We start from the raw sequence: 144,179 nt of genomic DNA, 5'->3' as shown, positions 1-144,179 counted from the left end.
CCTCAACAGATGTAGCCCTGGCTTCCCTGGATCTGGCCCTGAAGCTCAGGGCTCCCCCCCACCTCAGCACTGGGGCACCTGTACTGGCATTCCAGCCCTCCCACCACCTTACCATAAGGCTGGAGCCCATAAAATCTAGCCTGGCCCCCTCTCTAGGGTCTGGTGCATGAGGGGAATGTGGGGAGTGTCTTTCACCTTCTCGGTCAAGGGCCACGCCAATGAGGATTTCTGTTTTGTTTGGTGTTTGCTTCTCACTTGTGTGCAGCCCCTGACTGATTTTTCTATGGGTCAGTGACCCCCCCGGCCCAAAAAAGGTTCCCCAGCCCTGCCTTACAGGCAATTTAGTTTACTAAATGCCTGGGACGTCCTGAGAAGCATTGTACCCCCTCCCATCCATCACAGCACGCTGGTAACAATAACAACAATTAATAAATAATGCACAGCAGTAGGTTAAAACATGTTGTTCAATGCTTAAAAATTTGCAGTGACATCTGCTAAGCAGCTATTATAGTGGTAACCCCAACAAACCGACCATCCCATCTGGTCAGCCAGAAACACAGGGGGCAGCAAGAGTTTTCCACAGATGGTTTAGGTACGATTGATACATTTCTGGTTAGGGTTAGGTGCTGGAAATGTGGCTTTCTCTGTGTCTCTGACTCCAGCTCTGATCTTCCTCCCTGGACACAGTCCTGTCCAGCGGACAAGATGGTTTCTTTCTGAGTCATTAGTTCAGAGTCAAAGTGTTTATAAATAAAGAACTTTGAAGAGACAAGTAGCAGAGATTTAATCCTGTTTATATTGGATCCAGGAAGTGGCCGAGGGAGGGGGAATTTTGGGGGGTCAGTGGCCGCTCATCCACAGAAAAATCAGTCGGGAGGTGCACAAGATTGAGAAGCAAAAACAAACCAACCAACCCTCACTGGTGTGGCCCCCGCCTGAGAAGGAGAAAGACACACCAGACATTTCCCTTGCACACCAGAGCCGAGGGGGGCCCAGGCTAGTAGATTGTGTGCGCTTTAGCCCTGTGGGAGGACCGGGAGGGGGATGCAGCACTAGCTCCCCAGTGCTGGAGAAGAGCCCTGAGCCTCAGGGGCCGGATCCAGGCAAGCCAGGGGCCCCATCTGGTCCCTGGGCCTTAGGTTCCCCACCCCTGGACTGGACGATCCTTTTTTTAAATCGCACTGAAGATTTCTCTCCACCCAATCAACTTTCAACTGGGGAAGATGAGGAATAGATTTCCCCTCACCCACACTGAGCCCCCGCCTAAAGGGAGCAGGAGAGAGATGGCTCTCAGCACTCTCTCTCTCTCGCCTTCCCGTGTGATTCGCCACTGGCTGGGTGGGTTGAAGGAAGCTGCTTTGTCTCTCCTGGATGCTCTCGGCCCGGCCAGCACCACTACTGCCCCTGAGTGCTGAGTGACAGGGCCACTGTGGGAAATTAGGGGCTGGCCCAGTCCAGAGGAAAGAGCCTGTTAAGCCCCCGACAGACACCACCTGAGGCCTTCTCAGTGAAGGGGGGGTGAGGGCACCGCTATTAAGCCACTCCCTGAGGCGACTATTAAGCCTCACACCACCACCCGCCCACCCCAACCTGCTACCCCGAGTGCATTTAGCCTCCCCTGCTCTGTAAGGCTTTCGTGGAGGCAGGCGCCACCTCACCCCAGGTCCCAGAGAGCAGTCTGGCCACCAGGTCAACCCACATGCTCAGATCGGGAAGGGGGCGGGAGGGATTTGACCTGCTGGCCCGGAGGGGAAACTGAAGGCCCCCATCTTCCGTCCCTGTTGATCTCTCCTCCCTACCATGTAGTTTCTTCCCTCCAAAGAAGTTAAGGTCTGGGAGAGAGGAGCCAGGATGGAGGGACTCGGGGAGATGGGAATTGAAAGGAAACCAAGTCACAGAACCTAAGTGGAAGTTTTTTGGGTGGGTGGGGGGCAGGGAGAGGTTCTTGGAAGCAGGGAGTAGAGCCACATTCTGAGAGGCGGAGACCCTGGGGAAGAGAGCAAAGGAGCTGCCTTCCAGGCTTGTGGTCCAGCTCCTGTGACCTGTGTTATGGGTGTCATAAAAGTTGATGTTCACATATTGCTTCAGCTGCTGGAGTCGTATTTCTTAGCTTTTGGGGAGGGGGAGGCTTTCTGGCCCTCTCAGGTACAGAGAAAAGAAGAAAACACAAGCCAAGGACACTCTGGCTTTCTCTGCGTCCGTGACTCCGGCACTGATCTTAGACTCATAGGCTGTGTCTAGACTGGCAAGTTTTTCCAGAAAATCAGCTGCTTTTCTGGATAAACTTACCAGCTGTCTACACTGGCCACTTGAATTTCTGGAAAAGCACTGACGATCTCATGTAAGATCGTCAGTGATTTTCCGGAAATACTGTGCTGCTCCCGTTTGGGCAAAAGTCTTTTTCCGAAAGACTTTTGCGCAAAAGGGCCAGTGTATACAGCACAGTACTGTTTTCCGCAAAAAAACCCCGATCGCGAAAATGGCGATCGGGGCTTTTTTGCAGAAAAGTGCGTCTATATTGGCTACGGATGCTTTTCCGCAAAAAGTGTTTTTGCGGAAAAGCGTCCTGCCAATCTAGACGCGCTTTTCCGAAAATGCTTTTAATGGAAAACTTTTCCGTTAAAAGCATTTTCGGAAAATCATGCCAGTGTAGACGTAGCCTTAGACTCATAGAGTACTAGAACTGGAAGGGACCTCAAGAGGTCATCGAGTCCAGTCCCCTGTCCTCACAGCAGGACCAAGTACTGACTAGACCATCCCTGATAGATGTCTCTCTAACCTGCTCCTAAATATCTCCAGAGATGAAGATTCCACAATCTCGCTTCTATTAATGCAGTTTTGTCAGGCTGACAAAATGGCTGCTTCTGGGAATTCCCTGATCTTGCTGTTCCAAGCCCCTGATTTTAGTTGTGTGGGAGGTTGCATTGTGAAAACAATCACAAATACAACATTTGCATTACGGAAACAAATACAAATGCAAAATGTGCATTGTGAAAACACACACAAATGCAACATTTGTGTTGTGAAAAAACACACGAATGCAACATTTGCATTGTGAAAACAAGTACAAAAGCAAAATTTGCGTTGTGAAAGCAAACACAAATACAAAATTTCTCTAATACAAAAGGAGCCCACCTTGCTCTGATATAACCAATTACATCGCATAATAATCTTGTCCTCAACGTGAATTCCTCCTGGCCTGCAACATGTGAAAGTAGGGCCAGTCGACATTCCTGAGTCATTAGTTCAGATTCAAAGTGTTTAGAAATAAAGAACATTGAAGGGCCAATTAGCAGAGATTTAAGGCTGTTTACATTGGATCCAGGGACTGGACAATGCATTTTTTTTCTATTGCATTGCAGATTTCCTGCAGTACAATATAAAATATAGATGAAGAACAAAGACAAAAGCATAGCAGGTTGGAAAAGGCTAGCACTCTTCCATGGCATAGTTAGCTTGTTACGTAGTACAAAAGGTTTTGGTCATAAGCATAATTTCATGGGAGATGTCAACTTCCCCCCAATCAACCAGCTTTCAGCTGGAGAGGATGATGAGTAGTGGGAGGGAGCAGGAGACAGAGAGCACTCAGCAGGCTCTCTCTTGCCTTCCCCAGAAGCTCTGATTTTTAAATCCTCTCCTGACGTTTAGCGGCTCAGGTTGGGGTTTTGGAACAATCGAAGTTGGCAGGATCAGGTATTATATGGGTCTGTCATCCTCCATTGTCACTGACGAAGTTACTGACTGGTTTTGGCTGATCCTGGGAATTCCTTGATCGTGCTATTCCAGGCCCCTGACTTTAGTTGTGAAGGAGGTTGTGTTGTGAAAACAAACACAAATACGAAATTTGTGTTGTGAAAACAAACACAAATACAAAATTTCTCTAATACAAAAGGAGCCCATCCTGTGATGATATAACCAAGTATATCGCATAATAATCATGTCCTCAAAATGATTCCCTCCTGGCCTGTAGCGTGGGAAATAAGTAAGGCCAGTCAATGTTGTTAAGTACGTGAAAATGTAACCACAGGAATGTCATATTTCTGTGCATCAGGCAGGGAGTTTATCAGTCTTTTTCTGCTGCCTGCTGAGGAAGAGACCTTAAGAAATCCTATTTGTTGTAGATTAACCAAAGGAGACCAACAATTTTCTAAGCACGTAGCTAATATTTTTGTTAAGAGTTTTGCATCCATCTTAATTAGTGATATAGGTTGGTAACCATGTTCTGCCAGTGAGAGCTTTGCTTCTGGGGAATTACAGCAGTAAGAAGAAATTTCATACATTTTTTCAAGCAAAATGTTAAAAAAAAAAATTCCAGGAACCATTTCAGTGCTAAATGCCACTCTAGGGAAAGCTGGGGTTTTCATTCTGGTTTTATTAACAGTTCTGTCAATCAGGAATAAATCCACTGAAGCCAATGGAATTATGTTGATCTACATGAGATAAGAATCTGGCTTTTTGTTTCATGGTGATTCAACAATAAATCAGATAAGAGAATTTAGGACCAAATTCAACTTCCAGTTATACCAGTATAAAACTGGAGAAATTCCACTGAAGTTAATTGTAGGGGTAAGATTAGAAAGGCAAAGGCACAAAACGAGCCCAGTCTAGCTAGAGACATAAAGGGGAACAAAAAGACATTCTATAAATCTATTAGAAGCAAGAGGAAGACCGAAAACAGGGTAGGCCCATCGCTCAGTGAAGAGGGAGAAACAATAATAGGAAACTTGGAAATGTCAAAAATGCTTAATGACTTCTTTGTTTTGGTTTTTCTCAAGAGGATTGATGGTGAAGGATGCCTAACATAGTGAATGCTCGTGGAAATGGGACAGGTTTAGAAGTTAAAATAAAAAAAGAACATGATAAAAATTACTTTGTAAAGTTAGATGGCTGCATGTCACCAGGGCCTGATGAAATGCATCCTAGAATACTTAAGGAGCTGATAGAGGAGGTATCTGAGCCTTTAGCGATCATCTTTGAAAAGTCATGGAAGTTGGCAGAGATTCCAGAAGACTGGTAAAGGGCAACTACAGTGCCTATCTATAAAAAAGGAAATAAGAACAACCCAGGAAAACTATAGATCAGTGAGTTTAATTTATGTGCCAGGGAAGATAATGGAGCAAGTAATTAAGGAATCCATTTGGAAGATAATAAGGTGATAGGTAACAGCCAGCATTGATTTGTAAAGAACAAATCATGTCAAACCAATCTGATAGCTTTCTTTGATAGGCTATCAAGCCTTGTGGATAAAGGAGAAGTGGTGGTTGTGGTATACCTAGACTTTAGTAAGGCGTTTGATACGGTCTTGCATGATATTCTTATCAATAAACTGGGGAAATACAACCTAGATGGAGCTATTATAAAGTGGGTGCATAACTGGATGGATAACTGTTCTCAGAGAGTTGTTATTAATGGTTCACAGTCATGCTGGAAGGGCATAACAAGTGAGGTTGTGAAGGGCCGTAGAGACAGGCCTATTGTGGAGCTGTGGGATCAGATCAGGATACACACTGCCCCAAAGTTTGGGAATGGCTGTAGCAATGGTTCTCATGCCTGCCCATCACTAAGTTTCACAGCTCCATGTATTGGGATGCCAAATAGATAAATACACAACTTAAAAAGGAGAAGCTCCCATTAGCTAAGGTACCGACAAATCCCTACAGATATTTTTGCTATTTATCCAAGTCCATCATTCTAATCTCAAAGTAATTAATCTCTAATAATGAACTGTATGAAACCTTCAATAGAAAAACATTTAAGGCGTATGCAATATTTTTAATTGGTGAAGCTGCTAATTAAAGCTGAAGACCTGATATAAATCTAATCTAATCTAATCTATCTAGTATTTTGAGATCTTCATACTAATTTTACATCTTCGTCCTCTTTATGGAGTGAAATGTGACAGTTACTTACAGGATAGGTTCTGGCTTGGATCTTTTGTGTGCTGTGGAAGTCAGGACTTCTGGCACACGGAAACCAGTTGGGAGGCAGGACTTCCTTTATTCCTGCAAAGCTTTTGTCTTCTGGGGTCAATTGCATGGGTCAGCAACAGCGGGAGGGTCAAATTGCTGATAGTAGCTGAATCACTTAATAACGCCTGTCACCACTTATCTAACACCGATCATAAAACGCTATACAACTGTTCCTGGTCTTTCCATGTGTCTTTGGAGGTATAAGCCTGGCCTAGCCCAGCTGGGATGGGGTAATTTATTCTTCCTTCAAGGGTACATCTAGACTACAGGCTTCAAAGACTACAAAGCCTCTGTCGAAAAAGAGTGTCTAGCCTACAACCCGTTCTGTCGAAAAAGGAAGCCGCTTTTTTTGACAGAGAGTGTAGCCGCTCTCTTTTGAAAAAGCACAGTGGGGATACAATAACGCCTTTTTTCAACAGAACTCTGTCAAAAAAAGGCGTTATTCCTCCTAAAACGAGGTTTTCCGCCATTGACAAAACTTCCGTGTTCTGTCACCTTACTGTCGACAGAACGTGGCGGTAGTGTAGACACAGGTATAGTTTTGTGGACAAAAATGCACTTTTGTCGACAAAACCCTGTAGTCTAGACACACCCCAAGAGCACTTGTGGCACCACGGAAGGCATGGTGTGGACAGAAAACTCTTGCCCTGTTTGTAGGTGGTACACGTGCTTCCCTGGCTGAATGCTGCCCAAGTGAATTCCTTGAGATGAAGGAGGACTGGCCTCGCTTGGTTCCCCAGCACTGAATCACTCCAGCGATGACCTCCCCCCCTTACATCCTTCCACAAATCTTTTCTACTGACTCTAGGACTCATGAAACCACACAGGCTATTAGAAGACGTGGTCCAGGAATTCAGTTCTGCGCTGGTAGTGAGGGTTCACATTCAATGGCATTATTTAAATGTCACTGCCATAAGGCTTTGAGTGGGGGGCTACGGGAGGAATCCGAGGCATGTTTGTCTTTTAAGGAGCGAGGGAAGATGCTGGATGCTGGCACTGACACTGAGGCTAGGTCTACACTACAGAATTTTTGCAGCAAAATGGCCGTTTTTCCACAAAAACTTGAGAAGCATCCACACCGCAAGCGCGTTTTTGCACACAAAAAATCGAAAGAGCAGAGGGATTTTTGCGCAATAGGTCTTCCTCTTTCTATGAGGAATAACTCCTTTTTGCGCAAGAGCTCTTGCCCAAGAAGGTGTGTGTGGACAGGGAATAGGGGTTTTTTGGCGCAAAAAGAGGCCATCGGAAAAAGCCCAGGTGCCCTGGTGGCTATTCTGTGACTAGCAATCAGTTTTCTTTCGAGAGAGCATCCATGCAGTCTGTACGCTCTCTTTTGCAAAAAAGCGTCGCTTTTTCGATGTGCTTTTGCAGTGTGGATGCGCTCTTGCACAAGACATTTTTGCGGAAGATCTCGTCTGCAAAAAGCTTCTTGCACAAGAAGCCAGCAGTGTAGATATAGCCTGAGATGTGTCATGTAGGGCACTTGCATGAAGGGAATGCTTTGATTCGATACTCGGAAAATACATTTTGAATGAAACTAACCAAAGAGAAGCTTAAAAGACCGGAAAACGGGTGCCACTTGTTTTACTCTCAGAATTGGACTCGGAATTTTGTGCTGCAAGTCAGGTTATATTCGTAAATATTGCCAAACCTCAGTTTCACTGTGTACTCAGAGTCTCAAAAATGTTTCCATTGACAGTAACAGAAATTTACAGCTAGGCTGTGTAAAAAAAATGCTGCTTGAGAACTTATTAGAATTTGATTTAATTTGCTTAGCATTTGATTTAAGATTCTTTACTTTGTACATTTTGACGTGTGATGTCAACAACTGTGTTATAATGGTTGCAAGCCTTTAACGTTGTAAATCTCAGCAGCTACTGTAATGAAATAACTATTGTATGAACACCCTCCCCTAATTTCCCACAACTGCAAAAATATAACTAGATAACAATGGGTATCACTTAAACCCCATCTGTTCACACGACCATGAAAATGGATTTAAATAAAAAAGCTTGAAAATCATCATCAATATTATCCATCAAAATTATGAAAAATAAATAAATGAATGCGTTCTGCCAAGCCTCATTATAAGCTCTAAAAACTTGCTTATATAACTCAGTTATAAAACCTCTATTTCTATTCCTAAAGGCTTATGTGGTCTATACAGTATTGAATTACGCATTTAAATTTAATCCACTGAGGCAGCCCACTGAGATGCCACTTCTTATTTAGTAACTGCTCTGAGGGCTTTGTGCTTCATTTAGGGACAGCGAGGAGCAGGCGTTGAGCTCGACACAGACGCAGGACTGTCCTGACTATTGCAGGGGATTTAAAATAGCCATTCCTCTGCTTTTCTCCCTCTTAAGTCTCCAGTAAGCGTCTACTCCTGGCTCTTGTGACATTCATGTGGCTTGGCTGAAATTAACAAAATCTAACCAAGTCTTGTCAAATACTTGTGGGGGAGATTACTGGATTTTCTGACGAGATCAGGAGCATCTGCTTTTGACGACTGCTGTGGCGGGACCGTGGGAACATGAATTTATGAACAGAGACACTTACAGGAATCAAGATTTTTATATCCAAAGCAATAGAACAAGTTTTCAAAGCCCTTTGTCTCTGCCGTGATCAGCTTCTTGTTTCTCCATCCCCTTCATTGGGGTTCATTACCAGGGGTACATCTACACAGCAGGGCTGAAGTTGAATTAAGCTACGCGACGTCAGCTATGTCAATTGTGTAGCTGAAGTCAAAATAGCTTAATTTGGCTTTTGGCGCTGTCTGCACAGCAGGAGGTCGAAGAAAGAACACTCTTCCTTCGACTTCTCTTACTCCTCGGCTACGTCTACACTGGCATGATTTTCCGGAAATGCTTTTAACGGAAAAGTTTTCCGTTAAAAGCATTTTCGGAAAAGCGCGGCTAGATTGGCACGGACGCTTTTCCGCAAAAGCACTTTTTGCGGAAAAGCGTCCGTGGCCAATCTAGACATGCTTTTCCGCAAAAAAGCCCTGATTGCCATTTTCGTGATCGAGGCTTTTTTGCGGAAAAGCGTCCGTAGCCAATCTAGACGCGCTTTTCCGCAAAAAAGCCCTGATTGTCATTTTCGTGATCGAGGCTTTTTTGCGGAAAACAAATCTCTGCTGTCAACACTGGCCCTTTTGCGCAAAAGTTTTTCGGAAAAAGACTTTTGCCCGAACGGGAGCAGCATAGTATTTCTGCAAAAGCACTGACAATCTTACATGAGATCGTCAGTGCTTTTGCGGAAATTCAAGTGTCCAGTGTAGACAGCTGGCAAGCTTTTCCGCAAAAGCAGATGATTTTGCGGAAAAACTTGCCAGTCTAGACACAGCCCTCATGAAATGAGGGTTACCAGGAGTTGGAGTAAGAAGTCCTCCAGCTCGACATTACTTTGAAATAAAGGCTTGTAATGTAAACGCGCTATGTTATTTCAGAATAATGCTGCTATATAGATATATCCTGTGGTGTTTACCCAAGACCAAGCTTTGGGTAATCTCGGTTCCTTCCCTCTGAATTCTTCCAAGTGCAAAAGTGTCTATAAAGTGGCATTGTGGGACTCCATGCTGATTGTCTTCAGTGGAGTTAAAACATCTTTCTATCAAGGAACTCTGGTACTGAGACGATGGGAATATGATTTCATTCCCCCATGGTGCTCTTTCACTTTCTGTTTCCCTTTCTCTGTACAGGCAGTCCCCGGGTTACGTACAAGATAGGGACTGTAGGTTTGTTCTTAAGTTGAATTTGTATGTAAATCAGAACTGGCTCCAGATTCCGCTGCTGCCACTGAAACTGACCAGGGGCTGACTACAGGAAGCCGGAGGCAGAATTGCTCTGCCCCCAGCTTCCTGGAATCAGCTGCTGATCAGTTTCAACAGCTGCTGAATCTGGAGCCTGGGACAGAACAGCTGGGGCGCTGCCCGGTAGGTTCCCACAGGACCAACCCGGCAGCACCCCAGCTGCTCTACCCGAGGCGGCCCGCAACAAAAGCCTGGTCTGCTGGGGGAGGGCGGGCGCACTAGCTGTGCCCCCTCCCCCCCAGCAGACCAGGGAGACCCAAGCAAAGCCGCACAGGCGGAGGGACCCCGCCGCCCGTGTGGCTTTGCTCCTGTCTCCCTGGTCTGCTGGGGGGGGGGTCCAGCAAAGCCGCTGGACCCCCCCAGCAGACCAGGGGGCAGGAGCAAAGCCGCCCAGGCGGCGGGGGTCCCGCTGCCTGGTGGCTTTGCTCCCGGACAAACAAGCAAAGCCACCCAGGCGGCGGCTTTGCTCGGGTGTCCCTGGTCTGCTGGGGGAGGTCCAGCGGCTTTGCTGGACCCCCCCCCCCAGCAGACCAGGGAGACCGGGAGAAGCTTTTCTCGCCCCGGAGGACACGGGTGGTGACCCGCCGCCCGTGAGCTCCGGGGCGAGAAAAGCCCCATTCGTAAGTGCGGATCCGACATAAGTCGGATCCGCGTAAGTCGGGAACTGCCTGTATTTACATGCCCCACCACCCCTCCATTGCATGGGTGCATCTCCTGAATAATTAAGAATATCAGAGCGGCCAGACTGCGTCAGACCAAAGGTCCATCTAGCCCAGTGTCCTGTCTCCCGACAGTGGCCAATATCAGGTGTCCCAGAGGGAGTGAACAGAAACATTGAATCATCACGTGATCCCTCCTCTGTCATCCATTCCCAGCCTCTGACAAACAGAGACTAGAGACACCATTCCTACCCATCCTGGCTAATAGCCATTGATGGACTTAACCTCCATGAATTTATCTAAATTTTTTTTGAACGCTGTTAAAGTTCGGGCCTTCACAACATCCTCTGATTTCTAATTAAAAATAGAAATGACATAATCTCTCTCTCTTGCTGTCCTCCACCCCAACCTATAGGGGAACCTGTTTGATTGGGCATGTTCATTTTCTCGTGTGTACGTGTAGAAATGACGGGAGCAAAGCTAAGTTCTGAAAGTGGTAAATTCTCGGGTAGTGTTTATCTCCTGTGAGACACAGTGCTATCCTCTCCATCCAGTGAGTGGGACAGTTCAGTCTCCTCTGCTTGTGAGCCTCGTAGCTCCAATGCAATGTAGTTATGGGAAGTGATGCTTGTGTAGGGAGATATAATCTCTTTCCAGTCACAGGGACCTTCCTTACTGAGGGCTTTTAATACAGAATAGAGATTCTAAATCTGTGTCCTATTTTCCATGAGAAGCCAGTGCACAGACATCAGCACCTCTGTAGGTAATTTAAATTGTTTGTATGCCTGGGCATATCACTTCCTCCATTTAAAATTGTCTCAATGTAATCAGATCCACTACATACTGAAATTACTAAACTGCAATGAGCCTTTCTAGAAAAAAAAAGTGATTAAACTCCAAGGGAATGTAAACAACAACACTGCTTTACGGATACCAGTCTGGTTTCATTTGTGCTTTGATTTTTGTTTATTTCCCTATAAATGTACATTTTAATTTGTGAAAATCTACTCGTTGCATAACTCATGAGTTATGAAACCTATATTTTTGTCCTCTGCATTCTGAACATCTGTGGCTATATCCAATTACAGTTTTCATCTTCAATTTGAAGAAATGATGTTTAGCCTGAAGTCTAAAGCGATCTGTATAGTGAAATCAGCTTAGTAATGTGGTTAAGTGTCAATTGCTTCGAGAATTCACACGTGTGCTAGGTTATGAAATTCCATTTGTTTTAATAAATAGGTTAAATACAGTTCAGAATAGTCCCGTAGTTTTAACGCATTGTGGGAAAAGAAATAACACAGACTGATTTATAGTGGACAAGGAATTGGAGCATAGGAGTAGGGTTACATTGTGTGATGGGTTTTTAAGCAGAAAGCCTCACCCATTTTAGTGGGAAGTAGTACCGCTTAATTATTGATGGCATGATAAATGGGCAGGAAATAGCAAAATAAGCTTTGACCTGGAAAAAAAAATGCAACCTAATTCTGCTGGGGAAAATAGTCCTAGGAGGAGAGATATTTGTGAAGTAATAATGCTTAAAAAAGCCCATCGAATGATGGCAGATAGCAAGTGTCACATGAGCCTGCAATGCAATATAAAGCCAAAAAAGGAGGTGGAAGGGGAGAAGAAACGGAGAGTTTCTATGAATGAGGAGTACCAATGAGATGATACTGGAAACGTCACACAGTTCCAGGATCAATGGTGAGACAAGATCAGCACACTGGCGGGACTTCACAAGATAGAGACAAAAATAATTGTTTATAGAGAAAAAAGAATGAAATGCAGAAAACTGGCTAACTGATGCCTATGCTGTGACAGGGGATAATAACAGTTTACAGAAATGCTCCATTATGGCTTTTCATACTTACAAGCTCATCTGAAGAAGTGGGTTGTGCCCATGAAAGCTCACAGTGCTATATATACAGACCTCACGGGGCTAGTCTCTAAGGTGCTGCAGAGTTGCTCATTCTCATACCTACACTTCGGCTGTGTCTAGCCTGGCCAGTTTTTCTGGAAAATCAGCCGCTTTTCCGGAAACACTTGCCAGCTGTCTACACTGGCCGCTTGAATTTCCGCAAAAGCACTGACTTCCTACTGCAAGAAATCAGTGCTTTTTGCGGAAATACTATGCTGCTCCCGTTCGGGCAAAAGTCCCTTTTGCGCAAAACTTTTGCACAAAAGGGCCAGTGTAGACAGCTGAGATTTGTTTTCCGCAAAAAAGCCCCGATCGCGAAAATGGCCATCGGGGCTTTTTTGTGCAAAAGCGCGGATTGGCACAGACGCTTTTCCACAAAAAGTGCTTTTGCGGAAAAGCATCCATGTCAATCTAGACGCGCTTTTCTGAAAATGCTTTTAACGGAAAACTTTTCCGTTAAAAGCATTTCTGGAAAATCATGCCAGTCTAGACGTATCCTTCTTGTTTCCAGGAAACAATGAGAGACCTGAAAGGGCTTAATGGAAAGCAAAACTCAAATAGAGAAAAAGAAAACGCTCACGCTTTCCCAAATTCCACCTGCAAACCAATCACCGGCCTGAGACACCAAAAAGAGTTTCCACATACAGAAAGGCTGTGTCTAGACTGGCAAGTTTTTCCGCAAAAGCAGTTGCTTTTGCAGAAAAACTTGCCAGCCGTCTACACTGGCCACTTGAATTTCCGCAAGAACACTGACGATCTCATGTAAGAAATCAGTGCCTCTTGCGGAAATACTATGCTGCTCCCATTCGCAAAAGCTTTTGCGCAAAAGGGCCAGTGTAGACAGCTCAGATTTGTTTTGCGCAAAAAAGCCCCAATCGTGAAAATGGCGATCGGGGCTTTTTTGCGGAAAAGCGTCCGTGCCAATCTAGACGCGCTTTTGCACAAATGCTTTTAACGGAAAACTTTTCCGTTAAAAGCATTTGCGGAAAATCATGCCAGTCTAGATGTAGCCAAAATGTATATATAATTCTAACCTGATTTATTCAGTTGTTCAAGAGCTTCCAATGCTGGACACTGAAATTACCGTTAATACACTTCAACTGTGTTGCCTAGTCGCTGAATCGACCATTGGCTTGCAGCAGAATCACCTGATTGGCCAGACCAGCCAATTGGCTGGAGGAACCAACAGTAGCATAAGACTGATACCTCGCTGCCCAATATTCAAACCTGCAGCATCAGTCACTCCTGGTCCTGCCTTGTTCCCAGCCATGCTCAGTTCCTGACCCTTGGCTCTGTCGCCTGCTCCTTGCCTGCAACCACTACCAATCAGTGGGTGAGTGCATTTCCTCACCACCGTTGCTTATTGTTGAGAGAGAAACTTCCTGCCATGCATCACCACACCTCCTTTCTGGGTCTGGCATCCCTGAGGCTGCTGCAACCTGCTTGCCCTCCACTTTTGGAGAGGAAGAAGGCTCCAAATTAGAACTGGTGTCTAACAGTAGCACTTGCCCCTCTGTCTATAATGGTCTGAACCAAAACCACAACGCTCCCGAATGCTGAAGGCTTGAAATTCAACTCTGCCTTTCGTGACTCAGAAACATCTCACCTAGCACAGTAATCAAGGAGATTAATGGGCGTGTGGGAGAGTGGTATATTGGTCAGAAGGACTTTGCTTCTTCTTCAACTTTTAGGGAGCAAATACACGATCTCAGTGCCCTTCCACGCCAATCTACATCCGGCCTCTCATTGACCATGTCTATATTAACACATTAGCACACACCCTTTTTCTACTCTCCTGGACTATGTCTACGCTGGCGTGATCTTGCACAAAAGCTCTTTAGCGCAAGAGAGCATCGACACGGGCATGTGCTTTTGCGCAAGAGCATCCTTGTCAGTGTAGACATTCTCCTGTGCAAGAAAGCTCTGATGGCCATTTTAACCAGAGGGCTTTCTTGCGCAAGAAATTCATGTTGCCTGTCTACACTGACCTCTTGCGCAAGAACAGTTGCACAAAAGGGCTTATTCCTAAGCGGGAGTGTCAGAGTTCTGGCGCAAGAAGCCCTGATTTTGTACATTAGGATGTCAGTTTACTCGCGCAAGAACACGTGGCCAGTGTAGACAGACAGCAAGTTTTTGCGCAAGAGCGGCCGCTTTTGTGCAAGATGGCACCAGTGTAGACACAGCCCCCCCGGTGAAAACATGGCAAGTTGTAGTTTTAACACGTTAGCCTCGCGATTACCTTAGCCAGTTGTGTGCTGAAACTTGCTTTGGCTACACTAAGGTGTTAACGCATTAGCTAACGCAGATAAAATACATCTTTGTGCCGAGTGAAGACAAGACTTTTCTCCTATCCTCCAATTCATGCCTTCATGCCACCACAATCGAAGAGACTAGATGGCCTTTCCTCTTCACGGGATGTGGGGAAACTGAGTGGGCTTGTCTTACTCAGGATGTTACACGTCTTTCAGCCTACAGCGACACTATAGCCCAGATCGATGTGCTGAGATAACTCCATCGGTAGTTGATTTAGCAGATCTAGTGAAGACCTGACACAGCAACTGCAGATCGCTCTCTTGGTGACCCTGTTACTCTACCCCAGACAAGTAAGGAAGGGCAGTCACTAGAAGAGTTTCTCCTGTCGATCCCTGCCCCGCAGTGCATACTGTACAGTAACTTGATTTAAGGTCTGTCGATTCCAGGAATGTTATTAAGGCTGCTGGCGTAACATAGCTTACGACAACTTTTTGATGTAGTGTAGATGTAACCGCGTTCAGCTGAACGAGTATCACAGTGAACGGCATTGAAAGTGGAACGAGTTTTGCTTAGCACGGATGGGTGACTCCTACGGCAGAGTGGTGCCTCTGTGGCCCATCAGTCAAAATGAGACCTATGCCAGCTGGAAGGCCCACTGATGTGGGTGGGGGCCAAGAGGGCAGATGCCCTGGGGCCTGGCCATTCAAAAGAGCCCCGAGTTCCCGGCTGTCATTGGAGCAGCGGCGGCAGCCAGAGCCCCAGGGCCCTTGAAATTGCTGCCCGAGGGCCTTGCCGCACGCTCTGGGTGGCTCTCAGGCTGCCTGGGGGGTGGGGAGGAGCCAGCATAGCACCTTCTGCCATGGCAGCCTGGTCCCGTTCCGTCTTCCTAAGGCCCCGCCCTGTCTTCCTAAAGCTCTGCCTCATCTTCCTAAGGCCCCACCCCTTCTAGGAGGGAGGAGCCAGCTCTCTCCCCCCCCCCTTGCCCAAGGGTGAGGCACACCTGTTGCCCCCATGTGGCCGGAGGATCTCTCCAGTTGGAATCCATTTGCCCCCTGCCTGCGGGGCAGTAGTGAGGCGGATAGGGGAATTCTCAGCACCGTTCCCAGTGCCATCAGGGATGGAAGGAGTGAGGGGGTCAGTTAAACTGCATCACTCCATGGGCTGGCGTTTTCACACCCCGGAGCCATGTAGTTATAGCGACCTAAGATCGGAGCAGAGACCAGGCCGAAGTTTCGTCCCTGGGGTGGAGAATGTAAGGCCTGGGGGCTGAATGCGGCCCCTGGCTTGCCTGGATCTGGCCCCCAAGGCTTGAGGCTCCCCCTCAGCATTGGGGAACCCGTGCTGACACGCCAGCCCCCCTTCAGTCTCCCTGGGGGGGCCGGAGCACACAAAATCCACTAGCCTGGGCCCCTCTAGGCTCTGGTGTGTGAGGGGAATGTGGGGCGTGTCTGTTCTCCTCAGTCGGGGGCCACTCAGTCAGCGAGGGTTTGGGTTTGGTTGGTTGGTTTTTGCTTCTCACTTGTGTGACACCCCCGACTGATTTTTCTGTGGGTCAGTGGGCCCCAACCCAAAAAAGGTTCCTCGCCTCTGCTCTGCCCTCCGTTTGGCTCTGTGGATTAACCAAGGAAGGGATAGGAAGGATTTTCCAGACTACAGCTGCAATTGAACTTGTCTGCGTGTGGTTGCCAGTGCTCCCCGCCCCCCCGCCGTTTCTTTCCCCTCCAAAAGAACACGTGAAGACCTCAGTCGTGTACGTTCCAAAATAGAAAGGCTATTTAAAAGAGAATGTACTAGTTGTGCCGAAGACATTAGACTACTCCCCTACATTGCAACACGTTGTTCCCCAGCGTTTTAGATGACTATCAGAGACGGCAAGGCAAAGGCAGCCCCGCACTATCAGGTGAACCTGTTTCAGAACATTGGCGCGGCCACAAAGCAAGCAATTAGCCAGCTGAATGCAGCCTTTAAGCCTACGCCTTATCATTTATGTAACTAACCTTTGGGTTTTGGACATCCCGGCGTGCTGCTGCGAAGCCCACACACTGTTCCTTTTATGGCTGTGCCCTGAGCAAATAGGGACCGTGGCCCCTGCCACGTGCTTTTCTCATGCGCAGCGCTTTTCCGGGGTCTCATGGAGAGAGCGTGTACGGCAAAAAAAGTTCCTCTTTCAACCCCTTAGCGGTAAGGGGCGGTGAAGCCAAACGCGCATGCACCTTGCTATGGGAGACGCTGCCCCGAAAGGTGCCTTCCAGCCTGCCCTGAGGTGCCCGCCATGCCTGGCCTCTCTGGAGAAGAGAGAAACACGGGGCTGGAGAGGGCTCCCTGCATGCTCCTTGCTGGCCGCAGACGCAGCTTGGCAAACATAAAACCAGCATCATCTGGTTGTAAGGGCTGACGAGACGTCCCACCCCCTGACGTCCCCTCTGCCGGTTGCCTCCTTGGCCATCCCACCAAGCACTGGGCGGCAGGAATGCTTGGTGCTCTGGTGACAACATGACGGCTTTGTGGTGCCATCGGGCGTCACTCACCAGAGCCAGGCCTGCGCCACTCCAGTCACCTCAGCCGTGGGGGAATGAGTCATTGGGATCACTAGTTCTCTCCCCCCCCCCCTTCTTTTCCCCCCATCGCTTTATAACCACACTCATTTGGAAGCTTTTTAAGACAAACACAATTCCGTCTCAGCAGGAGGGAAATAAAATAGCACACATAACAGGGTTACATAACACGCTGCTACTCATGCCTAGAATGAGGTCATTTTGATTAATGTATTTATCCAGTGTGCGGCTCTAGCAGGAGATGTAATTGTGATAAAAGTGCACCATTTTAGGCTCCTTTCAGCAGAGCCCTCAGCTTTCCCACAATTTTCCGAAACCTGTAGGTTTATTTTGAACACTTTAGGCCTCTCTAAGCTTTCGGAAGCTCTTGGATCTCAAAAAAAAAAATCCTTTTTCTTTCTTTCTTTCTTTCTTTCTTTCTTTCTTTCTTTCTTTCTTTCTTTCTTTCTTTCTTTCAGAGGTGCACTCTGTAGCTGCCCATTTTCTAGTATTATATTTTCTTTGTGTTACTGCAGTGACCAATGCCCTCAATCGCATCAGGGCCTCATTTTGCTAGGGACTACGTAAACAAGCGGTCCTGAAAAATGTTAAGACCTACATTAAGCCCAAAGAGGCTACAGTAACGTGGGACATCAATGAAGAGCGATTGTTCAGTTTAAGAACTTTGTTTTTACTTATGCTATAAATCAGGGGTGGGGAACCTCAGGGCCGGCCCCTGAGGCTAGGGGCTCCCCGATGGTATTGGGGAGCCCATGATGGTGCCCCCCCAAACATGGAGCTGGAGCACACAAAAACTACTAGCTTCCCCCCCCAAGACTCTGCTGTATGAGGCGAATGTGTGTATGTGGGGGGGGCCATGTCATTGTGTGTATGTGGGGGGGGGGTTCTCCTGCTCAGTGGGGGGGGGGCCACGTCATTGAGAGTTTGTTTGGGGTTGTTTTGCTGCTCACTAGTGTGTGGCCCCTGACTGTGGGTCAGCGGCCCCGGCCCAACTAAGGTTCTCTGGCCCCCGCTATAAATGAAAACAAAATGGCGCGAGCCTTCACCAGTGCGTGCTGCCTGCTGAGGTATTGCTGGTGGGTGGCATGGCAGTAGCACAGGGCAGTTGCAGGGCTGTTGCGTCGCAAAGTGTAACCAGGGGAACGGAGGCATGACAGAAAGCGTGACGCTTCCGGTCGGGAGGGGAGGAAGCAGAAAAATGGGCGCGTCAAGCTGGCAGGGGTGGTAGCATGCAGGGGTTTGGATTGAGGTGCATGAGCAAGGAGCCATGTTGTGACAAGCCTTAAAAATAAGGCCTGGCAACGGGGATGGCGAAGGGAGAGCTAGTGGAGCGACTCAAGAGGGCCGGTGACAAAGCTATATCAAGGGGCAGCCCACAGTGTTTTGCAGGACGCCATGCCTGCACCCGTGTAAGAGGCTGCTAGTGCTGGTTGGACTCTCTGGTCTGGCAGGACCACGGATGCTCCTGGACCACAGAGCCTAAGTATAGGGAGATCTCCAGATCGCAGAGCTCCAGCCTGGGAGGGGGGCACGGCCGTGCAGACAGCATGGATCACGTTGGGAAGGACCTCCCCTTGTCCGGAAAATCCCCTTGTCCAGGACCAGCAGGTCCTCAGGGGCTGGATGAGGGTGGTTCAACCTGTGCGCGCTTGAGAAGTGAGCGAGAGAGAGGGGTGTCGGCATCTGTGTCTGTTCGTTCCAGGGCCTGGAGTTCCCATTCTTCAAAGTTTTGACACGCCCCCTAGGATCTTTCTCAGGTTTGTCGCTCCTCGTGGCCCCTACACTCCATTGCTGCTGTGCAGTAGCTGGCCTTTGGAAACACTGAGGCTACGTCTAGACTGGCATGATTTTCGGGAAATGTTTTTAGCGGAAAAGTTTTCCGTTAAAAGCATTTTTGGAACAGCGCGTCTAGATTGGCACGGACGCTTTTCTGCAAAAGCACTTTTTGAGGAAAAGCGTCCAAGGCCAATCTAGACGCGCTTTTTTGCGCAAAAAAGACCCGATCGCCATTTTCGCCATCGGGGCTTTTTTGTGCAAAACAAATCTGAGCCGTCTACACTAGCCCTTTTGCGCAAAAGTTTTGCGCAAAAGGGACTTTTGCCCGAACGGGAGCAGCATAGTATTTCCACAAAAAGCACTGATTTCTTACAGTAGGAAGTCAGTGCTTTTGCGGAAATTCAACTGGCCAGTGTAGACAGCCGGCAAGTTTTTCCGGAAAAGCGGCTGATTTTTCCAGAAAAACTGGCCAGTCTAGACACAGCCTGAGTGTTTGTTTGTTCTCCTGTTCCTGGCAAAAACCTCATTATTCATTTAGTCTCTCTGACCCTTAGTTACCCTTGTTACATAACTGGCCAGCAGCTTCCCACCATGCACTTCTCTGACCCAGTTGTGCCTCTCTCAAGTGATTTTATGGGTTACGAAAGGTGTGTCTGCTAAGTTGCTACAGAAACATTTACTCTACTGACCCTGATTTTTTTCTGCAGTCAAAATTGACTAGCAAATGAGAGAGAGACGGAGGACAGGAAGTCTGGGGGAAATGTCAGTGACAGGGTCCCTTGAATATAAAAGGAAATACCAATTCAACTGCCTCCAGAACCCGCTCTGAATTCTCTTCCTGCAAACAGTCTAGCGCTTATGCTTCTTATTGGTGCAAATACTCACGCAAACGACACTGATGCATCAGTCGTCCTGCAGCACAAATGTCACATGCACGCTGATTGTTAGTTGTGCGTTTCATGGTGATGGGCCCAGTTAATGGTGTGTAAGTTAATTATACAAGTGACTCTCACACTGGAGAGAAAGACTTGCACGGGACTTGCTGAACTAACCAACAGTGTAAACTGTGTCTATTCACAATTTGTTTGTTTGCAGAGCTAAAAAAATCCCTTGGCAATGATGTCATCATTTTGTGAGCGCTCCACTCATCCCAAAAGCCTTTTAGGGTTAGACAAGAACTGAATTTCTGCTATAGATCCCCCCCCCTCCCGCCTCAGAGAAGCATTAGTTATTGCTATCATTGCAGTTTGCTTTTACCAAATGTTCCCAGCTTTCTTTGTGCTGCACTGAACAAAACAAGCCTCAGTACCACAAAAAAAGGCAAAAGCTCATTTTTATTTTTATTTTTCAGGTTGCCCTTAAAACACACACACACACACACACACAGGGCCTGAGGGTCTCCTTTCATTTACAATTATGTAAATCAGGAGTGGTTCCATGGATGCTTAATTATATTATTATTATATTGCACCCTTCGTACCTATATTAACCCTGATTAGCATCAGGTGAGAAATAACCAGACCCCGATGAAAGAGTCCAAATAACCTAGCTAGTGGAGAAAAGCAACATGTCGGGCAGGTACTCCAAATTTCACACCCAAGGGCTGTGTCTAGACTGGCCACTTTTTCCGGAAAAGCAGCTGCTTTTCCAGAAAAACTTGCCAGCTGTCTACACTGGCCGCTTGAATTTCCGCCAAAGCACTGACGATCTCATGTAAGATTGTCAGTGCTTTTGCGGAAATACTATGCTGCTCCCATTCGGGCAAAAGTCTTTTTCCGAAAAACTTTTGCGCAAAAGGGCCAGTGTAGACAGCAGAGATTTGTTTTCCGCAAAAAAGCCCCGATCGCAAAAATGGCGATCGGGGCTTTTTTGCGTAAAAGCGCGTCTAGATTGGCCACGGATGCTTTTCCACAAAAAGTGCTTTTGCGGAAAAGCGTCCTGCCAATTTAGACGCGCTTTTCCGAAAATGCTTTTAACGGAAAACTTTTCCGTTAAAAGCATTTCTGGAAAATCATGCAGGTGTAGACGTAGCCAAGGTGTAAATGTTGTAATTCCAGAATTCCTGTAATGCAGCAATACAAACGACTGCAGCATTTTGACTCCACAGTTCATGGCATATCACTTACGGTAATGAAAGACACATCACAGCTGAAAGCCAGGGGCGCTCAAAGCAGCGGCAGATAGCTGCCAGGAGCAATCATAGGAGGTGGCAGTCAGTGCGCTGAGAAGCCCTGCAGATGGTCCTCATCCAAACTCATTGAAATCACTTGCAACTTGGAGCTCGGGTGCTAGAGCAGGCGATGCTGCAGTATGATTAAGTAGCTGCACTCAGGTTGGCTTGCACATATGGTGTTCATAGAGAAACGTGAACATATTAAAGTATTAGGCTAGATTGCTCATGTACAGTGTCATAAGTCAAGGAGACCACATTCATGATAAACTGAGATGCACTACACGTTGGACCTCCTTGGTCTGGCACCCTCGGGACATGACCAGTCCTGAAGGAGGGAGTTTTCTGGACCAAGGGAAGTCAGATCCTCTGCTGACAGACTCTGGGCTCTCCTAGGATTGGTCAGCAGATCACCGCTATGGCTCTATGGCCAGCTGCTCCCTGCCAGGGCTCTCTGGTCTAGCAATATCTGTGATCCTGCCAGACCACAGCTGTGGCCAGACCAGAGAGGTTCAATCTACAGCGTAATATAAGAGCAACTCATGCCTAATGGATTTAGAATCCAGGGCTGAAAGCTGTTGAACAAAGCCGTAAACCCTGTCTGTTATGGAAACCATTTCACGCCAGGGAGGGCTGGTCCTCCTTTAGCTCCACCCTCTTTCCCCCCCGTTTCACACAGAAAACGATAGAGGTGAAATCGTACTTGCCTCACCACTTGCAGGCTCTCCTGCATACTCTAAAATGCATAGAGCTCTATGCGGACCAGGCTGGTTCAGGAGCCCGACAAGCCAAGCTTAGGCGGTGCCGTTGGAAATGGGGTCGATTGGGTGGACCTTTCGGCTCAGACAGCACGGAGCCTAGTTCTGGGGTCGGTTGCTAGGACAGAGCCGAAGGCTTTAACTTTTCCTTAGACTTAGCAATGCTTGTGGAGCTGGTCATGCCACTAACGTCTCACTGAGTTGAAAATGGAGGCTTGGCCATCGTCCAAGCCTAGCGGTAGAGGTTGCCATGGAAATGGAAGTGCGGTTTTTCAGCTCACATTGAAAAACCAAAACCAAAACCAAGGTCTTTACCCCAAGCCCTTCAACATCCCCCAGAACTCTTTCTAAGAGGAAAAACAAGGAGTCCTGTGGCACCTTAAAGACTAACAAATTTATTTGAGTATAAGCTTCCAGGGGATGATGGGGGCCACTTCCTCAGGTGCATGATGTGGAAACTTCAACTTAGCAGGGATATATACAGTTGCAAAGATGGGAGTGTTATTACTATGGAGAGGACCAGTGTGTTCTAGTCAGGAGGAGAGGATGGAAATATGGGTCAGATCAGAGGAGAAACAATCAAATGAAAAAGAGTCTAACACATCAGGAAATGGCAAACAGATAAATAGACGCTAGAAGTCTAAATAATAAGATGGGTGAACTAGAGTGCCTTGTATTAAAGGAGGATATTGATATACCGACCGCTATGCTTACCTGCATGCCTCCAGCTTCCATCCCGGACACACCACACGATCCATTGTCTACAGCCAAGCACTGAGGTACAACCGCATATGCTCCAACCCCTCAGACAGAGACCTACACCTACAAGATCTTCAACAAGCATTCTGTAAACTACGATACCCACACGAGGAAGTGAGGAGACAGATTGACAGAGCCAGACGTGTACCCAGAAGTCTCCTGCTACGGGACAAGCCCAAGAAAGAAACCAACAGAACACCACTGGCCATCACCTACAGTCCCCAGCTTAAACCTCTCCAACACATCATTAGTGATCTACAACCCATCCTGGACAATGATCCCTCGCTTTCACAGGCCTTGGGAGGTAGGCCAGTCCTTGCCCACAGACAATCCACCAACCTGAAGCATATTCTCACCAGCAACTACACGCCGCACCATAATAACTCGAACTCAGGAACCAATCCATGCAACAAACCTCGGTGCCAACTCTGCCCACATATATACACCAGCAACACCATCACAGGACCTAACCAGATCAGCCATACTGTCACTGGTTCATTCTCCTGCACATCCACCAACGTAATATCGCCATCATGTGCCAATGATGCCCCACTGCTATATACATCGGCCAAACTGGACAGTCCCTACGTAAAAGAATCAATGGACACAAATCAGATATTAGGAATGGCAACATACAAAAACCTGTAGGGGATCACTTCAATCTCCCTGGCAGATCTAAAGGTAGCCATCCTGCAGCAAAAAAACTTCAGGACCAGACTTCAAAGAGAAACTGCTGAGCTACAGTTCATCTTCAAGTTTGACACAATCAACTCTGGATTAAACAAAGACTGTGAATGGCTCGCTAACTACAAAAGCAGCCTCTCCTCTCTTGCTATTCACACCTCCAGATCAGCTACTAGAAGTGGGCCTCATCCTCCTTGATTGGATCCACCTCGTCATCTCTAGCCTGATTCTGGCCTGTATATTTATACCTGCCTCTGGAAATTTCCACTACATCCATCTGACAAAGTGGGTCTTTGCCCACGAAAGCTTACGCTCCAACACTTCAGTTAGTCTATAAGGTGCCACAGGACTCCTCGCTGCTTTTGATATAATAGGCATCATAAAAACATGGTGGATTGAGGACAATCAATGAGACACAGTCATAATATAGAGTATAAAATATAGCAAAAGGACAGAACAGGTGGTGCTGGTGGGGGAGGGGCACTATACATGAAAGAAAATGTAGAATCAAATGAAGTAAAAATCTTAAATGAACCAAATGTTCCACAGAATCTCTATGGGTAGTAATTCCATGCTCCAATAATAAGACTATAGCAGTAGGCATATATTAGGGTATGTCTAGACTACATCCCTCTGTTGCCAGAGGGATGTAAATTAGACTTACTGAAATTATTAATGAAGCGGGGATTTAAATATCCCACGCTTCATTAGAATAAAAATGGCTGCCTCTTTTTGCCGACATGGCAATTTGCTGGCAAAAAGCAGAAGTCTAGACGGGACTCGGTCGACAAGGAAAGCCTTTTCTGACCGATCCCTTATGCCTCGTGCAACGAGGTTTACAGGATTGGTCGGAAAAGGCTTTCTTTGTCGACGGATCCCCGTCAACAACTGCCGCTTTTTGCCGGCAAATTGCAGCGTTGGCAAAAAGCGGCGGCCATTTTTATTCTAATGAAGCGTGGGATATTTAAACCCCCGCTTCATTAGCAATTTTGGTATGTCTAATTTACATCCCTCTGTTGCCAGAGGGATGTAGCTTAGACATACCTTTACTGACCACCTGACCAGGATAGTGATAATGACCATGAAATGCTACTAGAGATTAGATAGGCTATCAAAATAAAAAACTCAATAGTAGCGGGGGATTTCAACTATCCCCATACTTCCAGGGTATACATCACCTCAAGACGGGATGCAGAGATAACATTTCTAGATACCTTAAATTACTGTTTCTTGGAGCAGCTGGTTCTGGAACCCACAAGGGGAGAGACAATTCTTGATTTAGTCCTAACTGGAACGCAGGATCTGGTCCAAGAGGTAAATATAACTGAACTTCTTGGAAATAGTGACCATAATGTAATAACATTTAACATCCCTGTGGTGGGAAAAACACCTCAGTAGCCCAACACTGTGGTATTTAATTTCAGAAAAGGGAATGACACAAAATGAGGAGGTTAGTTAAAACAGAAATTACAAGGTACAGTGCCAAAAATAAAATCCCTACAAGTTTCATGGAGACTTTTCAAAGACATTATAATAGAGGCCTAACTTAAATGTATACCCCAAATTAAAAAACACAGTAAGAGAACCAAAAAAGTGCCACCGTGGCTTAACAACCAAGTCAAAGAAGCAGTTATGAGATAAAAAGGCATCATTTAAAAAATGGAAGTTAAATCTTAGTAAGGAAAATAGGAAGGAGCACAAACTCTGTCAAATGAAGTGTAAAAATATAGTAAGAAAAGCCAAAAAGGGGTTTGAAGAACAGTTAGCCAAAAACTCAAAAAGTAAAAAAAACCTGGTTTTTAAGTACATCAGAAGCAGGAAGCCTGCTAAACAACACGTGGGGTCACTGGATGATCGAGATGCTAAAGGAACACTCAAAGATGTTAAGATCTTTGCGGAGAAACTAAATCAATTCTTTGTTTTGGTCTTCATGGTTGAGGATGTTAGGGAGATTCCTAAACTTGAGCCATTCCTTTTAGGTGACAAATATGAGGAATTGTCCCAGATTGAGGTTTCATTAGAGGAGGTTTTGGAACAAATTGATAAACTTCACAGTAACAAGTCACCGGGACCAGATGGCATTCCACAAGAGTTCTGAACACTCAATGTGAAATTTTGAAACTATTCGCTGTAGTTCGTAACCTACACTTTAACTCAGCTTGGTTATGTCTACATTGGCAAGATTTTGCACAAATACTCTTTAACGCAAGAGTTTTTGCATTAGAGTATTTGCGCAAGAGAGCGTCTACACTGGCATGTGCTTTTGCGCAAGAGAGGTGCTTTTGCGCAAAAGCATCCGTGCCGGTGTAGTATGCTCTTTTGCGCAAGAAAGCTCCAATGCTCATTTTAACCATCAGGCTTTCTTGAGCAAGAAATTCATGTTGCCTGTCTACACTGGCCTCTTGCGCAAGAACACTTGCGCAAGAGAGCTTATTCCTGAGCGGGAGTGTCATAGTTCTTGCGCAAGAAGCACTGATTTCTTACATTAGAACGTCATTGTTCTTGTGCAAGAACTCGTGGCCAGTGTAGACAGGCAGCAAGTTTTTGCGCAAAAGCACTTGCTTTTGCGCAAAATCTTGCCAATGTAGACACAGCCCCGTTCTGTACCTAATGACTGGAAGATAGCGAATGTGACACCAATATTTAAAAAGAGTTTTAGCGGTGATCCTGGCAATTATAGACCAGTAAGTCTAACGTCAGTACTGGGCAAATTAGTTGAAACTATAGTAAAGAATGAAATTGTCAGACACAGAGATGAACATAATTTGTTGGGGAAAAGTTAACATGGTTTCTGTAAAGGGAATTCATACCTTACTAATCTACTAAAGTTCTTTGAGGGGGTAAACAAACATGTGGACAAGAGAGATCCAGTGGCTATAGTGTACTTAGATTTCCAGAAAGCCTTTGAAAGGTCCCTCACCAAAGGCTCTTCAGTAAAGTAAGTTGCCATGGGATAAGAGCGAAGGCCCCTTCATGGACTGATAACTGGTTAAAAGACAGGAAACAAAGGGTAGGAAAATGGTCAGTTTTCAGATTAGGGAGTGGTAACTAGTGGTGTCCCCCAAGGGTTTGTCCTGGGACTAATCCTATTCAATTTATTTATAAATGATCTAGAGAAAGGGGTAAACAGCGAGGTGGTAAAATTTGCAGATGATACTAAACTGCTCAAGATAGTGAAGACCAAAGCAAACTGTGAAGATCTTCAAAAAGATCTCACCAAACTAAGTGATTGGTTAATTAAATGGAGAATGAAATTTAATGTTGATAAATGTAAAGTAATGCACATTGGAAAAAATAACCCCAACTATACATAGAAAATGATGGGGTCTAATTTAGTTACAACTACTCAAGAGAGAGATCTTGGAGTCATTGTGGATAGTTCTCTGAAAACATCCACTAAATGTGCATCAGCAGTCAAAAATGCAAGCAGAATGTTAGGAGTCATTAAAAAAGGGATAGAGAATAAGAGAGAATATCTTATTGCCTCTATCTAAATCCATGGTATGGCCACATCTTGAATTCTGCGTACAGATATGGTTACCTCATCTCAAAAAAGCTATACTGGCACTGGAAAAGGTTCAGAAAAGAGCAACGGAAATTATTATGGGTTTGGAACAGGTCCCACATGAAGAGAGATTAAAAAGACTGGGACTTTTCAGTTTAGAAAAGATGAGACTAAGGGGGGTTATGATAGAGGTCTATAAAATCATGACTGGTGTGGAAAAAATGAATACGAAAAAGTTATTTACTTGTCCCCATAACATAAGACCTAGAGGTCACCAAGTGAAATGACTAGGTAGCAGATTTAAAACAAACAAAAGGAAGCTTTTCTTCACGCAGCGCACAGTCAACCTGTGGAACTCCTTGCCAGAGGATGTGGTGAAGACCAGGACTTTAACAGGGTTCAAAAAAGAACTAGATGAATTCATGGAGGTTAGGTCCATCGATGGCTATTAACCAGGATGGGTTGGAATTGTGTCCCTGGCCTCTGTTTGTCAGAGGCTGGAAATGGATGACAGGAGAGGGATCATTGTATTCCCTGTTCCGTTCACTCCCTCTGGGGCATCTGGCATTGGCCACTGTTGTAAGACAGGACACTGGAGTAGATGGACTTTTGGTCTGACCCTGTCTGGCTATTCTGATGTTCTTAAACTTTAACACCCAGCTCGGGAAGTGAAGATTGACAGAGCCAGGCAGGTACCCAGAAGTCCCCTGCTATAGAGCAGACCAAACAAAGAAAGCCACACAACACCACTAGCCATGAGCGATAGAGCCCAGCTAAAACCCGTTCAGCACATCGAGGATCCACAACCTATGCTAAATGAAAATCCCTCACAGACAGACATTAGGAGGCAGGTCAGTCCTCCCTTACAGACAGCCCCCCCAGCCTGAAGCAAATACTCACCCAGTACACACTACCCGATAGAAACTCTAACTCGAGAGACACAGGTTACCGTGGGCAAGGAAAGGGCTGTGTTTGCCTGAATGGGCGGCAGGTGCAGCTGGGGTTCAGGGAGGCAGGCCCCCAACCCCACCTACAGCCTCGGCCACTCTGCTGAGGCCTGCCCCACCACGGGGAGGGGAGGAGCATGCATGACTTAGCGTTCCTGGTGCAGCAGGGAGGGAAGAGGCCATGTGGCCCCCAGAGCGGCGGGAAGGGAGGCAGCTGTGTGGCCCGAGCCACCCTAGAGCACGGGGAGGGTGGGGGCTGGAGGCAGCAACACTCCGCCCCCCCCGGTAGGTGTTCTGTGGGCAGGGCCGGGCTGGCGGTTTGGGAAGGCAAAGCCTCCCCCCACCTAGGCTACCAGGCACCCTGATGGCCCACCCTTTAAAAATGGTGAATTAAAAATTCCTCATGGAGCAGATGGTACCGGAGGCTGGGCCCAATGCGTCTGTGGAGGGAGCAGAATATTGGAAGTTCGGTGCATCTGAGTTCCAATTAGTCTTGTTTTACAGCTTCAAAATGAAGTCAGAGAAATGATGGGACTTGCCCGCAGTCCTAGCTTAGAGTGCAAGGGCCACCAGGTCACCTGCTGTATCACAGGCCATAAACCAGCACTCGCACAACTACACCAAAGTATTGGCACACGACAGCACAGGGGAACTGAGGCGCACCAGCACGCACGCCTCCTGGCATGTGCCGGCATCTTTAAACAAGTGATGTTCCATCGGTGTCCCCCCTTTGGGGTCCTATGTTTTACTTTACATATCCATATGTATTGGCTGTGTCTACACTGGCATGAATTTCCGGAAATGCTTAAAACGGAATACTATTCCGTTTTCAGTTTTTCCAGAAAAGGAGCATCTACATTGGCAGGCTGCTTTTCTGGAAAAGCCCTTTTTCCGGAAAAGCGTCTGTGGCCAATGTAGACATGCTTTTCCAGAAAAGAGCCCCAATCGCCATTTTCGCGATCGGGGCTTTTTTCCAGAAAAGGCTACTGGGCTGTCTACACTGGCCCTTTTCCAGAACAGTGTTCCAGAATAAGGACTTATGCCTGAGCGGGAGCAGAATAGTTTTTCCGGAATAGCGGCTGATTTTGTACAGTAGAGCATCGTTGCTTTTCTGGAAATTCAAGGGCCAGTGTAGACAGCTCGCAGCTTATTCCAGAAAAGCGGCTGATTTTCCAGAATAAGTGGCCCAGTGTAGACACAGCCATTGTGTTTTTTAAAAAATGTGTAAGCCGCCTTGAATATTTTAAATAGAGAGGTGTGGTAAAAATATTTTTAATACATTAAACTTGCCTACATCCCTGGGCTTCTGTGATCTCAGACAAAGCACTGTGCTCCTTTGCTTTGCCTTTTATTTATAAACGTGGACTGGTAACTACTAAGCACGCCTATCACAGGCCGTCATGTCTAGGCAGTTTGACCATCGTGTGGACTACTAGGCATTATTTTTATCAGTTAATGAGTGAGCAATTAAAATTGCTGCTGTCTTATGACAGGGTTTGAGGGTTCTGATTAAAACTTCATTGAACAAATAGCAACCTCAGGGAGCACATGACTTACGCTGAGGGAGCTGGGTTTGTTTACAGAAGAGAAGAGGGACAGGGGATTTGACAGCCTTTAACTACCTGAAGGGAGGTTCCAAAGAGGATGGAGAGAGGCTGTTCTCAGTAGTGACGGATGGCAGAACAAGGAGCAATGGGCTCAAGTTGCAGCAGGGGAGGTCTACGTTGGCTATTAGGAAAAATTATTTGCCTAAAAGGGTGAGGAAGCCCTGGGATGGATTCCCTAGAGGTTTGAAGTCCTAGCTTGATAAAACCCTGGCTGGGATGATTTCACTGAGGTTGGTCCTGCTTGGGGCAGGGGGCTGGACTCTGACTCCTGAGGGCTTTTCCAACCCCATGCTTCTAAGTTAAACTGCTTTGAGGCAATAGAATTTACTGAATACATACATAGACTAGGCCAAGTTTTCAGTGGGCTGCTCTTACCGGACCTGCATGAAGAAAAGCTAGTGCCCGTGTATGAAAACCTGGAGCTTGTGCACACAAGCTCGCCTTACTCTCCCCTCCTCTGGAAATATACAGATGCCACAAATCAACAGCGGTTGCACTCGCATATCTTATGCCAGAACTTGGCCCACTTGGACATAGCCCTTTGGGGGATGAAGGAGGGAGAACATAATCTGTGTTAAGAAGGTGGTTCTACTACCCTGAATTGGAATGGATTGCAGCACATCAGTGTTCTCCTGAACTGAGGCTGTTGTGTTTGTGTGTCCACTGCCGTCATTGAAAATCTTTCCATTGACTGCGTGGGGAGGGGAGGGGAAGGGAGAAGAAAGGGGAGAGAAGAAGAGACCTAAAATTCAGAAGCACCATGTCCAACAGACTCTATCTGTACAATCAGTACTGCTAGACACACAACAGGCTGACAGGACTATGCAATTATCTTGAACAGGAGAGTGTGAATTGGGGGAAGCCTTATCAAACTTAGAGGTAACAGAATAGCATTGCAGTTCAATGGTAAGTTTAATTTAATTTCTCTTCCCGTTCATTACAGTGCAAGAAAAAAAGGGATGTTTTACAAATGGAACACAGAAGCCCCACCCAAAGAAATGTGTTGCTATTAAAAATGACTTCATATATTTTCTTTAGTACAGTACAAGCCAATAGCATCACATTAAGGTGTCTTAAACAGCCTCCTCCCAGCCGCTGTGAGAATGTTTTCTTGCCGGTAGATACATGCAAAACATTGACATAATGTGTCTGCAACAGTGCTGCACTATGAACCCGCATCCTCAATTGTGACAAAGACATTTTAAAAACAGTGTGTGTTGGGGGGACAGAGGATTAGATCAAGAATGGCAACCAGCCACAGAGAATACAGGAGCGTCTCTTGAAGGTTAACGTAGACCTTCTGAAAACTCACGTCAGCAAGCACATCACGTGATGCTTGGATGTGTAACTCTGGCCTTGTCTACACAGCTGGCAGCGTTGACCACAGGGGTATGCTAATGTATGCTCTGACCTCCGTAGGCTCTGCCCGGGTGAACCAAGTAGGTCTTAGCCCTGTTCCAAGCAGAACTACAGCAGTGCTAACTAGCTACCTTTTTAGTTCACACCACAAGGCTCTACAAAAGGACAGTTAGAACACAAGTTAATATACCCTACAGTTCAGTGTTGTATTGTCACTGCACTGCCATGTCGACAAGACTCTGGTGTAACACAAGCTGAATCACCTGAAATAATTTCATCTTGTATTAAATAATCTGGTTTCTTAAATATTGTCAATATGTATTTTGCAAGTCTGAAGAGTATTTCATTTACAAAGGAACCTCTATTCCACACCACCCATGGTCCAGCCTGATTTTAGTGCGCTGGATGTACACTTATGAAGGTGGCCAAGTTTCCCAGGGTCCCATAAAGTTTGTTTATAGCCACCAATCCTAGCTCTGTGTCCTGCACTGTTTATTATCTCTAATTTAGCCTGAAAGTGTAAGACGCCCGTGAGCAGTGGAAGGGTTGGTAATGCTGCTAGACAACGTTGACCTCCTGTGGTTTGGCCAATTCTCTGGTTTAGCACCAGTCAGGTCCCAAAGGTGCCAGACTAGCGAGGCTGAAGCTGTGCTTTTCCGCATTTTTCCTAATTCTGCTGCCTGGGGCTAGATCCAGTCTCTCATGCAATCCATGTAAGTCTATTGACACACTAGTGTGTCAGACTCAAAGCATGCAATTCCAACTGAGCCTTGTGCACACACTGCAGAATCATTGATATGGATATGCAAGACATTTTTCCACAAGTCACTCTCCCCCTGAACCCCTAAAACACAAGGCATTGAAAGCGTGTCCTTTGCTCTCATTAACTGGTAACATTTCCATATCAGAGAAATCATTGAGTGACCATGCCTAAAATAGGTCTATTTGTAATACTCTGTAACCTGCATTTTTCACTATCACTAATGGATTGATTCACACCCTCAATACAAATGTCATTTTTACCAAGATGAAAATATTTTTGGATTAATGAATTATAGCTCACGGGTGCTGTAAAGGCTAGTAATACTTTTACAGAATAGGGGGAGAGGATAGACCAGTGTTTCTCAACTTTTTTTAATAAAGCACCCCTTAAAAAAAAATTAAGTATCCCAGTACCATCAGTTTTCAGACAATTTTTTTTTCTACCATTGCAACATGTTTAAACAACTTACTTGTAGCCACGTGGGCAATTACATTTTTGGGTGTAAAAAGTACAAAAATAACAGTAAAACGTAAAACAAAAAATTCTCCACATTTCAGTAGTGTTTATGTACCCCCCCAGACTTCTCTTGAGTACCCCTAAGGGTACTCTTACTACTGGTTGAGAAACACTGGGATAGGACCAGCATGGTCCTGCTACTACAATGAAAAAGCCCAGTTGTCAGCTTAACAGCTGCTAAAAAAAAATAGCACTCAAGGTGAATCCAGTATGACCATGCTGCTAGCTTGGTCTGAGTTCTAGAAGAGACTGCTGAACCTTTTGCTGGATTCTGTTCTCCCATCAGTTTTACACCTGTGTAACTCCATTGCCTTCAGTAGTGAGACTCCTGATTTACATCTGTCAATAAGCTCAGAAGTAGGGTCTAGCTCCATTCTTGACAAAAAAACTAAAAAATGCATAAGGTGAGCTGGCCAAGAGAAATAGGGTATTTTTGTCCTTCATATATTTTCCCCGTTGTCTTTGATATGGTTAGACAAGGGGGAAAGTTGCAAGTGAACAACAATCGTATAAAAATGTAAAGGAATGAAACTGAAGTGTTTATATGAGGAATAAAAGTATGGTTGATCTTTCTCTCATCTGATTATTTTCTCATTATTAGGGCTCAAAAAACCCCCTAAACTGAAACTTGTGCTGGTGACTACACAGCTGTTGAATTGAGCTCCAGTGCAAATTTAGCCTCTGGCATGGACCAGAAAAAAAAAAGCATACTTTCTGCAATTCCCAAGATGGGGTTAAATGAAATTAAAATGGTTTTATTCCACAGCATTAAATTTTACCCTATGCTGTAAAAGAACTATATACCCAAGCCTGTATTTAGTGTGCAGACAAAACTCCCATCAATCAATATTTTTGGATGCACAGATAACTTACTATGTCAGTATGCTTATGGGATCAGTGTAGTATATGAAATTGAAGTGAAGGCATGGTTAAAGCTATCCTCTCAGGTTTCAGAAAAGATGCCACATTTACTGTATCTGAAAAACACACTACACCGTGGCATAACTAGAAACTAGGAGATATTAGCACCACAGCTAAGTTAGAATCTTAGTGGTCTTAACTGACCTGAGGCTGATGGAAAGGACAATGCCGCATTTTAAAATCCATCAAGCCCCGTGTAACTAAAGAACCCTTCAGTAATGTGAACACAGAAGAGTAGTTCTGACATGCAGAAAAGAATTAAAAAGCAGTGAGCCTTCAAATACATTTAAAGGCCAAATCCTGCACACGAGGACCAAAACCACTCAGATTTCTATAAGAACAGGGCTGAGCTTTTAAGCCATTTCTGGGTTAGTAATGTGCAACTTAAGTCAGAACTGCATTTTAAGTGTGACTTCACCTGCAAGAACTCACTCTTTGCCAAGTGATGCATTGGTTTTCTTCTGTAAGACAACAGATGCCAGACATAAAATGCATGTTGGCTGATGGTTTAAACCAGTGGTACGTAATACATCCGTAAGGCTTCTGATTTTCGGCTTTAACAGATTAACCATCCCAATAAAAGAGGAATCTGTGTTTCCAGTGAACACTGGAAAATAAAAACTACGGAAGTGGTTACTCAAGTCACGTTGACTTCACCCTTTCACAGTACAATTTGTTTATCGCAGGGATATCACTGACTTCTAAGAGCTTGCCACCAAAAAGCAGTAATGAAAATGAGGGGCATGTAATTTCTGAAATTCACTGTCATTTTACACATTAATTGGTCTGTACAGGCCTGGCTGATTCACAGGAAGCATCCCCTCGTGTCCTTTCATGTAACGGTTTGAAACTGTACTAAGGGCATGTTTTCATGCTGCAAAAGATCACTGCTGCCATGATCAATCTTCTGGAGTTTGATTTAATGGGTCTAGTTAAGACTCACTAAATTGAACTCCGAGGGCTCCCGTGCCATCTGTCCAGTACTCCTGCAAGGTCAGGCCCAAAACATTACGAAGCAACAAAACATGAAGAAAAAGTGAAAGCCAGTTTACACTTAGCCCTTAGCAATGAAGCTGTCCTCAGTCTGACAAGAGAAATGCAGAAATCAGGGAGAGATTTGCAGCTAATGGAAAAGCCTGGAGGTGAAGATGGAATAAATAAGAAATTTATTAAAATACCGTTCTTTGTATGCCCTCCTGGAGCCCTACATAGCAAAAAAACCGAATCATATTAATTACAAACACAACAAGAGCTTAACATTTAAAAGGGCTGATAAAGAATTGCTAATAATCAACGTGAAATGCCACCCCCAACTGCAGCTCCTTCGTGAAAGGTGTCTCACATCAGTTCCTGCTTTGTGACAGTTGCTAGCTGCAAGCCTCTCAACACTCCAGAAAAATACATTTCACTGCGAGCTGAGATGGAGTGCTCCTCTTTATAGCTGTGCAAAAAATGAACAGCGAGATCCTAAATTGTCTCTGGGCAAACCCCACTGAGGTTTGCTATCCAAAGCCCCAAGTCAAGAAGACACTTCAACATATGCTTAAGTGCTTTGCTTAACTGGGAGCCAAGTTAAGATCTGAAATTACTATCATTTGCAGGTAGAGCTTGAACCTACAAAGTCGGCATATTCACGGCAGGCTGTATTGGGGAAATCCTCGGAATATAGAAAGAACACTGGAGAGAAGTAGAAAAAACATTCAAAGTACTCAAACACAAATGTGTAGAAAAATGATCGAAGTAGTAGCTTGTGTATTCCTAGTATCTTTTCCCCAATCATTCATACATGGTAAGACACCATAAATAAATAGAGCAGCTTACTTCCTGTGTAGAGAATGTACACATAAATAATTACAATATACATTTGGAAATCAAAAAAAGACATTGTAGTGCAAAAATAAGTGATCAAACAGAAGTTGTGGTCATAATACACAATGCTATATAAACCTGAACCATTTGGAATAAAAGTTCATTGAAATAATGCTTTAACACTATTCGTATTTCTGTTTCACATTAAACTGCACAGATTTCATTCATCTATTACTACAAAAAAAACCACCTCAAACTTTCAAAAGGTTTATGGCAAACAAGATCACTTTAAGTTTTGTTCTGTTACATAACACCAATCCTAGTCTAGCAGTGCACCGCTGTAGTCTCCTTAAAGTTCAGAGTTCCAATGGATACTACTGAATGCTCTGCTAATAGCCTTGGCTCTTTGTATTTTCTTGGGAAGTTAGACTTCCAACATGTCCTGTTTTGACACGCACGTCCGTAAGACATTATTGCAGTTAGATATAGTCGCAAGAGGAGCTCCACAGTCAAGTATTGCGAGAGGCTTCCCAACTCGTGCTCAGCATCATCGTGACCTTGCACGGGACATGAAGGTAAGGACACGTCTGATGCCATTCAAGCGGTCTTTCAGGGATTTCATGGCAAGAAACGGGAGCTGAGCTCTACTCTCAAGTGGAAGGACAGCAAGGACCCACCAGCACCATGCAGGGCCGTTGGGGTTAGCCTGCAAGAGAGAACACCGCGTACATTAGGATCCAAATGCCCAGATTCTGTTGGCGACTTAAAATCCCGGCAGAATACTAAGACTGCCAATAAAAATGCAACCAACGCCTTCAAATAGTCCCTCCAAATGCCATTTTAGTAACTTCTAGACATTAGCCTGAAGTACAAAGTTTATATCCAGACCCTGAACTTTTCTCCATCATGTGCAGTGTTTGAATTAGACCCATTTTGGCTTCTAATCATCTGTCGTGTGTGTCTTCTGCATTACCTTAATGTTATGTCATAGACCCAAGCCTAAGATGCTGGCCCTACTAAATGTATGGCACCATTTTGGTCAATGTCATGATCAGACTTTAAACATTAATTTCAGTTTTGAAATAGCTGAAGTTTCATGGTGTTGTAACTAGAGATCCCAACTCAAAGGAGCTGCCACCCCTCCACCCAAGAAAGGGTTGCAGTACTGCTCCCTTGCTTCCGGGCTACTGCTGGTGGCAGCGTTGCTATCAGACCTGGGCAACTGGAGCCCAGCTCCGAAAGCAGCACTGCTACCAGCAGCAGCACACAAAGGATGGCCTGGTCCTTCTGTGATGGTGGCTGGCCAAGTAGCAGCCCAGCTCTCAAGGATCACAATCTCACAACCCCTCTAAAATAACTTGAGCCCCTTCAACTCCCATTTGGGTCAGGACCCCTGATTTGAGAAATGCTGGTCTTCTAGTGTGCTTTTACGCTATACAAGACCCGATTTTCCTAGGCTGCAATGTGTTTCATAGCCATAATTTTGGTAGGGCCCTGCCTATTGAGTATTTAGCACCCCAAGATCTGTTCTATTCTGTAGTTGGGATTTAGGGTCTCCCACATCTCAAAGAATTGAGCTCTGTAGCACTAGCATCAAGTTTGCCCTGCCATTGGATTGTACAATCTCTATTCCCTGCCTAATTTTGGGAAGTCACCAGGAATTAGTTTGGTCACCAGTTCTCAGGAAGTCAAATGAAATAATCGAACACTAACATCGACTTGCTCAGAATTATTGAAGCAACAGCTTGAGGCAACATACTTGAGCTACTGAACAGTTCCTACAGAATCAGAGAGGATTCATATTTTCTTCAATGAATTGGAACACTTTGGTTTATCCATTTGTAATGGCTAAGCTTTGTAAAACAACAACATCCTCTATCCCTGGATGAATCTAAAGGCAAGTACCTGTGGATCAGGATCCTTAGTTGGCATTGGACCAAAGTGACTGAGAATTCGACTCTTGAGTGCTTGTTTGAGTGAGTTAAACCACGTATAAGCCTGATCATACACAGAGTCATGCAGAACAAGTAATTCAGCAGAGTCCTCTCCTTGCACCTGGAGTTGACACAAGGAGGGAATGAAGCTAGAGTTAGCTGCATTTTCAGTTTCAAAAGACACGACACATTCTGATTTCTTTGGAGAACTCTTGGGCAGATCCTGAATGTTTGTTCTTTAATTATTTTGTCTGAAAAGCATCTCAATCAAGGTTCTTCTTGGGCTCTCTTCACCCACTATGCTCTAAAAAAAGTCCATTTTCAGAACAATCACTTAGACATGGGTCCCCAAGTGATGTTACAATCTTTTAATGTAACTCTTTGGGGCAAGCCCAGTCTTCCTTTAGCTAACTATGGGTTTGCACATACCTACCACATTTTGGATATGTTCTATATTCTCTCCATAATAGTGGACTTCATCTAAATTTAACATCGCTAGTGGGAGCGGGAGCGGGAGCGGACCCTTTGCGCCCAATAGTTTAACTGGCTAATTGAATAGTCAGTGCAATTTGCATCAACTATTCGATTACTTGATAAGGGCACCTCCACAGCCTGGGGCTGTTGCTACACTTCAAAGGCCAAAGTGCTGCAGGGAACATGGGTCCAGCAGAAGACCCAAGCAGTCGCCCCCCTGCCCTCCGAGCCCCGTGCTCCTGGTGGCTTTTTAAAGTGGCAGTGCTGCATAGAGACCAAGGTTTGCTGGGGAGTCTCAGTCCTCAGCTAACCCCGGGCTTCATGTGACACTGCTACTTGGAACCACCTCCTCCTCCTGCCCCCCCCCCTTGCTGCCACTTTGATAGAGGCAGCAAGGGGGGCGCGCGCAACTAGTAGACTAGTGTGTTGACTATCCAATAAGCATTTGCTTATCCGATAGTCGACTAGTCATTCACATTCCTAGCTCCCACTAATTTGGATTTGGTCACTGGCTTTGGCCCTACATCCAGTGAGATCTGATTACCTTGATAAAGCAGATCTAAAATACCCTACCGGGCAGCCTGGCATGATCCCAGCCTGATACACACACTGCCTGTATCAAAACACTCTCTTGGAAAATAGTCTTCTCACCTTCTGATCCTCGATGTACTCAATATCGGCTGTGTTGTATCCATCACGCTGGCTGTGCTCTATCACCTTAAACCTCCTCCTGCCAATGCTGTCTACAACCGAGCGCCCATCAGCAAAGAATTCAACGTTCCTGATCTCCAGAATGCAGCCATAATCAGCAAACCTATTTGATCAAGACACAAGCAACACAACTGGCTGTATTCTTGCCAGGCTTGGCGCTGTATGCCAGGCTTGGCGCTGTAGCTCGATTGGACAGCTTTAGGACACAGAGATGTTTGATCAGTGGTGGCTGAGTGCTCCACGGTTCTCTTCAGTGCTCCTGAGCGTTACACACCCCTTTTCAACACTGGACCACAGTGGGGTGACGGGAGCTGGAAGGCCAATACAGGCTCCCCTATACTTGGGGAAGCCCCGAGCCAAGGTTCCCACGCCTGGACTAGAGCTTCTGGAGACACAAGCCATTCTGGGCTCCCCTCATTTTCCAAAGCGTTTCTAGGTGGGTATTTCTGCGCACAGAACTACAGTTAAAGTTAATTTAACATAAAGCCGGTCACAGTGGTCTCAAATCAATCTGACTCACAGCAGCGTGAGGCACATCAAATCTCTGGGGAGCCACATTAAGACTAGCAGCTAAGGAAATACCTTTTTCCAATGCACATGTAGCACCACAGCCAAGTGCCTAGAGGGTTTCCACACCTGCCATTCCATGATTTCAAGCTTGACTTTTGCAAGTGCTCTACAAGCCAAACGCTTATTCAGATTGCTTTGAAACTTGGTGTGCCTCATGGGAACACGAGGTAGCATTAATGACCCATATGTGGGGTCATCTGATCAACGGGATCCAAGTTACAGATCTCCAAAAAGAAAAACAAACCAGTTTCCTTCTGTGGCATTGTTCTGTGAAACAGACATACTAACGTCTTCCATAACATAAGAACTAGGAGCTTCGGGGGGTAGCCGAGTTGTTTTTTTTCTGTAACAAACTAGCAAGCAAATGGTCTGGTAGCACTTTATAGACTAACAAAACATGGGGTCACCAAATGAAATGAATAGGCAGCAGATTTAAAACAAACAAAAGGAAGTTTTTCTTCATGCAGCACACAGCCAACCTGTGGAACTCCTTGCCAGAGGATGTTGAAGACCTGGACTTTAACAGGGTTCAAAAGAGAACCAGATGACTTCATGGAGGTTAGTTCCATCAATACTAATTACCAAGAATGGGCAGGCATAGTGTTTCTGGCCTCTGTCAGGGGTTGGAAATGGGTGACAGAAGAGGGATCACTTTATTCCCTGTTCTGTTCACTCCCTCTGGGGCACCTGGCATTGGCCACTATTGGCAGACAGGACACTGGGCTAGATGGACCTTTGGTCTGGCCCACTCTTTCCATTCTTATTTTAAAGGCTAGATCCATCACAGACCTTGCTGAGACTGATGGTGGTGAACCCACCTTCAAATAAAACAAGTAAGGGTCAGTTCATCACAAGTCTGACATTAAAAAAAGAGTGTTGGACTGAGCAGCCAGAGGTGGCTGCAATGTGTGTGTCACGGGTGCCAATTCTGTTTGGTGGGAGAATAATCAGAGAAAGAAAACACATTAAGCGTGTGACTGATTCCTGGGAGAAGATGGCTATTAGGAGCCTGAGGAACTGGGTAATAAGGGGCTAGGGGTTCGGGGCTATTCACAGGGATGGGGGCCCAGTTCAAGGCTTGCCTGAGAAAATCTGGTTTTTACTAGTCCCTCAGGGAGGGAGGAGGTCAAGCAGCTACTGGGGCAGATTTTCGTTTATTTAGAGAGATGGCATGGAGGTTAGGAACTGACCATGTTGCCTGATGTTCGGCCCACCTCTGCATCGTCTAACCAGGGAAGGACAAGCTGTGTCCGTCAGCGAGAGTCACTTGAGTGGAAATAATCTGAGCCATTCCCTGCTGTTCAGCTTGTACGTTGGATCGTATCAGAGGTGTGTCCAGGAGCTGTAGGTGCCAACTCTGTGGCTGCTGCCGGGCTGGAGCACCCATGGGAAAAATCTGTGGGTACTCAGCAACCCTCAGCAGGTAGCCAGCTCCCCCTTTCCCTCAGCACCTCCTGCCCCCTGCAGTCAGCTGTTTGGAGGCATGGGGTGGTGCTGAAGAGGAAGGGGAAAAGCAGGAACTGGACAGGAAGGGATGGGGCAGGGTAGGGGATGTGCACACCACCCTTGGGGCCCAGAGGAAGCCAGCACCTGTTCCAGGAACCAGGATCCACTTTCCTGTGCTTTTTGTCCTTTAATAGACAGAATCCTGTGTGTTACACTGAAAGGGCTGTAAAAAGGAGACGTGCTAGCGCTGTGGGGTTGGCAAAGAAGAGGTCCATCGTCACAGGGCTTACTGGAGCTTTGCTACAAGACGGCAGGCGGCCCCTGCAATGTTAAATCTGAACTGGGCATTTTCAGAGCTTTGCTCAAAACATTTTGCAAGGGACCACCCAGCAGCCTTAATCCTCTGTTCTAATGACCAGCGGCAATAGACACCGTTTATTATTTGCCACTCCGTCTTCGAATATTGGGACTTTTCTGTACCATGGAAGATCTCGGATAACAGTGCAACGGTTTAGAAGGGTAACTCGCTTTCTATGTATCTGCATTGCAAGAGAACTCTATGGCCAGTAGGGTTAGTAAGAACCAGGGAAGGTCTGCGAAATCTACAAAGAAACACTTACCAATGATTGTAGTAAGTTTTGCTCTAATCTCTGGCTCACACAGACCAGTATGAAGCTGGTGAGAATTCAAAGTGTAGATGATTGCATCATGCTGTCAGCATATCGATGCCAAATACCCACCCAGTGCATATACGGAGTTGACTCTACTTATCCCAACCACTGCAAGGAAGAGGGATAGCTCAGTGGTTGGAGCAGTGGCCTGCTAAACCCAGGATTGTGAGTTCAATCTTTGAGGGGGCTATTTAGGGATCTGGGGCAAATCTGTCAGAGATGGTACTTGGTCCTGCTGTGAGGGCAGGGGTCTAGACTTGACCTCTCAAGGTCACTTTCAGTTCTAGAAGATGGTATATTTCCATATAAAATACATTTAATACCATGCAGATGTCAATATGGAACACGGTTATTTCTTGATTGTAAAATGTATCAGCATTCCAAGCTAGTTGGCAGTAGCAAAGAAAGAAATGTAAAACCAAGGTGACAAACGCCTTTTCCCCAGCCACATACTCCAGGCCAATAGCTGAGTGCAGGGCTGGGGAACCTCAGGCCCTCAGCTGGATGAGGCTCAGGGCTTCCCCCACCCCCAGCATTGGGGGCCTGTACTGCTGCTCCAGGCCCCTTGCAGGCTGGAGCACACAAAATCTACCAGGCTCTCCCCAGCCCCCCACCCCGCCCCAGGCTCTGCTGTGCAAGGTGAATGTGGGGTGTGTCTTTCTCCTCCTCAATCGGGGCCATAGTGAGGGTTTGACTGCTCCTTCCCCAATCAAGCCCATTCCACAACTGTGCTTTATTGGGCTTTCAGCAGCTTCCTCTGAGGCAGCCAGTATGGAGACAAACCACTGGACTGAACAGATCACAGGCTGGATCTAGAAGAGTTACTACCCCCGCTGGCACACACGGCTCACTCACCCTTTGACAGGATCACTGAGACACATTCCGAATTGTTTGGTGCCAGTCTCCATACATCTCCGAATCATCAGTCGGTAACACGGCTCAAAGATGTGCAGCGGGCAAGGGACTGTGGGATAGGCCATTGTGCAGACGAAGATGGGGACATTCTTATTTAAACTGCAAGGAAAAAATCCATGACGTTTGAGAAAAACGTGCACCATCTTCGACAAAGCATTAGCGGAACAAATCGTAGACATAATGCAACAGTGTAGAGGATGCCTTGCCACGGAGCTTTACAATAAAATGGAAACCAAGATTTCTAGACCGTGCAAAGGTTGCTAAGCTATTTTTTGCTGTTATTCCGAAGAAGGGCATTTCGATTTCATTATAAGTAATGGAACTTTTTAACGTCACCTTTCTCCAGGTTGCTTTAGAACTCAAACAATCCTCGACTTGCCCCTTTCCCATCCAATTTCCAACTTGTGTATACACTGTGGCTATGTCTACACTGGCAGGTTGTTGTGCCAGAAGTATGCAAATGAGGCTAAGTGTGGAATATTGCCGAGCCTCATTTGCATACCTAATGAGCCACCATTTTTGTGGAAGAGGCTCTTGCGCCAGAAGGAGCTGTCTACACTGCCTCTTCTTGCGCAAGAAAAGCCCTCTTGCGCAATGCTGCTACGCTGATTATTTTGAGGAATAACGGCGTTGCGTAAGAGGGGTTTTCTTGCACAAGAAGGGGCAGTGTAGACAGCTCAGGGCACAAGAGCCTCTTCTGCAAAATGGCGGCTCATTAGGTATGCAAATGAGGCTTGGTGATATTCCACAGAGCCTCATTTGCATACTTCTGGTGCAACAACCCGCCAGTGTAGACATAGCCTGTGGGTTGTGGAATTCCACTTCCAGGCATGGCGACGTACACCAAGGTCTACAGAGGGCAACGGCATTACAATGCACCTCTATTACTGGATTGATTGCCTCCTGTTTTCAAATAAAACTTGAAAGCAATTGCAAGAGTAGACTATCAGATAGTAGGGATGCAAGTGATTAGTTAAGCTTTTCCTTATTGGATAATTATCAGACAGTTGACTAGTTGCTTCTTCCTCCCTTGCTGCCTCTGGGGCAGCAAGGGGTGGGGGGGAGCAGGAACCAGTGCTGGGGAGAGCTTAAAAGCCTCCCCCCCCCCCCCCGTCTCCACAGTGTGCCGGAGGGTAGCAGGGATTGGGCTTGAGCCACGAAGTCAGCTGATTCCCAGCTCGTGTCCAGTTGTAGATGCTGCACCTCCACTTTTTAAAAGTATTAAGAGCCTGCCAACTCCTAATACATTTAAAAATCAGAAGCACAGTGGCAGGGGGGATGGACAGCTGATCCCTGGCTCCCGCTGCATCTCACCCCTCCCCCCCCCCACGCATTAGCCTTTAAATATATGAAGAGCTAACTCTACTAAGGCTCACCTGCTTATTGACAGTCGATTAAATTAAATTTAACCTCCCTATCAGATAGCTGAAAGTTTAGTCTTGTATCTGAGCCCTGCACTTCTTGAATCCCGTAAAACTGAGTCAGCTACTTGCAGTATCTTAGAACATGTTTTACGATGAGGAGAACCATGCAGTTGCTAGTTGATCAACTTTTTAAAGACTAGTTAGAAAGACAGATTACATACTTGGAGAGCTCTGCAATTTCCTCTTCATACACCTTTCTTCTCTCAGTGAGTTCCTCTGGAAGATACGTGGCTATTAACTCCTCCATCACTACTGTCTTGCAGTATCGCCTCATGGCCAAGCACTGCAATAAAGAGGCGTAACTGAGCTGCTATCAAACAATACGCAGCAATGGCTGCCAAGTTCTGTGTTGTGGAAGCCTCCTCCTATGCAGCCTTTTCTTCATTGTATTCTGTCACTTCCACCGTGAACTGAAATAGCCACTAATCCATTTCCCCTGCTTGCTGACCTGCCTGTGACCATCAAAGTCTAAACACTCCAGGAGCTGGACATTACAGCAATTGAATCTACTAGTACAGTATTGTACAGAATCTGTTGTGTCGAGTAGGGGCGTTTTACTAGAGCCCAGAAGCCATGGGTAATTAGTGTTCTTGTGACATATATACAGCTACGTAGGAATGCTAGAAGCGTGTTACTAAATGTCTAAAGGAAGCAATTCAAGCACAGGTTTGTTCAGGAGAAAGGAATATTGATTGGCCCTGTCTGCAGAGGTCAAGCTTTGAACACCGGAGAATGGAAGTACATGAGTAATTAAGGTAACCAAAGCAATCCAACCAACAGAGGCAATTAACTTGAGAATGAAAAAGGGTCATGGTACTGGCAGCCCAATGACCAAGCAACAGGGGGGTCACTTAAAATATTCCAGACAATGGTCCCTCTAATCTTTGCCATCCATGTGCAGAATAAGTTTTGTTATGTGCACCACGGCATGTGTAAAGTGTCCCACCAGAAAAAACCATGAACCTAGTAGTGGATACTCTGCCAATCAGCTGGGCAGCATTGGAATTAGCGATGTTAAAATGTGCTTCATTAAGTAACCATGTGTAGGGAGCCTGGACAGCCCCAGCCTTGACAATAAGTGATGTCTGCCTTGTCTACCGTGCGGATTTCTAAAAAGCAAAAGCCAGGCGTGTCAAGTCCGGTGCATGTATGCATGCAGGCGTGGTTTAGGAAGCAGGAATGCTTTGAGCCACAATGCAGTTTAAGCAGGGTATGCAAGACCACGCCAAAAAACACACGACAAGCAACCTCGTATGGGTACTTCTGTTTCTGATAAGCAAAAATGACAGTTGCAGCCATACAACGGTCAACTATGCACATCGCAGCAACATCCTGAGTAGGATGTACCCCAAATAGGACACTGGGAATTGGGGGTAGGGACACGCACATGCGCCATTGGGGGTAACGTGTGCTAGCGGCAACCAACCAGCCTGGGGGAAATCTAGGGTGAAATCACTGTGCTGTGAGCACAGGATCACGCCGGGTTACAGGACAGATGGGACAACCCCCACAGCACCACACTACGGGACATAGGAAGGGCACCGATTTGAGATGTCTGTTCAGCAAGGGGCTTAGATCAGCCTTACTACCCTAGGTCCTAGATGACCTTCATGCCCTGCACTGGTGTCCTAGGGAATTCCAGGTCCAGAGCTTGCAGGCCTGGGCTGTATAGTACTCCTCTAATGGGCATAGATAACCTACACACAGTAGGGAAAACACCCTCAAAAGCTGTCCTTTTTCACAGGGATGATTTCCCAAGGCTCTTGCATTTCCTCAAAGAGCTGGATGTATGTTGCAAGTGTTTCATTACTCCATTCAAAAGGTTAGTGTCCAAGTTAAGCAATCATGTATAGTTTTAACAAAATACAGGACTATGTATCACTTTAAAGACTAACAAGATGGTTTATTAGGTGATGAGCTTTCATGGGCCAGACCCACTTCCTCAGATCAAATAGTGGAAGAAAATAGTCACAACCATATATACCAAAGGATACAATTAAAAAAATGACGAGGAGTCCTGTGGCACCTTATAGACTAACTGAAGTGTAGGAGCATAAGCTTTCATGGGCAAAGACCCACTTCGTCAGATGCATGTGGGTCTTTGCCCACGAAAGCTTATGCTCCTACACTTCAGTTAGTCTATAAGGTGCCACAGGACTCCTCGTCGCTTTTGCAGATTCAGACTAACACGGCTACCCCTCTGATATTAAAAAAATGAACACACATGAAAAGGACAAATCAAATTTCAGAACAGAAGGAGGATGGGGAGGGGGGGGAAGAGGTAAATGTCTGTGAGCTAATGATATTAGAGGTGATAATTGGAGAAGCTATCTTTGTAATGGGTAAGATAACTAGATCCTTTGTTCAGACTCAGGTGTAAACTGTTGAATTTTAGCATGAACAACAGTTCAGAGGATTCTCTTTCAAGTGCAGTCTTAAAAGGCTTTTGAAGCAGGATGGGTCTGGCCCACGAAAGCTCATCATCTAATAAACCATCTTGTTAGTCTTTAAAGTGCTCCATTGTCCTGTTTTTTGTTTCAGCTACACCAGACTAACACGGCTACATTTCTATTACTATGTATAGTTTTATGTTTTAAAATTTGCTCCTTTTGAAGGGGACATTTATTTCTTTACTGATTTAGTCTGCGTGTCTTTTTAGAGCTTGATACCACGGATGCGTTTCCCAGTGAGCTTAGTTAACTCTATGCATTGTATTCACTTCTGGCTTGTGCAGCAGCAAGTCGGTATCTAGTACTATTTACTTAGTGTATCAGAACCAGAAGAGAACAAAATCTTGTACAGACTCTTCCCCTTTCCACCACAACTAAAAACCTGTGAGTGCACAGTTCAGCAGCAACACTTTTTTTAAATCCCACCTCTGAAAATGGGGGACAGGTCTCCCCACATTCAAACATTTATTACCCTCAACCCCCCACCTCAAGTTTTTATAAAGCTTTTAAATAAGTATACATCCCTTCAAAAGACTAAGAGTAAAAACTGAACAGCAAGCCAAACAGAAGAACGCCTATCAAATCTTACTAGCGAAGGCCACACAATTTCATAAATTTCAAGCCACAAAAAACATTAGCATGTAAGGGACTTGATTGTACAGCCTGTCTCCGACTTACAAACTGGTTACGGACCAAGCAAATGGTCGTAACTCGGTTTGTTCGTAAGTCGGACCCCATTGAGTTACATGTGACCGCGCTGTTCGTAACTTTTGGTCGTAACTGCGAACGGTCTTAAGTCGACCGTTCGCAACTAGGGGACCGGCTGTATCCTTTTAAGGCATGAATCTAGAACATAATTTGAAGGTCAAGTGAGCAACTGATGACAAGTAACATCTTTGCTTGTTCCAGTGCTATGCCCCACCTAGGCTGACGTGTGCCGAGATCAACAGTGCTCTGCCTGAACAGGTCACACTGAGCTCTGTGCTTGAGGACTAAGTCAGGGGTCTCCAACCTTTTTAAGCACAAGATCACTTTTTTAATTTAAGTGCAATCCAGGATCTACCTCAAACCCAATACTCCTACCCCTGCCCCACCTCCACCCCACCCCTTCTCACTCCATCCTCCCTCCCCCATCCTCACTCACTTTGACCAGGCTGGGGCAGGAATTTGGGATGTAGGAGGGGTTCAGGACTGGGGCCGGTGTTCGGAACGCAGGCTCCAGCTGGGCACCGCTTATCACAGGTGGCTTCTAGGGGGTCGTGCAGGGGGCTAAGGCAGGCTCACCCCTACCATGGCCCTGCACCACTCCCAAAAGCAGCCAGCAAACTCTCTATCTCTGCCCCCCTCTGCTCTGTGGAGATGGGGTACAGGAAGAGCATCCCAAGATCGTTGCCCTGCACAGCAAGCAGAGGGCTCCCACAGGCAGCTCGAGGGCAGGAGCAGAACAGCAGTGCTGAGAGGCAGTTGAAGTGCCGGCACTTGACAGCCTCTCAGCCAAACCTGTCAGGATCCCCCGTGAAAGGCTCCAAGATCTAGTAGTAGATCCCGATCGACTGGTTGGTGACCACCGGACTAAGTGTTTCAACAGAAAACAACTCTGAGCCTTGGAGACATTTAAAATGGTCTCTTTTCCAAATCATATGGGATGTCAAGTATATTGGGAAAGAGCAACCGATTCCTGAAGTCAGTAATTCCCTCTCCCCTCCAGCTTATGCCGACTAAAGTCACGCGTCCTTACCTCAGAAAGCCCTTCTTTGCACAGGGGACATTTTGGGTTGTGATCTAGGCATCTTTCAAGACATTTCAGGCAGAAGGTGTGCCCACAAGGTGTGGTGACTGGTTCATAGAAAAGCCTGGAAGGGAACAAATCGACACAAAAGCGACAATATCGTGTAGCAAGACTAAGATAAGAGGCAACTTCATAACAGCTTCTTTCCATATCTATTCAGTCGGTACAATTCGGTGCGCTTTAGTCAAGTCTGTTTTGCATGGTTTGTGTCTTTAATCCATTAAAGGGCGTCCCGATTACCAGTCTAATGTGGGGTGCATTCTGAAATCCTGGTTCATTGGAAACAGAAGATTTGCCACTGATTTCTGCTTGAGCAGGACTGCGGTGATGAATAGCAGTATAAAATATTAAGATAGGTCTTTTATATTTTTCAAATGAAGCCGATTAGAAATAAGGCCCTAATCTTATAAACCCTAACTCACATGGGTCAGGTCAAGTCAAGCACAACTCTGTCATTTGGGGATCTATACGATTAGTAAAATGGGTGTTTGCTACTACATTACTGCTACTGAGTCTGTTTAAGTCTCCAGAAGCGAAGAGTGAGGGGGGATTTGATAGCAGCCTTCAACTTCCTGAAGGGAGGTTCCAAAGAGGATGGAGAGAGGCTGTTCTCAGTAGTGACAGAACAAGGAGCAATGGTCTCTAGTTGAGGTGGGGGAGGTCCAGGTTGGATATTAGGAAAAACTATTTCACTAGGAGGGTAGCCAAGCACTGGAATGGGTTACCTAGAGAAGTAGCGGAGTCTCCATGCCTAGAGGTGTTTAAGTCTCTGCTTGACAAAGCCCTGGCCGGGTTGATTTAGTTGGGATTGGTCCTGCCTAGAGCAGGGAGCTGGACTTGATGACCTTCTGAGGTCTCTTCCAGCTCTGTGATTCTACCATATCTAATGGCTGGATATTTAATTGTGTGTGAACATATCACGTAGCTTCTAACTTCCAACTGAGCATTCTTCCACAAAAAATGCTATTAAATTGTGATTCTGCTTTTCAAGAAAGTTTTTTTCCTGGCTAAACTCTTTGGAAGACCAAGTGATTCCAAATACATTTTCCCAGCTGACGAGCATTGAAAAAAAGCCCAGGGATGTTACCCAAAATCTCTAATTGGAACTAGAAATGGGACCATTCAAAACCCCATTACTTTGCTCTTAACCAAAAAAAATCCCAAAGCCTCAAGTTATTTAGCCTGATATATACTTAATTTTATTAAAGATAATCATTTTTTTAAGTTTATCAAGATAAATATGGGTGCAACTGTCTGTGCATAAAAACTGTTATTAAACCTACTCTGCATGCTGAGAAAATTAAGAGCATTTGACTTAAACTGACTATTGCTGGTTTTGTTAAGTGTATTATTGACATAAGTACAGACATTTAGGCTGTGTCTAGACTGGCAAGTTTTTCCCCGCAAAATCATTTGATTTTGCGGAAAAACCTTGCCAGCTGTCTACACTGGCCGCTTGAATTTCTGCAAGAACACTGACAATCTTATATGAGATCATGTAAGATCGTCAGTGTTCTTGCGGAAATACTGTGCTGCTCCCGTTCAGGCGAAAGCCCTCTTGCACAAATCATTTGCGCAAGAGGGCCAGTGTAAACAGCCCAGTACTGTTTTTCCACAAAAAAGCCCCGATGGCGAAAATGGCGATCGGGGTTTTTTTGTGGAAAACTGCATCTAGATTGGCCACGGATGCTTTTCCACAAAAAGTGCTTTTGCGGAAAATCATCCTGCCAATCTAGACGCGATTTTTCCAAAAATGCTTTTAACGGAAAAGTTTTCCGTTAAAAGCATTTCCGGAAAATCATTCCAGTGTAGACGTAGCCTTAGTGAAGGAGCATCTGAAGGAATAACTAAATGCCAGAGTTTTATCTTATTGCCCATCAGCTAAAATCCTCTGTAAATGGTTCAATGAGAATAAACCTGGCTGCAAAATATTACTGGTTTTGCTTTGAAATGCTTAATGCCACATTCTAAAGTGAGTGTTTGTACACTTAATAAACTCACTACGATTTACTTGGACAACTAAAACTTTACATGTAAGCATCCGTACAGGAAATGTCTATTAGAGGCAGTCCTGATCCAGCTCTTACTGAAAGTTTTGCTGTTGAATTTAATGGGAGCTGGTTTAAGACCATTTGGAGGTAAATATCATTTAAAAGTAAGATTTCTGGAACGCATGCATCAGGCGCAGTAGGGCAACAGCAATAATATTCATCCCAGCTAGGAAATAACTGCTCACTTTCTAGCAAACACGGAATCAGAAATGCACAGCTGGAAGATCTTGGCAGCTCATCTACTCAGCCCCTGGGCTGAGTCCGGATTTAATATACCTCCTCCTGAATATACCTCATCTTGAATAGTCAGGAATCCTACACAAGTGCAAACGTGCACTTTTAGGACACAGAAGTGCTCCTGATGGAGCTGTATGGGCTTTTTACTATGCTCCTTCTATTTCCTTTGCATTGTGAGTTTGCTGGGCACCCAACATAGCTGGAATGAGTGACTCACCACCCCAAAACATGTTCTGCCAGTGTCTACCAGCTCCTAAAAAGGATATAGGTCAGTAACCTGGAAAAGGGATATAGGTCAATCGTAGCTTCTCCTATTAGCTGGCGAAAGGTCACTAATTAATTAGTCATTGAATCATAGACGATTAGCTCGAAGCAGGACCAACCTCAACTAAATCACCGCCGTGTAAAGTAGTCCAAGGTACGTCAGCCTCCGAGTCACTGATAAGATCTTTCTGAATTACAGAATATGGCTCGTGGCTACGAGGATCACTCTACTATGTGTTCATATCAATGGCAAGAGGAAGCCCCTCCCACAGGATCTCAGTTACACAAGCCTTTACATCCATGTGGTCTCAAAGGCTGACACTCCATGTGGCTGCAAGGGTCTGTGCTGTCCTGAGTCACAGGATCATGGCCAAGATCACCACAGCCGGACTACACCCAACGCTGATCACTTAAAAATATGAATCAATTCTGGTTTAGCAAGGAAGGAGATAGGTCAGAGCTAAGTAATTTTAAAAAATGCACCTGAAAATGGCTTTATAAATGGCCAAGCTGACAGCCTGATTACAAACAGCTCAATTCAAATTATGGGCATGTGTGGAGGGGAGTGTTTTGCTTTTGGTAATACTGAGTCATTGGAAAGCCGTGTGAACTCTCTCAACACTTGGTTCAGAGGTACAATTTAATCATTTTTTGTAAGTTTTAACAATTTGTTCCAAGCTGAAACGAAGCCAAACCAAATATCCTATTTTTCCAAAATATTTCATTGTTTTATAAATAATTGTAAAATGTGTGTTATTTGTGGGCTTTTCAGTTCAAAGAATGAAGCAAATACAAACTTCTATAGCCATGCATGTCCAGAAAAAACAAAACTAAATGCCATTTCATTTTAAAGTTAAAATCCAAATAGGAGATTAATCCAACACAGCTAATTTGTTTTGTGGACTTTTTTCCTGAAGTGCAGGTGTACCCTTGGTCATAGCCCTGAGAAACTAACTTCTTATTTTCATGGCCACAAATCAAGGTAGCCTGAGAATTCATTAACTAAATTATACAAACTGACAGACCTGCGAAAGGAGCTTAAAACTTTAATCAACGTTTTGTGGAGGAAACGTATACTTAGTTTTGCTACATATTTCAATAATTTGAATTTAGGCTGTTCATACACCGCTACAAGGATTAAGCTAGCATCTTGTATCCGAATACTTATTTGCAGTCTCTTCTTGCTGATCTATAGAAACACATGATTTTATGGTCACATGATGGCTTGAAGCTAGAGATTTCATTTGGAATAATTTACTAACACATTTCTAAATGTTAGAGAGGCAAATACATCTGCCCAAGTTTATTGGTGATGCATGCTCTGCTCACAAGACTGATGTGTTAGGCAGCTCCCATTTTCCATGTGGATATTAATGGCACCTCCAAAGACAGATCAGTGACATTCATAGAATCCTAGGGAATGGAAGAGACCTCATCAAGTCCAGCCCCCTGCCCAAAGCAGGACCAACCCCAACTCAATCAGCCCAGCCAGGGCTTTGTCAAGCCAGGACTTAAAAGCCTCTAGGGATGGAGATTCCATCCCCACCCCAGGAAACCCATCCCAGTGCTTCCCCACCCATCTAGGGAAATTGTTTTTCCTAATAGCCAACCAAGACCTCTCCCACATTCAGTGTGAACAGAGCCCGTATTAAGTTCCCTGCGCAGACTTATTTTGACTAAGTACAAGAGAGAAACAAAGGAATTCCATTTGCTTATAAAGGTCTTTGCTATTGCAACACAGATACAAAATAGCATCACTATAGGACTTGCATTACTGAGACGACACTTTCAAATATGAAAAATGCATACATGGCCCATGTCTTACATTAACTGCAGAAGACAGTCTGATTTCCACTCAGAAGAGTCTTTCAGAGATGTTTACTAGTCTATTTAACCACTGACATATATCTTTTGCCAAAAAAGTCATTTATCTGGGGCATATCTAAAGCTTTCAGTCACGGTCCCATTCATAGCCATCTCAAAATCAAATACCTAGGAAAAACCCCAACCCCACCCAACAGCTTCCAAATGCCAGAAAACTAAGACCAAGTAAGCTAGGAATGCCACAGATCATGTCAGTGAAGAACAGCACCCTCATTAGAAAAGAATGGATACCTCATACACAGAGAGCAATCCAGGTCAGAGGGGTCCACAAGTTCAAAGGGAATGCGGTGCCCAGCACTGGATCCTCTGGCATCTACGGCATCTATTTATAATTCAAAGTAGTCATCAGCATACAGAACAGGACAGAGATTAAATTAATGTCACATTTCAGAGCAGCATTTGTGGACATTCATAAACAGCATCTCATTTTTACATCGAGTCTTATTGAATCTAGGGATGTACGTGACTAATCGACTATCCGATAAGGAAAAGCTTATTGGATAGTCCACATGCTAGTCGACTAGCCCCTCCCCCCCCCTTGCTGCCTCTATTACAGAGGCAGCAAGGAAGAGGGAAGTCGAGGGGGTGCTGGAGGGAGCCAGCTTACAAGCCGGTTTCTCGTACCTCCAGCTCCGTGGGAGGTGGCAGGGGCGCCGTGGGGGCGTTCCAACTTTGAAATCTACAGGAGTCCCACTGGGGCTCTTGTACATTTCAAAGCAGAAGTGTCACATGGAGCCTGGGTCCAGTGGCGGACTCTGAGTTCCCTACTGGCTCCATGTGGCGCTTCCTCTTTGAAATGTACAAGAGCCCCAGGGGAGAATCTTCTACATTTCAAAGTTGGAAACGCCACGTGGAGCCCGGGGTCAGCGGGAAGCTGCGCTCTAGAGAACCACATCAATTCAATTCGAGTCCGGACTAGAATCCGGAGCAGTGAGGGGGCTACGTGAGCAGCCCTTCATCCCCGTAACCATGCCAGCTTCCCGGGACAGGGCGTTTTTGCTCACTGTGCTTGCATACCTAGAGTATGTGGGAGGTGCCGACTGAACCACAGCAGCACTTGGACTGGACGCAGAGGGAGCACCCAGCTCTCCACGTGTGCCATTAGCACATCTCACGTCACGTGCCCTTGCTTTCAGCAGGCGTCACTTCGGTAGCGCCCTTAGGAAGGGACGAGGACGGAAACAAGCAGGAGCTGGCAATGCTGCACGTGGGCCACAACAAAGTGTCTTGTGGGCCACTGCTAGAACCCTGGCAGGCCACACGTGGCCCACAACTGCTCCAGAGTGAATAGGAAAGACGCAAACATCTTAATTTGGAGCCCAGGCCTGCGCTCTCATTTAAGCTAAAGCTTCAGCTGGAATTAAACTCAACACAGTTTTCCTTATTCAGGCCACAAACCCACTGCCTTCCTGGTACAGGCCCAGTCCGATTTCATTACACAGGGTTACCTTTCTTTGTGATTTTGCAGGGCACCTCAGCACTCCTCGTCTCCTCAGAGCAGTACTTTCTCTTCAGGAGGCTGCATTTCTCAGCCATGAGAAGGGCAGACTCGGGGGTGGGGGGGTGTTGGTTCTCATCCTCTGAGCAGCCTTTTTTACTCTCTAGCATTTGAACGGATTTTCTCAGACTGCAGTCAGTCGTTATTTGTTCTTCCTGAGCAGGGAAATCCTTTTTCTGTTCCACATTTACCTGTACCAAAAAAGGTTGAGACCTCAGGACTGCAGTTCTCCAGCATTTTCACTCTGCACATCACTTCGTAAGAGCTCCTCTCTCACCCACCATCTTGACCAGTTGTCAAAAGCCGTCATGTTGTGGACCGTCAGGAAAGGCTCTGCAAGCCAATGGACCACAGCATGAGGACCACTGCATCTGGGACTTTGTCAGTCCAAATACCACCTTCCCACAACACTTTTCTAGGCATCTATAACTTAGCCATGAGACTGATTCAGGCAAATCTCATCCTGTAAGTCATCGCCTGATTGATGGGAACATCTGACTTGTTTTAAGTATTGAACGTCTGGTTAGAAAACTGAACACCATGGCGGTGTCTAGACTGCATCCCTTTTCCATAAAAGGATGCAAATTAGACCTATCGTAATTGCAAATGAAGCGGGGATTTAAATCTCCCCCGCTTCATTAGCATAAAAATGGCTGCTGCTTTTTTCCGGCTCGGAGTTTTGCCAGAAAAAAGCGCCAGTCTAGACGCGGATCTTTCAGAAAATAAAGCCTTTTCCGAAAGATCCCTTATCCCTTTATTTTCCGAACGATCCGCGTCTAGACTGGCGCTTTTTTCCGGCAAAGCTCAGAGCCGGAAAAAAGCAGCAGCCATTTTTATGCTAATGAAGCGGGGGAGATTTAAATCCCCGCTTCATTTGCAATTACGATATGTCTAATTTGCTCCCTTTTACGGAAAAGGGATGCAGTCTAGACACAGCCCATGTGATCTTTAGTGCAAGGGAGGAGTAATAGTATATGGAAAACAAGTAAAAGTTCATACATCCATATCACTGAAGTAGCCTCTTCTCTTACTCTATAGCTAAAATGGGCTCCTAGTTCCTATGTTTATAGGAGCCTCGGTATCCCAGAAAAATGGTAATAAATTAAGTTCTGCTGCATCATCTTTAATCCTATTGTTTCCATATTAGGCATTGTTTTATGAAATGGTTGCTATCAGATTGTCAAATCAAATGGAGGGACTGATTCCCCTAACCCCACCCCAGGGAATATAAATATTGGTGGCTCTTAATGGCCTACAGCATCGGAGAACATGGTACACAGGCAGAGCATGGTGGGGGTGGGAGGGTAAGGAGAAGAGAGATTAACTGTCTCCCTCTCATCCCAAGTTATCCATCTCATTCAGAAGTTGCAATTTGAGGGAGGGTGCCTCTTCAGAAAGCACAAAAGGCCTTTCAGAAGACTATGGCATTAACTTAGGGTGCACTGGAACACAGCTGTGCAAAAGTCACCATTCTCATTCCCAGGAATTAGTGCAAAACTTTCCTACCTCTATATGAAAGAATTTACACCCTCCGAGTTTCAGGTTTGGATGAATTAAAGATAGTCCTCAGCCAAATCCCCGAATCCAAACTCCCACAAACTGGTGAATTCTGACTCTGAAGCCAACCTTGTGGCTGGCCCGTATACTGTAAAATCCCCGATGCGGAACTTTGGATCCAAACTCAGGACACATTTTGTGGATGACCTATCATTAGGTAAGAGCTATATCAAAACTCTTGATCTGAACCCCTCCCAAACTTTGACATCTGCATTTGAACTTCATTACTCAGACCATCTCTGTTGTCATCTATGTGCAAGATTACTAGAATGTTAGCATAACCACAGGTATAGTAAATAAAGGGTTAATTTGACAAAAGAGAGGGTCCAGTCCATAAGAGAATAAGGCATCATTTGAAGTCCAACAGCCTTCCTTCCTTATGTGTCATTAAGCTGAATCCAATAAAAGTCCATTTGTTGCTTCGGGGATTGAAAAGATGCAGACTTTAGCTTGCCTATGGGAATCAGATTGCTGAACATAAAAACCTGAAAAAAAGTATTATTCAAATGTTCTACGTGACACAGTAAAATTAAGAACCACACATCAGAGTCTCTCTTTACCTTGAGCAACCTTTGTAGATTGTGGCTGGTGTCTCCAGATCCCACTGAATTTAGAAGATTCCCCTTTAATCTAGAGTGAGGTGACAACAGCTGCAGGATATCTGGTAAGTGTTCCTGAGCATTTCCCGGGATGGGTGAAAATAAACTAAGTAGAAGCTGTGATACAAAACAGAACACTTCACTACTTAGCTCTTTTGCATTCACTAAAGGGAAAATGGGGATTGCGAGGAAGGGGAGGGCTGACAAACATCTCTGATTTGCAAAGCCACAAAAGCATTAGTCCTAATTAGAGCTGGGGTGAACCCCAAGGAACAAAAGCTGGTGCCATGCATGCTCACAATAAGCAAAACAGTCAATTTCAGCATATTGAACTGACGCATTGTCAACTGGTTTTGTTCTTTACACTAACACAGCTTACACACAAAAATTCTGTTCTGCAGATTGTAGAACTAGAATTCTACATGAACAAGCCTGCAGCACAGCTTTGAGAATTTGACATGAGTCTGTGCTATCCACCATAAACTCCCACTAAAGTCATTGGGAACTGAAGGCACTTACCACCCCCAATTACATCTTAGGACACACCCATTTTTTGGGACAAGAAAAAAAGCAGACAGTGACAAAGCTGCAGGCATTTAAAAAACAGGCACTGGCTTCGACAACAGACAACAAATGTATCTAAAAAGCTACTCAAATTATTAGCCATCAGCACAAGACAATTTATTTGCATGCACCCAATTTCCTGTTTTAAAAAAGAGCAAATAGTTTCACCAAATTCCAGACCTGGTTCAACAAAGCTCACATGTGAGTTGAGTACTAGGGATATTTAACTGCAGGTAATCAGCTGATTGAGTAGTTGATGGAAATTCCATCCACTACTCGATTAGCCAATAAGAGGGAGGGGAACTGCAGAGCCACAGTGGGGTTAGCATCCGGCCTAGGAGCTAACCCTGCCACGGCTCTGCCTTTCAAGTGTATTAAGAGCCTGCTCTTAATACATTTAAAAAGCAGAGGCACAGTGGGAGGGAGTGGATGAGAGCCGGGAATTAGCCGATTGCCGGCTCATGCCCAGTTCCCTGCTACACCTCTGCTTCTCCCTTCCCTAACCTCCCCCCCGACACTGTGCTGGAGCAAACTGGTTTTTAAGCTGCACTGGGTTCCTGTTCTCCCCTCCCCCGTTTGCTGCCTCCGATAGAAGCAGCAAGGGGGAGGAGGCGTGACTAGTTGAGTCACTGCTTGACTAACCAATAAGCATATGCTTATGGGGTAGTCGACCAGTTGCTTACATCCCTATTGAGTACATCCTGTATTAACATATATAACCATCTATAGTCCTTTTAAAGCCAAAAAGGGATTCCTTTTGAGAGAGACTGCAGAATTGAACCTTCCATGTGCAAACTCAATCCAGCGCAGTTTGCCAATTACAACGAGCAGCATGTCAATTTTCACTTGAAGGGTTTTACAAAAAGCAGCTCTCAATGTTCTATTGACCCTTCGCAGAGCAGTATCATTTGGTGCACTATAGCTGACAGTCGAGTTTATCCTCAGGACTCTATTGCTTAGAGATAAATTGCATTAGGTAAGAGTACTTTGAGCCTGGATTTAGAAACATCAGTTCATTACACATCTTGCCCCTGGCGCACAGGAAGGTATCACTACAAAGTGATGCACGGATCAATGACAATGCATGAGACTACATTTTGGGAAAGGCATGTGCTGGTAATTCAAAAAAACACCACAAATATCTGCAATCACTCACAAAAATCTCCCAGTTGGCTACACTGCAGACTGGAGTACATAGCTGCTCTGACAGGAGAGGGTTCTAGTTTGTTTTCACTGTAGGGCCCACAACTAAGAATTATATTTTGTATGTTGAGTGTCCCAGCAAGACTCATTTCCAATAACCAAGGCTCAAACTTACACATGCAAACCTAAGTTCAAAGTTCAAACTGGCACAATTATCAAAGGTATGCAAATAAGGATTAGCAACCTTAGCTTGCTCTTTAAAAAGCTACTCCAACAGACATCTGCATACGGTAGCTTAGTTTGCCAGGAGAGATCTATAACAAGCATCTTCCAACCGTTCACATGACCCAGGTGGCTTTATTAGCAGCAATCTTTGGAAACCGTTTTTTGTATAAGACTTTTCCTTTCTTTACTGTATCCCTTTTGTGCCCCGCCTGCTTGCTGATGCTTGGCAGCAGCGTTAGAGACTATGAAAAGGACGATGCTGCTCTCAAGCGGAATCCTGATCAGGCTGCGTAATGTTTTCCGTCTGAGTCACGGAGCTGACACAACATTACTAGAAACTCCCACTTCTGTCCCAAATGATAGCACCAGCTTACCTGGCAACAGGCTAGGAAACAGACTAAGTGAGACTGCAGGGAGTCTAGTAGAGCAATACTGTACTGGCCTCCCACTGATAAACAACTCTGTTCTCTAAATGACAACAGGCAACTCCCCCTAATAAGGGCACAAAACAGCCTTGCATACACTATGAATTGCATGCTCTCCTATCCCTACCGAAACTGTATTTTCAAAGTACAATCATAGATACAGAACAATGAAAACCACAATGAGCACACCCCGCCCCCCCAGACATCACCATGTAATCATCTTTACTTAAGCCCGATAACCATTCCATTTCATTTTCAGTGCTCTACCAGTGGTGTTGCACAACATCTAAAGAACTCACCTTTTGAGCCTCTGATTTGGCAGTCCTGTTCCCAAAATCCAGTGCAAGGCAAAACAGAAACTCTCTCAAAGATTCTTCTATTTTCCCCACATTAGCTAATGCTTGTCCTTTCCTTAAGTGACCCTGAAAAACAAACAGATTCACACTAGTTTATAGCCTTTTATCACATTTCGAACCGCCTGAATAAAGAATTACGATGGAAAACACAAACTTTCCAATTGACAAAAATAGGCACCAAGCAGCAATTGTGTAGTCATATTAAAACAATGTAGACTGAGCAATTAGAAGTCTCAGAGCTTCAACGACAACCAGTCTGAAGGTTTTTCCTATTTAGTTCTTAGATAAGTATCAAATTTACTCCTCCCTCCACAAGCACATACTCAAGTTTACGCTCACAACATCTGGATGCAGTGAAACTGGTGTCGTTGAAAACCTCAGGCTCCTTTATCTCTTTATTGGAGAGAAACGTTACCCCGTCCCACTTTGATCTCCCAACTTTCTCTAATGCATCCTGCTAGCACCATATAAACACTGCACTCAACTACTGGCAGGACACGAGAACCCAACCTCCTCGGAAATCAGAGACAATTGTGCTATCAATCAGCAGCTGAGCTAATCTGCCTTCTCCCCGCCAAAGAATTCAGTTGTATTACCATGGAATGCGCGAGTTGTACTGATCTAAGATGCTGAGAGTTCAGGCACCTCTCAGACTCCGTTCTTCTGTGCGACAGCATTTGGTAAGCCGCTAGGATGGCCAAAGAGGTTTTACCCTGAAATATGTTAGTTAAAATTAGAACTTACCTTGGACCAATATGGTTGGAGCCTGCATGCTGTTTCTGCATCATGCAATGCACCTTCATAAGATTTCAAAGTAGAGTTAATCTGGGACCGGTTGCTATATAATAAGTGGTCATTTGGAGCTGCAAATAATGGAAACATTAACTCATAAGTACTACAAACATTACTGACACTGGCCCTTTTTAAAGACGTCTTAAGCAAAAGCTCTCTCTCAATGGTCTGAGGAAGGCAAACACGCATTGTTTTAAAAAAACAAGCACAAAAATCAGATATGGCTCTTTCCCTGCATACATAAAATTCACAATAGCTCGGAAAAGAAGTCACAAGCCCAGACAGAACATCAGATTGTTCGTAGAAGTTGACCAGAAAGATTCAAAGGTGTGTCATAATGATCATGGTCCAATTAATGCTCCATAGTGTACATTTTAAAATGACTATCTTCTGTTTCCAAAAGGTTTGGAAACAAAACTTGTAAACTGTGCACAAACCACTTTTGCATCTTCAAAGAAAGTTAGAGGACATAACCCAAAGAACTGTGCATCAACAGCTTCTTTCACTAGCACAATTTAGTCCCATAACAGATATTACCTCGCCCACACTGTCTCTAATAGCAGTAACCATCAGTTATGTATCACAGCAGCATAAACCAAATGACCTCATCCTTTCATACACTAAGTGCTACAATGGCTAGACACAAGGGGGTTTAAGTTAAACAAGGGTACCTTGGACGAATAACCCGTTACTTTAACTTTTTTTACATTAATTTATGCAACACTACTTATTTTGTAGCTACAACACACTTGAATCTTTTTATCAAATCCAAACCATTTGTAATGTTTATTATTGGCTGGACACAGTTAACTGGAACCGCTTTCACAGATGATGTTCTGTAGAATTATAAACAATCTAATGTCCCTAATGCATGGGAAATACAAGGGGTTTTTTTTTTGGGGGGGGGGGAGGGGCTTGGCTGTATGGGACACAAAACTGTCATGAATTCCAAAAGTGACCTGCATGTATTGGAAGATCTAGCACTACCTCTCCAATAAAGTCATTTGACAAGCAAATCCCTCACCAAATTAGGCCAGGGTATTTTAAATCTTTTCCCTCATTGCAACAGTGTCACCACGTGCTGCCTAAGTCAGATGTGTCAAGCGAGAGGGAAAGCCTTATTTAGGCAAAAGGCAGCAACCCATCTTCGGAAACGAAGCATCTCCCAAAGAGCTCCACGCAATGGGAAGCCGTGACAGTGACTCAGTGGCGATTTTGATCAATCGGATCAAACCTCTGGGATGCTTTCAGAAACATGACCCAGTTTGTTGTTACTTCACTGGTTATACAACCATGCCATAAGAAGGGGGCAGGGAATCCAGACCAGAGTCGCAGGCTAAACGCTTATGCAACACGCTGCTCTCCTGACCTAGTTTCACTTTAGACTTAAAAACCCCAAACAACACCAGCTCCCCAAGCTACCCGCCTCCCCCCAAAAGAGACCGAGACACAAAGTAAGTAAATAGGATGCCTATCGGTGCAGCCTGTCAAACGACACAGCAGCAGACGCAGAGCCTGTTATATGCCCAGTTTGCGCTGCACGCTGAAAGTCCGCAGTACGCCCAGGGCCAACTGTCTGGTAAACAGATGGAGACTTTCAAGGGCGCTAGCGCACCCCGCATTTCAGACCCCCAGGCTGCTGCTCCGGAGAGGACTCGGCTTTCGAAGAGGCTCTCGGCAGGCCCGCTGCCACACCCATTCCCGAGCTGGACAGACCACCCACAGGGCGCCCCCGGGCTGAAAGTGTGCGGCTTGGCCAGCCGGGTCTGACCGCGCTGCATTTTAAGTCGCCATCCAGAAACGTGGTTGCTAGAAACTCGGGCTCCCAAGAGCCCCCCTCTGCCCGGCTCCGTCAGCCGGAGAAGTTGCAAATGGAAAACCACCCCAGGACGGAAGACTCCCGATTTGCAGCAGGAACCCCCTTAACTCTGCCCCACGTTGGGGGGGAAGGGGGGAGGAGGAGTCATTACCTAAGCTGACGGCTTCGTTGTACTTCTGCAGGGCAGCCTGCAGTTTCTTCTCCTTATATAAGAGGTTCCCTTCGTGCCGGAGCTGCGACGCCTTGGCTTGGCCGGAGAGCCACTTGGCCAGCAGGTTGCTGAGAATGACATTGACGCGAAGCGGCTGCCCGGCCGCCCCGCGGTCCTGGCACAGGGCGCAGAGGGGCTCGCCCGCCCGCTCCAGGCACTTCTTGCAAAAGGTGTGTCCGCACGGCAGGGAGACGGGCTCGAAGAGGAAGCCCTGGCAGAGGCGGCAGCGGAAGAGATCCCCGTCGCGGGGCTGCGGCAGGCTGCCCCCGGGCAGGCGCTCCCGCCGCCGGATGCCCTGCGCCAGCCCCTCCACCAGCGCCTCCAGCTGCTCCGCCCGCAGCGGCTGGTGGCGGGAGGCCAGCTGGTAGAGCCGGCAGGCTTCGCGGAGCCGCCCCCCGCCCGCCAGCGCGTCGGCCCGCCGGAGCAGCCCCTGCCCCTCGGCCGCCAGCTCCGCGCTCTGCGGCTGCGAGCCCATGGCCCGGCCTCTACCGGCCGCCGGGGCTGCGCTGCGGGGCTGCCCCCGCCGCCGCCCGGCCGCGCCCCCGATGCTCCATGCTGCTCACGCCCGGCAGCGAACCGGCGGCCCGGCGGGGCGGCCGCTTATATAAAGCGCGGGCGCACGTGACTCCGCCCCTCCCCGCGCGCGGCGCCGCTCATTGGCCGGCGCCCGCAGGATGGTTACAAAACCAGCCCGTTTTGTAAGCGCGCGGCGCCGGGCGCGGACGGGGAGTCGCTGCAGCGGGCCCGGCTCTTGCATAAAGCCCGGGGGGAGCTGCGGAGACCGGCCCGGGGGTTGCAGGGGGGGAGCTGCGGAGACCGGCCCGGGGGCTGCAGGGGGGGAGCTGCGGAGACCGGCCCGAGCGGTTCAGGGGGGGAGCTGTAGAGACCGGCCCGGGGGTTGCAGGGGGGGGGGAGCTGTAGAGACCGGCCCGGGGGCTGCAGGGGGGGGGGAGCTGTAGAGACCGGCCCGGGGGCTGCAGGGGGGGGAGCTGCGGAGACCGGCCCGAGGGGTTCAGGGGGGGAGCTGCGGAGACCGGCCCGGGGCCGCCCTAGACGGCGGAGCAGCTGCCCTTGGTGCGCCCGGAGAGCCCGGCTCCGCGCCCGTCGGGCTGGGCGCCCGCCCCCCCTTCTCTGGCTCCCCGCCCCCCGGGAGGCTGATGCCGGGCTCGCTCCCTGCCCCCCGGGAGCTCACACGGGGCCGCCGCACCAGCTGTTCGCTCCCGACCCACGGAGCGGGCTGCGAGGGGCGCACGCCGAGGAGCTGCCAAGCGGAGGCTGAGTGCGTCCCTTCCCCCTGCCGTGCGGTTTCAGTGCGCAACCCGCAGCGCTCAGGGAGCAGCCTCTCCCTCCGCCGCGGGAACAGGCTGGTCGTGGGGAGGGGAGAGCTCCGATACTGGGTGTATTTTTACCTGGCGAGGGCTAGTTAGGAACATAGTACGAAGTGGGGGGGACCCGCCTCCCAATACCTTTTTAGTGCAAGGTGGTTCCCTGCTCCTCACACTGAGAAGCTCTTGCATAACTCCTCACCCCTGCCCGGGGGTGGCGAGAATCCTAATTGGTTACTGCGCTCAGAACGCGTAGAGCCCTCGAGGTTTTATCACTAGGGCATTAAAACACATCGTCAGTGACAGACACCATGCCAAAGACCGGCCTAACTGACAAACAAAGGACTCCAGGCCCCACCCCCAAGCGAGTTATACAAGGCTTAATTGTACAGTTTATAGTAATCATAAGCAAAGCCACACCGCTTTTAGGGAACTATAGTATCTGTTTACATTGTGCCAGGATGCCAATCTTAGACTAAACAGAACATTAAATGATAAGCAGCAAAATGTCTACTTTGTCTTGTTTAGTTTCTCAGCTTAGATGCACGCACACACCTGTTTTTAGATATAAAAGATTTGAGTGTTACACAATTAACATTATAACACAGCTTATTTTATATAGGGTTAGCTGTATTGACCTCTTTACTGTAATTTTCAGTAATATCCACTGATTTGACTAGGCCCATGAGGTATCTTGAGGCTAAGTCTACCTCCCAGGATGCTGAAAGACGTTTTCAAAAATCAACTGTGTTCCCACATAATTAAAGTTTACGTGCATTGGCTTTAAAATGAATGTACTTGATGGTAGGGTTTTTGTTTAGTTTGTTTGTAATTGTTCCTGGAGCTAGAGTTGTAATTGTACCTTTTTTTTTTTTTTAGAAATTGATTTCCATATGTGAATTTTTGAAACCATGTAAAAAATTGAGCCCCCGCTGTGCCAGACACTGTACAGACAGATAGGAAAAGACAGTCTCAGTCCTGATGAGTTTACAGTCTAAATAGAGAAGACAAAAGACAGGAGAGGAGATAAATGTAATGTGGTTCGTAGAAGGCTGCAAAGCAAGCCAGTAGTAACAATTCTGGGGCAGATACTCAGCTGCTTTTGACATCAGGGGAGCTATGACAATGTATGTCATCTGATGCTTTGACTCTTGGTCTCCCTAAATCCTAACCCAGTGCTATAGATATTAAACTGTACACATAACAGCATCTCCTTAGAAAAGGTTCGGAATCAAAGCCCACAGTCAGGTAGATTCTTCTATTAAAAAAAACTGATTAATTGAGTAACTGGATTCTTCTGTACTTGGAAAGTCAGGTAATAGGTCAAAAGTACAGCACGGCTCTTCAATAAAATAGTTTTAAAATGCATAAGCAAAGTACTTATATATCAATAAGTTTAAATCAGAGTTGTAAAAACAGGTAATTAGCGCACATGCTGTGATCATGTTTTATACTTCGCTTCCCCCCCCCCAAAGTCCCTAAAACAAGATGGCTGATGAACTAGGCAGATCTTATTTGTATTTCGAGTTCTCTCCAAATAAAATGTATGCTCTTGTTAATAAATTGCTAACAGTAAAAAGAAGGGGGGATATGACTGCTCTCTATAAATACATAGAGGGATAAACATCAGCAAGGGAGCAGGTTTGCTTAAATTAAGGAACCATGTTGATGCCAGCACATATGGATATAAACTGACTAAGATTTAGGCTTGAAATTAGACAAAGATTTCTGACCAAGAGTCTCCCAAAAGGAACAGTGGAGGAAGATGGTATGGGCCTGCCTACTATATGGCAAATGACCCATCTTCGTCTGCTATTACTATCTGTTTCCAATGGCCAGGGATGGGACACTAAATGGGAAAGGTTCTGACTTACTAGTGAGAATTTTTTCCCTGGCTCATGGGTCTTGCTCATACGCTGAGGCTGTGTCTAGACTGGCAAGTTTTTCCGGAAAATCATCTGCTTTTCCGGAAAAACTTGCCAGCTGTCTACACTGGACACTTGAATTTCCAGAAAAGCACTGACGATCTCATGTAAAATCATCAGTGCTTTTCCGGAAAAACTATGCTGCTCCCGTTCGGGCAAAAGTCTTTTTCCGAAAGACTTTTGCCCAAAAGGGCCAGTGTAGACAGCACAGTACTGTTTTCTGCAAAAAAGCCCTGATCGCGAAAATGGCGATTGGGACTTTTTTGCGGAAAACCGCGTCTAGATTGGCCACGGACGCAAAAGTGCTTTTTCGGAAAAGCGTCCTGCCAATCTAGATGCACTTTTCCGAAAATGCTTTTAACGGAAAACTTTTCAGTTAAAAGCATTTTCGGAAATTCATGCCAGTGTAGATGTAGCCTGAGTGTCTAACTCAAAGGCGGGGAACCTACATCCCTTGGGCCACACCCATCCCCCTGCTTCGTTGTATCTGGCCCGTGGCAAGTCTCCACGCTGCAGGTCAGAAGCTCTGAGCCTGTCCCTGTACCGCTACGTGCAGGAGGGATCAGAGCAACTGTGCGCGCTGCCCCTGCTCCCAGCACCGCAGTTCCTATTGGCCAGGAATCACAGCCAATCAGAGCTGCGGGGGGGCGATGCCTGCAGGCATGGGCAGAGACCACCACACAGAGCCACATGGCCTCTGTGCCTAGGGGCTGGGCATGCTGGCCACTTCAGGGAGAGGTGTAGGGCTAGGGCAGGGAGGCAGCCTGCCTTACCTCTGCTGCCCCACTGACTGGGGGCTGCCTGAAGTAACTGCCGCCTGGGCTTAGCTCACACCCCCTCGTGTACCCTAGCCCTCTGCCATAGGTCAGAACCCCTTCCCATACTCTATCTCCCAGACCCTGCAGCCCAGCCCTAAGCCCCTTCCTGCACCCAAACACCCTCTCAGAGCCCCCCCCTGCAAACCTCTTCCTGCAACTGAACTCCCTGCCTCAGCCTTGCGCCTGCTCCCACATCCCAACCCGGCGCCTCCTCCTACATCCTAAACCCCTCATCCCCAACCCAGAGCCCCCACCCCAGCCAAGGCCCTCATCTCCCCTCCCGCACAGAACCCCTCATTTCTGGCCCCATCTAAGAGCTTCTGTGGGTCCCTTCCCCCACAGGGCTGTGTGTGGCCCACGACTGCTTTTTCCAGTAGATCCGTGGCCCCAGTCTTCCTGATTCTGGGATCCGGAAGGAATTTTGCCCCAAATCAGATTGGCAGAGATGCTGGATGAGTCTCACCTTCCTCTGCAGCATAGAGCCCAAGTCACTTGCCCGTGTGAATTAGTGTAAACGGTGGAGTCTGTATAACTTTAAATCTTTCACCCAAGATTTGAGGATGTCAGTAACTGTGGGCGATGGGCCTACTGCCGCCGGTGCGGGTGGGTGAGGTTCTATGGCCTGCACCACGCAGGAGATCAGACTAGATGCTCACCATCGTCCCTTCTGACCTTGACGTCTATGAAAGTAGAAGGGGAACCGTGTCTTTCCCTTTTGAACGCAGGCGAGCAGAGTTTTCTTTTCATTGCAGCAGCTGGTATCTCTCTGTGATTTTCCTAACCATCGCCCTGAAAACCACGATGAGTCAGTCTGTCTGGTGAAGGAAAGTGACCTCACCCCCACCTAGCAGTGCTGCAATAATGATGTATGGGCAGCGGGACATGCTAACAATTAACATACAGGCCTGCTGACAGGGAGGGGGCCATCACCCCAGGGCCTAGCGATACAAAAGGGCCCGGAGCTCTCAGCTGCTGCTTCTGCTTCTTTAAATTGCTGCTGGAGTACAGCGCTCGGGGCAGCACAAAGAACTGCCTGGCAGAGGCACGGTGCTAAGGGCTACCTGGTTCCAGCTCCACCTGGTTCCAGCTCCACCCCTTTTGCCTGTGGCCACACCCCTTTGGGGGTTGCTGTGCAAACCCTCTCCCACCTTGCCCAGGGGCCTGGTGTGGCACTCGGCCCTACTGTTAACGTGAAGTAGTAAACACAAGAGAGAGGAGGAAGTGGCAGAAAGAGGGGGACAAACTTGGCCTCTGCGGATGAAGCTAGGGAAGGGAAAATTTGCTAACGGTGAGATCACTTTGGGATGTGGGAATGATTTCCAAGGGAAGTGTTGGAAGTCCAGCCACGTAGGGCGTTCAAATGAGCCTGACAACACACTGCACAATGGCCCTTGGGGAGCAATCCTGCTCCAGCAGAAACGTGGACTGAAAGATCTGAAGAAGGGAGAGCAAGTGTGCAAAAGGACCATGCTGCAATGGCCGGAGCGACATGCGTAGAAACATTCAAAATCACAGACCTTGACTCCAGGAAACAGTTCCACATCATGGAAGCCAGCGGAGCAGAAGCCATGGGCGTAGTGGGGGTAATCCAACCTACCGCCTAAATTCCACCAGGTTTGCTGGGATCTGGCCTGTGCATGTTGCCTGCCAGAATTTGGTACCTGTTCATGTGGTACCTGGGGTGATGAAGCGAGATCTGGAGATAGCCATATACTCTATACGTCCAGATAACGGTGAAACTGTTTACTTCATTACTCACCAAAAATATTAGAGAACCACAAATATTTGGTCCTGAATATCCCTCCAGACAGTCTAGCAAAACCCGCACAAGTAAAGGGCACCACGACAAATCAAGCTACCACGCTAATCTAGACTGCAGTGTTTACTGTGTAACAGACCCTGGAAGCACGATTTTGGAGCTTGGCGCATTCATAGATACAGAACAGCAGGAGGTCATGAGGCGCATTCTGGTTAGGGAGCAGAAGAGAAAGGAACCACTGCCTACTTGCATTGCTCATCAGATTAAGAAACTGATTTATCCTACACTTAGACAGAAAAAGTTGAAGCTAGCAGGTGACTCACTCTGAAAAACACAAATCTCCCTTGTATGATTTTTCTAGTGAGACAAAAGTAGAGTTTTTGCTTTTTAAAGACAGGAGGTACAGAACTGATCTCTCTCAAGCAGTTAATGACTGGTATAATAAACACAGTGAAAGTAACGAACACTGTGGATGACTGGTATAATAAACACAATGAAAGCTATGAACACTATGACTTCGTTCTTGATCTTTCTCTTAGGTTTATGCTGTATTACTACAATGGAGAACAGGAATGTAATAGAAACACTCATATTGTGTTTCTCCTATATTCAAGAGGTTGAAGATTAGATAAAACTCTGTCACACTGAAATTAATGGCAAAACTCCCACCAATGTCAAAGGGGTCAGAATTTCACCCACAGCATTACAGAGATGGGTATGAATGCCAGCTAGCAATTATGTAATTGCTATTTTTTTAGTCTATTCACTCTCTCCATAATAACCAATAGGCAGGGATATTTTTGACTGCTGACTCAGAGTTCATCCAATGCATTTTTTGTAAAGGGAGGGGAATAAGAATCATTACTGTAGATCTCACCTCATATGTGAGAAGTAGCATGGACTCCTACTTAGATGGAGGAGAAAGTGTCAGGGAAAGGTGGTTCTGTTACTTTCTCTGCCATTGTGGCTCTTTGTGAGTTTGGGTAATTCCCATTAACTCTCTTTGCCTCACTTTCCCTATCTGTACAATTCTACCTATGCATTGAGATCTGCAGCGCTATTACATGGGCTGAAGATTATTTACAGTGAAAACAATCAGGTCAGATTTCCATTGTGATATGTTCTCATTGAAAGGAAACACTAAATGGAAAATTATTTAAATAGAATGTGTTTCATTTTTAAAAATGTATTACAATTAAAATAAACAAATGAAAGTACAAGCAATTGTGAAAAACAGAGAGTAGATTTCAGGGATGAGCACATAGAAGTCAATGAGAGAACTGGGATTTGTTTGTTCAGGAAAAACTACAAATGAAATCTGTGAAAATCCTTGTTCTTACAGAACCCTGAACACTGTAACAAGTAAAAAGTGGCTCATATCTTCATAATTGATAACTGACTAGTCATCATCTTGACAAGGCCTTGGGACTAGCAAAATAAGCATTGCATTCAATTCCCCTCTGAACTAGGACTAGGTGATACAGAAAGAGAGAAACTGAAAGAATTACAATAATCAAACCCGGAGCTGGACAGAAAACAAGATCTCAGTTCCATAGGATATCCCAACATTTCAAAATGTAATTTCCTTCCAAAATTAAGAAAGGGATAGAAAATAAGATCTTAAGATATTAAGAAAAGGATAGAAAATAAGACCCAGAATATCTTACTGCCCCTGTATAAAACTATTGTACGCCCACATCTTGAATACTGTGTACAGATGTGGTCTCCTCACCTCAAAAAAGGTATTTTGGCCTTGGAAAAGATTCAGAAAAGGGCAACTAAAATGATTAGGGGTTTGGAATGGGTCCCATATGAGGAGAGGTTAAAGAGACTGGAACTTTTCAGTTTAGAAAAGAGGAGACTGAGGGGGGATATGATAGAGGTCTATAAAATCATGAGTGGTGTGGAGAGGGTGGATAAAGAAAAGTTATTTATTAGTTCCCTAAATAGAAGAACTAGAGGACACCGAATGAAATTAATGGGTAGCAGGTTTAAAACTAATAAAAGAAAGTTCTTCTTCACACAGCGCATAGTCAACCTGTGGAACTCCTTGCCAGAGGAGGCTGTGAAGGCTAGGACTATAATAGAGTTTAAAGAGAAGCTAGATAATTTCATGGAGGTTAGGTCCATAAAAGGCTACTAGCCAGGGGATAAAATGGTGTCCTTGGCCTCTGTTTGTCAGAAGCTGGAGAGGGACAAATCGCATGATCATTATCTTCGGTCCACCCTCTCTGCGGCACCTGGTGTTGGCCACTCTTGGCAGACAGGATACTGGGCTAGATGGACCTTTGGTCTGACCCAATACGGCCGTTCTTATGTTATTAATTAAATAAAGTAAAAAATTTTGAAATTTCCCATGAAATGTAATTACCAAAAAAATTCAATTAAGATACAATGTTTTGTTTAGATATCAAAATATTAATTACGTAAATACATTAAAAGTAATATATTAACATGAATAAAAAGTTGAAACAAAACGTGATATTATCAAAATGGAAAGAAAAAAGTTTTGACTTTCTTCCATTAAAAGTGGTAAGCTTCCACCAAATGTTTTGCTCTAAATGAAACTGCATTTTCTAGCAGAAAATTATTCTGTCAGTTTTTTTGACCAGCTTTCCCAAATCCCATTTGTAGTCTGGAAGATGGAAAATTCCTAATTTTTTCAGCACATCTTGAAGTGCAAATATATTCCTGCTGACAACAAACCCTTAATTAAGATGACATTGGTTTATAGGAGGTTAGGTTGGTGGAATGTACGGTCAAGTGTCATTCAGGACACTGGACATGGCGAGCGTGCAGAAAGAAGCCAGTTGCCATTTCCATCTCTGGTGAACATGGGATGGGAATCAGAATCAAGCTTAACATTGCTAAGTATCTACAAGACATTCATAGTTCTTGTTTGCCGATGGGTAAGGCCAACCATCCCATGAAGCCCACAAAAATGGCAAACTACAGTACAAACAGGTGTTTAGATTTCAGAGACTTGGAGAATATTTGTAGTGGACTCATGCAACTCATTGCCTTGGGATTCAGACAGTCTCTCCTCAAAGAAAATTAAAAATGTATCCTCTACTGAGTCATTCTTCTTTACAAGCAGGTGGAGCAGTTTGGACTTGCCTCACTAGCTAGTTGGAAAAGCAGTTCTAGGGGGACTGTGATAGGCTGGTATGATAGAATCAAGCAACGAAAGAAACGGATGGAGTATAAGCAGCATGCCCTGTGATATTACAGGACCAGGATTCAGGACTCGGCTCTTCCCCTAATTTGCTGATGACTTCAGAGAAGTCAATATCTATCTATGACAATTGACTCATCTGATATATAGGCCAATCAACACACACTGCCTTAGGGACATGTTGTGTGGTTCCTTTGCAAACGCAAAGCAATTTGAGATCCTCTGATGAAAGGTACATATAATTAAGGTTAATCATGGCGGAAATGCTTGAGACAGACGGCTTCTTATCACTGTTCATTCACTCAGTCATAACCCAGTTCCTATACCTTTCACAAGTGAAGGGAAATCTTATGTTGCACTCACCTCAGATTTCTGGGGGTTCAAGAGACAGAAGGCTGGTTTTCAGCAGCCACTGTACACCTTGTACCACAGAAAATGCTAAAGGCTTCAAATACATGTTTCCAGTGAGGAAGGACGAGAGATGTTACTGACGTGATGATGAGGTCTAATTGTACAAATTATGAATTCTGATTTATATTGTAAAATTCTGATTTATATTGTATTCTGAAAAACGTGGATGTATATGGATCCATCACTGCTGACAGGCAGAGTAGCAGGTACACAGGGAAAACAGGGAACCCCACAAAAGTTAAGCTAAAAAACAGCTGAATTTTCTGAAAAACCAGTCTAGCTGATTTCTCTGAAGGGGGGGCGGGGAGGGGGAGATTGGAGCCGTGGAACATTAACTGGAAATAAAACAATTGCCCAGGTGCCCAGAAGTAGAAATCACAAGAACAGGGGGAGCGAGTGAGACAGGAGGAAGTTTGGGGCAAGATCTAACAGACACAGGAACGGAGTAAAGGGCTGCCACCCAAGGGAGAGACCAGTGAGCATGCAACAGCCCGCATGAGGAGGGGGACATCTTATCTGCCTGCCTTCCTAAACCCAGATAATTCAGGCATTCACAAAGGTAGGGTGAACAAGAAAGTGAGGGACAGTGCAGTCAGATGTGTATTGTTTTGACTGAGCTATACTCTCCGGTGTGATATATGAATAAGTACAGAAGACCAAAAGTGAGTGAAGTGCCTCTGTACGGGGAAAGCTGTATAACTCTTGCATGGCTCTCAGTTAAACTGTACATCAGAAACTTCACACCTTTGGGGCAGAGTTCTGGGAGAGGGGTGTGTTTAAAGTAACTGGGGTATGTTGGGAGTCAGTACTGGCCCCTGGGACGTACAGCAGGTGGTGGGAGGAATCCCAGACTGTTTCCTTTAAGTAGTAACAGAGGAGAGTCAGCACCCACAAAGCGTGTCAGACATAGGGAGGAGTCATTCCTGCTGGTGCTGTGGAAGCTTAACCACCCTGAGATCCCAAGCATTGTACAATATGGAGTCTACTCACTGTGGGCCCAGTGGCTGGCTACAAGGGGACATTTGCTAGGATCTGGAATAGTTAACAGCTGGAGACATTAGTTATGTTTGAATCCTTTGTTACCAGGCAACCACAATACAGAATGATAGCCATTTGGTAAAGGACGCTCAAAACTATGGGGTAAATTGACAACATTATAGTTGTCACAAATATGATGTGGAAGCAGTTAGCCATCCTGCGAAAACATGACCATTTGCAAAGGACATATTCCCACTCATCCATCCACAGCATGCTGCTGTTAGATCTTTAGCTTTCTTACTTGCAGCAGGAGGAAAATAGAACATTTGGATACAGTCCCAAGTCTGGCTTTTGGTAACAAGATGTTATTCTGCAATCTACAGATACTTTGATGAGTTTCTGCAGGAAGTCACGCTGTCTAAAATAAAAATAATGCTTCAGTCTGAAGTAAGTCCAACATGTCAGTATATTTTCATGCCTATTGTGGTTCTGAAACACCTCCGCCCTCCCCCCCCCCAGAACTCACTTCTCTCCTACACAAAAACACGGGGGAGTGAAAAAGGCCTTCTTCAAACTCCAAGCACTCGAGAGTGAGAGAGAGAGAGAGTGCGCGAACAAGGGAAAGTTTCAGTTCCACACCAGACACGGGTGCCAGAGGAATAGGTATCACAAACTCCAATATGTGCTATGCAAAATGCCTATTGTTCCAAATGCTATGCACTGTGCTATCATCATTCTATTACGCAGTCTTTGCATCTCCCGTGGCAGCAAAACTCAGTCAAGCCCGGATTCATGAACACCTGCATCCCTACTCTGCAAAGCACTTGAACTCATGCTTGCTGTCCCATTGAAGCTAGTATTTTTGTTTTTCCTCAAAAGAGATGACTTAAGCACATGCTTAAGTGCTTTCCTGAAGCACCACCCTTCTGCTTCCTACTCCTCTTTCAACAAAGTGCAATAAGAAGCATGGATTTCTGCTTGGAAATCCATCAGGTTACCAGAGTGTCATGCCACATTGGAACAGCTACCCCCCGATGACAACCTGGTGAGAGGCTGTTACAGGCTCAAGTTCCACCCCCATGCTGTTCACTAGCTGGTTGTACTAGATGTCTTCTTTCCTGCTCCACAGGCTCCCAATTTTCTTTAAATTGCCTTTTTAAACTGTCACTGCACCTCACTCACAGAGAATGCTGTCTGCGTTCTCAAAGTATGTGCAATCTGATTTGTATGAAATTTGGTCAATTTCATATACTGGTTGTGTTGTTTACAGTGATTTTTTTTATTATTTCAAGCATTACAAAGCTGTTCTTGGTACACAGTGATGGGGCTTTCCGGTAGCAAGCTTTCTAAAATAATTAAAAGGATGAATCATTATCATGAAGCAATGGTTCTTATATCTATTAGGACAGTTATTTTAAAAATGTTTTGATGAATCATATGGAACCACTCACAAATAGTGTATTATACCATGTTCATAAATATATTTCTTAGGAGAAAATAATTTTAAGAAAACAGCAGAGGCTTTTAACATTTTAATTGAAAAATATTTACAGCAGATGTTAGAAATGTGATGTTACAATACTGACGCATGCAAAACGGTGCTGGTTCTTTATTTGGCCTTCTACAAGTCTCTTTCAGATTTTCCAGCCAGTTCCATTAATTCAGTTTGGAAGTTTCAGTCTTGGATTTTCAGAATGCTTCTTTTCTCCAGATCATTCATTTCTTTCAATATCAGGGCAACGTTGTACCTTAATTCTTGAAACTTTGCAACTGGCACCTGAAATATAAGGTTCATTAGAACTGTGACTCATCTGGCTAATTCACCCATATGGATGGAAAACATTCTAGAACATCAGACAACATTTGTATAGACTTTAAACAAGATCAGAGGTTAATAAACTGCTAGATAATAACGTAAGAATGACCACTGAGAGACAGACCAGTTTGCCGTCTAGCTTCAAGGGTGGGGCCAGATGCTTCAGAGGGACTAAACAAAAAAAGGTAATTTATGGAGTGAACCATCATCTCCCCTGTGGTCCAGTCCCAGCTTGTAGCAGCCAGAGGTTTAGAGACAAGAGCATGGGGACTGTGTCGCTGACCATCTTGGTTAATAACCATTGATGGACCTATCCTCCCTGAACTGGTCTAATTTTTTTTGAATCCAGTTATTCTTTTAGACTTCACAACATTCCTTGGCAACCGGTTTCAGGTTTTTATGTTGTGTAAACAAGTACTGCCTTATATTTGTGTTAAACCTGCTGCCCATTGATTTCATTGGGTGATGCCCAGTTCCTGTGCTACGTGAAGGGATAAACAACACCTCCCTAATCACTTTCTCCCTGCCATTCATAATTTTATAGACCTCTCTCAACCCTCACCTCCAGTCATCTCTTTCCCAGGTAGAACAGTCCCAGTCTTTTAAAACTCTCCTTATGTGGAAGTTGTTCCACACTTGTTGCCCTTCTCTGTACCTTTTCAAATTCTAATACATCTTTTTTGAAAAGGGGCAACCAGAACTGCACAGTGTTCAAGGCGTGGACACATCTTGGACTTATATAGTGGCACTATTATACTTTATGTGGTACAGGTTGGACCTCCTTGGTCCAGCACCACGGGACCCGACCACTCCTGAACGAGAGAATTTGCCGGACCAAGGGAGGTCTCCTGCCACTGGCTCCCAAGCTCATCACCTGCTGCTGGCAAGCTGCCTTCTCCCCCACCTCTAAACTGTCTGGGCTCCTTGGGCAGCACAGTTTCTGGCTCCTGCTGTAGAGCTCCGGCTCTAGCCTCGTGCTCCCAGGGGGCTGTCATGGTGCCTTGGCCCTATGCGCCGAGGGGGCTGCCACAGTGCTAGAAGCTGTCGCGGGACTCCAGTCCCGGTCTCACACTGCCCCCAGGTGGATGCTGACCCTCCTGCCCGTTCGCTCCTGGGATCTTTAGCCCAAGAGCATTGATGGTCCCACTGGATGTTGCCGGACCAGAATGTGCCGGTTTTTGGAGGTATAGCCTGTATTATCTCTCTTTTTCCTAATGGTTCCTAACATTGTTAAGCTTTTTGACTGCTGCTGCACACTGAACAGATCTTTTTAGAGAGCTCCTCATTATGACTTCATGGCCTCTTCCTTGAGTGGTAACAAGCTAATTTAGACACCGTCATTTTGTATGCAGAGGTGGAATTACATTTTCCAATGTGCATTAGTTTGCATTTATTAACATTGAATTCCACCTGCCATTTTCTTGCCCTATCACCTAGTTTTCTGAGCTCCTTCTGTAACTTTGCAGTCCACTTTATACTTAACGGCTGAATGCCTGTTGGCCAAATCCACTGTGGGACTTAAAAGAAAAAGCTGTATTGCTTCTATGCAGGGAATCAGCCTGGGAATACAGGAGTGAATGCAACTATTCCCAATTAGGCACTTCCACTGGAGAAGCTGAAGCATCTGATTTCCCCGAGGAGGCCACATATCAGAAGAACAAAAAAAACAGGGCTTAAAAAGAAAGGCTATAGGAAAGGAATAAGGCAGTGCAGGAGAGGCATTGGAAAGAAGTCCACGAACTGATGTATTTGAGGTGCGTCAGTGATGGTTTCTCATGGCCACCCTGTTAAGAGCAGCATCACTTAATTTTAATATCAGTGAACAGAGGAAAAAATAGCAAGTGAATTACATTTTTTCCCAAGCAAATAATGGGAGTTTTGCTGCAGGAAGTGGTTCTGTGTCTGGTGAGGGTGTTTTTGGCAAAAGCTGAGGAATAGATAACAAGGAATGCATGGTCAGAGTAATGACTAACCGGAGAGCAAGCTTCCAGAAAACACCTGCCAAGCAAAAGGAAAAACTAAAATGTGATAAGATCCATTTGCCAAAGCACAGTAGGTGCTGCGGGTTTTAAGACTGGCAGCAGCGTTTTGTGGATGACAGTATAATTTCAAAGAACATGTGAATGGGTGGCTAGCTAACACACCGGGGATCAAAATGCACCTCTGGAACATCCCAGGGCTGGCAGGAAATAGGAGACTCCAGGAAATAGGAGAGGTGTGACTCCAGGAAATAGGAGAGGTGTGACTTTTGACAAGAAATAGGGAGGAGCGGCTCCAGGGGGGGGAGCCGGAGCAACGTAGGTCTTTTGAAGAAGTGGGAAGAGAGTAAAGATGGGGAAGCCAAGTAGGTCACACCACATCTAGCAATGATGACTTAGGTGCAGCGCTTTGCACTGTATCCAGGAAAGAAGTAGGCAAGCAGAGTTGGTTGCACCTCTGCAGATTATAAGATATCTTTGTGGGTTTGCTAGATGAGGACGCTTTGGTGGGTCCTAGCTGCACTGCACTGACTCTCTTCTGTAACTTTACAACAGCACAGAAAGGTGGAAAACCCCACAAACTCAAAGCAGGCTGAAAGTTTGAGCAACTGCTGCCAAGAAAACACAATTCAGGCTTGGTAAACCAATCCCCCGAAGTCCCAAAATCAGGATATAGATGGTATCAGTGCAAGCGAGCATTTCTTGGGTATAAAGGGTGCTGCTTGTTCAAAATGACTGGTTTAGGACTGGAACTTTCATGCTACATTTATTTAAAACAAGTGGCAAAGGCAGCTCCTGTGCTTGTCAATATAAATGAAGCAGTAGCTTAGAAAAAATCAGCATGTCAGCCCAGAATTCTTCTCATGACTCCCCCTCTCCACTAACAGGACGAAAGTGTGGGGCTAATGGAGGAGGCATAGGACTGAAAGTCAGGGAGATATGTTCCAGTCTCAGCTCTGCTACTGACTTGGTGTGTGACTCCAGGTTCTGTCTCCTTTCATCTTCTAAATGGGTATTACTTGTACTACCGCAGTGCCTAGGACCCCGAGCCTTGGGACAGAACCCCACCTTCAGGGCCCTATCTGAGAACGGACTATCCCAGGGCTAAGTGTTACAGCTTCGGTCTGAAGAAGGTACCGAGAAAGCAGGTGTGGGGACATACTTCTAAACTGTGAGAAGAGCAAACGGAGGCCATGTGAACTTCACAGCACATCGCAGGAACATGAGGTCAGCTGTGAGTAGCCAAGGCAAGTGTAAAACAAGAGGAACACTTCAGCACAGGTCAGCATGCAAGATGATAACCACAGGAAGCACTATACTATACTCTCTGCAAGGCAGTAAACCCAGCTCTACCTATACAGAATTGCCCATTCAATCAACCTACTCCCATCTACATGCCGTCAGCATATGACAAACGTGATGGGAATAGCCAGATGACTATGGTAAGGACAATGTAACCAATAGAAAAGCGTGAGAACCAGATGCAGAAGAAACGTTTTGCTGCAGTGAATGAGGGGTTTAAGGCATAATGAAATCTTAGGAAGCAGTGATGGTACTCCATGGAAGGTGAACGATGCTGGCCAGTGCTCCAAGAGAATTTTACTCAAAGACCATACACTTCCAAACATTAAAACATTGGGCTGTACAGAGATAGCACCCACGAACTACAGGAACACCATCCAACACAAGCCTACAGAATGGAGAATCTCTAGCGAAAGAAGATCCTCCAGAAGATCCTCAGTTGACCAATAAAACATTCCAAGTGTGACCCTAGTTGCCAACAACAGACGTTATGCTTGTTTTAGACCCTGAGGGTACATCTAAACTACATCCCTTTTCGATAAAGGGATATAAATCAGATGTATCAAAATTGTAAATGAAGCCAGGATTTGAATTTCCCGTGCTTCATTTACATAATAGAGTCCATGGCTTTTTTTCGAAAAGCCGCTTTTTGAAAAAAAGCCACGGTTAAGATGGGGCATTTTTACAGGATCTTTCGAAATGGGGCATTTCTGTCAAAAATGCCCCGTCTTAACCACGGCTTTTTTTTTAGAAAAGCAGCTTTTTTAAAAGCAGCCACGGACGCCATTATGTAAATGAAGCGTGGGAAATTCAAATCCTGGCTTCATTTACAATTTTGATACATCTAATTTACATCCCTTTATTGTAAAAGGGATGTAGTTTAGATGTACCCAAAGAATCCAATGTTGAAAGAAGAAATACAACAAAAAAAAGTCACTTTTGCAGTGATAGCAGAGACTTCAAAGTAGCCCATCCAATCCCAAAGTATTAAACGAATATACCCCCAGGATTCCCCAAAAGACCACAAAGAAAAAAACAACATTACAGTAAATCTTGCCTGATCTCAATTAAAGACTTTTTTGGAAATTAATGTTAAGCCATTACATTATTTGTCGCATCTATGCATATATGACACAAGTTAACAAACATACAGACCACTAGCTCTTAGTGTGTCATCAGCAATGTGGAAACTTTGCAAGAGATTTTTGGAAACCAGTTTTCACTTTTTTATGCTGGTATGACAAGTAGAAAATAATCTCAAATTTCCCTTTTGAAAATTAATTTTTAAAAAAATTTCCACAAGTTCAAACTCTTTGGGATTTTTAAGGAATCCACATCCTGTTTTGAACAACCATAAAAACCTGACAATGTGCATGCAGGCATTCCGGAGGCCAAATGAGGATTTTTTTTTTTCATTTTTATTTTTAGAAGCAAGACGGTGACTTAAGAACAGCAAATATATTTGAAACCAAGATTATGGGTAGTTTAAATAATTTATATTTTATAGTTCAGTCACAGTTGGAACTTTTTGAACTTCCAGACTGTTTGGATAAGTACCAGAATTAAAAAACCTCTGACTCTATTCATATTCTGTAAATTGGAAAGCAGTTATGACAGATAATACCTTAGGTATAATAATGCAATTACAATGGTGTACTATTAAGGCAGTTATGAAAAATGTGGCCACGTGACTTTATGCAAAACGCACATTCAGATAACATTAAAAACTGCACGCTGGCTGTCTTCTGAGTCCCCCTCCCCCTTCCTGCAGAGGTGAATAAGAAGGTTAAACAACATTTTACCATCCGAGTCACTTAACAGGATGTGTGTGTTGATTGACAAAAATACATCAGAATATATGAGAACCAGTTTCCCCTTCAAACTGTCTTCTAAGCTGTGGTTTCTTTGTTCCCTGTTAGTTAGCATCCAATCTGCTCATCAGATCCATGGGTTGGATTAGAGATAAGCTGCAGAAGTGACTACTTATCCTGGCTGAAACGTACTAGCATGGCTTATCCAAATGCTTCCATGCTCCAAATAAGGATCCTTGCAGCCTACACACATTTCTGCAGGCCCCAAAGGATCTTCAAAAGGGGATGTGGTCTGTCCAAAATAAAGCGGCCTTGGGTCCATGATTAACTGAATTACGGGGTATAGAGAGTATAGTCTTTGCACTTTGTTTTCACTACAAAATGTCATTATGTTAGAACACTGCTTCAAAGAGACCTATTAGCTAATAATACAGAGACCATGATTTTGCAATTGGTGTCCATAAGGACAATTTAAGTTCAGCATCATGTCAGCCCCGTCATACTTAAACCTTGATCCTGGTGCAGTTTAGCCCTGATTAGCTGACACGATGGTGATGACTTATCTTTGTATCTAAGGCCAGGTCTGTTCCATGGTTGAAGGTCGGCTTAAGGTACGCAATTTCAGCTAAGTAAATAATGTAGCTGGAGTCATCACACCTTATGCTGAACTTTGGCGCTGTCCCCAGAGCAGGAAGTTGAGGGGAGACACTTTCCCATCGACTTCCCTTACTCCTTCCGAGGAGTAGGAGTACTGGTGCTAATGGGGGTACCCTCAGCGTTTGATGTAATGGGTCTTTACTAGACATGCTAAATCAATTGTCAAAAGATCAACCACTGCAGCGTCATTTTTCCCACAAGCCTAGATGTGTTCAAAGACATGGTTAGTGATATTAGCTAACCTGATTATTTACAGTCATAGTTTAACATGACATTAATTAGAGAAATGATGCTCTTAGACAAAATAAATGGGTTTCAATTTTTCTTCATCTGCAGATATCTAAAAAATTTCCAGGGGAGGTGCAGGCTCCTTTGGAAATCCTAGACATAGTCTTTCGACCCCCACAGGTCCATGGCCTACATGTGAAAACCATAGGAATAACTGGGGCACAGTGTGAAAGGATGTGGTCACAGAAGACCCATTGGGGTTGCTTCTCAATCACATACAGTAACAACCTCACATATGATTACACTCGGAAAATAGATGAGCAAATGCATAATATAGATCTGCTAATGTCAGGGTCTTAAAGAAAAGGTTAGCCACGCAGATAATTAATGAGGCTGAGACTATAGTTACATATAGAGCTTACACAGTTACAGAAATGGAATGCCTCTTGTGCATGGGTCATGTAAAATTTGCATCCATATTCCTCACCACTTCGGAAGACATTCATTTTTCAGCATGAACAAACAAATCTAATGGATTTCTCTTTACCACTGCAAACATCAAAAAGCCAATGAATTCTTTGCTTTGGTCTTTATGGCTGAGGATGTTAGGGAGATTCCTAAACTTGAGCCATTCTTTTTAGGTGACAAATCTGAGGAACTGTCTCGGATTGAGGTGTCATTAGAGGAGGGTTTGGAACAAATTGATAAATTTAACAGTAACAAGTTCTGAAAGAACTCAAATGTGAAATTGCGGGACTATTCACTGTGGTTTGTAATCTATTCTTTAAATCAGTTTCTGTACGTAATGACTGGAAGATAGCAAATGCGACACCAATATTTAAAAGGGGCTCTACAGGTGATCCTGGCAATTACAGCCCTGTAAGTCTAACATCAGTATTGGGCACATCAGTAGAAACTATAGTAAAGAATAAAATTGTCAGATAGATTAACATAATTTGCTGGGGAAAGTCAACATGGTTTCTGTAAAGGGAAATCATGCCTTACTAGTCTACTAGAGCTCTTTTGGGGGGGGGGGGGTCAACAAACATGGGGACAAGAGGGATAAAGTAGATATAGTGTGCTTAGATTTCCAGAAAGCCTTTGAACAGGTCCCTCACCAAAGGCTCTTAAGCAAAGTAAGCTGTCATGGGATAGGAGGGAAAGTCCTCTCAGGGACTGATAACTGGTTAAAAGACAGGAAACAAGGGGGTAGGAATAAATGATCAGTTTTCAGATTGGAGAGAGGTAACTAGTGGTGCCCCCCCAAGGGTCTGTGCTGGGATCAATCCTATTCAATGTATTTATAAATGATCTAGAGAAAGAGGTAAACAGTAAGATGGCAAAATTTGCAGATGATACCAAATTGCTCAAGATAGTGAAGACCAAAGCAGACTGCAAAGAGCTTCAAAAAGATTTTACCAAACTAAGTGATTGGTTAACAAAATGGGGAATGAAATTTAATGTTGATAAATGTAAAGTCATTGTGGATAATTCTTTGAAAACATACATTTAGTGTGCAGCAGCCGCCAAAAAAAATCAAACAATGTTAGGGATCATTAAAAAAGGGAGAAAGAATAAGACAGAGAATGTCTTATTACCTCCATATAAAACCATGGTACGCCCACATCTTGAATACTGCATACAGATGTGGTTACCTCATCTCAAAAAAGATATACTGGCATTGGAAAAGGTTCAGAAAAGGGCAACAAAAATGATTAGGGGTTTGGAATGGGTTTCATATGAAGAGATTAAAAAGACTGGAACTTTTCATCTTAGAAAAGAGGAGACTAAGGGGGGTTATGACAGAAGTCTATACAATCATGACTGGTGTGAAAAAGTGAATAGGGAAAAGTTATTTACTTGTCCCCATAACACAAGAACTAGGGGTCACCCAATGAAAAGAATAGGTAGCAAGTTTAAAGCAAGCAAAAGGAAGTTTTTCTTTACACACTGCACAGTCATCCTATGGAACGCCTTGCCAGAGGAGGTTGTGAAGACCAGGATTCAAGAAAGAACTAGATAAATTCATGGAGGTTAGGACCATCAATGGCTATTAGCCAGGATGGGTTGGAATGGTGTTGTCCCTAGCCTTTGTCAGAGGCTGGAAATGGATGACAGAAGAGGGATCATTTGAAGATTCCATGTTCTGTTCAGTCAGTCTGCGGCATCTGGCATTGGCCACTGTCGGAAGACAAGATACTGGGCTAGGTGGACCTTTGGTCTGACCCAGTACTATTCACTGAAGAACTATTTATTTGGATTAATTATCTTGGTCTCCCAGTCCAAACATCAACATGTCTGAGCTAGCAGGACACTCATCTGCCTGAATAAGGCACTTTGAACTAGCAGATGGATTTACCCCCAAGACCTCATACCAACTCTTGGGGTGTGAACATGTGCAAAAATCCTGCTCACAACCAGTTCTGCAGCACCCAGATCTATGTGGCAGGTGGATTAGGATTTAAAATGAGACACGCTGCTTATGAATGCTGATCTGCAAGTACTAAGGGAGACCCAGCAGCAGATCTCCTTGAGAGGATAGCTCCACTTTGAAAAAGGTACAGAGAGTTGCATTGCCAACTGCCTTTTTGGGGTCTGATGTCCCCTCTGGACTGAAAACCATGTACCCCCAAGACCAATCCTAGCAATTAAGGGAAGGAGGAACTGATTTTCCAATAGATTTTTGAAAATATTTGTAACTTTCAGCTGTGCTCATTTTTTCTAGGTAAGGTGAAATTCATTCTAGCGCAGAGGTTTAACGCAAAGCCTATTTCAGTCTTGAGTAACCTCTCAAAGTCATATTTAAACGGAGTGCTGCCCTTGAAGCCGGCCTCTCAACATAGGGGTGAATTTCATCCTTTGTTACATAGCACCTTAAAGACTTGACAAGGTAGCAAATCACAATTCAGCCTTTCCAAGCAGCTGTTATGTTAAGTCTTTCTGTGAAAGAGTTTTCTATGTTAAACATAGTAAAGGTTAAAAACAATGAGCAGTCCTGTGGCATCTTAGAAACTAATATATTATATTCTGAGCTTTCGTGGGTAAAACCCACTCCATCATATGAGCTGGAGTGGAAATTACAGAATCCAGTCAATTGTAGGACCATGAGCTGTGAAGTGAAAAATTCATTCTAATACCTGGTGCATAATCACTAGATAACTAGTGTATGAATTGAAGCCAAAAGTATTAAAAGGTGAACTACTCATGCAACACAACGTTATTTATAGAGGGCAACATTCTATTACAAAGGTTAAAATACAGACGAGTTCATGCCATTTTCTGGGAAGGCATTATGTACAATGTCATGCCCTTGCATAATTTGAAGTAAAGGTGACACCACAGATTTCTGTTTTCTTTCCAGAAGCAGAAAGTGTACTAAAGAGAAAATGAATAGAGGAGCCCTGCAAATCCGTGGATACCTGCCAATATTCTCTTTGGGATATTCACTTTATATCCGGGGATGTAGAAGTGGATCTCTGTGGCTCATTTTTGTGGATACAAATATTGTATCTGCACAGGGCTCTAAAAATGAGTAAAGACACCTGATAACTATCTTTGGTGGCACAATTATCAGGCATAATGGTGCATCATGCATTTCATAAATTGCTTCAGTAACTTTCTAGCCATCAAAAACCATTGTCAGGTTTTAAGATCACAGCCGGTAATAAAACTATGAAGTGTTACTCATGAGAAATTATGCAGTACTACTTCGGAGTGATGACTATTACTTGGGGAAAGAAAGTTGTAACACCACATGCCCAAGAACAAGGTAAGAAATCATTTTGGCTGAAGTTTTGTAACATGTTGCATGTGGCTGCACATAACTCAGAAAATTCTAAAAGAAAAAAAATCAATAAAAATGAATCGCCCATGAAGGCTTTAACATTTTTAATAGCCATTTAACTTTCTAAAAAGAATACTAAGTGGGTCGGTCTCTATCTATAAGAACAACAAGAGACTTACTTCAAAGCGATGAGCTGTTCCATCTGAAAGCTTCAGCAACATTAAAATGGATGGTTGCAATGCACGGGCCAATGAACTGAAATTATTTACATAATTAGCATTAAAATAGCGCACATTTTCAGTGCTAATATATAGCATTATAAGTTAACCCTTTCAGATGTCCGAGAGAGAGGCCTTATACAGCGATGTTAGAGTTTAACCGATTTAACCGGATAACTGATAAGCTAATGCTTATTGGTTAATGTTATCCGTTTAACTCTATCCTACAGTGAAGTCACCTTCCTAGGAGCAGGGCCCTACTTCCAGGGAGGCTTCATGGCAGGTTCTGCAGTATGAAGCTTAATAAAGCTTTATACTGCAGAGCCCACAGCGCATGCAACCACTAAATCAGCGGTTACATGGTTACCTTATTAAATGACTTTTAACATCCCCCGTCTCATATAGCTCACATGAATAATTTCTGAACATTTCAATCCAGCATTTACCTTGGGCTGAGTAAGACATTCAGAGGAACACATTCACAGAACCTTACCAAATTCACTTGCGTACTGAGGTAGCAGCATAAAAAAAAAGGAGCCTTTATATTTCAAAGGGAATGTATTCAAACTTGCAATCATTACAAGTCAATCCTGGTGTAATGTCACTGATAGCTGTGAGGAATTATAGCCCAAACACGGTTAGCAAAAAAGAATCTTCCTAGATATCTAAGGTCATCTAAGATCATCTTCCTAGATATCTTAGGTCAAGCAGCACTAAGCAACAGTGCCTAAGTTGACTAAATCCTTCCATTCTTCCTATATTCTAAACTGCCGCTCCGGCTGGGGGAATCAAACTCTCCTGAAGACTGTGCTAAGTTTGTAGCTTGCTATTTTATTCCAGAGTCTATTCGGTGACCTGAAGAGTAGGAAATGAGTCATCTCTGTGCTACTTTCCATCATCAGATCTTGCCAAAGCCAGGTCAGGTACTGACAAGCGTCAGGGCTGGAAGCCTTGGGATCACTCTGCTTCCTCATCTCTTAAATAGAGAGGTGGCCTGATGATAAACAAGCATTGCTGACTGGGAGGGGAGTGGTAGAGTGACTGGAAAGGCAAATGAAAGGGAAGAATACAGAAAGCAGAAGATACAGCATTCCTGAGTTGTTTGGAAGGAATGGCAACAGCTGTGCCAAAGCGCATTTCTTCCCATCTGTTTGCCTTTGTCACTGAGATAGAGAATGCTGTTGTGCACTCTACTCAGGGCTACGCTCTGACACCATTCAGAAAGTGCAACTAGTTCCAAAGGTGGCAGGCTTACTAATAGTATATGCTGGAGCCCAGAGCACCAACGCTCTAAGAGCTGCACAGGTAGCCGATGGGATTCCAGGTGAAAGTCAAGGTGGTAGTCTCGGGATATAAGGGCAATCTTATCTAAGGGACTGCCTCTCCCCTTGGACCACACACACAATTGCAGTCAGTGGAGGGGCTAGAAATGGCACCTCTCTAAAAAGGGAAGTTTCTTTTTACTTCCACGCTTGGCCTGCCAGAATTCAAATTTATTAGCCTTCTCCCCAGGTTGCAAAGTTCATTTTTCTTTGTGGCATTTGGGGAGGGGAACAGGATGTGATTTGCTATTATATGATGTAATTACATAGAGGGACTGGAATGGATTAAAATTATGGGCAGGTCACTAAATAAGTTTGTTATATGCATTTTAAAATACCGAAAGGGTCTCTCAGTTTTGGAGGGAGCTTCTAGCCTGCGTGTTTTAGAAATCTAAACAAACAACGGAGGGCATTAAAATGCATGACTGTATTAACAAATGATGCAAGCATTTCCAACAGACTGATTTTATGTAACAGTAGCCTTGTATGTAATCTGATTTGGGTGTTACTCAAGGTTATTTCCATAATGTACCATTTAAGAGTGCATACAAAGCTATCAGAATGAGAAACATTTTACCACTGAAAAATGGCACTGCAATTAAGTCTCAGAATTGGAAAAACCTTTTCGCTGGTCCCACAGGCTTTTATTCCTTACCTTGTGGATATAGCCACATCCACTCTCCATTTCATGTCATTAACACTTGGCAACCTGTTTCCGTGTTTCATAGAACTGGCATCAACAACAGGACGCCTAGAAGATAAACCAGGGAAGGGAAATTATGATGCATATGTCTAAGGAAAAAAATGGAAAGGGCAAAAATCTCTCTCATTGCAAGCAAGTTTCCCCTCTGCGTCTAGCATCATTCAGAGCAGTCTGAAAAACTGTGGTTTTGTAAAGGGACTGCATCTTGTGGTCAGTGCTTCTCACTTTTTGTTGCGCTTTCCAAAAGGTAATTTATCAAACTACTGTGGTTAATTTCAGTAAACTGAGGTCACAGTAATGATCTGTAAGAGTTATGGTAGAGACCTGAGTGCTGAAATTAGAAACATAACATATAAGTCAGTGATGCACTATTTACAATTAGGGTCTTCTGCCAATATATCTTTATCTCCATGTGAGGCCAGCGCTGACAAATAAGAAAGGAAAGAGGGTTTAAACAAGGAAATTAAGACATGCAAACATGCTCCTCCCCAACTGCCCTCCCCTGAGCAAACATACAGACCTGCTGCAGCAGAGCTCGCCTAGTGTCAATTAACATCAAGTTAAAAAATGTTAACATCAGGGAGCAGTCTGAAGCATGCAGTAAAATGTCATCTCCTGGGTCCTTGTTAGAGTATGTAAAGTGGGTTGGATTAGAGTTCCTTATGTAATGCTCACAGCAAGCCCCAGCATGGCTTTTATGATTTTGTCTAGTCTAATAAATTAAAGTTCTGGCTTTTTACACAGTATTTTGTAGCAAGAGTCAGACATGCTGGGTTTAAGTGAATTTCTATGAGAAAATGCAGTTGTCAGTGATTAAACTTTAGAAGACCGACAGTCCTTACAATTTTAATAGCATCTTAAACTCAGGGTAAGTAAACAAGCCAAATCAGATACAAAAACACAACCACCATCCATTTTTAGATATACTCTCACAACTATCTCTAGAATGAGGTCACTCAGTGGTCTGCTGGGGAGACAGTCTGAACTTGGTGTTACTTTTTTTTTTTTGTGCTAAGCTTCTTGTGCTAGTGCAAGTTATTTATGGTACATTTGAAGCTACTCCAACCCAGGGCTGGATGATGAGTCACATAATCTCATTACACATTTATTTCAGAAGGGTTTCCTTTTTTCACAAACGATGATACATTTGTTTGATAATCTAATGTGTCTGCTTATAATTTATCCAGAGAAATTAGCAGTTAGACAAAGGTGCGTAACACCGACAGCCTAAGGTAGTATAATGCTCTCGAGTAGAGCAAAGGCAACCCTCACCCCCCAAAACAACACATCACAGGTTATTTTCAGAACCAAGAGGCATCCCTGATAGTGTGGACGAAACAAGTGCATAGAAAATAGATCTGGCTCTTGCCGATAGTCGGTCTGTGGATAAGAAGTAGGTCAACACAGCTGGGTGCAAATATGAGGAGTCAGAGCCTAGAAATGGGCATTAGCAGAAGCCTGATAGGCTTAAACAATATAAACATACCTTCCCCTCAATGGTGAGCTGCTACAGAGTATCATGTACAGGGAATCTTCGCAAAAATATCTATGTGGCTATTCCCTGCCTTTTTACATGTTAATGTCAGTCAGTGGAAGACACTTCAGCAGGGTCTCCGGGGCAGGAATGGAATAAGAAGCCTTTTCGGTTTTCTATGTTGCTGACGGTTGGTGTTGAAAGTCCACAGTGCAAACAAGTAGGTGACGACGAGACTTGGTGTCTGACTCACTTAGAGGTCACAAAAACTGTCTCAAAGCTTCCATCTTCAGTTTGGGGCTGGACTGAGCATTAAATACCAACCTCTTAAAAGGGCTTAGAAGGGGGATATTGATAGCTATAAACTTTTCTTTACAAGCAAGTGTCATTTTCACTGAACACCTTCTTAACCGTTTCCATCTAAAATACAAATGCAGCTGGATCCGGAAAAAAAATCAATGTATAAGAACATGGCAAAGAAACCCAGCAACCAAAGTGAAAAGAAATGGGGTGATGGTGACAGAAAAAGAAGAGTTTATTTAGACTGCAAAACATAAGACACTTTTATTTCACAGATTCTTCACTGCACCTGCTAAGATTCTAGTCCTCCAAAGCACATTTTTTTGGGGGGGAGGGGTGATGGATAAAGAGTTTCCATTAGTGACCCATGTAATGTTAGCACACACTTTGTGGTAATGCTAATTATCTCACCCATTACAAAGATAGCTTCCTCAATTATCACCCCTAATATCATTACCTCACAGACACTAATCTTTCCCCCCTCTCCTCCCAAGTTCTAAAATCTGATTTGTCAATTTTATGTGTGTTCACTTTTTTTTTTTAATTGTATCACTTTGGTATATATGGTCGTGCCAATTTTCTTCCACAAATTGATCTGAGGAAGTGGGTCTGGCCCTTGAAAGCTCATCACCTAATAAACCATCTTGTTAGTCTTTAAAGTGCTGCATAGTCCTGTCTTTTGGTTCAGCTAGACCAGACTAACACGGTTGTATCTCTATCACTATTCTGTGGTAATATGAGAGTGACTGAACATTGGACAAACTGGGAAATGCCACATAAGGATGTTCCTGGGGATCTACACGAGAGTGTCAGAGCACTCCAAGCAAAATGCATTGCAGCAGGAGAGCATCTGGAATGAACTCCAGGATGAGATGCAGTAACTCAACCAACAATGTCAAAATTAATGGAAAATTCTGGATTGCTTACTCTGGACATAGTAACATTCATTGTGTAATGAGCACACGACTCAGAGAGACGCACAGAACCATGGGACCCACTCTAAGCAACGATCTCACATTATAGTAATTTGGGAAAACCTGTACGGTATTAAAAATTGTAGGTATTAAAAATCTGAGAATGTACAGAAATTCCTTTAAAAAAGCAGCTTTAATTTCTTGCAGTTTATCTGATGGCGTCTATCAGATGTGCTGCTCGTTTTCCTTTATCTATACAGCTTGTTTTAATTTTGCAGAATTTTGGAACAGTCATTTAAGGTGCAAAACTATGTGGACAGGCCAAAAAATTATAAAAATAAGAAGTCAAATGGTTATCTCAAAGGAATCCATTTGAGATATGTAAGTTCATATGTGCTCTGAATCAAAAAATTCAATACTTTTCACTCCATCCTGGTCATGTGTTTTGAATAAGCATGCATACATTTATAATTCATTAAGAAAATGTAGGATTAAATGTTAGCTCATGTGCCTTAAGAAAGAATTCTTCAATCAGCTTCTTCAATATAGGACCAACAAAGAAAAAACCAAACACCACTTATCACCGACAGCCCCCAACTTAAACCCCTCCAGTGCATTAACAACTATCTACAGCCTATCCTGGAAAATAACCCCTCACTCACACAGTTCTTGGGGGACAGGCCAATCCTCACCTACAGACAACCCCCTAACCCGAAACAAATTCTTTCTAGCAACCATGCAACACACCATCATACTCATCCAGGAATCCACTCCTGCAATCATCTCTGGTGCCAACTCTGTCCACACATCTATACAAGTGACATCATCACAGGACCTAACCACATAAGCTACCACATCAGAGGCTCATATAACTGCACATCCTCCAATGTGATCTGTGCCAGCAATGCCCCTCTGCCATGTGTATTGGCCAAACTGGACAGTCTTTACAACAAAGGATTAATGGAAACAACTCAGGTTTTTGAAATGGTGACACAGAAATCCATTGGGGAACATTTCAACTTGCCCACGCACTCACAAATGGATCTAAAAGTGACTATTATTATTACAAAGTAAGGATGTTAAATATCAATTAATTTACTAGTTGAATAGCCGATGGAATTTCCATCGACTACTCAACTTGTCAATAGGTACTTCCGCATTCCTCCTTTGAAACATACAAGAGCCCCAGGGAGGGCTCTTGTGCATTTCAAAGCAGAATCGGGGCTCTTGTGCATTTCAAAGGGGGAAGTGCCCTCGTGGAGCCCGGAGTCAGCAGGAGTTCCCGCTGGCCCCAGGCTGCATGCGGCGTGCCAGCCTTGAAATGTGTAAGAGTCCTCAGCAGGCGCGCTCATGCATTTCAGAGCAGAAGCGCCCGCATGAAGCCTGGGGTCAGTGGGGGACTATAAGTCCCCCAATGACCCTGGGCTTCACAGGGCACTGTCACTTTGAAATGCCACACGGAGCTTGGGATCAGTTAGGGAGTCCCCAGCTGACCCCGGTCTCCATGCGGCGCTGCCGCTTTGAAGTACTCCCTTTTCCTCTCCCTCACCCCCTTTGTTGCCTCTGATAGGGGCAGCAAGGACGGGGGGGGAGGGAAGCGACTAGTCGACTCAACTATCCAATAAGCACTTGCTTATCACTTTGAAGTAGGAGATCTCCGGAAAAGGGCTTTTTGAAGTAAGAGATCTCTGGAAAAGGGCTTTTTTCCGGAGGATCGGGGCCAGTGTAGACGCTCTTTTCCGGCTTTTAGAAAAGCCGGAAAAAAGCAGCGGACATTTTTATTTAAATGCCGCAGGGGATATTTAAATCCCCCGCGGATTTCCCTATTACGACCTGTCAAATTAGCATGCCCCTTTCGGAAAAGGGGCCAGTGTAGACGTAGCCACTATGTCTGAAGTGCACACAAAAGATTGTTGTTACCATAGAATAGTGGTTTTTCATCACATCTAAGAGTTCCAAAGGAATCAGTGCCTCAATGAAATTTTGTAGGGGTCTACAAGTGAAAATATGTTGAAAACCACTGCTCGACTTCTGAGGAGAGAATGGAAATTGATTTATAAAATTACTAACCTGTTACCAAAGACTACACTGACGAAGTCCATGATGAACTCTTCTGGTATCCTTGAAGAAAAGACCAACAATATAAGATAAAAATGTAAATGTAACTACCATTTTCTTTCAAGTTATGTACCCTTTTCTTTCAAGTTATGTAAACCACTATATATTTAAAAACACAAATAGGTTCAAACTCTCTAGTCTGGCACTGTCTGTGGTCCAGCATGATTTTGGTTAGCCGGATGTCCACTTATCATGGGTGTGGCCACGTCTCCCACAGTCCCTTAAAGTTTGTTTACAGCTACCAGGCCTGGCTGTTAGTGTTATGTGCTGTTATTTAGCTCTAAATTACCCCTAAATGTCTTCTAAGAGCCCAGTAAGCACTGGAAGCATTGGTAATGCTGGTAGACAACACTGACCTCCTATGGTCCAGCAAATCCTCTGGTTTGGCACTGGTCAGTTCCTGAAGGTGCCGGACTAGAGAGGTTCAATCTGTAGTTTTATCAATATTTTATATTTTTCCTCATTTAGAATGGCTATCAGATTTTAAACAATCACTTAAGTTCAGTCAAATTTAGAGGAACATAGCCTACAAGGATTCCACTACATTTTATATTCAACATCTTGGGAACTCCATTTCACCTTTCCTTCCTTTGTTTATTCCCTAAAGTAAATGGTTAGTTACATCAAGTAGGAATTGCAAAGGTACTCAGCACTGGCCTAATTCTGCTTCCAGTGAAGTCAATCAGTGTTTTATTAGCGACTTCATTGGGAGCAGAATTAGGCCAAAGCTGGGTGCCTTGGAAAATCCCAACCAACATATCTTTTTTGAGGTTACTTCCATCTTAAGTATCAGAGGGGTAGCCGTGTTAGTCTGAATCTGCAAAAGCGGCGAGGAGTCCTGTGGCACCTTATAGACTAACTGAAGTGTTGGAGCATAAGCTTTCGTGGGCAAAGACAAAGTGGGTCTTTGGAACATAAGCTTTCGTGGGCAAAGACCCACTTTGTCTTTGCCCACGAAAGCTTATGCTCCAACACTTCAGTTAGTCTATAAGGTGCCACAGGACTCCTCGCCACTTCTATCTTAAAGTTCAAGGATAGAGAAGAAAAAGATTTGCAAAGAAAAGCATCTCAGAATGATGTAGAAATCTCTGGAATAGCTCAGTGTTTATGAAAAAATGTTACATAGAATGTGTTTAATAATATTGCATTCACATAACGTCTTAATGCACACAACAATGTACTGAAGATCAAAAAACCCAGGAAAGATTCCTGGCTGGAATGGCTTATTGGTTATAGGTGGGATAGAAACACACAAGAACAACGTAAGAATTTACATAGATTGGGTGTGGCCATTGTATCTTGAATGCTCAATGGAAAGGAGGATTTTAAATAGCTTCTTTTAGGGGAAGTTTGGTTTACATTAGGGATGTTAAAATGCATGAAATTAGCTAACCATGTACAAATTTCAGTGGTTACAGAGTTACACATAGGGCAGGAGTCAGCTCCTGGTGCACACCCGCTGCGAACCAACTTCTGCCTGCCTCACCACTCCCAGGGAGCTGGCTGCTGCCCCGTACAACATAGGCAGCAGCATGGGGCGGCAGGCAGCTTCCCAGAAGACAGACCAGGAGCCGTATGTAGTCATTTAAATGGCTACTCTCTTGCATCCCTAGTTTACATTGGTGGGAAGGGTATTCCAGACACAAGGAAGAAAGCAGAGGAGTGCTTTTCTGGCTCTGTATGCATCCTCTCTGATATTAAAAGCAAAAGCCCCACGATATCAACACTGCCTGTATTCTCTGGGCAAGCATTTCTACTGAAACGCCCCCACAGAAACAAGGTTCTTTATGGCAAACAACTCTTCCTGGCTGCTCCTCTGTAATGGCTGAACAAAGGGGACTAGAGGGCACTATCAATGCACTGTGTTGATTGTTCCAATGTAGATTACTCAAACACACATGACATTCTAATACAGCCTTTGCAGCCCCATTATTTTCACAATTCAACTTATGCTTTCAAGAAACCCACAATGTGCAGACATTGTCCCTGGATTAAGTAGCTTACATTTTAGTCCAGGCAGTCACAGAAGGAAGAGATCAGACAAACAGTGTGGAACTGGAAATGATGCAAGTATCCAGCAATGATAATTTTTAAAGGATTTGTTGAAAAGAGTGTTTCCAAGAGAGGTCTGTGGCACAAAGAGGAGGCTGTGAAGGCACCCTTATCCAATGTTATGGACCGTATGTTGGCCCGAGTTTCCAAAATACTAAGTATGCAGAGAAAAAGGATTCTTACCAGTGTTTGCAGCCTCACTCCCACTATCTCAGCAGCTTTTGTATTGCTAAATGAAAGGTGAATTTGAGAGGCTGCTATTTTCTCTGCTGATGAAAGTGTGTATCTAGAGAAAACCTGCATGTTGTGATCCTGCATGACAACTAGAGAGACAACGACAGTGAGGCAATCCATCCTAAGCGGGCTTGTCTTCTCCGCCTCCTTTTCCACTAGACCTATTGAGGCTAAGAGCCAGGGTAAGGAACTAAAGATCATAAAAGCAGTTGCCAAGATGCTGAGAGCTATAGTACCTTTGTATGTCTGATACCAGCCAAAACAGTTTTCAGCCTCACTGAAGGGAATGGTATAGACTAAGGGGAAGGCAAAAGCAAGCAATATGACTCAATCCCATAAGTTCAGGAGGAGAAACATCAGACAACTTGCTGTCTCTGCTTTGCCTGCCCAAATTCTGGCAGCTAATCAATATAAGAGAGCTGTTGTTCAGAAAGGTACATGTATTCTTCATATATGTGGTCATGGTGCCAATTAGAAATCTTGTCCCAACACCACATGCCAGTTGATGCAAATGGAGATATTTCTTTGGTTAATTAATACATCCCAGGGGAGCGAGTGTGTGCTTTGCATACAGTTCAGATATGCTATGCAACAAGATTAAAGCCATTTCCTATAAGAATCACTGAAGTTGTGAAAGAGCCAACCCATCTAAAACATAACAGCTTTCAAAATCCCTGTCTGCCCTCCTGAGCAGAAAGATGCTATTTACTCATTTAAAAACCTAGCCTCCAGATGAGCAGAAATCGTGATTAAAAGAAAAAAAATCATATGAAAACGTTAGAAGACACCTCCCCTTAACTTAATTAGCTTATTAGCATCTCACCAGGGTACGAGAAAACTACCAGTGTAAACTTCTAGGATTGAGAGCAGTATGAACACACAGGCAAGTGAACTTTTATGACTATGCCAACCACATTAACGGCAGCAACGAAGCATGTGTATTGTCACTCTCGTGTAATTTCCTGTTAGCAAGAAAGGCCAATCCTGTAACAAGAGTCACCTAGGCTGAGTAATGAAGTCTCTTACCTGGGAAGAAAGTGTTGGTAATAACATGATTAATCTATTAGTGGGAAGCAAAAACAACAAACAAGTGTCACACAATGGCACAGTGGTCAAGAGCAGGGGACTGGATGTCAGGAATCTGGATTCCATTTCCAACTAACGCTGTCTTGTGCTTTGAAAAGTTTTATTTTTCAATCTCAATTTCTTCTGTACAACAGGGATAATATTTACTTACTCACAAGTGGCATGACTGTTATTTTCTCTTGACCATATTAATGAACTTCTTAATATTCCACACAGAGAAGATAAAGCTCCTGCCTTATTCTAGGGCAAATAGGCAAACAAATTCGGATCCAGTACACCAGATGTTCAAGGACCAGTGTTCCCTGTAAGCTCTGCACTTGTGGGGCCACTCAGGAGAGATTTGAATGCCACCCAGCTGATTAGCAGTGTCCTCAGCAAAGTTTTTGTTTTTACCAGTGGTACACATTAGCACATGCTCTGCAGCATATTAAACATGTATTCTGCACATGGATGGAAAAGATAAAAGGAAACATTGTGAAGGACTGGAAAGTCATATCAGAGTGGTGCAGATTTATTAAAAAAGTAGTGTTGGAAAGGGCTTCTCAGAAAAATGCAAAGGAGACAAGGCAATACATTGACCTAAATGAAAAGGGAGACCGTCCCAAGCAGTGGGGTAGCATGAAAGGTGATACAAAGATGAAATGGGGACAGTGTACAAAGAAGAATGGGGTTATGCAGGAAGATTGGATAGCTTAAAAAGTTAACTGAGAGGTCAGCAGCCCCAACTGCCAACAATCTTATTGAAAGCAGCTTTGGGAGACTGAAAGAGGCAGAAACCTGAATGAATGCCAAAGAACTAGGAGACAGAATGTTAGTAAGACAATTTGAGAGCCCAGTAAAAAGATGCTACACAGAAGCATAAAATATTAAAAGAAACACACAGGGAATGGGTTGCATTTTCTCTTATTTCTCCCCATTTCAATGTTCAGCAACAAGCTATGAAGATCCCTACTGTGCAGTTAGGACGAACTTACTGGTCCTGAACTTCTATACAAAGATATTATTTCCAAGCAGACTGAAATGGATTTTGACACAGTTGTTGTAACAAACATTGTGCTTTGCTGGCTAATTAGCACAAGCGATCACAGCTGAACAATGCAGTAGGATTTCATGAGTGTTATATCATTGTCCTTTCAAAGCAAAAAGTAGGACAGTTCCTCAACTTCTGAAATGTTGTCACTGTCTTAGCAAACATACGTACAAAGTATTGCATGGCGGGTGTGTGCACGCGCATGTCACATTTGTATAACCTACATAAAGGACTAAATTGTGCCGTCTCCCCTATGTATGAAATTTACTGCATGAATTCAATGCCAAATCATATCTTACACAATGCCTGAATATTTCTCCTGGCTTCACATGACCTCATTATCAAAGTATTATATGTAAATTACCTCTGAATGGGACCGCGTTACATTACACTATTTCACACAATAGCTCAGTTGATATCATGGTAAAATAATTAAAGTGGTAATCAAGTTCTTTTGGGGAGGAGGGTGAGATGGATGGAGAGTGATGGATGGAAAGGGTGAGGCAAGGACAAAAAGGCTCAGTTCTTTATGATGTTGCACTTGAAGGATGAAGCCAATCTCATACAGTTCTCTCAGCAGACTCATTGGTATGTTGTTATACTGATCACTCTGACATTTTAGAACAAACCTAACTTTGAAGAGCTGTATTTTTTTTTAAAACAGGGAGTGTTTGGAGAAAACTAGTCTGACAGCCTGGGAGCCTCAAATCCTCTATCTACAAAGCAGGTACAGCTCAGAAAGTAATAAGCACAAGTTCCTTTATACCACACTTTCAGTGTGCCTTGAACTGGAGAATGCTGGCGAGGATTGTTGCTGGGATTGAAAGTTTTATTCTATTATATTTGTATTTTAGGATTAATAATGTAGCAATGCAAGGTAACGTATTAACACATATCATCATTTTATTAAATTAAGCCCTTTAGTAAGCCCTTTTGTTTTAAAGTTTAGTCAATTTAGTAACTAAGGAAATAGAGTTTTGGTATTGTGTCTATGTTAATGAGACTAGAGGGCTGTTGAAGGCTGAAGTTTTAATTGTTTGATTTACAATGCCTCTTGCTTTGCCCAATATGAGATATTAATGTTATGCTTTTCTTCGAAAGGCCTTGTAAAAGATTGTGTGTGTGTGGAAGTGGTATGTGTGTGTCGAGATAAAGGTGCGAAGGTTATTGCTCAGAACCAGATGGCCAAAGGAGGGGTGAGCGTGGGTGAAAACAGACTGATCGGCGTCAGAAGATCCATCAGTAACCACCAGTGCGTACCCACGGCCAAGGAATGATTGGGTTGGCAGATTGACGGCTTTAAAGTGAAGCAAGCACCCCTAAAAGACGACTGATTACAGGATGAGCTTTGGAGGTGTTTTGGGAATGACTGACATCAACAAGATAACACGTCGGTCACGGGCTGACACAACGGAATCCATTAACTTCAACAGAGAAAAGGATTATAAAAGCAGGGTGCTTTGCTATGGAACTTTGGATTCGTCTTGCCACCAACTCCAGAGGAGCATCAGATCCCACGACCGACAAAGGTCCTGCTCTCCCTCTGTGATTGATCTAACTGGCCACTAGATTGATACAGACTCTGGACTGGTAATTATAACATCGTCTGGAGGGACTGTGTGTCTCTGTGTGTGTGTGTCTGAAAAGCATATGCAACTGTTGTATTCTCAATAAATGCGGTGTACTGCCTTTTCCCCTATAAAAAAATCTTGTGCACTTCGTTTAAGCATAACATTGTGACTGGATAGATTCAATCCTTGAAATCTCAAAGTGACTCTCAATCATAGTTGTGCTTTTGTGATGCTCTTACTTGTTCATGGGGAACTGGCTGGGAGCACATACTCATTTCACAAAGGCTGTCACTAGATAGCATCAACTTTTGGATGATACTGACCGGGGCTGGCTTTCAATTGGCAACCTAAATGGGAGGCTGGTTTGAGAAATTCATAATGACACAGAGCCTCTCCCCCCCCACAAGGAACAATGATTTTGAAAAAGTTGATTACAACAGCTTGTTCCCTCTTCAGGGAAGCAGTTGTACAAAAACAGTTACAGTGAACAATTGACGTGAAATAAACGGGCATACCTAAGATTCTGCAGATCTTCCTTAAAAACCTACAAAGACAAGGAATGTGCAATTTACATACTGTAGACTTGAAAACTGGTTCCTCGTTACAAATAATATACATTTACAAAAACTAAAATAGAGATAGCTTACTTGTTAGCCCTCCCAGAAAATTATTCTGTACTAATACTCCTGAGATGGCAAAATGGGTGTTTCAGATGTGTTTATGTGACTTAAGGAGCAGAAGTCAATTGTCAGTGGGGATGTGTGCTCCTAAATCACTTAGACATATTTATACTGCCCACTACTGGCAGCAGCATGTAAGGCATGATTAGCTACCTGCCACATTGAAAGGCAAGTTGTGCCCTCAGTGTGGTGTGTAGCTGTATGAATCAGTGCAAGGGCATAGAGGCAGCAGGGAAAGGCTCTGGCAGCAGGAGACTATGCTCCTAAAAAATAGCAATGTAGATGGGAAAGGCACTGCTCGGTCATGCAGAGAGTTATGCATTTATTCACAAGGTTCAAGCAAGTCTTGACTCTACTCGCCAAAGCAGTGCCTCACCATTATTTATACACTAGATAGGGATGTGTTGTATATGTGCTGCACACACTGCTGTAAGGAGTGAGCTTTGTAGACACATTTGAAAACTCCACCCAGTCGTTTTAAGAACAACCTCTGTTATTCCATCTTAATTATATATACACGTTTTTCCTTTTGGAATCATTTTTTGCTTTCCTGGAAATATTTCAGGATGCTAGTTTAAACTAAGAGAACAAAACAGAAGTTGTAAAAGATAAATTCTGAGCACTAAAGAAATGCAAATACATCATTATAACAGTACAGTGGGCGATCCCTCCTTACACCACCTTATGACAGAGAAAAAACATCTTGACACAAAAGATGCCAGGAAACTAAAAACTGGCATATTTAAAAAAGAAAATAAAATCAGACAAAGAAATAAACATAAATTAAAATAAAGCAAAAGATAAGGGAAACAAAATAATGAAATCATAATGAACAGGAGAGGAGAAACAAGGCAGAGAGATTTCGTGACTTTTTTCAAATTCACAGGGAACATGTAGCAGAGCCAGGAACAGAACTCAGGTTTTCTGATGCTCAGTGCCTTACTCTGTAATAGAGTAATGCTGTGCCCACGAAAGTTCATGATCTCATCTACATGTTTTGTTAGTCTTTAAAGTACTACCAGACTATTCGTTGTTTTTTAAAGTCTAACAATAAAATTATCCTTCCTTAAAGTTATAGATACAAAGCAAGGAAAAACAGATGAACTGCACAATTTCACAGCACAGCATACATAGCAAAAATGTAGTGCAAAAAAGTTAATGGCAAAACAAAAGGCAAATTTTCAAAAAAAAAAAAATGAGAGACTGATACAAAATGAAGACAAACAAAACAGACATGCACAACCAGAATGCAAACGACCAAGGTAGAAAATGGATACAAGTAAACCTTTTCCATAAATTAAGCTTTCCCATAAACGTTTGGGGGTAAATGCAGAAACATCTTGCAAATCTGTATTTTAGGCCTTTTTAAAAATAGACTGACAAGATAAAAGATTAGTAACAACAAATGCATTCTCCGCAGAGAACCTTCTACCAGTTTTACCCAACCTTTTTGAGCTGAGCTACATACTCCTTGCAGTAATTTGCAAGCAGCACAACCGTAATTTATCAAAGCACCCTGCATTCCTTCTACTTACTTCTTGCTTGAAAGTTGATACAGGAAGCCGCAGGGCCTCTCTGAGAAGAGTATACATGCCAGAGATGAGCGAAGTGAGCTTCTCTTCTGATAGATCAGTGCTCTCTGCAATCGCCCTGACAGATTCTTTACAATCTTTTCCTTCCAATGCACTGACAACAACTGCAACAAAGAAACCAACAGCATGCTTCTGTACAATGGGGAAAGTGCAATGTGTGTGTAGACAGGCACACAGGTATTTCCCTAATTTTGCTTGATGAGGAGGCTGGCCTTCTCCTCTGGCAATGATATACCACCCCATGTCTTTGTAAATACAACTCACTGTTCACCAGATCTATTGTGCAACACCATTTTGCACACAAAGCTTGAGTTGATGGAATAAGTGCTACATTTTATAGTAGAACTGTTAGCAGCAGTGGCTGAGCTTGATTTGACTAATTTGCTTCCCATCATGAAACTGAAAATGGAACACAAATTCTTTCATCATCAGGTCACTGGTTTAAATCACATGGATGCATAGTGACCCAAATTCATTCACATCACAAGTCTGTTTTGGTGGTTTACCTACTTTAGAATTACCTGTACTGCTGGCACTTGTTAGCAGGAGCAGGACTGAGAACTAACTTTCTTTAGATACCAGAATTACAAATGACACCTGGTTACAAGCTCTGCAAAGAGGTTAAAGAGCAAATGGACAAGAAGGTAAAGCAACATACTTACTCTCTTGAGCTGGCCTCTCTCAATCAATATCAAGACACATTTTTGGAGCAGTTTGCACTGTAGTTAACGTGCAATACCAGCACCAAAAGTCAGCCAGGCTGCATCATCATAAAGAGACACCTTTGGTTGGACTCCCCAAGACCTTCAATATCTGTTTACTGAAATATTTACCCGGCATTGCCTGGGTCCTTAACGCTATTAATATTTGTTTTTTTAGAAAATAAAAGAGTGGGTCTGAGATGAGTTCAGTATACAGGCTGCCCCGGGAAAGGAGCAGCAGCTTGGAGCCAGGTGAGAGGCACCTGTCCATGGCTGCTGCAGTTCTGGCTGGCACAGCTGGGAGAGGGGTGCTTGTCCCCCCAGCTGGGGCAAGTACAAGTTCGTCTGCCTCCTGCACTCCCCAGCCAGAGTGAAGCCAGGTCTACATTAGACCTGGAAGGTCAGGTTAAGGTACGCAACTCCAACTACATAATACATAGCTGGAGTCTGCCTACCTTAAGCCGAGGTTGGTGCCATCTTCACAGAGGGAGGCCAACGGGAGCAAATGCTCTCATTGGCTTCCTTTACTCCTTGCAACTGCGAGAAATACCAATGCCGACTGGAGCTACCCTTAGCCTTCAATTTCACTAGACTCACTAAATTGAATGCCAGAAGATCGATCTCTGGTGTTGTTTTCTCTGAAGGGGTGTCTGGGAGGCAGGAGGCTCTGGGATGGGGCAGTCCCAAGTGGGGATGTAAGCAACTAGTCAGGTAGTTAATAAGTAGTATGCTTATTATTATCCAATAAGCATAGGCTACTCATCTATTTGCTGAGTGACTACTCGCTTCATCCCCCCCCCACTGCTTCTGTATCAGAGGCAGCAAGCGGTGGGGGTGGAAGGAGGGGAACAGGAGATGGTGCTGGGGGGGGCCAGCTTAAAAGCCAGTTCCCCACAGCACTGTCTCCATGGTGGGGAGTGGAGAAGGGGAGGGGAGGCAGAGCTGCAGCAGTCCCAGAGCGGGTGCGAGCCAGGAATATTTAGTCCTGGCTCATGCCACCCCCGAGAGCTAACCCTGTTGTGGCTCTTACTACATTTAAAATACAAAGTAGCAACAGTGGCGGCGAGCACCCCCCCAATCGACTAATAATCAATGGAAATGCCATTGACTACTAGATTAGCTAAACAGCCGCTAATTAACTTCCCTAGTCCAGGGTGTGTGTGTCCATCCCAGCCAGCCTGTTTCACCTACCTGGTGATTCTCTCTTTTCTGTATGGTTTTACGAAGAGAAATCTCATTCCAGGCAAACCCCGTTTTCCTGGCACAACCAAACCTTCCCTTGGTTTAAGTTATGATAAGAGGAAACTGCATACCCAATTTGGTGGTTCCAGCTCTTTCCAATTAGAAGGAGTTCTTGAATAGACAGACAAACTCTACTGTAGGTTTTTTCACATTCCATATACACAAAGGATTATCAAATGAATTTGGCTTATATACAATGTTGCATCTACAATCAGATCTTATGGGCAGACCTCACAAACTCAGGATGCTCTATTGGAAAAGATTAACATCTACCTAAGTGGATGGGTTTGCAGGACCAAACCTTTAAACTGAAAACGTATTATGCTTGATTTTCACGTTTTAATCCAGGAGGAAAACCAGTTAAAAATGGCCAGGCTGGAACAGCAGCTTAACATTAAGGTTTAAAAAATAAAAAAAGTTCTAACTGAACTGCCAGATTTCCTTGTGGTATTCAACTAATTCCACTCACTACCAGCTTCTATTTTTGGTCAATTTTATTTACTTTTGTACATTTTTAGATGCAGTGAAAGATTCTATTAAAAAAAATCAGAGCAGTAGACTGAAATCTTCTGTATGTATCCACAGAACAGATGTACACATTTTTCCATAATACTGGAAAATGAGTCAACCTTAAAGCTGAAGAATTGTCTTTAAAGAAGAAGGGGAAGATTCCTTCTTTACTGAAACTGCCTAAAAGAGTGTCAATTAGTACCAACTAGTGAGGATGTTTTTTCTGTTATACATCTAATCCACATCCAGACTAGAAAAGCAGGTTGTGTTTTACAACACATTAGCTAGCTGTGATCAACCTAACAGAGACCAGAGAATGGGGGGCAGGTGGTGAGGTTAACCAACACAATCAACCCAGTTTACAGTAAGTGCAACATCTTTAAAAATCACATAAGTTACAACATACTAGCTATTATGTTTTAAAACAATCTGTTTTCTTCATTTGGACATTACACAGAAATTGAACTGGGATCAATAATTACCAAGCAGCCACATGACCATAAATGACCAAAGAAGTGAAAATTTCCTTTTCTCATTAGCGAAGCTTATGAGTATTTCTCTTCAAACCAATATGATCTATTTTACAATGTATATTACACTACCCTAGAATGCACAAACTGTTTATTGCAGCACATTGTAAACAACTACCTAGATTTATTGGACTGCTGATATTCACATTCTAGTAACATTCCCAGTTGATACTTTTTCAAGATTGATTACTGGTAGGCAGCATGTCCAGTAGATAGAGCAGAGGAGACCTAGGTTTTCCTCCAGGCTCTGGAAGTGGCTCAGATGACTTCACTGCACCTTAGTTTCTCCATCTGTCAAAAAGGGATAACACTGATTCCCCAAAACCCTTGTGAATAAGGTAAACTAAATGCTGAGATCAATGTATGGCTGGATTGTGAGAGTGCAAAGGTTGCTTGCAACATGAAACTTCATCACACATCCAGTGAGTCAGAGCTAACATGCCATTAATGTACACTTTCAGACTTACATTCAGGAGAGCTTCCAATACTTTTGGCAGGAAAACCTTGACACTCTGGTTTTACATATTTTCAACTCTGCGGTTGTATGACATTCCATGTCATTTTGACATTAGCTATAATATAGTATGATACATAAACAAATTCACCACAACTTCCAAGGCTGCCAAACCTTCAAGCTACAATATAGTATGACACACTCAAATTCACACCTTTCAAGGCTGCCAGTCCTTTAATGGAGTAATAGTTTGTAGATACAGCTTGTAGTTCACCATGTGCTAGAATGTCAGCAAGAGGAAAAGACAGGTAGATGGAGACTTGTTCTAGCTCTGCTTATTCTGGAAAAGTAGGTTTCCTTTGGTCATAAGTGAAAATTTGATCAGGGTGCTGCAACAATTTCTACAGTGGGATGCTGAGAGCCAAAGGTAAACCCTGTGATGGAAACCACTTCAAGTCCTGGGGTATGACAGCAGGACCCCTAGCTCCACACCTGTGGTTTGGGGAGCGAATTGAAGATTGAGAAACACTGACTTAGAACATGGAAACAAAGTGGTCCATGAAACCACTTTGAAAAGCCTATTAACTGGCTGCACCAGATTGATTACTTACCGGCGCCACAGAACCTTGTGGCTCCTATTGGCTCCCTTTTGCCATTTGCAGCCAAGGGGAGCTGTGGGAAGCAATGGCCTAGGCCATGACCCTTCCTGTAGCTGCAAACAGCAAAACAGAGCCAATAGGAGCTGCAAGGCTCCATGGCTGTGGCGCCGGTAAGTAAACAAACTGGCATGGTCAGTTAACAGGTTTCTCAAGGAGGTTTTGTGGACCACTTTGAGAAACACTGTTCTAAGTTAAAATAATAAGCATGTCTGAGAGACTGGTTGCTCCTCCTATGTGAGGAAGGATGCACTGCACAATGAACTTACCATGACATCATTACCACTGAAGTTAAATCAATATAGGATTTAGGGAGAAGAGGCACTCATTCCTGGTGCCACTGTGGTTTCCTACCTCCAGTCCTCCTTAGTAATACTGGCCTGGACAAAAATGGATCTGCATCCAATTTTGCTTGACCATCCAGTGAATCTGCCTATTTTTTATTCCATTACCTACAATTATTATGTAGCTGGAGATCTAGCTTCAGTTATGAGCTAGATGCTCTATTATCACTCCGATATACTAGCACTAGGATGCTAATGCCAACTAGAGTCAGACCTTAAGACACCTGCGTGCAGATACAAACTTTATACCAACATTCAATCTGTAAATATAGTTTACAGATGTCCTCATCCCTGGATGCATATATCCGTGGACTTGCAAGGCTCTACAGACCATCTTAATCTAACAGCTGTTTACTGTCTCCTTCTTAGAGTTTTTAGCTCTCTCTCTGTATTATTCAGATCCAGTACTCTCTCTGGGGAAGAGAGTTGCAGGATCCTAAAAAGAGGAGGAATCCAGGCCCACTGGTGGGGAGTACCTGCAGGAGGAAAAGCAGGAGGCCTCTGCCTGTTGCAGGGGATGCAGGATCCTGGGGAGACACAGGTTGGCAGGGAAGGCCACAGGATTCCTGTGGAGGAGCAGAAAGTCCCTGCCTATGGGGGGGGGGGGGAAGAATGTGCAGGACCCCTGAAGAGCAGGAAGCCCCTCCCTACTCATTGCTGGGGCACTGGGCCCCAGGGAAGCAGACGATTCGGGAGGAAGGAGTGCAGGACCCCAGGGAGCACATACTGCAGGGGAAGGGGCCACAGGAGCCCAAGGGGGCACATACTGGGAGAGGGGGTACAGGACCTTAGGGAGCACATGCTGCGGGGAGGGGGGGCAACCAGAAGCCAGAGTGAGCACATTCTGCAGGAGTGTGTGTACAGGATCCTGGGGGAGCACATGCTGCGGGGGGGGGGAGAAATGCTACAGGGGGGCGGGACCCCGTGGGGGCACAAGCTGCGGGGGACCCCAGGGGAGCACATGCTGCAGGGGGGGCGGGGCTCCGTGGGGGCACATGCCGGGGGGGGGGGCAGGCTCCCGAGCGAGGGCGGGGCCGGGGGGCTCGGCGGGCCGTACCTGTCAGCAGGCGGCGGAAGGGGTCCCGGCCCAGCCCCCGCAGGGCCCGGGCCATCGCCTCCACCTCGGCGGGCAGGCGGGCCCCCAGGAAGCTGGCCCGGCCCAGGCTGCTCTCGCCGGGCAGCGGGTGCGGGTAGGGCGGCGACCCCGCCTTGCCGGCTGCAGCCATGGCGGCCCGAGCGCGCCTCAGCCCCGCGCGCCCCCTGCCGCGCCCAGGCCGAAGCGCCGCGCCGCCGCCAGGCACGCTGGGAAATTGCGGGGGGAGCCCGCCCACGGCCCCGCGTTTGACAATGGGCCGCCCCGCCCCCTCCCCCCCGCGCGCGGAGCCATGGGCTGTGCCGGGTCTGACGGGCAAGAGAAAGACGCAGGCGGCCGCTACCAAGGGGCAGCCTCAGAGGGGCGGCCCTGCGGGCCTGTAGCTGTAAGAGCAAGGCGCAGGCCTGCGGCACCGTAGGGCGCGTCTACACTGGGGACAAAGTCAGGGCTGCCAGAGAGTTTCACAAAAAACACCAAACATGGGGGGGGGGGGGGGAATTGGTTGAGCCAAAAAAAAAAAAAAAATAGTCCCGGCCCTTTTAAATCCCCAGGCACTCCTACAATCTCCCGCTGGGAGACTGTCCCACGTGGCCTTCCAGCCGAGAAAGAGAAAAACAAAACAATACCGAACATTTTAAACGTCTGGTATTTTCTGTTTTTTTTTAACTGGACACATGCCGTAAAGACCGGGCTGTCGGGACTAAGACCGGACACCTGGCAACCCTAGACAAAGTGGAATTAAGCGACGCAACTTCAGCTTCTTCAATTGCATCGCTGAAGTCGAAGTAGCGTAACTTAGCTTTTGGTGCTGGCCCCACAGCAGGAAGTCAAAGGCAGAGCATTCTTCCTCTGGCTTCCCTTACTCCTCATAAAAGCAGGGTTACCGATCATGGCCCTGCCTTCCAGCCCTGCTTTCCAGCCGCCCCCCCTCCCCCTGCTATGCCAGGCTTCTGTCTGTTGCGCAGCCAGAAAAATCAGAAAATACCAGACATTGCATGTGTCCGGTATTCCCTGATTTTTTTTACTGGACAAAGAGCGCAAATACTGGACTGTCCCGTAGAATACCAGACACCCGGCAACTCTACCCAACCCTACGTGTGGCTGGCTAGTGTGTCTGTATGTGGAGGTGTTGTTGGGTACTTGTGGGGGGGTGTTGGTGGCTACTTCTCTGTGTGTGGGGGGGCAGGAGGTGTTGTTGGGTACTTGTGTGTGGAAGGGGTGTTGCTGGGCCCGCGTGTGTGTGTGTGTGTGTAAGGGGTGTTGCTGGGCCTGTGTGTGTGTGTGTGTGTAAGGGGTGTTGCTGGGCCTGTGTGTGTGTGTGTGTGTGTGTGTAAGGGGTGTTGCTGGGCCCGCGTGTGTGTGTGTAAGGGGTGTTGCTGGGCCCGTGTGTGTGTGTGTGTGTGTGTGTGTAAGGGGTGTTGCTGGGCCCGTGTGTGTGTGTGTGTGTGTAAGGGGTGTTGCTGGGCCCGTGTGTGTGTGTGTGTGTGTGTGTGTGTAAGGGGTGTTGCTGGGCCCGCGTGTGTGTGTGTAAGGGGTGTTGCTGGGCCCGTGTGTGTGTGTGTGTAAGGGGTGTTGCTGGGCCCGCGTGTGTGTGTAAGGGGTGTTGCTGGGCCCGCGTGTGTGTGTGTGTGTGTGTGTGTGTAAGGGGTGTTGCTGGGCGTGTGTGTGTGTGTGTAAGGGGTGTTGCTGGGCCCGTGTGTGTAAGGGGTGTTGCTGGGCCCGCGCGTGTGTGTGTGTGTGTGTAAGGGGTGTTGCTGGGCCCGTGTGTGTGTGTGTGTGCGCGCGCGGGGAAGGGGTGTTGCTCCGCACTGCGCGTGTCTCTCCCTAAGGGTGTGGAAGGGCGGGGCCCGGGCGGCCTGGAGGCTGCAGTTCCCCTCCGCCGCAGCAGGGGGCGCAGCAGCCCTGGCCCTGGAGCCGGAAGCGGCGGCGCTTGCTCCCGCCCCCAGCAGGTGATTGACGCCTGGCACCGGCCGGCCTGTAATGGCGGCACCCGCGGCCCGGCGGCGCTGCCCGTGAGCCCCTCCCCGCCCCCGCAGCCGGCGGCGCCATGAGCGAGGCGCGGTGCGAGAAGTTCCTGGCCCCGGACGAGCCCTGCCCCCAGCCCGCGCCGCGCGCCGCCAGCCTGAGCGAGGAGGGCTGCCTGGACGTCAGCGACTTCGGCTGCCAGCTCTCGTCCTGCCACCGCACCGACCCGCTGCGCCGCTTCCACTCCAGCAGGTGCGCGGCCCCGCCCGTGTCCGGCCCGCGGGCCGCGCCGAGCCCGCTGCGCTGCGAGCGAACGCGGCCCCCCCCTCTGAGGGGGGGGGGGCTGGGTGGGATGCTTTGGAGTGGGAGGGGCCGAGGCAGGGGGGCGGGGCCAAAGGGGGGGGGGGGTGAGCCCAGCAGTAGAGGAGCCGGTGTGACTACGGAAAAACGGCTTTTGTAGCCAGGTGGGATGGTCACGTGGAGTCGCCGGTGCCGTGAACCGATCCACCCGGGTTCATGGGTTAATGTTGTCGGCTCCATGCATGCTGGCTGGCTCTGTGTCAGGCAGCAAGCGGGGTGCCTGTGAGGAGCTGGCTTAACAGCTCGCTCCCCACAAGCACCAGCTCCACCAGCCGCCTCTGATAGGCAGCAGTGCAGAGGGTAAGGAGGGAGCTCCCTGCATGTATCCGCTCTGAAGACCCCTGCTTGCCCCTTGCTGCTTCCTACAGAGAAGGTGGGGGGCAGGGAGGCAAGAGCTGGTGCTGGGGAGAGCTGGCTTAAAACCTGGTTCCCCCCACAGCACCAGTTCCCTGGTGCCGCCTGCCCTCCCTCAGCCTCATTAGTTAACGGTGAAAACGTGCACTATTACATCCCTTGTGTAGAGAAGGCGAGTATTTTGCAAAGTTTGGATTTAGACTGAGAAGTAACCTAGCAATTTCCAGCTAAATTGAGTAACTGAGTTTCAGATGTTTCCCTAGCAAGCACTAACTTCATGAGGGCTATTCATGTGAGGAAAGTTATGCTTGTTAACTCCCAATTCTGTCTCTAAAACACAAGACCATCCTCATTCTCTCATCTAGTATTACTATCTTTAATTCTGTCATACTTTTAATGGAGATTTTAAAAAAAATTGGAACTTTAAAAAAAGTACATTTCTTTAAAAATCTGAGACTCAAATGTGTGGAAATCAGAAATTTGTATTACTTAGATTCTTTGAATATTAATCCTTAACTTTGAATTTTTCTTGGTTTGTATATGTAAATTAGACCCTTTATATCCATTTAAATGTGGTTTATTGGACTAATTAACTTATTTCCAGCAAAATCTACATGTAACAACTGGTAGGTTTGGGTATTTTAATATATGTTTTCAAGTGACAACACACATTTCAGGACTGTCTGTAAGCATGTGTCACTGTTGATTTGTTGGTATGCTTTGCAGGTGGAACTTGACTTCTTGTGGAACAAGTGTAGCCAGCTCAGAATGCAGCGAGGAGCTATTCTCATCAGTTTCAGTCGGTGATCAGGATGACTGCTACTCTCTGTTGGATGACCAGGAGTTCACATCTTTTGATCTGTTCCCAGAGGGTAGTGTCTGCAGTGATGTCTCCTCCTCTATTAGCACTTACTGGGATTGGTCAGACAGTGAGTTTGAATGGCAGGTAAGCTATTTTTGTAGTCAACCTATCAGATGAAGTGGGATCTACTGGTTGCTCTTTGCAGTTTAGACTCAGAAGTGACTGTTTGAGGCTCTTTGATGGCATGATAGTCTCACTGCCTATTTAGATTCTGCAGTGAAGGAAAATATCATTTTATTACGAAGTTCCTATATTGAATTTTTATGACAAGACGTCGGCTTCTGAAATAGGGATTTCATATTAGTCCCATTCAGCTTTAGTTATCAGCATATCTTGCATCTGAATCCCAGTCCTTCCGTGTGGTGCACCTTCATCTGTATTGGAATCTGGCGGTGTATACCTGGCATTGACATTCCAGTGTGGCTTGCTTGCTGCTGAGTTATTAAATCCTATTAGTGACTTTGGCCTTTTGGGACAGTTAGTAATCACTGTGGACCAGCCCTCTATTCTGTGGTCCGGTGGATGGGAAGAGTGCCAAGATGAGCATTGTGTTACCTTGGCTCTTTCCTCCCAATCCGTTGTGCACAATTTAATCTGACCTCAGATTCTAATCTGGTTTCTTTAATTTTTGTTTGTATATAGTAGCCTTACCTGTGGAACGTGCACACGCTCTTTCTGTTACCGGTTGAGATTTGATTATTTTAATTGTAGTTAAATATCTGGAGCGTGCTGTTTTAGGATAAGTGTAATCATCCAATAAAAACATAGTGTTCCCTTGATCATTCATGGATTTTAATCATGTTATACAGGTTGTACTTCACTGGTACAACCTGTATTACCACCCTTGGGACCTAATTGGTTACAAACAGAAGTATTTGCTGGATCAGGAGAGGTCCATGCCAGCAGAAGGGCCGACATTGACCGAGCAGGGAAGGGGTGACTCCGAGGAAGAGGCAAGATGGCTGGGGAGCCCTGTAGAAGTGCATCAAGGCCCACTGCAGCTGCCCTGCCTCTTCCTTCCCCCACTGTCCTTGCTCCTCCGCCCTTCCTCCCTGAGCTTGAACACTGCAAACGAGCTATTGGGCTGTGGGAGGGTGGGAGCTGAGAGAAAGGGTTGCTGAGCACAGGGCCCTGGCTTTTCCCCATGAGTGCTCCAGCCAGAGAGAACCCACAGGGAATGTCAACCATAGATGTTGCCAGATGAGGACATTCTAGATTATAGAGGTTCCGCCTGTACTCTACCATGGAAATATACTGTCTGTTCCAAATGCGATTTAACACCCCCTCCACTTCAGTGGAAACATTTCATGATGAATTAGGGATGTTACAGATATCCTGCAGTAGAGACACTGTAAATGACATTATGTAGGATAGCATTCACTCAGAGCAGCTCCATGTTTCTTCCTGTATCTTTAAAATCCCAATTTCCGACTATATCCCTTGTACAAAAAGATTATAATGCAAATTGTAGCAATACTGCGGAAAATTACCCAGTTACTTAGTTCCTCAGGGCTTGTCAATGCTACAGAGATCGAAGCTGCTGCAGTTGATCTTCCGGGGTTCGAATTAGCGGGTCTAGTGAAGACATGCTAATTTGAACTGAGAGGGTGCTCCTGTCCGTGCCAGTAGTCCTGCTCCTATGAGGAGAAAGGGAAGTTGAAGGGGGAGTGTGCTCTAATCAACCTCCTGCTGTGAGGATGGTGCCAAAATGTGATTTAAGATACTTCAACTCCAGCTAACATAGCTGGAGTTGCATATCTTAATTCAAACTTATCCTCTAGTGTAGACCAAGCTTCAGTGAGTTGTGACATGTTCATTACAAGGTGAAAACTGTGAGATAATTTATAGTGAAAGCTTCCTGGTTATTTGATTAGCTGGCAGCTTTCCTTTTGAATAGTTGCTGGATATTTTTATAAGCGTTTGTTAAGAGACTTACTTGACTGGACATGTAGAGCTTTGGAAAAGATTTTTCATTGCTTTACAACCTTACACAGCAACTTCTGTAAGTGAGTAATTCAGTTGTTCCATTTAAACTTGAAACATGATCACAAGTGGCATGTCAGTTGTACAAATGAAACCAGTTAAAATTCTGTTGTTGTTTACAGGAAAACAATGTGATGCAGTTGTTTTATGGTAGTTATGTAGTTACTGTGCATACTACAAATAAATAGGTTTCCAGTCTTTTCAAACCATACTTTTAGAATAGGCAGTTTATTTTACAATGGAAAATATTCCCAATTATTTAACTTTTGTTAAACTCCTGTAATTGTGACAGATTCATTATGGGTTCCCAGGGTATATATTATACTTGCAGGTAATTAGAACTGTATGGTTCAGAACAGTGCTTTTTTTGGTTTAAAAAAAAAAGTGCCGGTACTATGGTTGGCAGATGGTTTTAAAAAAATTGTTGACCAAAAAAAAAAAAAACCAACCAAACAAAAAACCCTGCCGGGGCCAAAATGTGGTTGTGGCCACTTTAATTGCCCCAAAAAGGTGGTAGAACGCTGTACCCGTGTGTACTGTCACAAAAAAACACTGGTTCAGAATGTCTTTTTTAAATTACATAATCTTGTCATAATAAAAATGTGGCTTGTTAAAAATGTGGCTTGATAAACTGAATAATTTTAATGCAAACATTAATAATTACCTTTATTCTGAGGCATCCTTTTGCAATTTGAAGTTACCATTTTTATATGTGCATTCATTCATCTTTGTAGGATCTAATTACAATACTTAAGTGACGGTAATGGTATTTCTGCACGTTAGAGCCACGTGGTTTTAAATAATAATGTACTGCCATTTAAGGTTTCTTTCTAAACTTTAGAATAGTGTCTCTTTTATAAATGAGTATTTGTTTATGGGAATGAACAGAAAAGTCCCATCTTTAAAAAAAAAAAAAAAAAATGGTTGTGTATTAATACTTTTCACATTGAAAAACACAAAATCCATTTGTTCCAGAGTTTGTACATATATAACATTCAATTTTGAAAGCAAAGATCTAATTAGAATAAACTTAAATCCATACAATTAATTTAAACCAGTTGCCATTACCATTTTAAAATTAATTTATAAACCTTCTGCTTCCCTTTTCTAAGCATCTGAGCACCTTATTTTATGAAAGCAACTAATTATAAAAAATACTAGCTTTTCTTGTAAACATCACCAATTAAGCCATGTTTTTCCACTTTGTACTGTTAAACAAAACATTCTCAGAAATTTAACCCAACAGATAAGTGTTATATTGTCCTGAAGCATGTTAAATGCTGGCTGTGGTGGACTTCAAGAAACACTGTTCGCTCTGCTGTGGGAAGTTTAAGATGCATAAATTGACAGTTACTCCTCTCTCCCCTGTCTCATGAGTAATTCCAGATTATAAATACCATCTTGAAAGGCACTCAGCAGAGAAGTGAGTAAGTAGCCATTGTGGTCAGCAGATTTGTGCTGCATCCTGCACTAATGGAAGCTTTTAGGCACTTTTCACGGCTAGACCCAAGTAGTGTATGTTGCCATAATGCAATCTGGAGGTAATACGCATGGATCATTGTGTTGGAGATGGATTAGAAAAGAATGATCCGGGCTCGACTATTAGTGTAATCTACTCGCCCATGGCGAACAGGCCGGCATAGCTGTGCAGCGTGGTCAGCGCATGCGCAGCGCGTCGAACCTCGCGGCTGGCGAGCAGGGCTCGCTGCCGCTTGGTGAGCCCTGAGAATGATGATAACCTCCAGAACAGTTATACAAGAAAAAAGATAGTACAGCCTCTCCCTGATTTACGAACCGGTTACGGACCTAGCAATTGGTCCGTAACTTGGTTTGTTCATAAGTCGGACCCCATAGAGTTACACGCGATCACACTGTTCGTAAGTGCGGATCGCATTCGTAACTCGGGGTCCACCATTTATGACGGCTTCGGCCGTAAATGCGAATGGTCGTAAGTCGACTGTTCGCAACTCGGGGACTGGCTGTATGTGCTATATTGAGACCTCAGGTGCAGTCATAAAATCAAACTGTTGGCCAAGGTTAGACCTACATGTAGACAAATGGAAGGTGTTCTTTTCACCTTTGCTAGTTCTGCCCAGATGCTTCTCCTTAGTTCTGCCATTAACATTGCTTCCATGGTAGTTGGATTTGGCCTGAACCTGTTCACTTTGTGCTTACTGCATCTAGTGGAGGTGAGAGGGATGTAAAATCTCATTTAATTGGTTAAACATTGTTAACCCATTCACCAATTTAAAGGGGGTGTGGGCAAGGAGGCTGGGCTGGAGTGACCTTCACACTGTAGGCAGGGGATGCTCCCTGGCTCTGTCTTCGGTGGGCTCACCATGTATAAAGGCTGCTTCGCATTGCCAGAGGAGCCCCTATCTGTGGCAGGCCCCCTCTAGGGCCGGAACAGTGAACTGGAGCAGGTAAGCATCTCCTGTTAAGGGTGATGTTTACCAGTGAACCGGCTAACAAGTTAACCATTCACACCCCATCTAGACTCAAACAAAATCACAGATAAGTGTCAACTGGAAACTGAGTTTGCAATCTGGAATGTTTCACTGTCTGCCTTAAGGGGCCATATACTGTATGCACACTGAACAAGAAGAGTGACAGAAGAAATTGTGCACAACCCCAAGGAGGAAAAACTAGTAATTCCTAATTAGGGATTTTCAAGAGAGACATAAACTTGCTGAAGAACTTTCCCGTCTAGTTCTGAAGGGCTCCATGGACACATTGTCAAAACGACAGATAATGGCATTGCCTCTCCACATCTCTGACACATGGCATTAGTTGAAGGGACCTTCATTCTCAATATTTGTCTGAAGTTTCTTTAGTACCAGTCTGTCACCAAGTTTCCTTAAAACTTCTTTAGTAAGAGACTGTTTAATAATTGACTAGTGGAATCTTCTGAGCAGACACGTAATCATCTGCTATTTAAATATACTTGGCACCCTGGCTTCACAACAGGAAGCATTAACAATCCTCAATGAAGGACTAAAACCCTTCTCATTAGAATTCATTAGCCACATGGTAGGGCTCCAAATTGATGGATTTGGCTGCAACCCTTGCAAAATCTCACGGAGTGAAATTGGATAGAACACCATCAGAGAAGGCAACGTGTTCATAGCCAGCTGCTCTAGCACTTGATCCAGTATTGCAGGCTTAGATAACTTGTACTTGGCTGATTTAAAAACCCCCCCCAAAAAAACAAATTTCTCCTGGTGTAAAAAGTTTGACATTAATAGAGCGAAGACAGATTAGGTTCACTTGATTTTTTTTTTTTTCCTTCACAATGACCATTCCTTCACAATGGCCAGTTGAATGAAGATGATTGATGGAGAATGATCCTTTAATAGAGAACATATTGGCATATAATGTTAATGGAAAGAGAAGAATGAAATGCTGCATAATTCTGCTATTTCCTTGCATGCAAACTGAGAAGGGAAATCATGAAACAGAAAAGCTGCGTGGTTTGGGTTTGCTATACTTCACTACTGCACATCCGTCACAAAATTAAATTTTGTGTTTTGCATTTTGTTAGTTTGTTTGGGTTTAGACCTGACACATTGCTAATTTGATGACACATTTTGCATGGTTAATAGAATTATACTCCTAACTAGCATATTTTGAGATTTTTTTTTTCTTCTGGTTTTTTTTCCTTGCACACTTACAAGTTGCCTGGCAGTGACATTGCAAGTGGGAGTGATGTACTTTCTGATGTCATACCTAGTATTCCAAGTTCTCCATGTTTGCTTCCAAAAAAGAAAAACAAGCATAGGAATCTTGATGAACTCCCATGGAGTGCAATGACAAATGATGAACAGGTAAGATTTGTTTATTTTGGAGAGAATCAGTACAGACGTACAGAGGAATTAAGATTCAATGAAATGGTTAGTTTAAAAATTTTTGTATTGATTATATTGGTGCAAGTATGATTATGAACAATTGCACGACTGTTGAACTGAGAGATCAAATTCCTTGTCAAGAACATATAGAGCTAGCTAACTTTTCCCTTTTTATTTCAAATTTTTATCTTGGATGATACTCAATTAGGTTGAGTCAAGAATTGTATGAAGTGCATCATTTGAGAGTATTTATTTGATTCCCTATGGTACTGGATCCTTTTTATTTCTGTTTGACTCATATTAAGAGAGCAATTTTTAATAACTTTGTGCATTTTGTTTTTATTAGGTTGAATATATTGAATACCTGAGTCGGAAAGTCAGTACTGAGATGGGTCTTCGAGAGCAACTTGATATTATTAAAATTATTGATCCCACTGCTCAGATCTCGCCTACAGATAGCGAGTTTATTATTGAATTAAACTGTCTCACAGATGAAAAATTGAAACAGGTACATTAACATTTTTGCATGTGTGTCTAGAACTGGAGTTACCATTGGCCTCTAACGTTATGTTTTCATACATATCTTGGAAAATTGATTGGGTTGTGACTTTTTCCTCTATGTTCATGGAGTATCAGTTGACAGGATGGAGCACAAAGCATGTTGTTGAACTTTGGCTCATTTCTTCAACAGTTCCACGTTAGTCACGTAAATGTGACTGACGTGGATTTAGACCTTAATCCTGCAAATACTTTCACTGCTGGCGTAACTAGACTTGCATGAGTAGTCCCAAAGTGGAAGTGCTGCCTGTGTGACTATACTTACACACCTACACAAACATTTACAGCAGTGATGGGCAACCTAGCCTGGCGAGTAGGCTGCAGGTGTGGCTCTCCTTCATTTCAGTGGGCCACAAGAGTGTTGTAACCAGGATGGTCTTCCAGGATAGGGTAGTCTTGCTAACTGCGCTTGCATATCTAGAATTTGTGGGGTGTGTTGATTGAACTGTACCAGCACTTTGATTGGATGCAGCAAGAGTGCACAGCTCTCACAGTCAATTTTGTGTGCAATCAGCATGCACTTCACTTCACGTGCCCTGGCTTTGCACGTGTGACCTTTTAATAATACTGATAGATTCTGCAGGTTTCCATCCATGCTTTCTCCTATCAACCCTGTACTTAAGCAGTGATAAACAAAATGTCTTGTGGGGTCTCCCATAGAACCCCGATGGGACACATTTGCCTTCCACTTGTTTACAGGATTGAGTCCTTAATTTACTTTCAAAAACTATTTTTTGGAAAGAGACACTTGCTGATATGAGAGGATTATTTGCCTTATAGAAAATAGGAAAAAAACCTCTTCGCTGCATGTGCAGAGTAGCTACTTAGTCAACATTTTGTGTCATACCATGAGATGGATGGTACCTCCATAGATTCATTTTTGTCATAGGGTTTGTTTCCCCTCCACTTTTGTTATTGCTGAACCTATTTTGGGACTCAGTTTTGGCATGATACCAAGCATCCTCACCATTTGCTGAATTCAATTAAGATTGAGTGTGAACAGGTCCCTCACTGATTCTTGTTCATTTCATATTTTAGAGCACTTGAAAAAACTACCCCTAACCTAAAATGGTTCAGAATCTACTCTTCTGAGGAATACTACGAGTTATGACTATGAAGCAAAATGTGTTTATAAAACACAATACTTGCTTACGCAAATGTTAGCATAGTCTTTTTACACTATGGCTGACCTTTCTACATTAAATCTTTTGTTTTCGACTATTTTATAATACATTAACTAAAAGGCAGAAGAATATATTCCAGTAAGAAGGATATCAGACAAGTAATTCACTGGTTAATTAAACCTATTTTAAGAAAGTTGAAGCAAAGATGTTGTTAGTGTCCATTAGTCAATTAAAATACTTTTTGTAACTGAGTCATTGTTTTAGACCTACAGTTCTCAATTTTTTTTCTCCCACACATCACTTAATGATCTTTCCAAATGTTTGTACTGTCAACTAACGATTTTGTAAAGAGCTTAGGATAAAAGCACTATATATTAAAAACCTTAATAAAGGGTTTTTTTTTAGTGCTACAAATAAAAGCACGTAACTCGTATTTTAGTATCAGTAGAGGTCCCTCCCCTGCCACAGTGACAGGGGCTATGAAGGAGGCTGGTCTCTCCATGGCAGCTGCTGCTCTGGATCTGGGGAAAATTGCTGATTTCTCTGACTGCCACAGCCCTGCATGTCCCAAATTCCCTCACTCCCTCTTCTCATCTCACTGCCTCCCCATCTAACTTCTGTTTCCCCCACCTCCTCTTACATGTGAAGGTCCAGGCTAGGGATATGAATGACTAGTCAACTAGTCGATTATCTGATAAGCAAATGCTTATTGTATAGTCGACATGCTAGTTGACTAGTATTTCCCCGCCCCCTTGCTGCCTCTATCGGAAAGAGGCAGCCGAGGGGGAGGGGAGAGGAGAGGGTGATTCAGAGCAGCAGCGCTACGTAAAGCCTCAGGCCAGACCTCAGGCATCATGTGGCGCTGCTGATTTGAAGCCCCACATGCAGCCTGGGCCAACTTGGAACTGCTTGAATCCCCTGCTGACCCCATGCTTCTTGCAGCGCTTTTGCCTTTAAAGTGTAGCAACAGCCCTGGGACTGTTGCTACACTTCAAAGGCGGAGGCATCCTTATCGACTACTTGACTAGCCAATCGAAATTTTACACCCCTAGTCCAGGCATCTGATGAGTGGAACCATGCCTATGAGCCACTAATTAGATGGACAGCCCTTCATTCTCTTGTGTGTAGCTACCCAGATGTGAATCTTAGATGGAACTCTCTGTGGACCACTTGAATGGCGTTCATAAACCACTGGTGACCGCATTTTGAGAACTTTGGTTTCAGACTCTAGTTTAGTTTTCCCAGAACTCAGTTGTAATAAACACCTATAGCTTTTCCACGTAAACATGCTGTCACAAAACCATGCGGTACCAATCAAGCGTTTATCATTTCTAATGCTTTTTCTTCTGAAGGTGAGAAGCTATATCAAGGAGCATGGTCCTCGACAACGGTCTGCAAGGGAGAGCTGGAAGAGAAGCAGCTACAGTTGTGCAAGCACCAGTGGCGTGAGTGGGGCAAGTGCCAGCAGTAGCAGTGCCAGTATGGTCAGCTCAGCAAGCAGCAGCAGTTCCAGTGTGGGCAACTCTGCTTCAAATTCCAGTGCCAACATGAGTCGAGCGCACAGTGACAGTAATTTATCCACGAGTGCCGCAGAGAGAATCCGGGATTCAAAAGTAAAACTGCTATTCATGTATGCACGCGTGTATAGGCGAGTCTGTGGATCAATTGCTTGTGGAAAGTCATTTGTGTACTGATTGTTGTATTTTAGAGGAAAGAAAAGGTGTCATTGGTAGTCACAGAGGATCCAAGGGACATGATAGTAAAGCAGGTGTGGGCAAAAGGGCCTCTGTGGGATGTAGTGGAGCTTAGTTTGATTTGTTTGTTTGAATAGGCTAAATATTAAAAGAGCTGATAAATCAGCTTGGCATTTTTAATGGTAGAAACGTGTTCTTCCTTTGAATTTATTAAAGATCAATTTAATCTTTCAGAGCACAATACGTGAATTTTAAAGAGCACAGCGTGTGAATTTTAAATACATGAATTTTAAAGAATATCTTGATCTTTGTGATAGAACTTTGTCTGGTTTCTTAATTTTTTATTTTTCCAATATATTTCTCATAGATGAATTGTTTATGCAGTGATGTGTACCTTCAAGCATAGTGGTACTAGGAATGTTAAAATGCGTTTACTCAGGTAAATGTGTAACCGCTGAAAAATGTCATGGTTACACATTTACACTCGGGAGGATATTAAGTACGACTTAATTACATGAATAATTAGTAGGAATAATTACATGGAGTAATGGTGTCGTCTTTTTCACTTCTCAGAGAAGAACCTAACTTTGTTCACTAAAATCCTCATTTAAAAGGCAATATTGCTAATAAAAAAAAATTTATTCTGGTAATCTAGAAATACAAGAGCTCATTTTGCCATTTTGTCTTTATTTTGACAGAAACGTTCTAAGCAACGGAAATTACAGCAAAAGGCTTTACGCAAGAGACAGCTGAAGGAGCAGAGACAGGCTCGCAAGGAAAGACTGAGTGGATTGTTTCTTAATGAAGAAGTGCTCTCTTTAAAAGTGACTGAGGAGGACCATGAAGGAGATGTGGATGTTTTAATGTGACAGGGATGAATTTATCAGTGTTCTTTCTAAGCCTTAAGTGTATTATCTTTGTTTACATACATTTCTTGACCAAAATTTAGATTGGGACAGAGCTAACAATATATCAAATAGAACCCTCTAAATGTAATTTAATGTTTTAAACATTTATAATTTGAGTGAGCTGACTTTTTAAGACTAACAGTTATGACTAAGAATAATTGAGACTTTAACAAGCTGCTGACAAAATACTGGTTAGATAAGCCATTGAATTAGGTTTATATGGTATTTGCTTTGGCAAAGCTACTTGCAATGGATTGTTCTGTTTAATGGGTTGGTACTCCTTGATACTGATAGCAAACTGTGTGGGAGGGGAAAAAACCCGATTTCTGTATAGGAAATCTCAACTTTAATCTTACTCTGCATGTTCCCTTATTTCTTATGGGGAGGTTTGTTTTCATGAAGACGGGATCTTAGTTCTATAAGTTACTCTGTTCTTGCCCCCACCCATATCAAATTCTAATACTTCATGAAGTTAAATTTGATTTTTGGAAATGATTATTTTGATTTAACTCAAAGAATTATGAAGTCGTTGGGGAGTAATAAGCAGAAGCAGGCTTCTAGCAATAAAAAGTTGTAATGTAAATATCAGCTAGTAACAAAATGCAGAAGAAAACAGTCATTTTCAAATGTAGATTTTTTTTTTTCTAGGAGGAATTGGCTGTTCTTTAAGATGTAAAACTTAACTTTTTAGAGACTTTCTCCTCAATATTTGAATGATTGGTTTTTGGTTCCTTTTATAGTTTTATTTATGTTAATGATTAAACAGTGCATCCTCATTCTTGATAAGATAAAAACCCTAAAAATAAAATCTTCTCATGCATTACAATAATATCTACAGTTGAGTCATATGATACCATTAATGGTCTTAAAAGTGTTACTAGAAAGAAAAGTAAACATATGGTGCCTAAACTTGGTAGATATTTCTTTATGGCCAAAACCGTATATAGGAATAGATTCATGATGTTGGCAAGAGAACCTAATTGATTCAGATGTACATTTTAACTATATATTGCCAATTTGTTTACTGCTTGCAGCATAGTTTAAGGTGATGGGACTTTTTTGCTAGGTGTGAAACTATCTCTCAGAGTACTGGTTTTGTTGGGTAGCCTTTTGAATAAGTATTGCTGAGGAAGACAAGGACACACCTTTAGTTTTTACTTCTGTACCTGAAAACTCAAATTGGGAAGGTTTTATTCTTGACAAATTGTAAACCGATGTCTGACTTCATTATACACACATTTTATCTTGGGTTCATATTTTGTTTTGGATAAAATTGTTGTGTTCATTCAGATGGAACTGTTAGAGGTGAAAGAAGTGACTAGAATTACCTAGTTCTCAATTCAGAAAGGTGACTTCTCTGATTTATATTGATACTTCATGAATATCATTTAGATTCGTTCACTCTGCAAGCAATGAGTTTCTTACTGTCAATGTAATGAGGCCTCTGAAAATAGAATCCCTGAAAGTGTGCATTTTCAGGATCGAGACCCAACTCTACCCATGAATAACTTGACACAAGTCTGAGTAGTCCTACCAACTCAGTATGACTATTCACGCATGTATGTGTTTTGACAGACTTGGCCCTAAATTAGTCCTGACAGTGGAATTTTATTGCTTCTGTTTAACTTTTTAATTTAAATCCTGGTGGGTTGTGGAAGTTAGGTTGAGAGGAAAAAGAAAATGGGGATAAAGAAAATGCTAGCAATACTGTAGTTGAGATCACACTTTCAGTGGAAGATCAAAAGTAAAAGTATGTGACGACATATGTTTAGACTGTAGCTTCTTTAGAAATGTTTGATTATAAATGACATAGGCATATTGCTGTTCTGGAGTTTGTAGTCAGAACACGGGCCACTTGTGGGTTGTTGCAAAATATATTAGACATCTGAATTGTCTAATATGTATTTATTCCTTTCAAGTATTTATAATGTCATATGACACATTGAAAGAGCTTCAGTCAGAGAGGTCCACGGTCAGTCAAAGTAGTAAATGTAAACTCTTCTACTCAGTTGATTCATCAAAACTCACAATTTTGATTGCCTTCTCATCTGCAGTGACAATGAGAAATATCTGGTCAGTTTTAAAATTCAAATACCTGCTATGTCATTTTTTCTCTGGTCATTTGAATATACTGGTAACTTTTCATAGGCAGTTGAATGCTTTTTTTAATTTGTCCGTTATACACTGTTGCGATACTAAAAATACAAAAACAATCCACAAACTCTAATAGTAAATCTTGTTTATAGTTTTTAAGTTGTAACTCAAACCAAATAATCCTTATACTTTCTGTTCACAAGTCTCTGAGATGGAGGGTAGACAAAATTGTATTGATGTTAATACTGCTAATTTCAAAGTTAATTATTGAACCATTGTGGTAGAAATTAATAAATTCATTATGAAACATTTCAGGTAATCCATATAGGCATCTATTAGTCCAGTACAACCTTTATTTTCTACAGTGGCTTTGAAATATGCATCTTTAGATGAAGAATATTGTACATTGGTTGCCACATAGAGCATTGAAATTATGAAATGAATTGTAAAAAAAGGTGCAATACTTCAATTTAGTGGGGTGTGAAAGTGCAACTTAATTATTCTGCTTCAGCAAGTCTATTCAAAGTGTAAATTTCTTAGTTTTTATTACAAGAGGTGCTCTTCTCAGTTTGGTGAGATGCAGCTCTTTTCACTTACTTGTCACCAGCTTCAGAGTAAATATCGATGTTGACCACAAAGCAGTTTGTCTCCCTGACGTACCAGAATGACAAGTTAATGTTTCTAAATAACAAATTCCTAAATCTAAACCTTAAGTTGTAGAACAACATTGGAGGAAGACTTTGCTATAGCGATTATGTGCAGTAGCAGAATCCCTATCCAGTGGGAAAATTCAAACAAAAGGAAAGCCTGAACATTTCATATTTTAATCTTTCTCTTGGTAAATTTTATGAAATGCTTTACTTTTGTAATCGTGTTAAACTGGCTATCATTCAAAATATTAGTTTTTGTTTAAAAATAGTAAAAAATTAAAACAAGACATGCTATCCTAGCCTCCAAACTTAAATTTAAGTTCTCACCTCTGTATATAAATATGTGCATATTCCTACTTGTTATAAGGATAAATCACCTAAAATGTGCCTTACAGTGAATCTGACACTTGTTTAAAATTCTGTATTGGAAAAAGGAAAATGCAAAATGAAAATTACTACACAATGAAATGTTAATTAAAATTGGTCCCTCCTATAAAAATCAGTTTTTTTAAAATAGCAGAATTAATCATCAATTTAAATATTAGCCAATATAATTTTTCTTTAATATTTTATAATACAAAATGAGAGGAAAATAAATAGCATTTCTATCCTGGTATGTTAGTAATCCTATATAAAACAAAGTGTAAATCTAAATTTAAGCTTAATAGTTGAATAGTTCCAGTTTTCATCAGCTTGGATGAATCATTTCCAAAACTATTTTGGTCCGTTGGTGGTGATGCTTCACCACTATCTAGAGAGTTCACTTCCTCATTGTATAATTTGATGATGATAGTAAAGAAGAGCGGAGGAAAAAGTGGCTTCCAAAAAGAATGGTGCTGATTTTAATAATGTGCTGTTTTTAGCATCCTGAAACTTAAGTAAAATATTATTGGTTATTCAGTTATAACTGTGTGGTTCTTTGGTCACCAAACTGAACAGCCTTCATTTCTTTATCTCATGCACCTAAATGTTTTGCCTTTCTTATCTCCATCTTGTAAAACCAGTCCATGGGAAGCTGTGTGTTCAGCACCTCCTAAAATAAGGCCAAGTAATTTATTTGCTCTGATATGCTTATTTACACGTTGAGATTGCATATCTGAGCAGGAGGCAAAATAGCTTCAAGACAAAGGATATTACAGAATGCAAGAAGTTAAATGTTTCCATCTCTTCATAGATTTCAATTCTCACATTTGAACAAAAACAGCCTTTTTTTTTTCCCCAGCCCCAGCATTTTTTGTCAATGATTTTGGTCTTCACTTATAAAATGTAGAGTCATTCTCATCAGCTATTTGCCCACGGTGTCAATCTAATGTATGGGTTTGTAGGTGAAAAGAATATTTAAGTTTTGCTGCCTGACTGCTAGTTACTACTTCAATTTGTCATTCCCTCTGGTCTTTGCAGGACTGACATTGTAGGTCCAGAAAGAGGCCAAACTGTTAAAATTTTAGATCTTTGAACTGCCTTTTAAAATGTCCAATCCAGCTTTTTTCCCTTGATGAGAATTTTAATTTTCCAAAGCAATGAACAAGTGGAGAAGTAAATGCTGATAGTTATTTGGTTCTTTAGTATTGGCACTGTGCATATCTTGAGCTTTGTAACAACTTTGATATAAATGTAATCCATTTAAACTCCAAGAACATTAACAGTTTGCTGCTTGGTAACTATTTCTTTGCAAAGGCTTAGAAGGAGCACTGAAAACCTAACTGGAAGAGGACTCTTTTTTTTTTTTTTAAGTAAAAATATTGAGCATGGTTAATTATGAGTGAGAAAAAGCTGCCTGACAGACCTGTTCACTTTTTATATATGTATAGCTAATTTAGTCTTCTGCTCTGTTTGAAATTATTTCAGTTTATTCTTCCTTTAACAGCCTGACACACTTAATTAGATTAAAACATGATAAAATTTTAGTTGAGTACAAAATGCTTACTGAGAACAGTAAGCAAAAATCAGATGTGATCTTCTCTTGTTTCAATATTAGTTTTTTAATGTTTTTTTTATATTGTGGTCAATAAAACCTGTGGAGATCTTTCTCTAGAAAATATTGCTTAAATTTATACATATGCATTTAAACTATTAAAGAATACATATTAGATGTGGAAGAATGTGCATAAATTTGACAATATGTTGATCTGAGTGGTTGAAATTAGATGCCTTGAAACTTTTTCCTTTACAGCTGCTTGAACTTCAGAAGTAAGTTGGCATGTTGATCTTTAAATATTGGTGATTTCTAAAAACTAGTTTCAGGTGTCTGAAGTGTTACTAGGCCACCGTTTCCCATGGTCAGTATTTAGCTTGTCAATTGGTCACTGCAATTCTTACACATGGGAAAACTTAGATGAAATGTGTTGCGTGCATAAAGGACCCATTCTTGCAGCCCTTTTAGCCAAATTCAAACCTTGCATGTTTGACACTTTAGTCTGAAGGAATCCTAGCCAGAGAAGAGAAATGCAGAGAACTTTAATACATTTCATAATATGGTTAAAAATTTCAACTTAATTCATGTTACAACTGTCTGTGATATTGGAACCCTGAGACTAAAGGTCATAACTAAAGCAAGGAGAAAGTTTTCATTTGAAAAATCTGCTTCAGATATTCTTAAGAGTTATAATGTGTGGAACTGTTAAATTTGGAGCTATTTTTTCCAGGGTTTCTGCTAAATGTTATTGCTACAATGCACTTTTGTACATAAAACTGTCCTCTGTAAATTCTGTATTTACTTGCCACAATGTTTATAGAAAGCTTTTTTCTTCAAATTGTGAAGGACTTAGCAATAGCTGCAATACTGGTGACTGACTTTATTTTCAGCTCTTCATTGTATTTAAAATAGTCATGTGAACATCAAAGTAAGGGTTGGAATTAAAAATAACATGGCAAAGATGTGCTGATGAAACTGAAAATGTGGTATTTTGTTTTGAACAATAAAGTTTGACATGGGATTTATGTGCCTGTTTCCCAACATCTGGGCAGATGGCACAAGTAAATGCCTCTGGTAGTATAAAGCATGTATGGAAGTAGTAGACCACAACAAATAACCCAGCAAAGGTTCATAGTCAAACATACACTTGATAAAAGCAGATGTGTTTTCAGTTGAATTCTGATGGATCAGAAGAAATGAGTTACATAACTTGAGATCCACTACCAATAATGCTCTGGCTTTCATCTTTGACTTTCCCCCTCATGCTGTCATTAAAAGTTCTCATTTGTTCTCTAAGATCCTGGTGGTGTCTCTGAGAGTGTATCTTCACTGCCGAATTACCTCTGACTTGAGTTTAATTGCTCTTTCAATCCAGACTAGCTGACCAATCCTGGGCTATGTCTAGACTGGCATGATTTTCCGCAAATGCTTTTAACGGAAAAGTTTTCTGTTAAAAGCATTTGCGGAAAAGAGCGTCTAGATTGGCACGGACGCTTTTCCGCAAAAGTACTTTTTGCAGAAAAGCGTCCGTGCCAATCTAGACACACTTTTGCGCAAAAAAGCCCCGATCGCCATTTTCGCGATCGGGGCTTTTTTGCGCAAAACAAATCTGAGCTGTCTACACTGACCCTTTTGCGCAAAAGGACTTTTGCCCGAACGGGAGCAGCATAGTATTTCCACAAGAAGCACTGATTTCTTACACGAGATCGTCAGTGTTCTTGTGGAAATTCAAGCGGCCAGTGTAGACAGCTGGCAAGTTTTTCCGCAAAAGCAGGTGCTTTTGTGGAAAAACTTGCCAGTCTAGACACAGCCCTGGGGTATAGCATAAAAACCAAGTGAGGTTTTCAGGCAGGCAGGTAACATGCTTAGGTTACAGTGAGGACACAGGAAAAATCACTTGAGTCCTCCATAGCTTTCCCACAGTTCACTGGGAAAGAATCAGTGGCACTCACACCTGGGCAAGGTGAACCTGAGGTGACCAGCAGTCTGGCAGGAACACTCAAGTTAACTAGTGAAGACGTAGCCTAAATAGATAAGTACAGAACCATATAGGAAAGGCCTTGTGTATTCTGCTATGCTGCAGAATTTGTCATAGAATTGACTCCACAGTTTACTAATTAAAATGCAGCAATTTAATGTCAAAAGTGCAACTGCAAACTTAGAAAAGGTAAACTTTTAAAATTGTTTTTTTTTTAAAGCCTCATCTGTTTGCCACTAGAGGGAGTTCTGTGGTTGTGTTATCTGCCTCTGACAGCACAATTGAACAGACTTCAGTGTTCTTCATTCAATGCCCCTTCTTTATTCACCAAAGAGCAGTTTTGTTCTGATTAGATTCATGCTCTAGAATGCTGTCACAGGAGAGAGACACCTATAAAGAATGTGGTGTCTATCCTTTGCCTATTAAAACTACATTTTACTCATTTCAAATGGCTTTTTGTAAAAAGTTTAATTTTGCTTTTTTATTAGGAGACATTGCCATAATTTTTCTGTTGATCTTGGATTTGGGAGTTGGAGGGGAATCCTACTTGTAGCTGAGAGGAATATATTCTGCAGATATGCATATATTTTAAAAATCTCTAGGTTTTTTTTGGTTCAGTATTATAAAGCTGAGATCAGGGCAGTTGGCACCCTCAGAAAAAGGACAGCAGTGCTGACTCCTATTCTCTCACCCAAAGAGTGACCATCCTAAGTAAATTTTGGAGTGAATTGGAAAAACTTGGATTGCTGCCTCTGTTGAACCTGTTCTGTTGAACAAAATGCTTTACTTTCTGCTTAAGTCCATGTTGTGCCTTTTTACACACACGTTTTCATAGACACAGTAACTGCTGCAGGTGTGTTCATTTTCCCGGGAGTTGCAGGTACATGCTAGGAGATCATGGCCCCACTGCTCTTATGCAATATCAGTGAGGCTCTGTGTACTAGAATGTGATTATACAGCCACACCACTGGCTTGTATCATTCTCATGATGCTTCATAAATAACCAGCTTACTACACTGAAGAAAATTCAGGAAGTGGGGGAGAATGTCTAGGGGAGATACTTGCTCAGAACTCCTACATGAGCAGCTCTTAAAACTTCTCCAGTGCACGTGCTGTCTTCAACTACACAGGTCCAGATCACTTTAGGCGCCTAACTCCCATTGATTTCAGCATCCCTAACGTACATTGACTCCCAGCTGATCACCATCTATACTGCAGTTGGGGCAGTGTTTTGCTGTTTTAAAGCTTAGATTCTTTGCCAAGGAAGGACCTCACCTGCTTGAAAGCCTTGCCCGCTGGCTAGGTTTGACTTGAACCGCTGCTTGGCAGCAGGCCCCATCTTAAACCTCTCTCCATGCGGACTTACTTCTCAAGAGACCCCCATCATTTAAAAACAAATCACCCCATCTCCTGGTTTCTACAAGGAGGGAGGAGATAAGATCCTAGTAGTAGCAGCAGTCTGGGCCTTGTTGTGCAACTAGAGTTGGACATGCTGCATGTATAAGAAATCTTGGAAGCAAAATCCTGCTTAGCTGAAGTGTTCTTTGCTGCTTCCCATATAGTGGAGTCAGTTTCCTGTTCATAAACGTTTCCCTCTGAGAATGGGGAAAAAACTCTTGAAAGACTGATAGTTCAGCTCCTTGAACAGCAGGGTGCATTTTTGCTCCTCCTTGCCTACGGTAATCTGAAATATCCCCAGCAGCACTTCATTTGGGTGCGATTGGGTACTATTGACATCACTAGTAAGCAGCAGGAGTTGGGCGAAGAGTGGAAGAATGAAGGGGCACAGTTTTAAAACACATCTCATGGTAGTGAGTCTGTATTTTCAGCCACACAAAATTTGCTCTGTCTTGTAAATCCTGTACAATCTCTCTGGACAGACAGATTTTTAGGTAGTTGGTCCTAGCAAAAGTGTGTACACTGATAGCCCTGGAGTGAGGGAATATGCATGGAAAAGGAATGAAATACACCATACAGCTATGAACTGCACCATTGGGTCAAGTGTTTCCCTTCTTTCTAATCTTGTAGTTCCTGTCTTTTCCCACTAGTAAGTAGAAATGCCCCACCCAATGCATTGCTGCTGCTACAGAGCGAGAGTAACGTGTGCTTACCATCTGTTGACTAGTATTTAGTGCTGACAAGCATACACACTGACAAGACTTATCATTTGTTCTGAACATCATAGCTCCCTTGGACATGTTAGTGTGGCATCTCTGCTTTGCAGTTCAGTGCTGGTTAGGGATGTGTTGCTGCCCATGTTCTTTTCTCCTCCCTGTAACACCACAGACATCCCCAGCCATCCATTTTCCACATAACTAAATATAATTCTTAGTACTAAACAATACAGATAAGGGAAAAAAGCATTAAAATAAGCAGCAATTGTACATCAGAGAAATCTGTGCACATGGGACTCTTATCTGATATGTTCCTTCTTCCTCGAGCCTTTTGTATTCTGGATTTCCCTCCCCCCCCCCTTTAATTTCTGTTGTCCTTTTGGACCATCGTATGGAATACCCTTGAATGTTAAGAACTGATCCATAAATTCTGTGTTGATGGTATGGTGGAAACATTGACTTCTTTTAAAGATCCCATATTGTATCCCTCTGCAATTTTGTATGGTCTATTAAGAAGGTCACTTGGGTAATGAGACAAGTTTTTACAATATAAAAATAATTAACTAAAAATAAGGAAGAGTTCAAATAATTGTAGGGTGAATTTATTCATTAAAATTCCTAGTCTCTCTCTCTTGTTTCTTTTTGTTTTGTTAAATGCAACTAAACTTTTAGCCTATTTCTTCTGGGATTGAGTTGCACAGATTAAACAGGAATAGTTAATTTTTTCAATCCATTGGTATTTAAATGTGTCCTTTTTAATTTCCTTGTGTTTTACATGGCTTCGTGTACTTATAAGGCAAGCTGAAGAGTCCAACGGAGCATCTTTACGCCATTTATTTTTGACCCTATATATTTGCTAAATGTTCATTTTCTCATACTTTATTTTTGCTATTTGTATTGCAGTACTGCTAAGAGTATCCTGAACTGGGACTGTTATGCTAGGTGCTGTGCAAACACAGAACAAACAGACAGTCCTTGTCTGGAGGTGTCTCAGTTTCTCTAACCACCATCATTACCTTTATCTATTTTTTTCTCTTTCCTGAAGGATCTCTCGTGAGTTAGAGAAATGAAAATGGAATACAGGATTCATGATAAAAACCAGCCATCCAATTCACCATTCTATAATCAGTTTCTTTTTTAAGTCAGCCTAATATCTTGTCATCTCTGAGCAGATATTCACATGGAGTTGTGTGGCTACTACTTTTTCTCAGTGTACTACAGATACATGCTGATGGGTTCTTAAATTACCCGTATCAAGGCTTGAAATGGTTCTTTGTGCTGGGTGTCACTTTGTGCTTGCCCCCACTGAATTTCATCAATAATTTCACAATCACTGGGCTTTGATGTGCTGTTAAAGTTACTTGCAGTTCTGCGAAACCTAAATGCCATTAGAAATGTTGTCATCTCCTTATTCCCTTCTTTTTCCCAATAATCATTGGAACAGCATTTCTAGTACAACTTCTTGGGACACTCCGCAGTTAACCTGTAGCTGTGTGTAAAATTGACCCGTGGTCTCTACTCTTTTATCTATTTGCTAATTAGAATATGACCGATGACAGAGCTTTACTTCTCAAGGGAATGCTTTGCTGTATTGGTACTTTCTTGAGGAAGACCTTTTAAAAAAAAAAAGTCTTGAAAGTCCAGCTAAATATCTACAAGTTCTCCTTTATTTGCTACAGGATGAACTTCTCTAGTCCGGCACGCTCTGGTCCAGCAACATCTGTGGTCCGGCATGATTTTCGTTAGCTGGATGCCCACTTATCATGGGTGTGGCCAAATTTCCCGTGGTCCCATAAAGTTTGTTTACAGCCTCCAGTCCTAGCTCTGTGTTCTGTGCTGTTACTTAGCTCTAATTTACCTTCGAAGAGCCCAGTCAGCAGTGGAAATTTTGGTAAAACTGCTACACAATATTGATCTCCTGTGGTCCAGCAAATTCTCTGGTTCGGCACCAGTCGTGTCCCGAGGGTGCTGGACTAGAGAGGTTCAACCTGTATTTTGTTGACTTGAAAGAATTTGAAGGGATTATGCTTATGTAGGCGTTCTGTAACCTAGGAGGCTTAGACACCTCATTCCTAAATCCCTTTGGAGGAATAGGCAAGTCGATAAAGCAATGTGGGGAAATTTGCTTTAGCTAACTCCTATTTTGTTAGTTGACAAATAGAGAACTCTGGTCTTAACATCTCAGTCAGCACCTTCCATGAGTGCGATATATACCTTAGAAAACTTTGAAACTGTGCAAGCCTGTGCCTTCAAAGTAGACTAAATTGATTCTTGCTTTAAATCATGCAATGATTTGCAATCAGATATCTGCAATCAGTGTAATCTACAAGAACAATGTAAATGCTTTTTAGTAATGGACCTGTTTACCAGAATTGGTTGAGTCATGAAAAAAAAGACAGGCTTGGTAATCTATTAGAAAATATTCTACGAATACAGTATTTGGCAAGTACTATTTGGCTGTGTCTTTTTTAAATGGAGTGGGAAGTTGGCTGTCCATACAGTGTAGCTGACCTGCAGTATCTCCTGTTCTAAAAAGCCATTCTTGTCAATATGGAAACAATATTGCCAGAAACCATTGATGTGCGTTTATTTGGTGGGTAGATGAAAGTTATATGTATACATTTTCTCTTGGTATTAATGAAAATATATGACAGGAAAGGGAGCATGTTCTTTCTGAAGTTTGAAAGACAACCTCTTCATCTCTGTTAGCACTAAAATATGTTCAATAAGATGAGTTTATTTACCGGGCAAAAGCCATTCAAAGAATAAAACACAAGGAAAAACTATGTAGCGCTTTAAAGACTAACAAGGTGCTACATAGTTTTTCCTTTTGTTTTAGCAAGATCAGACTAACACGGCTATCTCTGTATTACTATTGAAAGAATAAGTATGGCTTACTAACCTGTTGCTTTTAACAAATCTATGCACTTCCTCATGAAAGGATTTAGACTTTAAAACTGTTTGAAGTTGCAAATGTTAGTCAAACAAAAACGCAGCGGTGACTAAAATCTTAGTACAAATCCATTTGCAGGCAGGTAAAATGAGTGTAATTGGTAATTCTAAATACCTTATTGGCATATGTATTAAAATTCTAGAATATGTATTTTTCTTAGTATTGCATTAACTGTAATTTCCGTGTAATGCTTGAATTCATTTATATATTTGCACACTACACTATCAGATAAAAAAAGTGCCAAAATGTGTACGAGGAGGCCATCACTTTAGCTTAATTGCACACAAATTTCCTGCAGACTCTGATGCTTAAGACCAATAATGAGATTGCTAGAGCTAGAATAAACGCATTAGCTTATAAATTTAGAGCTTCTACCTACTTTGCAGTGGGAGAATCATCTCTAAATGAGCCTAGTAACATTGATTTGTGATTAATCATTTTACTTAGTGACTCATCTGTGATCACAGTGCAACAAAAATGCCATGTTTGCTTAGTGGCATTAACTCCATTTATCTTCTGTGCATTTGGAGAATTGCCTTGTTGTCAGTGTGGGATTGGGAATATGTCTGAACAATATAGTCATCGTTCAATTTGATGTCAGAGTTTTTGATAACATGAAATTGGGACTGAGGAAAAGGCCATTGATTTAAAACAAACCAACATCACCCCCTTCAAGTGTCATAATTCCAGTTGGCCAAACCAAAGTGTATTTGAAATAATGATCTTGCATCTGCAAAGCCAAAATATATTTTTTTTATCCTGTAAATGACTGTATCCTCTACTTGCTGCTGAATTCTTCATTTAGGCTTTTTGTATCGCTGATGAGTGCTCTTAACTGTTTGGGCTTGATTAGATCACAATCGTAGGTTTCCTTTGCAATGTTAGCACCACGACTTTAATGATGATTCATCTGTGTTCCACTTGCCTGTAATTGAAATGAAAATGCCTATTGGGAAAGGAGATTTGATGAGTTTAGGGAAGAGGATTGAGTCAACTTCCACAAGGAAATCTAGGTGGAGAACTGCTACATGTTGAAGAGTTGCAGAAAGAACGAGCACACTAAGATATTGTTTGGTAACATTTGCCTTATCCTGCTATCAGTAATGTAATATAATATCTCTTATCCACAGGTGTTATATTAATGGTTGTCCGCATCCCAGGGTCCAGTAGCCATACCACAGGATGAAGAGTCAGGTGAGCAAGGTTCTGGTCTTGGTTGTCATATCCTGTGTCTCCTTCAGCAAATCATTTCACCTCTGTCTACCTCTTCCCATCTTTTTTTCTATTTTGACTCTTCAAGGCAGAGATTATGTCGTCTTATGTGTTTGTACAGGGCCCTGCTTTCAACTGGGCACTATTATAATGCAAGTTACTTTATTATTACAATTATTAATCTCATTTGTTACACCTTGCCCCCAGACAAATGGAAGTAGCGACTATGACAGCATTTCATAAAGCCAGCACGCGAGTTTAAAATAAGCTGGGAAAAATTCTACTTGCCTACAATTATTTTCTGAGGGTTGAGTAAGATTTTGCTAGTTTTTGTGCTATTTTTTATTCTGGGAAATGGCAGGCAAATAAAGATTTTTGTGAGCTGTTAAATTGTTAGCACAATTCTGCTGGCTGGTTTAAAAGCACCCCATTCTTACCTTTTATAAGAGGGATAAAAATATCAGTCATGTACAGCACAATAGAGTTATTTTAAAAAGTCCTCACAACAAATATATGTAACACTGTGCAGGAAGTTCAACATGCAGGATGTTGGTGAAATGCGTATGACCTCATTGTATAATTTTGATAAACATAAGTGTTAAGGAATAATACACAAGGGTTTCTATCAGATTCCCATAAGGCTACACCATTTCTGTATGGCTAATCTTCTGTCTCTTGCCTGCTCTGAAATATTGCACAGTGCTTTCTAAAGTGCAAGATCAACCAAACAAAGCTGAGTAGCATAGTCACCCCAAAAGTAGTACAAAGTGACAACAAATATAAAAATTGCTACGGTAGCTCCTGATTTGACACATAACTTTTATATTTCCTCTTTCTTCTGTGAGTCTAAGGCATTCTTAGGGAACAAATACAACTTAGTACAAGAACTCATAGCAAATGGTGGCGTAGGAAAAAATGATTGATTTTTCATGTAGTCAGGCAAAATGTTACAGTGAGTAAACTGCTAAAAAGATGAAATAACATATGTAGTGAGTCAAATCTGTAACCTTGGAAACCCATTGTGAGAAACATTCTGGTATAAGAACCAAAAAGTAGATCAAGCAGTTTGCAAAGTTGCAAAATATGCAGCTGCCCGGGTCAGTCGGTATTGCCAGCCCAAGGGTTCAAAAATCCTGAGCTAGCATCCAAAATCATATCCGCTTAATCATGAACACATTCAGATGTGTGTGCATGCACACCTGTTTGATGTGTGTCTATGTATGATATCACATAGTAATAAATCATTTGCCTTCTGGCTTTTGAGTCAGGGTTTATATTTAAGCTTTTTCTATATAACTGTGAGGGCTAGGTACTGTAACTGGAGAAGGGCTTTCAATGCAACTAATCCTGATTTTAAGAGTAACCTTGAACTAGTTGTGTAGACTTTCAACACTCCGGATCTATATTCTGTTTGATTGCACTGCTTTAAGTAGGCACGCTGGAAATCCAGTGACTCTTATTCGGCATTTCAGGTAAGACTTATCCACTATACATGCACTTGAGTGAGGGTCAGTAGGAAAATGCTGACACCTAGGATAAAGTAATCTGAGTCATTGAAGCTAATCTACATTTGTTTGACAAAATGGAGCCTCTTGGCATCTCTAGATTAACATGACGTCATGATGTGGATATTCAATCTGTGTGCATAAATCATTAATTGTTTAGTTTTGATCTAGAAACGTGAGGCAATGAAACGCTCCACCAAACACATTTTCTCTCTCTAGTCTAAACCCATCCTCTCCGGGGGATTTAAGATGCAGTAGAAAAATTAACTCAAGAATTGAATGAAGTCTAGATCCCATGGTTCACAAAAAAGGCAGCAAGCAAAAAGCGAAGCAAAACATCAAATCCCATTGCGACCATGTGCTCCCCTCCAACTTGTTAATGGGTGGAAAAGGATCATAATTGATGCTGTCTTAAATGCTATCTTAATCTATGCTAGGATATTAGATGCTACACTACAGCTTGAAAAACAACAAAAGCTAAGAGGAACACTAAGATCTTGATTGGGGACTGGGGCAAGAGACGAAATAAGGTCCTGATCCTGCATAAAATTTGGCATATGCTTAACTTTTCCTTCTTGAATAGTCAAGAGAATGATTCGCATGCATTGTGCATGTGAGTAGTTTTAAGCGTTTGCGGGACCAGGACTGAAGGCCCCACTTTAACACAGCATGTGCCTAAAACTAATCTTGTGTTGCGCTGAATAGGGATGTGCTATTGCATCAGTGCCAAAAGGGGAGAGGAACCTCAAATGCTTGGGAAGGAATGTGCAGGCTTTTGCTATGGTTGCTGGCTGACTTGATTCTAACAACTATTGTTAGGCAAAAAAAAAAAAAGGCCAAGTATTGTGTACAGAAACATTGTTATGACACTTGTGACTTCTCAAGCCATGTTACTCAGATTAGTCCACTGAAATAATGGGATAAACTCCTACTTAGTAAGGTTTTCCCCGAGAAGACAATACGACAGGGAACTTGAGTTTAAACTGAAGATCTTTAGCGTTTCCTTTCTTAGTCCTGATTCATAGCAATAGGTTTTGTACTCTTCTTCCTAAAGTTTAAGATCATAAGACTGGCCATATGGGTCAGACCAAAGGTTCATCTAATCCCATATCCTGTCTTCCGATCGAGGCCAAGGCCAGGTGCCTCAGAGGGAATGAACAGAACAAGTTATCAAGTGATCCCTCTCCTGTTGTCCAGTCCCATCTTCTGACAGAGTTTAGAGACACTTTTTCTATCCATCCTGGATAATAGCCACTGATGGACCTAACCTCCATCAATGTATCTAGTTCTTTTTTGAACCCTGTTAAAATCCTGGTCTTCAACATCCTCTGTAAGGGAGTTCCACAGGTTTACTGTGCACTGTGTGAAGAAAAACGTCCCTTTGTTTGTTTTATTTTTTAAATCTGCTACCTATTAATTTCATTTGGTGACCAAGACCCTTAGTTCTTATGCTATGGGAACAATTAAATAACTTTTTCTATTCACTTTTTCCATACCTGTCATGAATTTTTTGACTTCTATTATATCCCCTCTTAGTCTTCTCTTTTATAAGATGCAAACTCTCAGTTTTATTAATCTCCCCTCATATGGCAGAGATTCAAACCCCCTAATCTTTTTTTTTAAATCTTTTTCCAATACTAAGATACCTCTTTTGAGATGAGGTGACCGCATCTGCACATACTATGCAAGATGTGGGCATATCATGGATTTATATAGAAGCAAAAATATATTCTCTGTCTTATTCTCTATTCCCTTTTAAATGCTTCCTATCATTCTGCTTTCTTTTTTGACTGATGCTGCACCCTGACTGGATGTTTTCAGAGAAGTATCTACAGTGACTCTAATATTTCGCTTTTGGGTGGTGATGACTAAATTAGTCTTCGTCCTTTCATGCATGTCATTGGAATTAGGTTTCCAATTGCATTTATCAACATTAAAATTCATCTGCCATTTTGTTGCCCAGTCATCTACTTTTGTGAGATTCTTTTCAAGTTCTTCCCAGTCTGCTTTGTTAACTATCTTGAGCAGTTTAATATCATCTGGAAATTTTGCCCACCACACATTTTAGCCCATTCTCCAGATAATTTATGAACATATTGAGTAAGATTGGTCCCTGTTCAGACACTTGTAGGACACCACAAGTTACCTCTTTCCATTCTGAAAACTTACCATTTATTTCTACCCCTTGTTTCCTATTTTTTAACCAATAATCAGTCCACGAGAGGACCTTCCCTCTTATCCCATGACCACTTTACTTTGCTTAAGAGCTTTTGGTGAGGGACCTTGTAAAAGGTTTTCTGGAAATTTAAGTGCACTGTATCCACTGGATCCTTCTTGTCCACATGCTTGTTGACCCTTTCAAATAATTCTAGTAGAATGATGAGACATGGTTTCCCTTTACAGAAACCACGTTGACTTTCCCCCCAACACATTACGTTCATCTATGTGTCTGACAAGTTTCAAAAAAACTGTTTGGTTTGACTTTGACAGGAATACACACAGATTATAAGGCAGAGTGAAGTGGGAAAGACAGATTTCTTAATAGCGAGAGACAATTTTGTCCCTAAAACTTGCAGCACTTGAGTTACTGAAATGAATGTTTTGTGTTGTGTTGTGTATCGGTATCGGTATCGAAGTTAAATTGGAAGTGCTTTCCAAAACCCAAGTTAATCCCCACTTCATCCCTTCAAAGTTGGGAAATATGAGTCCTTTATTTTATAGATAGGAAAACTGAGGCACAGAGCAGTTGTGAACTGACCAATTAGAGCAAATTGAGCCTAGATCCTGGGAATCTTGCCCAGGTCTGACCTTTTGCTCGCCTTCCTTTCTAGAGTTAACACATTGTCACACAGAGCTGTCTTGTTCTCTTTCATGTGATTATTTGACAAGGCTGATATGAAAAGCAACATCATTAGGTACACCTATATCAAATCTTTTTCACTGCACTTTTTCATGACTCATTCAGGATCTGGAAGCATGTTGCTAATGATCATTATGGATATTTTGGAGGAACAAGTATTTAACCCCCTGAAGATTATCATCTATTAATGCGCTCCCCAACTTGACTTCATTTTTTGTTACAGAATTTATCAATTCAACCCAGTTAATTTTTTTTCTGAGCTAATGCTACAATCCAGGAGTTCTGTTTTATAAAGCAGATATTGTCTCTTCATATTTTATTGGTTTTTACACATTTGAGGGAAAGTCATCCATCCTTCAAGAAAAGCTTTGCTTTGAGATGTATTGGCATTGCATAGTACAGTGCTTCAGTTATGTCCTTATAAAATATATATGCAAGCTTCAGCACTAAAGATGTTATGTTCCAAGTCTGTTCATTGGAAGGAAAAATAATGTGCTATTTTAGATCTTTATATTGCAACAAATTTGGAAATTATATGCAAAATAAAATAATAATATTGAATTCCTATTTCTTTTCACAGATACTGCAAATGAATTAGTATCTATTTTAAATATGACACACATCATAATAAATCCATATCGGGAATTTTAGCTCAAAAGCTAGAAAGTCGTGATTGAGGGATAAGTTCAGTATTCTGAGAAGAATTTACGTCCAATAATAAAACTCAGCAATTATTTTTCAGCTACGCTGGCTGTTAGTGGCTTTGTTTACAATGAACAATATATTCTTTAGACTGCAGAAGTCCTTTTTAGAAAGAAAAAAATCATTTTATTTCAAACATTTCTAAGTGGCTGTAGTACTAAAGAATTCAGTACAATACCCCCCTCTGCCCACTTCAAGCCAGTAATATAAGTTTTTACAGTTGCTAATAGCAACTTATGTGGCGAACATAATTACAGCAATTTAGAGGACACTGTGGTAATATGAATTTCTTGAAGTAGTTAAATACTAATGTCTTTCACGACAACATCAATGTCAGTCCCATTCCAAGTCAAAAAGCAAAGGACAAATGAACTTACCATTTTTATTTGCTTTTTCTGAATGAAAGGCTTTCAGAAAAGTGACAGACAGCCTAGTCTGTAATTTTAACTTGATTTATTTGAATTAGTGAAATCTTTAGTAAACACATCCCAGTGCACATCTTACATATTTCCCCCAAGAGATTAAACATCCATTACTTTTTAACTTCCACCAGCGCTCGCACACTTTAATTGCCATGCCTGGCAGTCCTTTTGAAAGAAAAGGAAAAGGTCACTTGTGTATCAGAATCATTGCAGCAAACAGAAGCATTTTACCTTTACACTTTACTTGCTAATCTAAGCAATAGGCAAAAGTGTTAGATCCAAGGAGAGGTATAAAGGTTGGACCTCCTTGGCCCAGCACCCTTGGGAACTAACTGATCTCGAGCGAGGGAGTTTGACAGACTAGGGATGGTCAATTCTGGCCCCTCTGCTGTTGCCTCTGGGTCAGGCTCCCCTCACAGCTGCTGAGCTCGCTGCCGGCTCCAGCCACTGACTGAGCTCCCTGGATGTTTTCCAGCTACTTTCCGGTCCCTGTTTTGTCTCTCTTTCCCTCCCCCCCCCCCTCCACTGTGGGACCACTGGCTAGGCTCTAGGCTGCTGGCCTCCCCGGCTGCGGGATTGGCTCCACTCCCAGCCTCCCGGCCAGCTCTCCTGCTGTTTTGCTGGCTGTGGAACTGGCCCTGGGGCTGGGCTCCAGTTCTGCTTCTGGTCCCCTGGCTGCTGGACTGGCTTGGGGCCACTGCCCCCAGACTCTCAGCTGGCCCCTGCTGCTGTCTGGTCTAGACACTCTCTGGTCCATCAACCACAGATCTTGCCGGCCCAGAGAGCCCCGACCAGAGAGGTTCAACCTATATTTGAATTGTTTACATTGGGATCTGAAAGAAGGGATGATCTTTTGTTTGGGAAGCTGTCTTCTAGTGTATTGTCTCTGGCTCTCGACTCTTCATCTGCGTCTGTGAGCAGGAGTGGGTCTTTGTTTATTAGTTATTCACAAGGAAACATTCATCTCACGTTGAGTGCTGGGGCTGGGGCAATAAGGAAGAAAGGTCAAGGCAGTACTGAAATGAGCTCCTCAAAAGGATGTGGAGGGAGATTGGGAGTAGAATGCAAGCCCTGACAAGTGAGCAAGAAAATAAAATCGTGCCCAAAAGTGAAGGTGTTCTCCTGGGATGAAATTTTGACCTTGTTGAAGTCAAAGGAAGTCTTGCCATTGACTTTAGTGAGGCCAGGATGTCATCCTTCTGGGTTTTTTAAATCTATAACTCTCCGTCTGATAACCCTGTATCTATCTGTGGTCCTTCTCTGAAAAGTCCAGAAGTTGTCATCTGGGTCTTTGAAAGCTCAGTCCAAGTCAGTTAAAGTTTATGCAAGAACTCCTGCTGGTCAGCAGGCTTTGGACTGAGGCATCAGAAGAGCAAAATGCTGAATTCTGCAGATGTCGTTTTGATTCGTATGTTCCTTGTCTTTAAACTTGAGTGAGGTTTGGAATTGCTCGGGAGGCTCACAACCCCACATGCCTTTCAACCACTCCTATTTTTTTAATATTTACCTCTGGCTTAAATTCTTACTATTTAGCATGTTTGCATTTGATATCCTGGAATCCCGATGTGAGCTCTGTTTCAGAGATGCTAGTTGGTCTTCATTGTTATGTACAGCACGAATTGTATCACTAGTTGCGGCCAAAACAGACTGCGTCTCCATTAATTTACAATGTGAGATTAATGTTTACTTAAGCACAGCAGGCCAGGATAATTTTGAGAGTCCTCTAAAAAGCCCTGAATGGCCATAGGTCTATCACAAGCCCATCTTCCCTCTACTGGCATGCTCTTCTATCTGTTCCCTTTGGGCTTGATTCCCTCTTGCTACATGCCAGACTGAGTTTCAGATGCTTTTAGGACACTGATCAAACCTCTTTGGTTTTTAGTGTCGGTAGCTGGTAGGCCATAAACTGTCACGAAATGAAGATGATAATCACTGCTCTTGGTCTGTCCTGTATCCCTTTGTGAACATCGTTTAGATTTTTGTAGAGATCTGCGGCAAATCTCTCATGATGGTGTGATCCTTCTCCTGGTTGCTCAGTGTTGTCAGGTATCTTGTTGCCATCTTCCCAGAGAGTGAGGAAAACTTGTCTTTGCCTGCAGTGGGTGGACTCTCAACTCTCCTGGTCACACGCAGCACAAGCACTCCCCTCTAGACCTCGCAGGCTTTCCTAATGTGGACAGCCAGCTCGCTGCTGCTGAGCAAGAGACACACTCCAACCTCAGAGCTGCTTCATGGAGTGTCCGACCCCTGGTCCCCTTGGGCGCTCAGGGTTTGTCAGTCGGTGGCATAGCCAGGATGGGACAGGTGGGTGAGCCGTGACTTCAGGTGGGCAGGCAATGATGGAGGTGGGCTGAAACTGGGAGAGAGATGTTCCAGCCAGGAGCCTCTATAAAAATGAGGGCCCAGCATAAAAATGTGGACATGCTTTGCTTCCCTGGTGCCAGGCACTACTGCCAGAGAGGGGGACTAGGGTCTTGCCCTACTCTGCTCACGGGATGCTCCCATGGGGAAGTGGGATGAGGACAGAGGTGTGCAAGATACAGTCTGCAGCAGGATCCGGCTCACCAAGCCATTTGATCCGGCCCGTGGCACCCTGCTAGGAGGCGAAAATGCCTGGCATCCCTACAAACACTTAAGTGCCCAGCCTCCCCCCGAGCTCGCCCCCGGCTCCCAACACCCTCAGCCCCCCCCCCCCCCCCCCCGACCCCAGCCCCCATGCTTACCTGGTTCCGCAAGGCTGCCGGCACAAAATGGCTGCCGACCAAGGGGAAGCAACGCTCTGGGTCTTAGTGCTCAGTTTCTCCTCTGTTCCTATCCCTGCACTCACTCTTAAAGGGGACATGCTGTTTTAATGCTGTTTTATTTATTTATTTTTGCTCAACAACTTTGGTCTCCCCCCTTTTTTTGTCCTTCAACAGAATTTTTTCCTGATGTTTCTTTTTTTTGGGGGGGGAGAGGGAGTTGTTTTTGTTTCAATCATCTGGCAACCCTATGCACACCTGGCGCTGTAGCCATGCAATGCGTGGGGGCTTGTGAGCCTCCGATTCCGCTTCCTAGCAGAAGCGCCAGTTTAGCAGAGCAGGGCAAACCCCTGAACCCACTTCCCGAGTTTGGCTGGAGCACTGGGTGTGGAGGGGCAAGACCCTACGTCTGGATGGGAGCAGAGCCAAAGCTGCAGGGGTGGGGGTGGGCCTGCATGCTGAGTTCTAGCACAGGCTCGTGGTGGACCAGTGGTTCTTGAAGAGTAGCCTGGAGGAATGTAAAGGGTCTTCCAAGGGGTACATCAACTCATCCAGGGTACATCTACACTGCACGCTTATTTTGAAATAAGCTATTTTGGAAGAAATATTCTGAAGTAGCTTATTTCAAAATAGCACGTCTACACTACAGCGAAGCCTCAAAATTAATCCAAGGCCGGCTTTCCTAATGTGGACGTTCTACCTCAATTTAGAGCCCCAGAACACACTGGGGAGTAATTACTTTGAATGGTCCCGGAGAGGAGCTGTTTGGAAATAGCAGCAGTGGAGCTGTTTCGGAATAGGCATTATTCCTCATGGAATGTGGTTTGCAGAAGTTGAAATAAGCTGTCTGTTCCAAATTTATTTTGAAATAATGGAATTGCTGTGCAGGTATTTGCATTGTTATTTCGGAATAATGGCCATTATTCTGAAATAACGCTGCTGGGTAGATGCCTAACTTTACATCAGGCTACATTGGAAGTACTAGCAAAGTCAGTACAAACTGAAATTTCATACAGTTAATGGCTTTGCATGCTCTCTATACTGTACAGGCAGTCCCCGGGTTACGTACAAGATAGGGACTGTAGATTTGTTCTTAAGTTGAATTTGTATGTAAGTTGGAACTGGTACATATTGTAGGGGAAACTCTAGCCAAACATTTCTCCAGAGCTCAGTTTTATTCTCCCACACCTCACTTCCCTCAGTCCTTTATTCTCAAGCTGAGGTGTCTGCTGAGAAAAGCTGCCCCGCGTCTCCCTGGTCTGCTGGGGGGGAGCGCTAGCTTCGCGTCTCCCTGGTCTGCTGGGGGGAAGCAGCTAGTGCAGGGTTGCCTCACCCCGTTTGTAAGTAGGGATCCGATGTAAGTCGGATCCATGTAACCCGGGGACTGCCTGTACTTGGAAATGTAAGTAAAATATATTTATTGTTTACAAGTTCCACCCTGGATCACTGGTCCACTTAATTAAAAGGATTTAGATGTGTTTACAGTGAAATCACGTATAGTTTATTTAAGAAAGCACAGAGATTCAAGTAATAGCCAGTAGATACATTAGAAACAAATGGCTCCGTATAAAACAAAATGACCACTTGTGCTTTTTGAGCCTAGACTTGGTTAAGAAGATCGTCTCACGTCTAAAAGTTGTAGTCACCCGAAATCCTTACTGAGCTTTGCTGCCAGGTTGGCTGTCTGTCTTTCATGAGACAAGCTGTCAGCTTGGCCTTGTTAAGTGAAGGATTCAGGCTATGTCTACACTACAGATTTCTTTCGCAAGAGAGTGTCCACGCTACAAAAGCACATTGAAAAAGCTACACACTTTTGCGTAAGCGCGCATCAACTGCATGGATGCTCTCTGGAAAGGAAACTCTGATTGATATTTACAGAATGGCCATCTGGGCACCTGGGCTTTTTTTGATTGCCTCTTTTTGTGCAAAACACCCGTTCCCCATCCCCACACACCTTTTTGCGCAAGAGCTCTTGCGCAAGAGGTAGTTATTCCTCATAGAAAGAGGAAACCCCCCTCTGTTTTTTTTGTTTTACTTGCGCAAAAACGTGCTTGAGGTGTGGACACTCTGCGAGTTTTTGTGCAAAACCAGCTATTTTTGTGCAAAAATTCTGTAGTGTAGACCTAGTCTCAGTGTCTGTCTGTCTCTCTTTATTTTTTTTGAGGGAGGGTACACCAGGATATACAAGCAGGTTCTTTTTCTTTATTGGGAAGCAACCCCCCTCTGCTGTTTTGTTTCTTAGAGATTTCTTCTCTTGCAGATGTTGGAATCTGTCAGTTTGCACCTGCATGCAAATAGGCCTATGGTGCAAGGCACACAATACACAGCTTGGCCAGACAGTGAGACAGGTGTCAGCTACTCTAGCTGGAAAGAAATATTCCCAAGGTATGTCACCTTGTGGTGATCTGCCTTAACTTCAGCACTTTCTGGACATAATTTTCAGTATACTTAACTCCATAAATATTATGCATGCATCCCTCTTGCAGTAATTTTGTACTGCCTCTCAAATGCCACCCTTTGGTGAATTATTATGCAGCTATTCAACCCAGGGGTGCATAAGGCTTGCCCTCTCCACTCGCGTGGGGCTTCAGCTGCCAAGAGTGGAGAAACCCATGCCCTCGGCCTGTTCAAGGGGTCCCCGGGACACACACATGACTGTAACTTCAGGCCATTTCAGATGTGCATGTCCAAGTCTAAAGCCATTGAGAAATGGTGGCAACTCCTATGATAAATAGGAAAGAAAAGCTTCTTTAAAAATAAAAATGTGGACTCATTTGAAGTTTTATTTTAGATTAAATCACAGTAATTAAATGAGCTTTATCAGTCCCAAATAGGTCTCCGTTTTATCCTGTTAGCTGGATGTTCACCATTCACAAAGATGAACCTTGATACATTCAGTGCTCTCATTACTTGCAAAGTTGACACACATGTATACATCATAGTATTTTAATTCTGGTTTAAAAGTTGGATGCCAAAGGCAGATACCTTGCTGAATACACTTTTATTTTGATGTCGCTTGCTGAATTTCCACCTCCTGGGAGCAGTGCTTCCTGGAACAAAGACTTACTATCAGCTTCTTTGTTTCCAGAGTTGATAGGTCATTTCTGGGAATAACTTTTTTTTGGTTGACACTTTATGAATCATGGCCAGAGACAGTAGTTCTTATGGCTGGGTAAATGTTGCATAATAAATACTCCATTGAAGTTCTCTGGTCTGCAGCCATTTTGGAATGTAGCCACAGTCCTCAAAACCTGCCAGTTTCCCTCGAGTTGAGATAACTGATAAATCCTAAATTTGACTTTCAGGCATAAGTGAGAGATAGGGCAGAGCATAATTTTTCATTCAGAAATGTTTGATGGAAAATTGGTTTTCCACCCCCTCCTGCGCCAACCTCCTTTCCCCCCCTCTTTCCTGGAAAGCGTCTGCTTTCCTGAAGAACGTTTCAATATTTATCCGAAGACTGAAAACGCCATTCCCAAATATTTTTGGCCAAAAGATGAGATTGGAATTTTTTTTCAGCAGAATATTTAAACAAAAAACATTTCCCCCCACTTTTGAAATATTCCATGGAGAAGCCATTTTCTGACAATGTCTGAGGTAAATCCTAGGCTGAGATGACTTTTTTTAAATTAAGTCTGGTCTGTCTGCAGACCCAGAAGGTATTTCCTTCTTCGCCAGCATGGAAGTTTTCTTATGAGGTCCTCTCTGCAGATGAAGGCAAAGACTGCCTATGGTTTCCATGGTGACCCATGACAGGAACTACTCCAGGCCTAGGTCTGTTGGCATTTCAAGAGAATGAGTTATGGGAGGCAAGGAACTCTTTTCTGGAACTTCTTTTGCTTGAAGGCATCCCTTTTTCCCGGATAAACTAATTTCTCTGAAGAGGCAGCATTCTGGCCTCCTAGCCATGTCCAGCTCAGAAAGCTGTAGATGTGTTTTGGCTGGAGAGAGGTTTGTGCAAGGGAATAAAATCCACTCTGATTTTTTTTTGCCAACCTAGAAAAATCAGTTGCTCAGGAAATAACTGTTTTAGGTTGGAGGCTTTCATGTTAATGTCAGACTGTATGGGGTTGCAATGGTGCTCCCTGACTTGCTCTTGAGCCGGGATATTTACTAATTCTGAGTTGGAGCAATGAGGAACAGGACTTACCAATTCCGTGGGCTGAGGAAATTGCGCCCTCAGAATATCTCGGTGCCCTTGTAAGCATTTTAAACAATCCCCATCCCCACTTAACTGACATTTCTTTCTGGTCTCTTAAAAGTTCTGGATACTGTAACAGTGGGGGAGTTGCTTGCTTCTGCGTGGGCAGTGTTGTCGGGCGGAGGGTATTTTCAGGTACAATTGGGGTAGAAAATGTGCATAGCATTATATGTCTAATTAAAATCTCTGTCAATGAAAAGCAGTTGTGTGCTACATAAAATACATTTGTAGAAAATTGGCCTGAATTACAACTGTTTTATACACATTAATTTGCTTTGTCCACACAGAATGGAGTTGAATGAATAGCATGATTGTTTGATGAAGGCTGAAAAGCGGCGCTTGCCGTAAGTAATTTAAATTGAGCACTATTATCATTTACGGATTTATTCTGTTTAGAATCAATAAGAGGAAAAAGCCCTGAAAGCTTAACGCTAATGCTAATCACTCTTGGTTCAGTAACTCTTTGTGTTTAAGCTAGGTATTTTTTTTCTTCTCGGTAATTGTGGCTACTGAGGAAGCCAAATATTTAAAGTATCTTCAACTGGGGAGAATCCCCCCCCTTCCCTTCTCCTCACTTCATGGACAATTTGGCATCTGTAAATCTCTTGTTGAGACAGAAAAGTTCCTTCAGAGGTTAGTGATGCCAAACAGGAGGACAAAAGAGAGACTCTGGAAAGAAACTGAGTTCAGCTTACACGGCCAATGTGCTGCTTTTATTTTTGGTTTACAGGGGCATCTTCATGCCACAGTGACTGGAGTTTCCCGGGCTGAGAGTTTGTGGCATGTGATTCTGGGGAATGTCTAGGCTTGAATGCAACCTTGGGGAACCTCAGTAACTTTACGGGTGGTTCCACCATCTCTGAATGTTGTTCCTTTCTGCCTTGCCTTATTTTTGTCAGGTCAGAGTCTACTTGCTTGTGGGAAAGGAAATGTGAGGAGGGGAAGTGGCAGAAGAGCAGGGGACAAAAGGTTAAAAGGAGAGCAGGAGCAAGAGTACAGCAAGAGATTCGTTGCCAAAACATTTTAGAACAGTAAAGCCCCTGTGCTTCTGAGTAAGGTGAACTAAAGATGAGTGGGAAAGATGAATTGAACCCAAGTCAAGCAATGGGGTTTATGGCCCAGTGGAAAGTCTCCACTGAGCTGGAAGTCTTGGTTTTTGAAAATTAAGGGAGAGGTGCCTGACAAACAGGCTCTTGTGATGAGAGGTCCAGACAGGTGGAAAGCAAGGACATTTTGAAGTAGTGGGGTTGGAGTTGGGCTCATCCCCCTACATTTTCCTTTTCCCTTTCACAGTGAATTTCAGGCATGATTCTGATCAATGCTGCCCTTTGCCACGTGAGGCTGGTTTTAAGAGAGGTTGGAAAGAATTTGGTTCAACGCAGCAAAGTTGGGTTTGTTGAGATAGGGCTAATAAATGGTTCAGAAGTTTCATGAGTCAATGTATCCTCCCCGGCCAGCAGTAAGACTTGGTTCCATAAGGACAGAAGCATCATTCACAAAATATTGAGGGCAAAACAAACAGATGCCTGATTTAATGCATGAGGTATTAATTCCTGATATGGTATCCTGTTGTCAACATGCAATGTACATGCACTGCTGACTGGACTGTGGTGCATGTACACTGTCCCCAGTGCCAGTGGAC

At 43.7% G+C, this 144,179-nt stretch overlaps 3 protein-coding genes across 5 annotated transcripts; 1 reads left to right on the top strand and 2 right to left on the bottom strand.

Annotated features, from left to right (window-relative positions):
- Positions 1–34,076: 34,076 nt before the first annotated feature.
- LONRF3 (LON peptidase N-terminal domain and ring finger 3) lies at positions 34,077–61,334 on the bottom strand. 2 transcript variants are annotated; one of them, XM_006135328.4, is made up of 12 exons: positions 60,686–61,334; positions 58,668–58,786; positions 57,867–57,989; positions 55,172–55,327; positions 53,005–53,245; positions 51,788–51,878; positions 47,070–47,184; positions 43,043–43,164; positions 41,398–41,556; positions 37,796–37,958; positions 36,642–36,791; positions 34,077–35,442 (listed from the first exon to the last, which is right to left on the bottom strand). In XM_006135328.4, exons 1-12 carry the CDS (start codon positions 61,218–61,220, stop codon positions 35,284–35,286), a joined length of 2,133 nt encoding a protein of 710 aa, XP_006135390.2. In that variant the 5' UTR covers positions 61,221–61,334; the 3' UTR covers positions 34,077–35,283. The 2 variants fall into 2 exon arrangements, with proteins under 2 accessions (XP_006135390.2, XP_075797238.1); XM_075941123.1 differs by lacking the exon at positions 55,172–55,327 and having other exon boundaries at positions 60,686–61,333.
- Positions 61,335–72,655: 11,321 nt separating this feature from the next.
- Positions 72,656–103,755, bottom strand: COMMD5 (COMM domain containing 5). The gene is made up of 7 exons (XM_075941122.1): positions 103,502–103,755; positions 97,951–98,111; positions 96,251–96,279; positions 89,715–89,765; positions 84,909–85,004; positions 82,893–82,968; positions 72,656–72,913 (listed from the first exon to the last, which is right to left on the bottom strand). Exons 1-7 carry the CDS (start codon positions 103,668–103,670, stop codon positions 72,812–72,814), a joined length of 684 nt encoding a protein of 227 aa, XP_075797237.1. The 5' UTR covers positions 103,671–103,755; the 3' UTR covers positions 72,656–72,811.
- A 1,736-nt stretch (positions 103,756–105,491) lies between these two features.
- On the top strand, positions 105,492–122,870 carry FAM199X (family with sequence similarity 199, X-linked). Of its 2 annotated transcripts, none has more exons than XM_075941119.1 (6): positions 105,492–105,754; positions 106,943–107,162; positions 112,736–112,885; positions 113,253–113,414; positions 115,941–116,201; positions 116,981–122,870. In XM_075941119.1, exons 1-6 carry the CDS (start codon positions 105,585–105,587, stop codon positions 117,149–117,151), a joined length of 1,134 nt encoding a protein of 377 aa, XP_075797234.1. In that variant the 5' UTR covers positions 105,492–105,584; the 3' UTR covers positions 117,152–122,870. The 2 variants fall into 2 exon arrangements, with proteins under 2 accessions (XP_075797234.1, XP_075797235.1); XM_075941120.1 differs by having other exon boundaries at positions 115,941–116,218.
- The last annotated feature ends 21,309 nt before the right edge of the window (positions 122,871–144,179 follow it).

This window comes from Pelodiscus sinensis, chromosome 13 (assembly GCF_049634645.1).
Source record: "Pelodiscus sinensis isolate JC-2024 chromosome 13, ASM4963464v1, whole genome shotgun sequence".
Lineage (NCBI taxonomy): Eukaryota > Metazoa > Chordata > Testudines > Trionychidae > Pelodiscus > Pelodiscus sinensis.
Note: the sequence above shows the minus strand (reverse complement) of the source record. Positions and strands in the feature narration are given on the sequence as shown.

What these genes read in the sequence shown, in the direction of transcription:
- LONRF3 (XM_006135328.4), bottom strand. Translation starts at nt 61,220, where the DNA reads ATGGGCTCGCAGCCGCAGAGCGCGGAGCTGGCGGCCGAGGGGCAGGGG. An exon ending in CCAAATCAGAGGCTCAAAAG is followed by an intron (nt 55,328 to 57,866) that starts GTGAGTTCTTTA and finishes TTTGTATCACAG; the next exon opens with CTTCTACTTAGTTTATTTTC. An exon ending in ATCTACAAAGGTTGCTCAAG is followed by an intron (nt 53,246 to 55,171) that starts GTAAAGAGAGAC and finishes TTTTTGGTACAG; the next exon opens with GTAAATGTGGAACAGAAAAA.
- COMMD5 (XM_075941122.1), bottom strand. Translation starts at nt 103,670, where the DNA reads ATGGCTGCAGCCGGCAAGGCGGGGTCGCCGCCCTACCCGCACCCGCTG. An exon ending in GAAGATCTGCAGAATCTTAG is followed by an intron (nt 89,766 to 96,250) that starts GTATGCCCGTTT and finishes CTTTTCTTCAAG; the next exon opens with GATACCAGAAGAGTTCATCA. An exon ending in GAACAGCTCATCGCTTTGAA is followed by an intron (nt 72,914 to 82,892) that starts GTAAGTCTCTTG and finishes CTTATATTTCAG; the next exon opens with GTGCCAGTTGCAAAGTTTCA.
- FAM199X (XM_075941119.1), top strand. Translation starts at nt 105,585, where the DNA reads ATGAGCGAGGCGCGGTGCGAGAAGTTCCTGGCCCCGGACGAGCCCTGC. An exon ending in CGCCGCTTCCACTCCAGCAG is followed by an intron (nt 105,755 to 106,942) that starts GTGCGCGGCCCC and finishes TATGCTTTGCAG; the next exon opens with GTGGAACTTGACTTCTTGTG. An exon ending in AGAGAATCCGGGATTCAAAA is followed by an intron (nt 116,202 to 116,980) that starts GTAAAACTGCTA and finishes TTATTTTGACAG; the next exon opens with AAACGTTCTAAGCAACGGAA.